Source organism: Lampris incognitus, chromosome 1, assembly GCF_029633865.1.
Source record: "Lampris incognitus isolate fLamInc1 chromosome 1, fLamInc1.hap2, whole genome shotgun sequence".
Lineage (NCBI taxonomy): Eukaryota > Metazoa > Chordata > Actinopteri > Lampriformes > Lampridae > Lampris > Lampris incognitus.
The window spans coordinates 109,485,998-109,630,176 of NC_079211.1; the positions used below are offsets into that span (position 1 = coordinate 109,485,998).

At 46.5% G+C, this 144,179-nt stretch overlaps 1 protein-coding gene across 1 annotated transcript; it reads left to right on the forward strand.

Annotated features, from left to right (window-relative positions):
• The first annotated feature begins 49,414 nt into the window (after positions 1 to 49,414).
• gak (cyclin G associated kinase) lies at positions 49,415 to 120,398 on the forward strand. Its single transcript, XM_056283974.1, has 30 exons — positions 49,415 to 49,731; positions 61,308 to 61,369; positions 63,796 to 63,855; positions 64,785 to 64,899; positions 65,335 to 65,477; positions 67,887 to 68,012; positions 69,713 to 69,802; positions 70,360 to 70,495; positions 71,449 to 71,561; positions 74,754 to 74,832; positions 83,091 to 83,208; positions 83,545 to 83,553; positions 86,028 to 86,077; positions 88,710 to 88,858; positions 90,683 to 90,805; positions 91,358 to 91,491; positions 92,183 to 92,377; positions 98,234 to 98,351; positions 99,898 to 99,977; positions 101,502 to 101,695; positions 102,025 to 102,186; positions 104,718 to 104,884; positions 105,441 to 105,693; positions 107,353 to 107,544; positions 107,678 to 107,815; positions 111,531 to 111,617; positions 112,100 to 112,369; positions 114,437 to 114,585; positions 115,047 to 115,223; positions 118,890 to 120,398. The coding sequence occupies exons 1-30, from the start codon at positions 49,590 to 49,592 to the stop codon at positions 118,989 to 118,991; spliced, it is 3,933 nt and encodes a 1,310-aa protein (XP_056139949.1). The 5' UTR covers positions 49,415 to 49,589; the 3' UTR covers positions 118,992 to 120,398.
• Positions 120,399 to 144,179: the final 23,781 nt, after the last annotated feature.

The window sequence follows — 144,179 nt, forward strand, 5'->3', positions numbered from 1 at the left end:
TTGCATTCTTAACTCTGTCTTAAATGTTAAATCGAGTTTTGCCATGCACCTGGTTGGTTGGGATGCACACATTCAAAGCGAAGATGACATTCATGATGCAACTTCTAACATGTCTTCATCTCTGAATGGACAAGAAGTACTTTAAGGCGAACATAATTCGTGCCCATAGAAATTGAAATGACCGTAAAGCCCACAGAGGCAAATTTGTAATTTGTGATATTGGGCGATACAAATAAAATTGACTTGACTTGACTTGAGCAAAAGCTAAAAAACTAACAAAATAGATAGTACTTCTCTTCAAAAGGTTATCCAGAAAGAACAGTGGGCTAATTTTCCAATTAATTCTGACCAAGGGCTGTTTCACTATGTTTCACTATGTCATGCTTATTGTAATTATGCCATTTTTATATTTAAGTAACGCAGCTATTCAAATTAATTCACAAATTCAACTTTATTGGTTTCCCAATAAGTTTACACAAACAGGAAATTGGTAATAATGGCGTGTTTCTCACATAGCAAAGAAACAGGGCTCGTTCTAAAAGTAGAAAGACTACGAGTGTCTAAAAATATCTAGAAGAGTGTCTAAAAAAGTGTCTGCTCATCTAGAAATACCACATGGGCAAGAGAGTAGCCGAATTGGGGCAATAATAAGTATTAGTGTACAGACGGAAAACAAAAACACTAATACTAGAAAATGTGCGTAACAGAATCTCCAAGTGATAGAAAATGTTTAAATTGTGGGTCTCTACAACACAGTATTTACACCAAATGGAGAGAATGCAATACGCTTCACATTTCTAGTATTACTGGGATCTCACCAGTGGTCTTTTTTAAAGGACATGTTCCTCTGAGTACTATGCAACTCTGCACACTATGGCACTACAGGCCCCAATATCCTTCTACATTCACTTCCCATATCCTTCACACACTAGTCTTACAGCAAGGCGGGGGGGGGGGTAGATTGGTCAAACAAACATGTTGAAACCGACATGATAATGTTGTGTGGCGTGATATCAAAGACAGCGTGTTCTAAAAGGCTGCCTGGAGACCCAGAGTCCAGATTGCAACAATGAGGGCCACACTCCCAAACCTAAACTCTAAAGCTGTGATCTTCTTAGAGATCCTGGGTCCCCTGTATCAGAGATTCCCAAACTTTTCCATGCCAAGGCCCCCCAAATAGCATTAGCTTCTGGCCGGGGGCCCCTTTTTGCAAGATGTCTTTAAAAACCCATTGACAATACTATGGCACATGTTAAAAAGAAGAAGAAAAAACCTCCTGAATATATTTCCTTACCTTTGTTGATGCAATAATAATGACATTTATACTTCAAATTGTAATCCTTCCGTTATATTGAATATTTCTATTTTCCATTATAAGCATTTTTTGTTATAAAATATATTTGATCATAATATACAGAATTCAATTTATTTTTCAAAAACATTTTTTTTAGCATTTTCCCTCATCTTCCCTCCAATTTGATGAGGCCCCCTTGGCGGCCCCTGGCGGCCCCCACTTTGAAAACCACTGCCCTATATGCAGTGAGACTGGGCGTTCACTAAGAACATTCAGTAACCACACTACGTTTTCCAGTAGCTCAGAATTTTTTGATCATGGTGCTAACTAGTGATTAAAGTGGGCCGGAGCTACCCGGATCCCGACACCGGCACTTCCCCTCCTCCCCCAAGTCAACCGGAGCTGAGATCCGGCACTCTGTAGACAGGAGTAATTTCAACCTTTTTGTCACAGCAAAATTTAAAACAAAAAACATGATGCAGCCAATTCACAAGCATTACAAAATAAATCGCAAATAAAGTCGTTCTTCTATTTTTATACTACTTTACTTTTTCTAAAAGTTTGAATGATGTCGCGTCCTCACGTGACCCGCACCTGCCTGCTGTCTGGCTTCACCAGACTTGACATCAAAAGAGACTGGCTTCACACTCACGGGTCAGGGTCAGTTCACCACACCAGGCAGACAAGACTCGAGAGAGCGTCAACCTGCTACCTGCACTATTATCTTGGATTGGGGGGCATAAAGAGTGAGTATCTTCAGTGTATTTCCAATAGTATTTCCAATAGTTTTGTCTAGCTCTGCTGTGGTTTTCATTCAAGCAACTAACGTTAGCGAACGTAATGTTAGCTAGCTAGCTAACTAGTTATCTTCCACCCGGTAACGTTGCTAGCTAGTCGCTGACGTTGCTGGCTAGTTGTTTGAATGCTGCTAGGCAAGCTAACTATCGGTAGTGTCCGGTAACGTTACCGGTAGCTAGCTAGTTATGTTTGTCCAACCTTAGCTCTGGCCATGCAATATTTTCATTCAAATAACTAACTAGCTAGCAAACGTTAGCTACCGGTAGCTATTATTAGCTAACAATGCTAACGTCGGGACTACTGGACCAGTGGTTAGCTAGCCTAACGTTAGCTACCTAGCACTTTTGCCCACCTCTCTAATACAGAGATCCCCCACTTACCAAATCCCACTTTAACCCCTGGTGCTAACCACACCATCGCCAATGTTTTGGCTAATGTCTTTATCAAAATAACTGGAGGTAAGACCTTGATGAAGACTAGCCAAAATATCAAACTAGACTGATAATGAACCAATGTCAAAAACACCAGTCTTTATTGTGATTATTGCCACACGTGAAGCAGCTAGGTATACAGCGCAGACAAAGTATTGTAACGATCACGAATGAATAGGCTCGGTAGCCCTTGGCTAACGGGTCGGACCCTTTAGTCGACTGGTTAACATTGTCGCTTGCGGAGCGAGAGACACGGGTTCGCGTCCCGGCTGTGGGGGTACCCGGGCTGCCCCCCTGAATTCGCTTCATTGGTGTCAGAAGTGTGGCGGCGGTCCCTTCAATCGGAAGCACTTCCCGAAGGAGGAGATAGTGTAACGTGCACGGATAAATAGACTCCCTTGGCTAACGGGTCGGACCCTTTAGTTGACTGGTTAACGTAGTCGCCTGTGACGCGGGAGACCCAGGTTCGCGTCCCGGCGGTGGCGGTTCCCGGCGTGCCATCCCGAATTTGCGGTATTTGTGTCAGAAGTGGGATGATGAGATCGTGAAGGACCTTGAGGCCATCGGAAGCATTTCCCGAAGGAACGGGGTAGTGTAATGTACGAATAAGTAGGCTCGCTAGCCCTTGGCTAATGGGTCGGACCCTCTAGTCGACTAGTTAACGTTGTCGCCCGCGGTGCAGAATACACGAGTTCGCGTCCCGGCTGTGGCGGTTCCTGTGGTTGCCCACTGAATTCGCTACATGATTCTCTCGGGGTTGTGCGGTGTACGGGACACAAGAGTTGCGAATAAGGGATTTCTATCACACCATTCTTTCACGCCGGTTCGCCACATGGGTGCCAGAGGTGGGCTTGAGCGAAAGAATGGCGAGGGCGATTCAGAGACTGGAGCGGAACATCGAGCAGACACTCCAGAGACCGGAGATTGTTACCCTGACTTGAACATCGGGGAAACCAAACAGATGCTGGCGAAGAAGATGGCACAAAACAGAAGAGCTAACATATCAGGCGAGGGGGCTAGGCGAGTAGGTCTGTCGCCACAAATTCCACCAGCCGTGGTCGTGTGGCTAATAAAACAATCTAATCTAAATCTAATTGTACAATGCTGTGATTGCAACTATTCCCCAATCCTCTAGTACACATGACCATTGTAATTCTAGTTAATGGTCATGGCAATTTGCATATGAAACCGATCATTGGTTCAGTCGTTATGCAACTGTGCTGTATATAAGGGTGGGGGTACCTGCAGTCAGTTTAGACTGAAGAAGTCACTTTAAGTAATGAAACGTTTCTCCCAATAAATGTTGTGTCCAGATGAACTGATTCAACTTCCTGTGATTCTTTTTATAGGTGAGAGTTGGCAGCTTAAAGCCTTTTCTATTATATCTAGTTTTTGTTCACCACAGAAAATTTTCTAAAGTCAGTATGACAAAGACATTTTCTTTTACATGTGATGATGTTTCCTTAGGTCCTCGGGTGTTTCGGTCTTTCAACATCATACACCCTCACTCAGGTGACCCAGCCAGGGTTGATCAGGCCCTGGCTTGTGTCCCAGTAGCATTGGCCCACAGATCCCTCTTTCTGATTCTAAGCTATCTGGAGGCCCTCTGCAGCCTCCATGGTAGACTTGATGGCTTTCTTTTTTGCAGTCCCAGTGATGCCAAGTAAAGTGTAGACCTTGCACAGTGAGCAGCCAGCAGAGCCTCTACACCCTCCAGCCTCTCCTATGGCACTGATTCACCAGCTCCTGGTACTTGGACCACTTCTGTTCATTTGCCTGTTCCATCCGGTCCTCCCAGGGACCTGTCAGCTCTATAAGGAGCACCTGCTTTGAAGAGGCTGATTATAGCACTACATATGGCCTCAACAAAGTTGTCACAACGTGGTCCGGGATCCTTAGCTGCCCCACCCCTCAAGTCAACTCACAGCTCCTAGTCTGACACAGAGATGAGGAGACTGGCTGTCACTGAGGCTGCTCACCAGCCCTAACAAAGGCAATGTTCCTCTGTCCACGGGCTTGCTTGTTGTTGACCGCGGCTTGCAGATAGCCTCTGTGACTGTCTTCAGCACCTGGTCATGTCGCCAGTGTTATGTCTGCACACATCGACAGTGCTGCATTTGATTTGGTGCTGTTCTATTGTGCTGGGATCGATTGGTGATGCCTGTGGGCTCTGGGTTGTTTGATCGGGTCTGCCTGTGATGCTGTGTCAGTCTAAATAAAGAATGCAACGTAGCGGTTGTGTTGAGCGACAGTGCTGTGTCCTGACGTGATTTCTAAATACAATATTGGCGACAAGGATGGCTGATATCTCTCTCCCACCATCTGCCCCCTCCCTGGCATTACCTGGCGAGCCTCCAGTACCATGGACTCGCTGGCTACATAGTTTTGAAAATTACATCATCGCCTCAGGGCTCGACGACGTGAGCCAGGCTAGGAAGACAGCTATGTTGCTACACTGCTTGGGAGCAGAGGGTCATCGTGTGCTCGGGACTCTGGGGAACGTCACAAGCTTTGACGAAGCTGTGGGACTTATGAGCAACCATTTCGCTGCTCCACAGAGTGCCCTTCTTCGGTGATTTATATTCCGTCAGCGACACCAACTGCCTGGTGAGTCTGTGCAGCAGTATGTAGCTAATTTGTGAGGGCTAGCTAGCTCATGCAAGTTTGGCGCGCTTCGGGACGAGATGGTTCGCGACCAGCTAATCGAACATACCAACAACGCAAAGGTGCGTGAGACTCTCCTGCTGGAAAAAGACGATCTGCTGCTGTCCAGAGCAATTACCATCGCACTACAGGTTGAGGGAGCAGCTGAGTGTGCTGCTGTGCTAAATACACAGCAAGTGGCCACCTCCAGTCAAGCTGCCAATGACTCCTCCCTCTACTCACGGCTGCCCCTCGGGACGCAACCCAGCCAGAGCGAGGCGGGCGCCGACTCCACTGGGGACGTCTTGCAACTGCAACGATGGCGTTCTCGGCCCCGCCCTCAACAGTCCTGTGGTAACTGTGGGTCTCGGTCTCATGTTTCAAGGGCTCAGAACTGCCCTGCCCGTGGCCAGACATGCCGTAGCTGCGGTAAGCAAAATCACTTTGCCAACGTCTGTCGATCTTCCCCGGCTGGGTCAGAGGGCCACACCCCCCAGTCTTCAACCGCCGTCATTCACAAGGTGAGCTCTGGGCCAGTCTCATTCAAATCATGCACAGTCAACATTAATGATGTGTGCATCCCCCTGCTGTTGGACACCGGTGCAGGTGTGTCTCTCCTGAATGTTGATACCTACAGTCAATTTTTCGGTTCACTGCCACTGTCCGCACCCTCAGCTGTCCTCTGTGGGTATGGTGACTCCAAAATCGATCTGGTTGGCTCTCTCCAAGTGACCGTCTGCTATGGAATCAAGCTGGTGCCCAATGCAGTTTTTCATGTGGCACGCCGTGGGGCCAACCTGATGGGCCTGGACCTGTTCTCCGCTCTGGGGTTCTCCCTCTTAGACACAAGGGGGGCAGCAATCCTGACTGTTGCCACACCTTGGCAGCAGAAGTGGCCATCGCTGTTTATGGGGCTGGGCTGCCTCTCCGCCTTCACCCATCAACCTCTCCTCAACCCTGCTGTGCCGCATCCCGTTGGCTCTCCGTGATGGGGTCTCCGCCAAGCTGCAACAACTGCTGGAAGCTGGCATCATTGAACCGGTGGACGCGTCACCTTGGGTCTCAAACCTCGTGGTGGCTAAGAGGAAGTCGGGGGGCCTGCGTGTCTGCAACGATCTACGTGCAGTAAATAAGGCAGTGGTCCCTGATAAGTATCCACTGCCCACCTCAGAAGAACTCACTGCTCAGTTCTAAGGCTCTGAGGTGTTCTCCAAGCTCGACCTCAGACAGGGGTACTTACAGGTGCCCCTCCACCCCAGCAGCCGAAACCTCACAGCCTTTGTGACACATGCAGGAGTGTTTCGCTACACCAGGATGCCTTTCGGTCTCAGCTCCGCCCCTAGCTGCTTCCAGAAAATCATGGTCTCTGTGCTGGCTGGCATACTGGGCGTGGCCATTTATCTGGACGATATAGTGGTACACGGGCCCACCAGTGAAATCCACGACAAGCGCCTCAACATGGTCTTCGCAGCTCTGTCCAAGCACAAGCTAACTCTCAATGCTGAGAAATGTGTCCTCTCTGTGCCAGCCATCGAGTTCGTGGGGTTCCGGCTGTCAGCGAGCAGTGTAACTCTACTACAATCCAATGTGGACGCCATTCAGGCCATCCCTGAGCCCAGCTCGGCCGCCCAGGTCGCCTCCTTCCTGGGTATGACAAGTTACTACCTGAGGTTTCTTCCCCAGTACTCTGCGACCACAGCCCTCCTGCGCCAGCTGCTGCGTAAGGACGAGCCATGGGTGTGATCAAAGGCATGCAGTGACGCTGTGCATGATCTCAAGACTCAACTGATTTCACCACCAGTGTTGGCTTACTTCGACATCTCCAGCTCCACCTTTGTGACCTGTGACGCATCAGCCACAGCGATAGGGGCTGCGCTGTCTCAAACCCAGAATGGTGTGGAGAAGCCCATCGCCTTCGCCTCCCGTGCCCTCAACCTGACCGAGCAGCGGTACTCCGTGGGTGAGCGTGAGGCGTTAGCCTGTATCTGGGCTTGTGTAAGGTGGCACCTCTACCTCTATGGCCGCTCCTTCACCCTCAGGACAGATCGCCAGGCCCTGACAGCGCTGCTGTCCACATCTGGGACAGGCCACAAACTCCTGAGGTTGCACCGCTGGTCTGACCGCCTCCGCCAGTACAACTTCAGCCTGAAGTTCACCCCAGGCAGAGACAGTGTTGTCGCCAACCTGCTCTCTCGCTCTGTCTCCACCCCAGCTCCACAGACGGACACTGACTGTGTGGAAAAGGACATTGCCCAAATGCTACACACACCTCTTCAGGCCACTGTCTCTCTGCAGAAGCTGAGGGCAGCCTCCGAACAGGACCCTGTCCTCTCCCAGCTCCGCACCTACACTACCGTTCAAAAGTTTGGGATCACCCAAACAATTTTGTGTTTTCCATGAAAAGTCACACTTATTCACCACCATATGTTGTGAAATGAATAGAAAATAGAGTCAAGACATTGACAAGGTTAGAAATAATGATTTGTATTTGAAATAAGATTTTTTTACATCAAACTTTGCTTTCGTCAAAGAATCCTCCATTTGCAGCAATTACAGCATTGCAGACCTTTGGCATTCTAGCTGTTAATTTGTTGAGGTAATCTGGAGAAATTGCACCCCACGCTTCCAGAAGCAGCTCCCACAAGTTGGATTGGTTGGATGGGCACTTCATTGAGCAGATTGAGTTTCTGGAGCATCACATTTGTGGGGTCAATTAAACGCTCAAAATGGCCAGAAAAAGAGAACTTTCATCAGAAACTCGACAGTCTATTCTTGTTCTTAGAAATGAAGGCTATTCCATGCGAGAAATTGCTAAGAAATTGAAGATTTCCTACACCGGTGTGTACTACTCCCTTCAGAGGACAGCACAAACAGGCTCTAACCAGAGTAGAAAAAGAAGTGGGAGGCCGCGTTGCACAACTGAGCAAGAAGATAAGTACATTAGAGTCTCTAGTTTGAGAAACAGACGCCTCACAGGTCCCCAACTGGCATCTTCATTAAATAGTACCTGTTAGAGCCTGTTTGTGCTGTCCTCTGAAGGGAGTAGTACACACCGGTGTAGGAAATCTTCAATTTCTTAGCAATTTCTCGCATGGAATAGCCTTCATTTCTAAGAACAAGAATAGACTGTCGAGTTTCAGATGAAAGTTCTCTTTTTCTGGCCATTTTGAGCGTTTAATTGACCCCACAAATGTGATGCTCCAGAAACTCAATCTGCTCAAAGAAGTGCCCATCCAACCAATCCAACTTGTGGGAGCTGCTTCTGGAAGCGTGGGGTGCAATTTCTCCAGATTACCTCAACAAATTAACAGCTAGAATGCCAAAGGTCTGCAATGCTGTAATTGCTGCAAATGGAGGATTCTTTGACGAAAGCAAAGTTTGATGTAAAAAAAATCTTATTTCAAATACAAATCATTATTTCTAACCTTGTCAATGTCTTGACTCTATTTTCTATTCATTTCACAACATATGGTGGTGAATAAGTGTGACTTTTCATGGAAAACACGAAATTGTTTGGGTGATCCCAAACTTTTGAACGGTAGTGTACATCCAGAACAGCTGGCCTCACAAGGTCCCAGAGGAGCTGGCTGCGTTTGCCCGAGTCAGACAGGAGCTCTCCTGCTGGAACGACACCTGCGTGGCACGTGGGTTTTGCACAGTGGTCCCAGCTGCTCTCCATGCACGTGTTTTGAATATGGCGCATGAAGGCCACCTGGGCATTGTGAAACTGAAACAGCGCTGCCGAGACCTGGTGTGGTGGCCGGGGATAGACAGAGATATTGAGGCTCTGGTGAAGGACTGTTCTGCCTGCCTTGTGAGTGGCAAGACTGGCCACCAGGCTCCCCCACCCCTGCAACCTCTCGCCTGGCCCTCTCAGCCCTGGGAACACCTGCAGTTGGACATTTGTGGTGAGATCCATGGAGTTCCCCACCACCAACGCTTCATGGTGGTCGCCTACGATCTACACTCAAAATGGCCTGAACTCACCACTTCCGGCACTGTGACCTCACAGATCATCATCGACTTCCTGGACTCTCTTTTCTCTCGCTGGGGCCTCCCAAAGACCATCACCACTGACAACGGCCCTCAGCTGGTCTCTGCTGAGTTCACTGCTTATCTCGAAAGCAAGGGCATCCGTCATATACGCACTGCGCACTACCACCCCCAGGCCAATGGCGGCGTTGAACATTTTCACCAGTCACTGAAGAACGGCCTCAGAGCACACATGGCCCAAGGGTGCTCTTTCACGCAGGCCATCCGTCACACTCTGCTACACTATCGGGCCACACAGCACTCGACCACAGGCGTCTCCCCAGCCTCTCTCATGCTAGGCCGGGAACTGTGCATGCCCCTTGACAGGCTCCGCCCCTCCTCACCCCAGGCACCTCCCTCTGGGGTCAGAGCCTCAGTCACTCGTCAGCAGACGCGGATGAAGCAACGGTTTGACCAGTCAAAACGAACCAGGGTGCCAGACATCAATGTGTCAGACTGGGTCAGGGTCCGCAGGCCCCACAGGGACAATAAAACGGCTTCATACTGGTCCTGTCCTCTCCAAGTCACCCGTCAGCTGGGCCCAGCCACTTAACTCCTCAGCGATGGCACTCGGTGGCACTCCAGTCGTCTACGGAAGGTGTCAGCTCCGCCACACACAGCTGGTGACACAAAATTAGCCATTCCCTCGGCATGGTGAGACACCCCGGGGCTTCATGCAGCTCCTACACGGGCCCCAGACATTCCTGGGCCTCAGCTTCCCCTGCCTTCTCCCTCCCCACCTCGGCCTGCCCAGCCTCAGGCCGCCCCGCGACCTGTTCGCACACGTTTACGCCCTGGCCACCTAGAGGACTTTGTGTCAACCTTTCATGTTTGAAATCCTGCCGGGGGGGGGGGGAATGTTATGTCTGCACACATCGACAGTGCTGCATTTGATTTGGTGCTGTTCTATTGTGCTGGGATCGGTTGGTGATGCATGTGGGCTCTGGGTTGTTTGATCGGGTCTGCCTGTGATGCTCTGTCATTCTAAATAAAGAATGCAACGTAGCGGTTGTGTCGAGCGACAGCGCTGTGTCCTGACGTGATTTCTAAATACAATAGCCAGCATTATCAGCCCTCTCCCAGGGCTGTTGGGCAGCTGCTGAGGATGTGCTCGAGTGAACCTTTGCCAGGGCACAGAGGACATGATGGAGAATTAGTCTTGTCCCAGAGATGAGGATTTGCTGGGCTAGGTAGGACATCATACATGGCTTCTACCATGAACTTGATCTGCTGTGGTTCTGCCTGCCAGATATCTGACCAGGATATTTTCCTCTCCAGTGTACCCTCCCACCTTGTCCATGCTCCCTGCTGCTGCATTCCTACCATTCTTCTGGTCTTTTCCTCCTTGATACCTCCTCCAGGACTACATGGTGTCTGTCCTTGCCATGGACCTTATTATAGCGAGGCTGTGGGATGGCTCCCAGCTCTGCCTGTCCAGTAGCCACCATGCCCACCAAAGCCCTGTGTCTCAGCTGAGACTTTGTTATCTCCAGGCCTTCCTGGGCTCTCCACTTCCTGCCTGTCTGCACCATAATACCTGCTGATACCAGTCTAGAGTCCTTGGAGTACCAAAACTCCTCGTCAAGGCTGCTGATAGGGAGCTGGAGTTTGTTGCTCCTCCCATACAGTGCTGCACTGCTAAGGCTACGCAACAGACCCACTCATCCCTGGAGATACCAACTGATCTTCCTCTGCAAGGTCTTCACTGTCTACTGGGTTACCTCGTAAACGAGCAGAGGCCAGAGGACTTGAGGTTAGGTGCCATGTTGGTAAAGCCAAGCCTTGAACCTGCCAGGTAGGCCAGACTTGTCTACTGTGGTGAGCCAAGTCTCAAGATCCTTGATGGTTGCTTGGATTGCCACTGCGTCCCTAAGGCTACATTCAAGGACCTTGCCCAGACTCATGACTGATTTCTCGGTGATGGATGGGATTGCAATGCCATCTAAAAAGAAGCGAAACCGGTTCTCCACTTTCCCTTCTTCAACGTCATGGCTCTGGATTTGGCTAGTTTAAAACTCATCCTCGCCCAGAAGATGATTTTCTCCAGGCACTGGGGGATCTACCTAGCACCAGACGCACTGATGTGGTGACAGTGAGGTCATCTATAAAGGCTCTGATGGGGGAACTGCCAAATGCCAGACTTGGACAGAAGGCATCTGCAATCAGTTTCAGCGACCTTGACCACGGGTGATTCTTCAATTTTGGGCACATTTGGCTTTTGAAATTTTGAAAAAATAATCTTCTTTAAAATCAGTTTTTCTGTCTCAAAAGCGCTATTAAGTGGTCTGGAACAAATATCTTAGCGTAGCTTTGATCGCCCTACAAAATAAATTTGATATTTGATATTATACTGCCAGTAGTGTGATGGTAATGACAGTTTTCACTTTTTAGAGACAAAGTTGGCTAAGTCTAAGACTTGCTGAGCTAACTTGTTAGCTAGCATTCAATGTACAATAAATATATGTGAATACAGTGAAATTTCTTATTTCTGAACTAAAATACTCAGTAACTTGTTTGGTAATGACGCCTAATAAACATACTCTCAGATCAGGACATATAAATCTTCACATTACTTACATTTGTGGACATGAAAAATTCATGCTTCTGCCATGACTGGTCACGCGCCTCTGGCACTTCTTGACCACGTTGTTGTTGTTTGAAAAAACAAAATTGCTCTCTAAAATGCTGGGTGTGATGGTAATGACAGATGTATGAGGGACAGCGATATTTAACTATAAATAATGTGCAAATTGCACACATATAAACCATATGAATTTGAAATATGTCTTTTTAAATTATTTTGAGAAAATACAAAGTAACACTTTAATGCATTTAACCATTTTTATCACTTTATTATAGAGGGGAAGTTAAAAAGTCTGGTTTGGGGACAAGCCCAAAACAGTGAAATTCTGGCACATGTGAATTTTCAACACGCTGAAAAAGTATTAAATGTAATATTAAAATGTCATCATTGAGACACAAATCTTCTTTTTTTCACAGCTAACACAACCTAACTTTAACAAATACAATAAATGTTTTGTTTTGGTTTTTTTTCTTGAAAATCTACCCTGGCTGCATGGTGTTGGTCCAGGGTAGTCTCGATCAGCTTGTGTGGTATTGAGCCATATGCGCTGGCAAGTTCAAGCCAACATACAACTAAGTCACCCTTCCCTTCGTGCGCCTCCCTGATCTCCTGGGTGCCAACTCCGGTGTGTTCTATGCACCCTGGAACTCCAGGAATGCCACCTTTCTCTGCCGAAGTTTCAATGTAGGCATTCTTACGGAGGAAGTCTGTCATCGTTCTGCATAAGACACTGAAGATCTTCCCCTCCAAACTGAAAAGCGAGATGGATGTGAACTGTTCCAGCTTGTTTGCGTTCTCTTCCTTTGGTATCCAGACTCCCTCTGCTTGCCTCCATTGGGCCGCTACAGTCCCCCTGTGCCAAATAACCCGCAGAATCATCCAGAGGATACTGAGGAGCTCTGGGGAGCACTTGTACAGCTTATAGGTACTTCACTGGGTGCCGGAGCAGAGCTGACTCTGGCTGCAGTAACCAACTCTCTGGTGTTGAACACTACCATGGGCGGTGGTATGTCCAAAAGAGCTCTGAGGGGCCCTAGCTCTTGCTCTCTATCAGGATCATTCAGAGTGTTGTGCAGGAAGTGGTCTACCTCTTCCTTAGAGCAGACAAGACTATTGCTGTGCTTCTACCCCAGCAGCTGCCTTGTGAATCCAAATGGATCAGCTATAAACACAGTACGCTTCCTGGCTCTCTCCCTCCTCCGTCTTCTGTGCCATTCTGCTCTGCGCAGCGTCATGAGCTTCTTTCTGATGATGTAACGGAGCTCAGCCAGTGGTGATGTCTCCTCCTTGGTTGCTACCTTGAACTACCTTGTTGCCTTTTACAGCTGTTTTTCTGCCACTTTCCGGGATAATATCATCACCACAGTATTGTGCTCACCAAGAAAAAAATAATAATGTCAACCAGTCAAGATGAAACTTTACAATGTGTCAGACTACATCACGGTTTATAATGTTTGCAGGCAACATTTAAAACAAATCATCTCTGCCCTTTATTGTACCAAAAAAAAGCACAAGTTAGATTGTGAAAATTCACCTTTAACTTTGAATCTTGACACTTTGGCTTCAGAGTTTCACACATCTCCCACAATCCTCTTCTCATATTCAGAAAGAACTTCTCACCATGGGCTCATTCAAATTCAGAACTTGTCACTTTATTAGAGAGGATAAAGTAGAGCAGAAAATTAATGTTTAGCGGGCTTGACATGTCTACTGGATATATCACACTGTCCTTTACTACTGACCTGACTGTAAAGCCCACAGGGATTGTGCATTGTGATTTAGGGCTATTCAAATAAAATTTGACTTGAATGAATGTTGGTTCCTGGTGCCCTTCTGCCATGTGTGTCAGTATCTACGACCATACTGTGTCTGTTTTGATATGTCTCTGCTCCTATTGTCTCCATTTTTTTGTTTTTTTGTTTGGTGAGCAAAGTGATTCAGCTTGCAATTCTGATCTAACTTGACCTGGACTTGATTCTGGTCCACTCTATCAGTCAGCACATTTTTCATCAGTTTGCACTGGCTCTGCTCCTGCGTTGCCTCAGACCTCTGTTGGTTTAGTGAAATGTAATATTTCATTACGAATAGTGTCCGCTTAAGTCTTTCATCACCTTTGTCATCATGGCTCTGCAACGATGGTCTTATCCAATGGCTGATCTTTGGATCCCGTACAGCAGAGTAAAAAAAAAACCAAAAAAAACCCATGTTCCTGACATGTAGTTATTTACACATAACCCTCACATTTTGCATTAAAGTCATTTAGGTCAGTGGTTCCCAACAAGGGGGGGGGGGGGGGGTCCCGACCCCCACTAGGGGTCGCCAAACTCCACGGGGGCGGGGTCGCGAAGCCTTCTTGAGTTTAAGGGTGTAAGAATTTTTCTATATATAAAATACATACGTCTCAGCATTTAATTAATTTATCTAAAGAAGACAACCCATTTTAAGGGATATTTTAGAAGTTTATGTCTTTATTTATTTAGAAAAATAAGAAAGACATAAACTTGAAAAAAAAATCTCGCGAGGATAAGGGCGCGAGTAGATGTGAACATCAGCAGTATTCACTAAGCTAAACTAGCAGAGCAAGCCAGCTAAATTAGCTAGTACATAGTAAAAAAAAAAAGAGAAAAGAAAATGGGGTGGGGGGGGCTGATGAAAAAATTACCAAGCATCAGGGAAGAGAATGCTGACTTTCTCAAAAAGAAAAAAGAGGAATTACCAACACAGTTAAATTGAGTTTGGCTTCATAGAGGACAAAATTAGAACTGAATGTGTCATTTGCAGTGACAAAATGGCAAATAAAAGTGTGAAACCCTGCAAACTGCAGCGACACCAGACTACTAAACACCCTGAGACGGTGGGTCAACCCAGGGAGCCCCCCCCCCCCGCTTCTTTTTTGTGGTAATTGTATGTGGGTGGGGTGGGAGTGGGGGGGTCCTCAGTGTATACAATGGTAAAATAGGGGTCCCCTGAGAAAAAGGTTGGGAACCATTGATTTAGGTGACACTGCAACCCAGTACAATTTATGACACGTGCAAAAGTAGAATAGATCTTGGAGTTGGTGGCATTGCTCTTCATCCAGGTGAAGCGCAATGCCACCAACTAAAAGTGAGGCCTGCAGAGCTATGGCGATCACATATTCAATGTAACAAAATGTTTCTGTGACCCTGAAATGACCATGTACGGCAGAGAAGTAAAAAGAAATAAAATTGGAGTAGAAAAAGGTAGACAGCCAAAAACAAGCCTTGTGAAATACAGAAGATTGGGATCATTTGAACTTCAGTGACCTAACTGGAGAAATCCTCAGCAAAGGCCAGCCTGTTGATTCGGAAAGAGCAGGATTTGAATACACAGTATCAGACCATCAGCGTCACCGTTCCATTATTCCAGTAGCTAGCTTGGCTGCCACTGTTGGGTAATACCAGATGGGTGGGATAACCTTTTGCTTTGGGATGAGTTTTGCCAACAAATGATGTTAGTTGGTATATTGGAGGATTGCAGCAGGTTGAATATTGCAATAGATTTGATCATTTGGTTTACAGACAGACAGACAGACAGACAGACAGACAGACAGACAGACAGACAGACAGACAGACAGACAGACAGGAGGCAGGCAGGTATAATACACATGTAACCCTATTCTTCTACACACATACGTATAACTCATTCACACACACAACCCCCCACCCCACCCCACCCCAACCCCCACCCCACACACACACACACACTAGAACTGCAATATATAATATCAGACAAACTATGTCATGAATTTCCATGTTGCAGGAGCCTCCCTGGCTTGCACTCCTTCCTCGTTGTCAGGGGTCCTGATAAACTGCAGAATTCAGTATGAGCCTCAGATGTTAGAGAACAGTCATTTAACTTGACCACAACTGGTCCTGTGATGGTCTTGCAGCCTGTCCAGGGTGTCTCCTTGCCTGCCACCCAATGAGTGCTGGGATAGGCTCCAGCATCCGGCGATCCTGAGTAGGATAAGCGGTTTAGATAATGGACTACTGGTTTAACTATGGGTTAAACCAGTTGTTCCATTTACTGTAAACAGGTAAATGACATACCTGCAGTGTCCATTCCCCACAGTGAGGAGGTTCTGGGTTCAATCCCCCAAATAAATGGAAGACTCTAAATTTGCATCGGGTGTGGAAGTAAGAATATGTCTCTGTGTGTTCAGACTAGCAGACTTTCCAGAATATCATTCCGATTTATATCCAATACCTCCTTACAGACATTAGGTCTGTGGAGTTATTTTGTGTTCTGTAACTGAAACACGTGCAAATAAATATTTGCTCATGAGGTTAAAGGACCGCTAAGATGATTTTCAACCTTATCTTTATCTATACGAACTTGGGATATAGGACTTTTTGTGTTATACATGCGAGAGGTATGCGACACGGTTTTTCCTGTAAGTTCTTTGTGGCTTAGATTTGCTGTGTAGCATGCTAACATATTGCTATGTCATTTCATTTATGTAGGGGTTGAAGAGTACATGTCACCAATGACTGGAGGATTTTGATTCTTGTTATTTTAACTTTGTCAGAATAAATGGAGATTGCCTCCAAAGATATATAAAAAAAAAAACGAATTTGGGATACAGTGGGAAAAATGTCTGTAATTGTTCCCAATGTTCTCTGTGTATCTCCTCTTGAGACCCAGCAATTCATTTTTGTCCACTGTAGTGGACGTAGCGTTTTCGCTCATAGCTCTCATAATATATATGCCACTGTATTCAGTCTTGTTTCCCTTAAAGAGGACAACTGTGCCTTTCAAATGACATCACATGTGTGTGTGTGTGTGTGTGTGTGTGTGTGTGTGTGGGCGTGTCCACTACAGTGGACAGGTTGTAAAATTTAAACAAAATCAAGTTTTAACACATTTTTCTTTGCAATGAGTGTTTTACCACCCCAACACTTAATTTACAAATAGAAATTAAACAACATTATTTTTCCTGAGTCTTAGGAGGATCTTGGAAAAAATATTAAACACATTAGATAAATGAACTGCTTAATTTTACGTTGCTTTTTTAACAATGTCTTTATTGATTTTTAACTTTTACAAAGGAAAAAAACATGCCCCCCACACCCCCTCAAACACTCACTTGTTCTCTTTTAACATCTCCCTTGCATTTACAGCCAACATGAATATAAAATCAATCATACAATTCAATGGTACCTCGAACAAAATAAAGATATACATAGTCAAAAAAATTACATAATTGCAACAACATTTCAAAACATGCCCTCCATCCCCTTCTGGAATCTACCTTTATACCCTACATTCTTTAAGTACCCTGTCCTAAGTTTTCCTCCTGTAAGAAGAGCTCCCCTATATCTCAATTTTTTTTCTGAAAGACTCCTAACATAGTGGCTCTTATTATCATCACCTGATCATCTACTGCATAAGTTTATTTTTGTGTCAACCTTTCCCTGTTTATTTATTTTATTCCTTTTGTTCTCTCTCTCTCTCTCTCTCTCTCTCTCTCTTTGTTTTTGTATTATATTTAGACTATAATTATTTACGTTTTATGTTTTGACTCTCCCCTGGGTATATTGGGAGAAGGATGCTGAATATGGAGCTGCCAGGGAAGAGGAAAAGAGGGAGGCCAAAGAGGAGGTTTATGGATGTGGTGAGGGAGGACATGCAGGTGGCTGGTGTGACAGAGGAAGATGCAGAGGACAGGAAGAGATGGAAACGGATGATCCGCTGTGGCGACCCCTAACGGGAGCAGCCAAAACTACTAGTAGTCGTAGTAGTAGTAGATGTTTTGACTCGCCCCTGTACTGAAAATCTTGACTGTTTTGTTGCACATATATATGTTCGGGGGGTGGGGTGGGGGGTCTGTTCTTCTTCCGGTACCAGCGTCGTAAATTGACGCATCAGGGACGTAGTTGGTGACAATGAGGTGGCTGAGAAGCTCCTCTGGTTAAGGATTTTTAATATAACCTAAGTCAATTTACTTGTAGGATTTTAAGGATTAATTATAATGATAATGAGCAATAGAGATGTTATGGTTTAAAACATGTAGTTATGCACTGCGCACGTGTGCGCCTTGCTGGAGTCGACAGTCAGATTAAACTCCCCTCCAAAGTGGTCACGCTGACGACAGGGCTCACGTTCACTCTCTTTACAGGTGGAGTAGTAGGGTGAAACAACAAAGCCTTCGAAGACCAGTTTAAAGCCAAAGAAGCTGTAAAACGCCTACTGATGACGTCATTAAACCAGACAAGTTCACGAACGTGTTGCTGTGAATTACCAAACGCCAATAGATGGCGCCAAATGATACACTTTCACTAAAGAACACAGTTAACTGACAAAACTGTGCTGGCAACGGAACACTGACAAAGAGGTTCTGGGGACGAAAAAAAAAAGTCACACACCACTATGAAGTTGTGCACCTTTCCTTCGGCAATGTGTTTTAAGGACACAGTCTTCAGGACAGACACACAGACACACACAACCATCTTCTCTGGGATCCTGTTTACTGAGGTCGTCCATGTCCATGGTAAAATACGGTGTGTGTGTGTGTGTGTGTGTGAGAGAGAGAGAGAGAGAGAGAGAGAGAGAGAGAGAGAGAGAGAGAGAGAGAGAGAGAGAGAGAGAGAGAGAGAGAGAGAGAGAGTTAAAAAAAAGTGTAGGTGTTCAATAAAATTACCCCGAGTTAAAGTTAAAAGATATTATTTTGTTTTTATGCGCCGACGGCTTGGAATAGGCACCCCCAACAAATAAGAGAAGCAACATCCATGGATAGTTTTAAGAATCAACTCAAGACCAATTTTTATGCTCTTGCTTTTAATTAATTCCAGTTTATTTCTTTCACTCTTATTTTTTATCTTGTACTGTGGTTTTATTTCTTGCCCTATTTTATGTTTTTTGCCTAGGTCTGTGTTTTATTACTTTTAACTTATTTTATCTGTATTGTTGTTGAGTTTTATTGTTTCCCTTGATTTTAATGTAAACCACGTTGAGCTGCATTTTATGTATGAAAGGTGCTACACAAATAAAGTTTATTATTATTATTACAATGGCAGTTAAAAAGAAAACGTACTTTTCCAGCCCTATTTTAACTCTATGTGGCCATGAGGCTTCCTATGAAAGGACAAGGAAAGAAGTACAGTAAAATGAAACGTGAATCTGAATTAATTACGACCAAAGATTTTGACTCAGAAAATTAGATTTTGGCACCATGCTTTATTTTTCCTATCATTACCCGTTTTTATCCATGCACTTTCACCTTATGTAAAGCGCATTTAATAAATGCATTTTAATGCACGAAATGTGCCATACGCCACTTTATTTGTCGTTGTAGTTTCTTACAATGATTTAACCCATCCTATACGCCCATTTCACGCCGCGGCCATCTTGGATAAAAAAAAACCCCAAGTGGTGGGAATTTAGCCACGCCCCCTCTAACTCAATCGGAAATCAATACGCCCGTTTCACGCCGCGGCCATCTTGGATTTAAAAAAAAACAAGTGGTGGGAATTTAGCCACGCCCCCTTCTTACTCAATCGGAAATCAATGCAGCCGGGGCCAGCAGCAAACATGGTTTGGACTACCAACCTCGAGTACCTGCCGTCATTTACCACAATATGAAAACTAAGCCGGATCTTTTCTTTTTCGAGTACTTTCTGCCTCTCCTGTGCCAGTGAGGAGAGAGACACACACAGGGCTGTATTCAAAGAAGCTGTTTAATCACAATAAAATAAAAAATAAGATACATTTCATTTTTATACTGTACATTCAATATTTATACATTAGATTGTCCCATCTACAATATTTCCATTCTTTGTCCTTTAACTCTAACAAAACTGTTGGTTCATTTTAAACTAAAATATGTTCGGTCAACTGTCATTCTGTTGTAGCAATAAACTGGAACTCGCTACCAACTCAAATCATTAATTGTTTACTAAACTAAGATAGTGATTGCTCATCTCAAGGTGTGGGCTAAAAAATGGGACTGTACTGAAATGAAGTTAAATATGTTTCAATCTATCTAAGGTTTGTGTGCACTATTTTCTTGTCAGCTGAATTTAACAAAGGTTTAAAACAGTGGTCCCTGAAAATTTGTTAAGAGAGCACACACAGTCCACAGTTGGTTGACTGTTCCACTTAGTGAAAGGGGTATGACTCCATCAAAAATGTGGTACTCCTTTATGCGTCTTATTGACCGTTCGACGTGTATTCTCAAGCCAGCAATACTCTGTGTCTGTGAGCTCATCACAGCTAAACTGTCCACTTGGGCCTAAAAATGCAGGGATGACAAGTTTTACATCTATTTCATCGAGCAGGTCTTTGATAAGGAAGCCCTTATCGGCCATGACCTCATCACCTGACTCTAAGAGGTCCAGAACACCTGACCTCTTAGTTATCTCCTTATCAGAAATGCATCCTGTGTATAGATTACTTACCAGGCTAACTGACCCTGAGGGAGTGATCCCAATTAGGGATTTCAGTGTAGTGTTACTTTTATAATGGGAGTATGTCATGATGTTCAAAACCTTCGAACTAGCTGTCTCGATGCGGATCTCTGTGCAGTCTAGTATCACTCTTGTGTTTGGGTAGAATTCCCTGAATACTGGTGGCATTAGCTCGTCTACTGCTGCTCTACTTGGCCATATTGGGAGGGTCCCTAACATAAAGAGCAAATGGTTGGCCCACGTCGTACAGTTCCTGCTGACTGTGGCCGGCGACACATTGAATCGTGCAGATAAATCCAGAGCAAAAAAGCCCTGCCTCACACAGCACAAGAACAGGAAAAACGGATCAATCAGCGATAAATGCTCTGCATGGAAGCCAGACACAGAAATGTGTTCTAGGTTATGGCTGTTCCTTTGCATTTGAGTCCATCGCACCATGGACTCTGCAGTAGGCTGTAAAGCTATGTGCTTTGAGGGTGTGGTAATCCTTAAAACCAGTGTAAAACCTGATCAGATTGGGCGCACACTGGAAGCGTTCTAGACCAAAACGCTCACTTTTCAGCTTTTTATTTTCGTCCTCCAGGAAAGCGATGCGTTTCTTTACTGCGTCAAGCTGGTCTTCCACAGAAAGGGGCTTCACGTCGTAGTCATGATCAGGTAGAGTCGCCCAAACCTCACTGGACACACGAGGATATGTCATACATGTGGGAAGCAATATAAATCTACACATTTTCCTGTTATCAAGATGATGTGTCAGAACAGAGCTATCCACTATTGAAAGATTAGTGAATATATTGTAACGTGCATGTATAAGGAGACACGCTGGCCGCTGGCTGGCGGGTCTGACCCTTTAGTCGAGCGGTTAGCGATGTCTCCTGCGATGCGGGCGATACGGGTTCGCTTACCGGCCGCGGCAGTTCCTGTGGTTGCGTTGTCCCCCGAATTCGCTACTATATATATATATATATATATATATATATATATATATATATATATATATATATATATATGTAGCCCGTGGAATTAGATACCACACAGGACACAATTACTTCCGGGGTTCTTGTAGCTTTAATTTTATTGTTTGAACCTTCGAATGCAGATCGTTTTACTGAGTGCATACATTCCTGTGCCTTTCGAGCAAACAGCTCATAAATGTTCACAGATGTGGCAAGTTTAACAGAAAAGATTTTAAAAAGGGAAATAATAAATACAAAATACGGTGCAAAATACGGCAGTGGACTATGTACGTTAAACAGGGTTTAACAAAGACATGTGGAACTTCCTGAAGATCGCGCAACTTCTCACTCTGTCAGTTACCTTTAAACAGAATTAAAATGCATATAAAACCTTTACATCCCAAATACAATGGCATGGTGTGGCTTTATTCACGCCAACATTACCTTGTCATGCCTGCAATGGCGAACAGCGGTCGATGGCTCGCGCCCAAAATCACCGAACATCAACTCCAGTAGCGTCTAAATCAAACCATCTTGTCAAATTACCGACATACAATATTGTTTGGAATAATGTTACAGGTATATTTCACAAGATATTTACACCTACTTACTACACTCACAATCTGCCTCACAATTTAAATACATCAAATGACATTTTACATGGCTTGACAGTGTAACAATTACATATATTAACAGTTAAACTATACTAAATTTAAGTGGAAAATCTTTTAACATATTTAACAGATTTACCACCCGGCTACATACTCCCCTGCAAATATAGTCAACGTCCTCGGTGACTACGAAACATGAACTGACTCAAATACTCCCTGCAAGGCCTTTTCAAAGAGAGCAGCACCCAGGCTTGTCAAAACCTTAGAGACCATGTCTGTGCTGACTGAGACTGCATTACAGGCTGACTTTGGCAGATGAAATGGGTTTGAATGAGATCCAGCCATTTCCCGCTTGCTTTTCCTAATGGCAGGTTTAGGCTCATAGGTTCTATGTCCTGCTCCACCAGCATCCTCTGTTAGTGCGGGCCTGTCCCTGTTTTCAATAATGGGCAAGTCACTGTCGCTAACGTTTGGATGCACATCATTAACACATTCTGTTTCTGTGCCACAATTTCTCATATCTGAATAACCTTCCTCAGGTCCTTCACCGTCACTCTCATCTGTGGGTGCTGTCACAGGTAAACTAACACTTTCTGCTGCAAGAGGCAGGTTAGGTACTTGCACAAGCCGGCGAGGGATGACTTCCTCAACAATAACAAAATCAGCCTCAGGTGACTCAGGCTCATCCTCAGCTACAGGCTGTGTAGTGGTCTGTAACCTAGTTCTAGTTCTTGGTTTGGGAACTGGTTTCGCACAAGGTCGCAACTCTGACCTATGAACTCTTTTAATGGGACCTCCCTCAAAAGGTTCAACAGTGTGTGTGGTACCCTGGATGTCAACTACCTTGTAGACTGTTGAGGTCCATGTGTCCTGAATATTATGTCTACCTGGGGGTCTGTGACGTAGGAAAACCAACTGACCAATGTCCACAGGAGGACAATACACCTTCTCATTTTGCAGTGAGATCCTCTCAGCTGCCTTCTGCTCTGAGTACTCTCTGGCTCTCTCATGTGCCTGTCGGAGTCTCTCCAGATGAACAGACAACCAATCCTGTTTCCTGTCTGACACACACTCACGCCCTAATAAAGCATCTACTGGGAGATGTGGCTGTACCCCGAAAAGCAAATAATAAGGCGAGTACCCTGTGGTGGAATGAGGAGTGACATTATAGGCATATACTACTTCAGACAGATGCTCTGGCCAACGCTTTTTTTTCTCTGGTGGGAGTGTCCTTAACAAGTCATGGAGTGTGCGATTGTATCTTTCACACTGACCGTTTCCCTGTGGCCTGTAGGGAGTTGTCCGTGTCTTTTTAACCCCATAGAGTTTGCACAGCTCTGCTATAATTTCACTCTCGAAATTTCGACCTTGGTCTGAGTGCAGTCTCTCTGGGACCCCATATTTCATGAACCACTCCCTGAGCAAAACTTTAGCTGTAGTGTCAGCCTTCTGGTCTTTGGTAGCATACGCTTGTGTGAACTTTGTAAACACATCGGTCACAACAAGGACATTTTCACGGCCATCTGAAGCTGCCTCCAACACTGTAAAATCAACAGCCACCACTTCTAGAGGTCGGGAGGCCAGGAATGCCTGAACTGAAGCATGGATTTTTGGCTGAGGCATCTTGGTCAAAATGCACCGCTCGCAGTTTTTAACCCAGCTTTCCACATCCTCGCATAGCCCTACCCAAAAACACCTCCCTCTTAGCAAGTTTACAGTGCGCTCTATGCCCTGATGTCCCATGTTGTTATGTACATTTTCTAGAACTTGGTCCCTCAAACAACTAGGCACGAGTAACTGCCACACTTCTCCATGACGTGGGTCTGTGATAACCCTGTACAACAACCCTTCTCGTTGTTGTATGCATCTCCATTGTTTCAACAATCTTTTCACTTGACTAGACAGGGCTGCTCTCTCTCTGGGACATGGCCTCCTCCCCCGATCCCAAAATGCCCTAAACTCTTTTAGGGTGGGGTCACCGGCCTGAAAACCTACCAGCTCCTCTCTGGTATAACCTGGCAGTGTGGGGGTGTTGCCCTGTTTAGTACCTGTCTCACCAGACCTCGACTCCCCAGCACGGATCTGTCTCACTTTGTAACACTCCAGACCTCTAGAGACAAGACCAGGATCCAGAACTGTTCCTCGCTCAATCAGGTTACACACAGTGATACAGTCGTCAAAATCCGAGTCAGGGTCTGTTTCAGGCTCCCCTGCAAACTCCTGCCTAGAGAGAGCATCTGCGGCGGCATTACTGCAACCAGGACGGTACTTAACCTCGAAATCAAAAACAGACAGTTGCGCTACCCACCTCTGCTCTATAGCACCTAACTTGGCTGTCTTGAGGTGGCAGAGGGGATTGTTATCAGTCAGGACAACAAACTTTGAACCAAGCAAGTAACCCCTGAATTTTTCAGCAACTGCCCATTTTAAGGCAAGCAACTCCAACTTCATGCTACTATAATTTCGGTCATTCTTCTCAGCCTGGCGTAGTCTGCGGCTAGCATATGCTAGGACACGTCTGGTGTCACCTTGCTGCTGACACAATACAGCGCCTAATCCATGCTGACTAGCATCTGTCTCAACTACAAATGGTTGTGTGAAATCGGCAAAACCCAAAATGGGAGCAGAGGTACGTTTTTCCTTTAACTGCTCAAAGGAAGAGTCACACTCTGGTGTCCACATATTACAAAACTGGTGACCTACTTTCCCTGTTTTTTTCACACCTGAACATTTGTTGACTAGGTCATGCAGTGGCCCGGCAATCTGTGAGAAGCCTCGAATGAATCTCCTGTAGTAACTACAGAAACCCAAGAACGACTGCAGCTCTTTGGCAGTGGTTGGGACCTTCCAGTTCTTAACAGCAGAGACCTTGGAGGGGTCAGTTCCTATACCTTCTGCTGACACCTGATGACCCAAAAACTTTACTGACTGTTGTAGAAAAGCACACTTCTGCAACTTCACCTTAAGGCCCGTCTCTGCCAGTCTCTTAAACACAGTCTCAAGTCTCTCCAAATGCTGCTCAAATGTCTCTGAAAAAACCAAGATGTCATCTAGGTAGACCAGGAGTATCTGAAAAATGAGATCATTCATAGTAACTTGCATAAGTCTCTGAAATGTAGCTGGACCGTTACAAACACCAAAAGGCATTCTCACGTACTCATACAGACCAAACGGTGTAGTAAATGCAGTCTTAGTCCGATCTCTCTCATGCATAGCTACCTGGTGGTATCCGCTCGCCAGATCTATGGTCGAAAAGAACTTTGCCTCTCTCAGCGCATCAAAACTCTCATCAATTCTCGGGAGCGGGAATGCATCACGTCTTGTCTTTGAGTTGAGTTTCCTGTAATCGACACATAGCCTCAGACTACCATCTGCCTTTCTCACTAGTACTATGGGCGAAGCATAAGCACTAGAGCTTTCTTGAATGACCCCTTTTTTAAGCAGCTTGCCAATATGTTCCCTGACTTCACTGTACTGTGTGGGTGGGATTCGTCTGTATGGCTGTGTTACAGGTATGTCATCTGTCAGATGGATCTCATGTTGTACTTTGTCAGTGTGGCCTAGATCTTCATCTTCTGTTGCAAACACAAAAGAGTACTTCTCCAGTAACAAAGTCAGCTGTGCTTGCTGTTCTGGGCTACCACAAAAATTGAGCTTGCCGAGAATTTCCTGCACATCTGTCGGTGTTTCGGGGTGTTCACTGATACTCACTTGTTCAGTGTCTGCTGAGATTCTCTGGAACTGTACCTCACAAAGCTCATCACTTTTCACACAGTCTACCTGAGTCAAAACCCCTAGCCTAGTCCGTGGCCCTAGCCAGATATCTTCATCAGACATGTTCATGACTCGGACTGGAAAAATGTGATTGCCCGATGAAACCAAAGTAGGCACAACAACCAAACCTCCAGGAACGGGGACACCCACAGACTCCAGCAACAAAAAAGAACCATCCTCACTCACGGTCCTGAGTCCCCTAGCCATAACTGTAGCAGCAGATGAAGCAGGTATATGGACTACATCCTTACCAGCTACCCTAGCGAAAGAGAGTCTGTCTGTTGCATGTACTGCATGAAGATGATTAAAAGCCTCTCTCCAGTTTGAGTCAAACCTCTCCTGCAGTGTGGCGTCAAACTCAGTGTGTACTAGCTCTCTGCATTTTTTGACAATGTTCATCCCTATTAGACCTGGAACAGAGGAAGAGTGTTCAGAATCTTTAACTATCAGAAAACCTCGCTCTGGGATAGTCAGACCCATGGCTTCTACATCAAGCTCCACATAGCCCATATAGGGTATGTCTAATCCATTAGCTGCAGTGATCTTTAACCACTCAAATGCCGGGTGAATGTCTTCACCTTTCACTGACAGGTGTTCCCTGAAAAAACTCTCAGAAATTGTACTGACCTGGCTACCAGTGTCAAGTAAGCAGGACACTGTAACACCTCGTAGTTTCACCTCAACAGTTTTACATTCTCCGACTGCACGCTCTAAGATCCTGCTTCTGTCTGGAGTCTCTTTTGGTGAGCCAGCTTCCTCCCCTCGAGTTGTGTGGCTCATGACAACTGAGGGTGCGAGTTTTCCTGCACTACATAAGAACTAGGTGTTGCGTCCCCTTGACCCCCTCTGGCCTGTGAGCATTTTCTTGCAATGTGACCTATGCCTCTACACTTGAAACAGATAGGCTGACCATCTGGTGTGAACTTTGGCTGGGGTCTAGGTCGTGGCTTGGGCTCTAGGAATGTCTGTTGAGTGCTGCGCTTACTCAGTTCACCTACAGCAAAGGCTAGATCAGCGAGTGTTTTGCCTAACTCTGCTAGCTGTTTTTCTTGATGGGCTACTGCTCTCCGAACATCATTTAATGCAATACCTTGGTCATTGTTTGTTTTAATAATAGAGCACTGGGTTTCCGGAACCTCTGATGTAACTTGGTTGCTCTTTATGACCCTGGGACGATGAGACCTGCTGTCCTCCATCTCCCACAGGAGGGCCTCGTTCCTCACATCTAGAAGACTGCTCTCTGGTTTGTCCCTAACCATTTTCCTGAGTTCACGCCTGAGTGCTGCTTCTCTTAAACCCTCAATAAACCGGTCTCTGAGCACAGTTTTCTCATTAGGTATTACATCTGTGGACTGTTTCACTACAGAGCTCAAAATCTGGGATAGTGCATGGGAGTAGTCACGGAGGTCTTCTCCATCAGTTTGGTTACGGTTGTAAAAGGTCTGCAAAAGCTGTGTGGAACTGCGCTTTTCCCCAAATGCATTGCTCAGGTAAGAGTATAAATCACTGGGCCCCACTGACTGACCCCTCATGCATAGTCGCACCTCTTCCAATGCAGGGCCATGCAATAGAGATAGTATATAGTCACATTGTTCTTCTGTTGTTTGCTCTCTGTATCTTAAAACCCTTTCAACCTCTTCAATAAACTCTTCGACAGATCTCCTGTCTGTACCACACTCCCCACTAAATGCTTGGATCTGGCGTTCTCTTGGAAAGTAGATGTATGAACGTGTGGGTGCACTGTTATCACTTGCTCTCTGAGCCCTTGCTTCACCATTTAACCTGGTGAGCTCATCTCGCAGTCTGGCAAGCTCTAGCATGGTGGTCTGCATTTCTTTTGTAGCACCTTCACCTATACCCGTTATGCCACCTGAGGTGTGGCCATTATCATTACGTGAACTCCCTTCATCACCAGAATCACTAGACATAATGATATATTAATCTTTACTCAGTCCAGTATAAATGAGGATATTTAGTTCAAAACCTGGTTCAAGGATACTACAAGGACAGTCTTTAACTTGGAGCCTTGCTGAATCTTGGTCTTTGTAGCTGAAGTTAGCGCTGGAGTCCTCTGCGCTGGTACGGCTAAGTCGTGTGAAACAGGAAGCACCAGAACCTCTTAGAGGCCCTCACGTCGTCTCTCGCTGGTCACCACCTCCACAGCAGGATGGCTTCAGACTCAACACCAACGGACGTCACCAGCAATCTTCACCACTGCCGTCTTTTTTTTTAAGTAAAAATAAGCCACTCTGTTGCCAATTTAAAAAAAATGTTTTAGCTACGCCCCACTCCTGGTACCAAAATTATGTAGCCCGTGGAATTAGATACCACACAGGACACAATTACTTCCGGGGTTCTTGTAGCTTTAATTTTATTGTTTGAACCTTCGAATGCAGATCGTTTTACTGAGTGCATACATTCCTGTGCCTTTCGAGCAAACAGCTCATAAATGTTCACAGATGTGGCAAGTTTAACAGAAAAGATTTTAAAAAGGGAAATAATAAATACAAAATACGGTGCAAAATACGGCAGTGGACTATGTACGTTAAACAGGGTTTAACAAAGACATGTGGAACTTCCTGAAGATCGCGCAACTTCTCACTCTGTCAGTTACCTTTAAACAGAATTAAAATGCATATAAAACCTTTACATCCCAAATACAATGGCATGGTGTGGCTTTATTCACGCCAACATTACCTTGTCATGCCTGCAATGGCGAACAGCGGTCGATGGCTCGCGCCCAAAATCACCGAACATCAACTCCAGTAGCGTCTAAATCAAACCATCTTGTCAAATTACCGACATACAATATTGTTTGGAATAATGTTACAGGTATATTTCACAAGATATTTACACCTACTTACTACGGAGTCAGAGCACTGTCACACCGCAATCTTCAGGCGCTCCACACAAGAAAAAAAAGAAAGAATACCCAAGATGCACTTGGATAACTTGCACGGAGTTACAATAAAAGTCCGCCACTGCCACTTACTGGTCAAAACATGCAATGACAACCAAAACTATAAAAATACACTCACAATCTGCCTCACAATTTAAATACATCAAATGACATTTTACATGGCTTGACAGTGTAACAATTACATATATTAACAGTTAAACTATACTAAATTTAAGTGGAAAATCTTTTAACATATTTAACAGATTTACCACCCGGCTACATATATATTATACAATGCAGTAATCTACATGTTTGAAAAATTGTATTGTACTGACAGTAACAACTCACCTATCTCCCATATGTTCCCCTTCATGTTCGTCTTCATCTTCTTCCGCTATCAAGTCACCAATGCGACTACAAACAGGAGCAAACATTTTTCAACGTCAAACTTCTGTCTCCCTTCTAATGTTTTAGTCACAGTGAAACTGGTCACCCCAATATTATTTAACTGGCTGTACATGGTGCAACCTCTGCAGCTCAATGCATACAGTAACGTTAAATGTACATGCAACCTCTGCAGCTCAATGCATACAGTAGGCCTACATGTACATAATGTCTGTTGCAATAATAGCAGGAGGAGTAAACATTTAGCCATATGGCATCTTAATGTGTCAGTTGAATTTAGGATGGTACACAGCAGTAAGACATGTTGCTTCCAGCAGTGCTTTCAATGAAGTAAGAAGAGGGCGTGGCTAAGTTCCCACCGCTTCTTTTTTTTAAAATCCAAGATGGCCGCGGCGTGAAATGGGCGTATGGGGCTCCCATTCCACCAGCAGGCCTTACTGCTTCCAAGAGAGCGGGACAATGTATGGGTAGGTGCCGGCTACTGTGACCTGAAGAACCCGCCTGCAGCGCTAGTCAAGCATGAGCAGTCCACTTCACACATTCAACATCAAACAGCATTGAAAACTTTTGGAAATTGCACTCGGATCAACCTAGCTTTAAACGAGGCCAACAAGCAGCAAGTCTCCACACACGTTGCGAAGGTAAGGGAAAATTGTGAGATTCTGAAGGCCTCGATATGTGCTACTTGCTACTTAGGGAAACAGGAATTAGCCTTCAGGGGCCTGGCGGCCCGTCCACGGTGTCTCCCCACCTACCGCCCAATGACTGCTGGACCCTGAGAGCAGGATAAGCGGTTCAAGATAATGGATGGATGGATGGATGAATGGGAAACAAGAAAAGCACCGGTTCATCAAACCGGGGATAGTAACGCTCTTCGACAGAACTTTCAAGATGAGGAAAATGCAGCCCCTTTCTCCGTAAGAGTCGATGAAGACCACTGACACAACCAACAAAGCGCAGCTATCTGTTGTGTTGCAGTATGTCTGCCAAAATGGAGTTAAAAGAGACGTTTTTGGGATTTAGTGATGTAATGCTGTTTAAATACTTGGGGTCAATTGTCCAAAGTAACGGGGAGTGCAGAAGAGAGGTGGAGAAGAGAGTGCAGGCAGGGTGGAGTGGGTGGAGAAGAGTGTCAGGAGTGACTTGCGACAGAAGGGTTAAAGGGAAGTTTTACAAGATGGTTGTGAGACCAGCTATGTTGTATGGTTTGGAGACAGTGGCACTGACGAAAAGACAGGAGGCGGAACTGGAGGTGGCAGAGTTGAAGATGCTGAGATTGGGAGTGACGAAGAAGGACAGGATTAGGAATGAGTATATTAGAAGGACAGTTCAGGTTGGACGGTTTGGAGACAGAGCAAGAGAGGCAAGATTGAGATGGTTTGGACATGTGTGGAGGAGAGATGCTGGGTATATTGGGAGAAGGATGCTGAATATGGAGCTGCCAGGGAAGAGGAGAAGAGGAAGGCCAAAGAGGAGGTTTATGGATGTGGTGAGGGAGAACATGCAGGTGGCTGGTGTGACAGAGGAAGATGCAGAGGACAGGAAGAGATGGAAATGGATGATCCGTGTAACGGGGGCAGTCCTATGCTGTTCTTTGCTGGTCAGCCTGCTGCACGCCCGTCACTTCCATCATCAGCTCTGCGTTGTGTTCTATTTTCGGTGGGGTCCCAGATGTTGTGGGGGGCCCTCAGTCTCTCATCATCATCATCATCATCATGATCAAGGAAGGAGGGGGGACACACAGGACTCTATTTGGCTCACCTTGCCATTTATTTTGGTTTCAAACCCTTCGACAAACGTCCAGTCCTCCAGCGGGAGCGGTGTTTCTTACGGACGTGGGGGTCGATGTTCAACCACTGCCCGGACTTCACTCGTGTGCGTTAGAAGGAGAAACCGTCCACGGGACTCCGATGTAAGAAAGGATAAACAAGTATTTTATCCCACAGCTTGCAGTATCTTCTTACAGGGATACTCAAGGTTACGTTCTCCTCAACCAGCAAAACTGTCCTACGGTAAGAAACACGTGTGGCTCGGCTCGATTGCTGCTTGAGACTCCTCCCACAAAACAAAAATGGCCTCTCCCGCGTTCCCTCTTCCGTGTACCCACAAGACCTCTCTCTTAAAGCGACAGTACATGTATATGACGGTCGTTGGAAAACATACATAAAAGTAAATAATGACATAAAATAAAATGTAGTAAACACAAATAACAGCACACAGACAGGATTTGGTGATATTTCATACTCAAACAAAATAAAATAAAAACATTAATTTTAACCTGGTTACATTCACCCCTCCTGAAATTCACCAACATCCTGACAGCAGGATAAAAAGAGAAAGAGGAAAGGAAAAGTCCATCACTGACTACTGGCACAAGTGAAAAGAAGAACCTAGTCCTCCAGTCAACTTAGGAGCTACCTCGGTTACGAGGTTCAGAAAATAATGAGGTTGATCAAGTCTCAGTATTCCCCTAGATCAATGTGACGCCTGATACGCCACACCATGCGCTTGGCCCAAAACAACCCTGTCTGATAGACACCTAATAACTCACATTAAACTAGTTTGAATGACTCCAACCTCCATCAAAGTTCAAACCCTCACACTCCGTAGAAATGGCATCTGAGCCATAGATTCTATTAACCTGTTCACTGACCTCACCACCCTCCCTGTGCGTGTCCTAACCCGACCATCGCTCTCTACTTGTGTGCGTGAGACAGTGCGAGCTTCAACATCTGTATCGAGTGAGTGTGGTGCTTCTGTGTGCGAATCAGTGTGAGATATAACACCAACATCGAGTGAGTGTGATGCCTCTATGTGTGGTGCATGTGTGTTGTGTGGTGCGTGTGTGTCGGGTGGAGTCTGAGCAGTGGCCCCCACAGGACTGACTACCAGACTAGACGGAATGAACTCTTCCGCTTCTGCCCACTCAGGTCTAGGCGAGTCTCCAAGTGATGAGACTGCTAGCCCCACTGCATCCCCTGAGACCGTCAGGCCATCTGCACTGTCCTCCTCATCGGACTCTGCGCAGTCAAGCAACTGACTGGTTGTACTGGACTCCTCACCCTGATCTAACTCAGGAAGGGGCAAGAAGTTGACCTCCAACAAACGGTTCCTGTGCACCACTCTGGTGTGCATCCTGAATCTTGTAGACATGGATATTGGGGTTGACACCGACAACCGTGTACACTCCATTCTACCATTTGTCAGCCAACTTTCTCTTCCCTCGCTCACTCTGGTTCGCAACCAAAACACGATCCCCGACAGACAGGACAGTGCCCTTGGCGTGTCTGTTGTACTGTCGCGCCTGATGCTGCTGCTCAGCCGTGGAGTGCTTCTGAGCGATCTCCATTGCACTCCTTAGACAGGAAAGCAGAGACTGAGCATAAGAGTCATAGTCAACAACGTGAGGATCATGCAAAACCTGCCTGAACATAACATCCACCGGCAGTCTTGGGACACGCCCATACATCAGGAAGAAAGGTGCATAACCCGTGGTCTCGTGAACAGTGGCATTGTACGCGAGCGTGAGAGAATGGATCTGCTGAGGCCACTGTTGCTTCTGCTGAAGCGGAAGGGAACGGAGCATATTCCCCATCGTGCGATTAAAACGCTCTGTCCCGCCATTACCCATAGGATGGTAGGCCGTCGTGTGGGACTTCGCTACACCCGCCAACTTGAGAAGCTCTGCAATCAGGTTACCCTCAAAGTTTGTGCCCTGGTCAGAATGTATTCTCTCTGGAAACCCGTAAACACAGAATACATGATCCCAGAGTTTCTTGGCGACCTGCTTCGCTGTCTGATTAGTGCAGGGGAACGCGTGAGCAAGCTTAGTGAAGTGGTCAGTAACCACTAAGACATCGACTGACCGCTGCTTACTGTCCTCAGCGGACCAGAAATCTATACACACAAGCTGCATCGGTGCGGAAGTTTTAATGCTCTCCAGGGGCGCGCAAGCAGCTGGCTCTGGGGTCTTCCCAAACACACATCTCCGACAGCATCTGACATATGCTCTGATATCCCTCTCCATGTCAGGCCAATAAAAACGCTGCCTTGCAAGAGAGAGAGTACGGTCCTGGCCCTGATGACCAGCGTGATCGTGGATGCCAGACAGTGCCTTGTCTTTCAGACTCAGAGGTAAAACATACTGAGACCTCCTCTGCTTGGACACTGGGTCCTTTGTCACCCTGTACAAGACACCATCATTGACTTCCAACTTCTCCCACTGTTTCAACAGCCTGAGAACCTTCTGGTCAGCACCATGCCTCTCACGTCTCGATGGCCGCTTCCGAACAGCGACAAAGGGCAACACCTTGGAGATGCAGGGGTCCTGCTCCTGACTCAACCTGAGCTCCTCGGTGGATAACATTGGCAGTGTATCCTGACCACCCGACAGATGCTGAACGTGCTGGACCAAACTGAGTGCTGTGAATACTGATGCATCAGGCCAGTCACATTTGGCTTGACAAAAAGCCCTGACCTCAGCTGCATCACAAGCAAACCCAGATCGCGCACTACTCACTGTTTGGGACTGGCAACTGAGTCTGAAAACATCCTGCACAGAGTCCCCCTCAACCCCGTCGGCTTCCTGAACAAGGGCCGGGTAGGGCTCCCTAAGTAGCCTCTGACTGACGGGCTTGGAAAAAGGGTCGCGACTCAAGGCATCCGCCACCACATTTTTCTTCCCTGGCAGGTGTTTGAGATCGAAAGTGTAAGACGCCAACTTAGACACCCAGCGGATCTCACACGCGTCAAGCTTCGGCTTCGTTAGGAGATAAGTCAGCGGATTATTATCTGTCCAAACGGTGAAGCTTTGACCCTTCAGCCAGTGGCTGAACTTTTCACAAACACTCCACTTCAGCGCCATGAACTCCAGTCTATGAGCTGGATACTTCCGCTGTGAGGCACTGAGTGACTTGCTTGCAAAACCAACAGGTCTGGCCTTGGACTCTCCTCGGGGCACTTGAGACAGCACCGCGCCGAGTCCGTCCAAAGACGCATCGACCGACAAAAGGAAAGGCACCTCAAAGTCTGGATGGGCAAGCACCACACACTCCAGTAACATCGTCTTCAACAGATCAAATGCTTCCCCACATTCCACCGTCCAGTCTGCGGAGGTAAGCTTACGGAAGCTGCCATGGGGCTTCTTATCCTTAGCTGACCTCCCCCTCCTCTTTTGTCCAGCTGTAAGGGCGAACAGGGGCTTAGCCACGGAGGAGCAGTTCGGGAGGAAATGCTGGTAGTAAAATACCATACCAAGGAAAGATTTGATCCTACGAACAGAAGGCGTGCACCCATCACCTTCCATGAGATCCTGCACTGTCATGTTGGAGATGACCTCTACTTTGGAGGGATCGACAGACACACCTCCGCCATCAACCACGTGGCCCAAAAACCGCACCCGCTTCTGCAGCAGATGACACTTCTTCGGAGCCAGTTTCAAGTTGTTCTCCCTCAACCTCTGAAACACAGTGCGGAGCCTCGACAGAGCCTCAACCTCTGACGGCGCGAAGACAAGAAGATCATCAAGATAGCACAAAAGCTTCATGAAGTTCGGATCCCCAAAGATCCCAATCATCATTCTCATGAAGGCTGCAGGGCTATTACAAAGGCCCTGTGGCATGCGATTGTATTCATGCAACCCAAGGGGAGTCGTGAAAGCAGTGTACTTCTTGTCATCTTCATGCATTGGGATGTTGAAGAAGCCAGAGGTGAGGTCCATCGTACTAAAGAGGCAGTTACCACCCAGCGCGGCAAGACAGTCCGACTGGTGTGGCAAGGGATGAGAGTCTTTCAAGGTCCGAGCATTCAGCCATCTGAAATCAGTGCAGATCCGAAGCCCGCCATCCTTCTTCCATACCATAACCAGCGGTGAAGCGTATGCGCTCGAGGACTTCCGGATAATCCCTTTCTCCTCCATATCAGTGAGAACCTGTCTCAACTTCTGATAGTGGGCTGGGGGAACCCTCCTTTAGGGCAAGCGAAAGGGGCGCTCATCCACCAGATGGATGCGATGTGTGTATCCTGTGACCTCGCCACAGTCCAGAGAGTCCCTGGAGAAGATGTCATGGTACTCGGTGAGCAGCTGAGTGAGCTGGGACTTGCATGCCTCACTAACCTGACAGGAGCTGAGGTCAATGTCACTGAGTCCGAGCTCTGACAAACTCCTAGCCGGCTGGACAGGGGGACAGGCACTATCTGTGGCGTTGGACTCATGCCTCCCTGCAACTGATTGCAGTCCCTGGAAAACATTAAAGTCCTCAATCGCCAAGCATGGAAACACATCAGCCGACTTGCAGTTCCTTTTCAGCGTGATGGCTTTGTCAGATGGATTGACAACAGTCATGGGTACCCACCTATCACCCCAGAGCGGTGTGACAAGTCGACCTACGAGTGCACTGCGTGGCATGGCCTTGGAGTCTGTCGGCTCCACAACAACAGTGCTTCCAGCTGACATAGGCACCTTAGCAGGAAGTCTGCCCCAGACTAAGTGCTCGTGCCTCGGTAAGAGTGTCACGGCCTGGGTGAGCTTAACAGTACCTATCTTCTCAGGAACTGCACCACCCCTCCAGCGCTCTACATTCGTGAACATGGACAAGAACTGTTCAACGTCAGGACTAGACGGATGTTCCTGTCCGGACGCGATGTCCCAGTACTCAGTACCACTCTTGAGTACATGGGCCACATGTTTAATGACGTTTGTGCCGACTATCAGATCATCATGCTGACCGGGCACGACCAGAGTGGGTATGACAAAGGAAACACCATAAAGCTGCATGTTGAGGTCATAAAAACCATCAGGCCTAGTCTCCAGACCACCGCAGCCAATCAAGACAATGTTCTCTTCAGGCTGCTGCTTCTCAGGTAAAACACCCCCAGAGCGGAGCTTCTCTACTGCATTTTCACTGATACTGCATGACATAGAGCCAGTATCCAACATGCCATTAAGCTGCACACTCTGGTTGACAAGAACAGGAGCATAGAACAAGTCACTGAAAGCCTGAACCCTCTGTGTCGCCTGAATGACCATACGTGAACCCTGAGGTGCTTTGGCACACTTGTCTTCATACAAGTGAGCCAGGTCGGAGACATCAGTGAGGGATACATCTACTTTACCCACACCATCCCTCTCTAGGTGTGGGTTTAGTAGTTTAACGGACGAGACTGACGACCAGCTCTTCCACCAGGCTGAGAACGGAGCTGGTTGGGCGGCTGAGGGTGAGGACAGTCCCTCTTCCAATGACCAGGAGACAAACAGTTTATACATCGGTTCTCCCGGCTGCAGTGGGAAAATGTGGAGTGATCCGGAGACTTACAAATCCTGCACAACCTCTGTGGTGCGTCTGGCACCCGCCCTACGGCGTTAGCTGGCGGTTGAGTCAGCGTCGGTGTCCGGACTGCAGCGCTAACTGGAACCTGAGTCTGCATTGTGACCAAACGGTCTAGCAAGCTCACCAAACTCCTCATATAGTCATCACCGCCAGAGACAGGTGCGGGAGACGGTGCGGGAGATGGTGTAGGAGACCTTGCAAAAAATGGTATAGGAGATGACGCATGAGCCGGGACGGGAGATGGCACCACCGGCACGGTCGTGTTCAAGTCGGGAGCCATGTCGACTACAGGGACATGAACCTGTGAATGGAACCTACGCTCTACCGCGCCTGCTTCACGTTGTCCACCTGCAGCAACACGGGACTTCCTCTCCAGCATGTGCTCATCAAGCCTCTCCTGGATCTCGCTAGCAGACCATTTCCCTGCGGACTTGAACTTAAAAACATTGGCAAGAGACTGATCTGGACAGTGTTTGATAAACATCATGCTTACCTCGTGGCTTGGCTCTTCAATACTACGGCCCTGCCATTTCAAGCATTCGTCAGCCACCTCCACTGTCTTATTAAGCCTAATCCAATACTCCATAGCGTCCTCACCTGGCTTGGGCAGCGTACTGTAAAAGTCCGCCAGGGGCATGCTCGAGTATGTGAAGTCACTAAAGTGTTGCTTCAGTACATCAAAAATAATGTGGGGGTTCGCTATGTGGTCGACAGATGTGTTGCGCAGCTTTATCCTCACCACGTCCCTTGCTTTCCCCATAAGCTTAGCTAGAATCTCATGTGACTGCTCACTAACTGGAATGGCTCGCTTCCTCAAATACAAAGTCATAAGGCTCTCCCACTCATGAACTGTAAACTTATCAGAGCTATCGCCCCTGAAAATAGGAGGCTCCCTAGCGTCTGTCTGCATTACTACTCTAACACTAGGCACTGTCTCCGAACACTGTTCAGCAGACCTAGCACTGTCTGTGTGTGTGTTTCTAAGCATTTGTGTTTCCTGCAGCTTAGCAGTGATTGACTCTCCTATCTTCTCTGCTAACTGAGTAATGAGCATTGCTAACTCACCCACTGGCTGCTCGCTGTTACCTAGCACAGCCCCTTCGCTGATACCTGGCCTGGCCCGTTCTACGTAGCGTGTGGAGGTGAACTGAGGAGTGCCAAATGTGGTCGGGTCTCTAGGTCCTGGTGCTCTGGTGTCTGGTTCCCCGCCCTCTAAGAGCTGCCCGAAACTCCTACCTACACCTAGCCGTAAACCCCCACCCACATCTAACTGGTACCCCCTCTCCATAGCACACTGGCGATCCAAAAGATCCTGATCAGCAATGTTACCCCCACCTACGTACGAACCACCCTCTGCCATGTTCCTACCTCTAACACTCAGATAAAATAAAAAATAAAATAAAAAAGTGAAAAGCTCAATTCATTTAAATAATTGAATCTAGAAATCACTAAGCGATTGAAACAATCACACACAATCAACAAATTCACCAATAGATTAATCACATATGCACATATCCAGTAGTTTACATCAATAGATTATTCACACGAGTCCTTCAATCACATCAACATTAACCTTTTTTCCTTTTTTTTTCGTGTGTTTTTCTTCCTTCAGTATATACAAATGTCCTGTTCACAAGCCCAGTCCATGGTAACCACAGCTATGACTGTCCAGTGTCCACACAGCTCAACTCCAGTCCACTGTAACATGAGCGTACAGTCTATAGAAATACCTGAGGACGTCTGGGGCTTGATGACGACAGCAGCCTCCCGCGGCGAGCAACTGATGTCACTCTCAGGATCCAGGAGGGTCACGGCACCAATGTAACGGGGGCAGTCCTATTCTGTTCTTTGCTGGTCAGCCTGCTGCACGCCCGTCACTTCCATCATCAGCTCTGCGTTGTGTTCTATTTTCGGTGGGGTCCCAGATGTTGTGGGGGGCCCTCAGTCTCTCATCATCATCATGATCAAGGAAGGAGGGGGGACACACAGGACTCTATTTGGCTCACCTTGCCATTTATTTTGGTTTCAAACCCTTCGACAAACGTCCAGTCCTCCAGCGGGAGCGGTGTTTCCTACGGACGTGGGGGGTCGATGTTCAACCACTGCCCGGACTTCACTCGTGTGCGTTAGAAGGAGAAACCGTCCACGGGACTCCGATGTAAGAAAGGATAAACAAGTATTTTATCCCACAGCTTGCAGTATCTTCTTACAGGGATACTCAAGGTTACGTTCTCCTCAACCAGCAAAACTGTCCTACGGTAAGAAACACGTGTGGCTCGGCTCGATTGCTGCTTGAGACTCCTCCCACAAAACAAAAATGGCCTCTCCCGCGTTCCCTCTTCCGTGTACCCACAAGACCTCTCTCTTAAAGCGACAGTACATGTATATGACGGTCGTTGGAAAACATACATAAAAGTAAATAATGACATAAAATAAAATGTAGTAAACACAAATAACAGCACACAGACAGGATTTGGTGATATTTCATACTCAAACAAAATAAAATAAAAACATTAATTTTAACCTGGTTACATCCGCTGTGGCGCCCCCTAACAGGAGCAGCTGAAAGTAGTAGTAGTAGTAGTAGTAGTAGTGACATAATGCTGTGTAATGTAATGATATGAGGCAATGGTGTTACTTAGTTATTTCACAGCTATCAAAAACCATATAAAACAAGAAAAAGGTACTTCATATATTCTTTGACAATATTTTTGTTTAGGTTTTCATTTGGAATGTAGTTCAGCCAGGGGGGGCAATATTCTAGAATTCTGTGGCATTTGGAAGAATGAAGAAGGATCAGATTGTTATAAAACATTAGAGAGCACAAAAGGATGAAATTTGGATTTGTGACTGCCCACTGCCCACCCAGCAACTGACCTCACCGCACATCACTGCTTTAGTCTACGCTATACAAACCCCAGGGGACACTGCAGAATAGCTGAATGTAGGTCAGGCGTGCTTTTTGCTCAAACGATGCACCTGTGTGCCTTCCTTTACTTTGCTAAACATTAACTGGAATGAGTGATTAAACTATACTTCAGCTGTTTGAGTTCAAAACATGTTTTGCTGCTAAAATGAGCACCAACTGCTGACTAGTTCAATCTAAAGAGGTCTACTTTATTTCCTAAGGATGTGGTACTTCCTAGCATTAGATGACAATGATGAGACATTGATATTTACTTGTGATTTTTGAAGCACTGTTTAAATGTGACTGTAATGAATGAAAGGTCACGTGTTTAACTTGACCTACTCACGGATGTACGTGCAGTGCGTGTGACGTATACAGGAAGTTAGAAGCGCATGTTATGAAGGTTGTATGTCGGATGAACGCTAGTAAAAGCTACACAGAGTTAAGAACCTACGAAGTCGGCTCTTTCTTGAATTATTCTTATGTCAGTAAGACAAGGCGTCTACGGACATTACATGGTGTCAGAATAGTCTGTGTATCGGAACACGAGCGGTCATGCCGAAGTTTAATGAATTCAAGTTTGACTGCCCCGTTGAATGGCCGGAGTGGAGACAACGGTTTTCGCGCTTCAGGCTCGCGACAAAGCTGGATAAAGACGACGGGGAGATTCAAGTGAGTTCGCTGATTTATGCAATGGGCAGCGAGGCTGAAAAGATATTCAGCTCGTTTGACTTCGCGGCGGAGGGTGATAAAGTGGACTATGATATCGTTCTGAAAAAGTTCGACGGCTACTTTATTCCCCGCCGTAACATCATACATGAGAGGGCGTGCTTCTATCAACGTAGCCAGCAGCCAGGAGAGACAGCGGAGATGTACATCCGGACATTGTATGAGCTGTCTGAACACTGTGAGTTTGGGGACAAGAGGGATGAACATATCAGAGATCGTCTGGTAGTGGGCATAAAAGATAAGGTGCTCTCCCGTCAGTTCCAGCTCACAGCGGACCTTACTCTGGTGAAAGTCATTGAACAAGTGCGCCAGGCGGAGGCAATAACAAAGCAGCTCAGCCTCCAAGCTAACCAACCAGAGGCCCTGCTGGCTAACGTCAATGTTGTCCGATGGCGGGACGAACGCCAAAACAAAAAGGGCGGACAGCGTCATGGTGGCGGCAGTCCGGCAACCAACAAAGTAGATGAATGCGGGAGGTGCGGCAAGACGCAGCACACCGATGAGCGGAAGTGTCCTGCAACGAACAGTAAGTGCAACAAGTGTCATAAAAAGGGACATTGGGAGCGTGTATGTCACTCTAAAGCGGTGAGAGAAGTCACTGAAGAGGTTAAACAGCTGTACTTTCTGGGAGAAGTTGGCAAAGAGAGCAGTCAGGAAGATTGGACTGTTAGTTTAACAATAAGTGATGTACCAATAACCTTTAAAATTGACACGGGGGCTGACGCTACTGTTATCAACCAAGGGACATTTAAAAAGCTGAAGCCAAACATAAAACTGGGACCTCCTGACACATGCTTCATAAGCCCAGGTGGAAACATCAGCTGCATAGGACAGTTTCAAGCCACAACCAACTACAAGGAGAAACAATACTCCTTTCCAGTGTATGTGATCAAGGGGAGAGGCAGCTGTCTGCTGAGTCGTCTAGAGGCAGTGGAGATGGGTCTAGTGAAGCGGATGAATGAGGTCAGTGGAGTTTTCGGTTCAAGTGGACTGCTGAAAACAGACCCAGTGAAGATAGCTCTGGTGGAGGGTGCCCAGCCATACGCGGTGCATACAGCCAGACGGATACCGCTGCCACTTGTACCACTGGTTAAGAAAGAACTGCAGCGCATGGAAAATGAGGGCATTATTGAAAAAGTGACTCAGCCCACAGAATGGTGCGCCGCTATGGTGCCGGTGCTGAAACCGAACAAGAAAGAGGTTCGCTGCTGCGCTGACCTCAGGAGGCTGAATCGAGCGGTGAAACGTGAGAAATACGTGCTGCCCACTATGGAGGAAATAATGCCAAGGCTCGCAGGGTCAAAGTTCTTCACAACGTTGGATGCAGCAAGTGGGTTTTACCAGATCCCCTTGCATGAAGACAGCAGGGGGCTCACCACTTTCATCACCCCATTTGGGAGGTATGCTTTCTGCCGCCTTCCATTTGGTATAACGAGTGCTCCAGAGATTTTCCAGAGAAAGATGGCGGAAACTCTGACCGGGCTAGAGGGCACAGAGGTGTACATGGATGACATCCTTATACATGGAGAGACTGAGGAAATCCATGACCGGCGCCTAGCAGAGGCGCTGGGGGTCATTGAAACAGCAGGTCTCAAACTGAACCAAGCGAAATGCAAGTTCAAACAGAAACAAGTCCGCTTCCTTGGTCATATCATCAACGAGGCAGGCATCAGACCTGACCCGGACAAAGTGGCCGGAATAGAGAACTTTCCTCAGCCCCAGAACGTGACGGAACTCAAGAGGTTCCTCGGGATGGTGAACTATTTGGCAAAATACGTCCCAGAGCTGTCCACTGTAGGTCAGCCGCTTTATGGACTGCTTAAAGCAACGACAGAGTGGCTGTGGGGACCTGCACAGAACACAGCATTCCAAGACCTTAAAGCAGCACTCGCCACCGCCCCGGTACTCACCTTTTATGACGTCACTAAGGCTACGGTGGTGTCAGCAGATGCCAGCAGCTACGGGCTGGGAGGCGTTCTGCTCCAGCAGCACGGGGAACACTGGAAGCCCGTGGCCTACTGCTCCCGACGGCTGAGTGACGCAGAGACAAGGTACGCACAGATCGAGAAAGAGTGCTTAGCCAGCGTCTGGGCATGTGAAAGGTTCGAGAAGTACCTGTTTGGGCTTGACAATTTCAGACTTGTCACCGATCATAAACCACTAGTGCCTCTCATGAACAGCAAAGACTTGGATAATGTGCCCATTAGGTGCCAGAGACTGTTAATGAGGCTGATGCGTTTCAATGCAGTGGCTGAATACGCACCAGGCAAAACTTTAGCTGTGGCTGATGCACTCTCCAGAGGCCCAGAGCAGTGCTACGGAGATGGTGCTTCTCATGATGATGTTGCAGCGCACATTGATGCCATCGTGTGCCAGGTGCCTGCCACACCTCAAAGGATGCAGGAGATAAAACAGAGCACGGATGGGGACCTGCAGCTCCAGACAGTGTTGGGCTTCATCAGACACGGCTGGCCTGAGTATGTCGATACAGTGCCGGAGACAGTCAGAGACTTTTATCAGGTGAGAGGGGAGTTATCTGCGGTAGATGGTTTAGTCATCAGAGGCAGTCGTATCGTCATTCCCACAGAGATGAGGGAGGTGATCTTAGACAGAATACACGACGGGCACCAGGGGATAGTTAAGTGCAGAGAGAGAGCTAGCCAGTCAGTGTGGTGGCCCAAAATGACAGAGCACATTACAACAAAGATACAGCAATGTCAATTCTGCAGAGAACACAAGAACACACAGAGAAAAGAGCCTTTAATGTCAAGTGAGCTCCCATCCAGACCATGGCAGAAAGTTGGCATAGACCTGTGTGAGTACAAAAAGCAAAACTACTTGATAGTGTCTGACTATTATTCCAGGTTTTTGGAGATCCTAAATCTACCAACAACTACTAGCAGTCAGGTTGTAGCTAGGCTGAAGGCTACATTTGCACGTTTTGGTATCCCTGAAATTGTAGTTAGTGATAATGGGCCACAGCTAGTTTCAGAAGAGATGAGGAGGTTCAGTGAGGATTATGATTTCATCCATGTGACTTCAAGCCCACACTACCCCCAGAGTAATGGACAGGCAGAGAGGGCTGTTCAGATAGCCAAAAGCATATTAAGGCAGGAAGACCCTCTCCTCGCCCTGTTGACATACAGAGCTACACCCTCTTCTTCCACTGGAGCCAGTCCAGCGGAATTGCTCATGGGTAGGAGACTCAGAACCACCTTACCCACATTGCAGCATAACCTGAAACCGGCCTGGCCTAAAGAGGAACTGATCAAAACCGCTGACGCTGCAGCCAAATCGAGGCAGGCTTTCTACTACAACCGCAGGAACGGCGTGCGGACACTGCGCCCACTGAACTCGGGTGACGCAGTACTCACCAAACTTGATGGACAGAAAACATGGACAATGCCAGCAGTTGTTCACAGTCAGAGCTCCACTCCCAGATCCTACATAGTGGAGACAGCTCAAGGTGAACATTACAGAAGGAACAGGCGCCACCTGTTGGCTACACCCAAAACACTCACCTCTGTCAGCAGGGATCCTGACCATGTCACTCCAGGGGAGAGTGGAAACACGGATGAGTCCCGAGCAGCAGAAATGCCAACTTCCACACCATATGTTACTCGCTCTGGCAGGGTGAGCAAGCCAGCAATCCGGCTGGATTTGTGAGGCGTATGGACTTGTGTACTATGGGAGATTTTTAATTTTTTGTGAAAAGGGGGGTGATATACAGGTTATAATTGTTGGCAGTAAATGTTCAGAGAAATGTTTAGAAAATAATCTTAGAGGGGGAGATGTAATGAATGAAAGGTCACGTGTTTAACTTGACCTACTCACGGATGTACGTGCAGTGCGTGTGACGTATACAGGAAGTTAGAAGCGCATGTTATGAAGGTTGTATGTCGGATGAACGCTAGTAAAAGCTACACAGAGTTAAGAACCTACGAAGTCGGCTCTTTCTTGAATTATTCTTATGTCAGTAAGACAAGGCGTCTACGGACATTACAGTGACCATGTGGTGGACACGTATTGGGGACAGAATTCAACCCAGGAACTAAGGGTTAAGTCATGGTTGCCCTGGCAGGTTAACGCAGGGTTAAGTTATGGTTGTCCAGCCAGTTTTCTGGGTCTTCTTGCCGCCTCCGCTCAGTCGAGCTGTGGTTTTGTTGTCTCTCTGATTTACCGTGGATTAAAGAAAGTTGCCTACACGGCTAAAGTGTGAACCTACGGTCTTCTCCGTTCCTTCGGCTCTACACTGGTGACCCCGACGTCGGTTTTCGGATAAGTTTTCTGAAACCACACACATTATGGCTACGAACGCCGTTGCAATTAAACTGCCGGAGTTTTGGGAGTCTTCCGCGGCTACGTGGTTCACACAGGCTGAGGCACAGTTCGCGCTCAGAGACATAACAGCAGACGAGACCAGGTACTACTACGTAGTGGCAGCGCTGGGGTGCGCTACGGCTTCCAGGATAAGCGTTTTCATAACCAACCCACCGGCCGATGGTAAATACGCCGCACTTAAACATCTCCTCCTTGAAACTTTTGAACTGTCAACAACGGAGAGAGCACGTCGCCTCTTCGCAATTCAGAGCTTGGGAGATGGCAAACCATCGGAGCTAATGAGCAGGATGTTAAACCTACTGGGTCAAGAAAAGCCATGTTTCCTGTTTATGGAGCTGTTTCTGCGCAACATGCCGCCCCACGTCCAGACTGCGCTCGCTAACTCCACCATCACTAATCCCCGTGAGCTGGCAAAGGAGGCTGACCGATTCTTCGTCGCTACACAACGTTCCTCCCATGCCGGGGTGCTGGCTCCTACCTTCACTGGCCCCCCGCCGACATCGCGGGCGTGGCCCGACGGTGGCGCCACAGCATCAGACCGCTACAAGCCCTCTGGACTCTGTATGTACCACGCGCGATTTGGTGCGAAAGCTAAACGGTGCCGTTCCCCCTGCAACTACAGGCCGACGGGAAACGAGAGGGCCAACACTCAGTAGTGGCCATGAGTGTTGGCGATACGAGCAGGCTACTCTTCATCCTCGACACCATCTCCGGTCGGCGATTTCTTTGTGACACGGGCGCACAGAGAAGCGTGCTCCCTGCTACTGACGTCGACATCATGGGCGGGGAGCGGGGCCCCCAGTTGGCGACGGCTGACGGCAGCCCTATCCACACCCACGGCGTGCGGTCTGTAGAACTGTGTTTTGGTGGACAACGTTTCACGTGGGAGTTCGTCATGGCCAATGTAACGCTTCCCCTCCTCGGAGCTGATTTTTTTGTGCGCTTACGGTTTGCTAGTGGACATTCAGAACAGCCGTCTGGTCGATGCCTTAACCTTCTCCTCCTTCGCATGTACGCGGAGGGAAGCGGCCTATGCAGGTCTAGCCAACTCTCTCTCAGAGGCAGACAAGTTCAACCGCCTCCTCGCTGAGTTCCCTGGCCTCACCCAGCCTACCTTCTCTGCACCCACTGCTAAGCATGGGGTGGAGCATCACATTGCTACGAAGGGGCCCCCGGTCTATGCCAGAGCCAGGCGTCTCGACCCCGCCAAACTCGCCATTGCCAAGTCTGAGTTCGAGCACCTGGAACGCATGGGGATCATCCGCCGCTCTGACAGCCCGTGGGCGTCCTCACTCCACATCGTCGCTAAGCCTGATGGAGGTTGGCGCCCATGCGGGGACTACCGCCGACTAAATGACGCAACCACGCCCGACCGCTATCCTGTCCCGCATATCCAGGACTTTTCTGCAAACCTGTCTGGCAAACGCGTCTTCTCAAAAGTCGACCTGGTCCGTGGTTATCATCAAGTTCCCGTGCACCCCTCGGACATCCCCAAGACAGCGGTGACTACCCCATTCGGCCTATTTGAATTCCTACGAATGCCATTTGGACTCAAAAACGCGGCCCAGTCCTTTCAGCGGCTGATGGATTCAGTGCTCCGTGGCCTTCCTTTCATCTTCGTCTATTTGGACAACATACTCATCGCCAGCGCCTCCGAGGAAGAACACCTGTCCCATCTTCACGCCCTCTTCACACGCCTCAGCCAGCATGGGCTGATCGTCAACCCGGCGAAGTGCCGGTTCGGGCTGACGGCCATTGATTTCCTCGGGCACCGCATCACTGGGGACGGGGCAGTCCCCCTGCCCTCAAAGGTGGAAGCGGTGGCGGCCTTTCCGCGCCCCCAAACAGCTCGTGCGCTCAGGGAGTTCATCGGGATGGTGATATTCTACCACCGCTTCATTCCCCGAGCCGCCTTTATCATCCGGCCACTGTACGAGGCGCTGAAAGGCATGTCCCCCAACCAGGCGGTCGACTGGACAGCAGAGCGGGACCGTGCGTTCACCGAGACTAAAGCTGCGCTCTCCCAGGCTACCCTGCTAGCGCATCCTTCACCTACAGCGCCTATTTCCATAACCACGGATGCATCGGACTATGCTGTTGGTGCGGTTCACGAACAGTGGGTGGGGGGGGCTTGGCAGCCTTTGGCCTTTTTCAGTCGCCAGCTTACACCCCGAGAGCGCAAGTATAGTACTTTTGACAGGGAACTCCTCGGTCTCTGGCTCGCCGTCCGGCATTTCCGTTTCCTGCTAGAGGGCCGCGAGTTTACTGCGTACGTGGACCACAAGCCCCTCACGTTTGCCATGTCCAAGACGGCCGAGCCATGGTCCGCTCGCCAGCAGCGACAACTCTCCTACATTTCGGAATTCACTACCGACATCCAGCACGTCGCTGGTAAGTCTAACCAGGTAGCTGACTGCCTCTCTAGGGCAGTGATTGGAGCGGTCCACCTAGGCCTGGACTATGCACAGATGGCCGCTGACCAGGCCACGGACCCGAGCATCCTCCGTCTCCGGACCTCCGACACGGGGCTCCGCCTGCAGGACGTTCCTTTCAGCGACACAGGTGTCACCCTGCTGTGTGACGTCTCCACAGGACAGCCCAGGCCCATCGTCCCGCACAGCTGGAGACGCCCCGTATTTGAAGCTGTGCACGGCCTCTCTCATCCAGGCGGTAAGCCATCCGTGCGCCTGACCTCTGCTAAGTTTGTGTGGGAGGGACTTAAGAGAGATGTGAAAGCGTGGGCCGACTCGTGTGTTGCCTGTCAGCGGGCTAAGATACACCGCCACATTAAGGCGCCCCTGGAACGCTTCGCAGTGCCGGAGAGACGATTTGACCATGTCCACGTCGACCTGGTTGGTCCCCTACCCCCCTCCCATGGGTTCACCTACCTCTTCACTGTGGTGGACAGGACTACGCGCTGGCCTGAAGCTGTTCCCCTGGCATCCACGACGTCTGCTGATGTGGCCCGGGCTTTTATTGGGTCGTGGGTCTCACGTTTCGGTACGCCTTCCGACCTTTCATCTGACCGCGGGCCACAGTTTACCTCAGAGCTATGGAATGCTGTGGGTGAGGCTCTGGGCGTCAAGCTTCATCGCACTACCGCCTACCACCCTCAGGCGAACGGCCTATGTGAGTGCTTCCACCAGTCCATGAAGGCTGCGCTTCGGGCTACTCTCAAGGACTGCAACTGGGTCGACAAGCTCCCATGGGTCATGCTGGGCCTGCGGACCGCCCCGAAGGAAGACCTACAAGCCTCCTCTGCGGAGCTGGTGTACGGCACGCCGCTGCGAGTCCCAGGCGATTTCATGCCCAACGCAACGCGTCCCTGGTCAGCTGTGGAGCAACGAGACTCCTTGCTGGACGGGGTCAGAGCTTTCACACCCGTCCCTACCGCCCAACACGGCACTCCGGTGTCCCAGGTGCCCCCAGGTCCGCAGTCAGCGGACTACGTGTTCATCTGTCACGACGCACACCGCCCCCCTCTGCAACCCCCTTATGACGGCCCCTTCCGTGTCCTGGAACGGGGAACTAAGCACCTGGTGGTGGATTTTGGGGGCACGGCCGAGCATGTTTCAGTGGACCGAGTTAAACCCGCACACCTGGACTTGACGCAGCCGTTGGAGTTAATCCAACTTCCTCGTCGCGGTCGTCCCCCGGCTCCGCCTCCTCCCCCCGTGGAGGCCCGCGCTGCCTCTTCTGCTCCTCAGGCCGACCTCCACAGGCCCGCGTCAATGCCTCCCAGAGACACTCCGGCCCCTGTTACCCGGAGCCGCCGCGGACGGCCTGTCGTCCCCCTGCGCCTGCCTGACTTCGATTACTAGGGCGAATTCTGGGGGGGCTCATGTGGTGGACACGTATTGGGGACAGAATTCAACCCAGGAACTAAGGGTTAAGTCATGGTTGCCCTGGCAGGTTAACGCAGGGTTAAGTTATGGTTGTCCAGCCAGTTTTCTGGGTCTTCTTGCCGCCTCCGCTCAGTCGAGCTGTGGTTTTGTTGTCTCTCTGATTTACCGTGGATTAAAGAAAGTTGCCTACACGGCTAAAGTGTGAACCTACGGTCTTCTCCGTTCCTTCGGCTCTACAACCACTGTTTAAAGCTGAGCCGGAAGGCAAAGCTCTCAATTTACCAGTCAGTCTTCGTTCCACCCCTCACCTATGGTCATGAGTGTGAGATCGCGGATACAAGCGGCTGAAATTAGTCTCCTCCGTAGGGTGTCTTGGCTCAGCCTTAGAGATGGAGTGAGGAGCTCGGACATCTGGAGGGAGCTCGGAGTAGAGCCGCTGCTCCTTCGCGTCGAAAGGAGCCAGTTGAGGTGGTTCGGGCATCTGATCAGGATGCCTCCTGGGCGCCTTCCTTTGTAGGTTTACCGGGCACGGCCAACTGGGAGGAAATCCCGGAGTAGACCCAGAACTCGCTGGAGGGACTACATGTCCAGTCTGGCCTGGGAACGCCTTGGGATCCCCCAGGAGGAGCTGGAGGGCGTTGCTGGGGAGAGGGACGTCTGGAGTGCCCTGCTTAGCTTGCTGCCACTGCGACCCGACCCAGGAGAAGCGGTTGAAGATGAACGAATGAATGGATGAATGAATGAATGGATGAACGAATGATGGATGGATGGATGAGCGAATGAATGAATGAATGAATGAATGAATGAATGAATGAATTCAGGTAGGTTTTAAAATGGCTCTTATTCTTGCACAGACAGGGAATACTGGCAACCAACAAAATTTCTAAAAAGTTATGGAAAATGTGCTCATTCTTTGAGCCTCGTCGGGACGCCATCAGCTGTCAATTGTGTTATATTTAATTTCTTTACTTGACTGTTAAAATTGACAGTTGGTGATAAGGTTTTTGTGTGTGTGTGTGTGGAGTTTTCGAAAGTCTAAATTCGTACATTGACACCTTTTTTTGTGTCTGTATGTGTGTGAATGTAAAGTGATTGAAAAGCCTTCTGGAACTGAAGTGTGATTTTAGCATACACAAACAATTTGAATTGACTTGAGCCGTTGAACTGGTCTCCCACTGTGGTCGGTGGATATGAAAGCTATTTTCCTGTCCAGGAGGTACGTTGTCTTTTTAACCGGCAGACTTAAAAGAATGTGTTGGTAATGAAAATTAGATCTCGTAGATGATCGATTGTACATTTTGAGTAATTCCCTGTCAATGTTTTACGAAACTGGGAGAAGAAAAAAAAACAACAACCCTCTGATGACGTCAGCACCTGTCACGGAAGTTAGCGCTGCAGATGGTGGCTACCCCGTCAGTACGGTAGGAAGAAGATGTTGGTTTCTGGAGACCAAATTCAATTGATCGACCGTCAGCATCTTTAAATTGACCAAGGCACTGCATAGTTTTCTTTGTAATTTTGTCAGAGAATATCATTTTAGTCCCGAAACAAGGCTGTGTGAGTCCGACGGAGGGTGCTGGACAAAATGTCCCTCTTCCAGTCAGCACTTGATTTCCTAGCCGGGCCCGGTTCGTCCGGAGCGGCCAGCCGGGACCAGAACGACTTCGTTGGACAAGTCGTGGAGCTCGGCGACATGAAACTGAGAATTAGAAGGGTCATCGCAGAAGGTGAGTTGGGGAATGGCTGTGATCAACGTTGAATACCCTTCAGTTTTGTGGGGCTCAGCCGGCTAATTATAGCTAACTAGCCTTAGCTCTCCATAGCTAGCCTCTCGCATTGTGATATTTCTGTTGGGTGGCAATGGAGCTAACCACAGTAGTCAGCAGAAAGCTAGCCGCGAGTCACCGTATCAACGACAGTTCACGAATTTGCTATTTCGCAATCTTTTGTCCAGCAAGTGCAAAGGAAAGTTATGAAGCATTCATTGGGTTGTAAACACAGGAAGCTGATGCAATTCAGGCTATAGAAGCTTGCCAAAGCAGATCTACATCAGCTCTCTATTAGAGCTGGATCTTCCAGTCTTTTTTATGACCCGTGATCCATATCTAGATACATAATGCATGTCCGTAGGCCAGGTATTAATTTATTCAACTCTTCCAACACGCCCTTTTCACATGTCCAAATAACACCTTGCTAGTTTGCTTACCAGCAAGGGTTGTAAGAATCAGGATAGAGACTCTGTCAAAGGGAGTTGATTGAAGAGTTAGCCCCCACAGAATGTCAGTGATGACATCACAACAACAACAACAACATCTTGATTCTAAACCTTGCTTACTAAGGCAGGCTGACCAGAACAGTTTTTATTTACAGATACGGTCACGGGGGTAGTTGCAGGGCTAGTCCGAACCTGACACGTGAGAAGGTTACTGGTTGGATGCCGTCCCTCCTCTCTTGTTGTTGTCTTTCTGTCATCCTCATATGTCTGTGGCTGGAGCTGCCTTCCAAAATAAATGTTGATCACCTACTGCCATGACAAAAACAAGTGCCGCAAAACTGTTGCAATGTGTGTGTCTGACGTGTGAGTCTTCTGAGCCCATTTCTTTTAAAACCTGGTGATTCTTAGTTACCGAGGTTAAACGTAGATGTCCTCTTAAAATAAACATCTATGAGAAAATCTGTGTTCTCTTTGGTCAAACTGCGCCTAAGCCAAAAGCATCATGAGCAGCAAAAGCAGCCAGCTGTCATTCATTTTCAGTGCGCGCTAGTGATAAGGAGCAGCCAACGCTCTGGCAGCAGCAAGATGCCAGCACCCAGAGCATAGATTTGAAGTTGAACTAAAATTAACATTGTGCATATTAGCAAATTTGTACTGAAGCAGCAACCGATAGCAGGCAAGGATTTCTTTCTGCTATAACATCTGTACTACAAACTTGATAGGCTATTGAGCACAACCCAAATATAATGCCTGCAGTAGAGGCTAAAAGATCTGCCCCCCGGCAACGACGCCTAGAGAGGAATTTCCTGTCAGACATATCATAGATTTGTATTTAGTGAATACAACAATACAAGGTCTGGGTTACCAATGACCACCACCGGTACTGTTGGCCGGCAGGGTGCCGGCCGACTGATGCGGTGTGGAGATCTGATTTATAATCCGCATATTTGATTTGGCAGAGGTTTTACACCGCATGCCCTTCGTGATGCAACTCTCCCCATTTATCCGGGCTCGGGACCGGCACTAAGATTGCACTGGCTTGTGCATCCCCAGATGCTGGGTTACAGTACACTATACATATTATAGACAGTACACTATACACATTACTACCTATAGACTGTACAGTGTACATATTATTACATATAGACATTACGCTATACATATTACTACATATAGCCAGTACAGTAAACATATTACTACATATAGACAGTACCAGCCCTGTGATGGCCTGGTGGCCTGTCCAGGGTGTCTTCCTGCCTGCTGCCCAGTGACTGCAGGGATAGGCTCCAGCATCCCCATGACCCTGAAAGCAGGATAAGTGGTTCGGATAATGGATGGATGGATGGAAGAATACAAGGAATACAAGTCTCTTTTGACCACCTGCCCAACCCCCAACCCACTAAAAATAAAAATTATTAAAATTATTGATGTAATACAAACTTGGGCTATAAGAGACTGGTAATTGTAGATGAATAAGAGTGGTCTTTTTTTTACTACTTTATTAATCCCAGTGGGGCAATTCTTCCTCAGCATTTAACCCATCCTAGCTGTGTAGCAAGGAGTAGTGGGCAGCCGCCATGCAGTGCCCGGTGACCAACTCCAGTTTGTCACAGGAGTACTAACCCTAACATGCATGTCTTTGATGGTGGGGGAAACCGGAGCACCCGGAGAAAACCCACCGCCGACACGGGGAGAGCATGCAAACTCCACACAGAGGACGACCTGGGATGACCCCCAAGGTTGGACAACCCCGGGGTTCGAACCCAGGACCTCCTTGCTGCGAGGCGACAATGCTAACCACTGGGCCACCGTGCCATATTACTAAAATAACTAAGTTTTCGCACAGCCTTGGTTTCAAGACAGTTCAATGGGGCAATTGTTTAAGCCTCCGAAAACAATGACATATCTTGTTTTCAAAAACAGGATGCTCACAGCACACTAAAGCATGCTTTGATATGTTTGATGTAAAAGAAATACCCTCAAACAATGCTTTATATCAAGTTAAAGAGCCCGTATTATGCCTTTGGGGTTTTATCCCTTTCCTCTGCTGTGTTATATAGTTGGGAGATGCTTGTAAATTGTCTGCAGTGTTATAAAGCCCAAAGTCCACGCCTAAGGGAGTCATTCTTTCTGACAGAAAACAACGCTCCTGAACTGCCTGAAGTGCCTCATTTGTAGACCAGCTTTTTCTTTGTTTACTTATCTACGTCACTATGTAGGACAATTTCCTAATGCCCACCTACTGGCTAGTTTGGCCCACCCTCAAACAGAGCTAGGTAGATTGGAGGTGGGGAGCCTCAAAGCTTGGTAGAGCGGAAGCCGGTGTTGTGCAAAGGTATTTATCCCCTAATAGGAAGTGTACCCCTGGCCGCCCCAAGGGTCGTAGCATCTAAAGTAGAGATCATCAAAAATATTTTTTTTTAAAAATTGCCAAATCGAATGGTACCAGAGTTGAAGCAATCTGACCCCTAATTTTGATGCTACAACTCTCAGAGCGGCCACGGGTACTTCCTATCAGAGGGTAACTTAAGACGGTGGTAGCGTCCAGTGTAGGTGCTACTTTGCTTCACACTTATTTCACGTGTATTGCTAGATTCAGCAGGAGACGCTGAACGTTTTGGTGTATGGTATGTGTATGTCCATCCATCTATCCATTATCCAAGCCACTTATCCTGCTCTCAGGGTCATGGGGATGCTGGAGCCCATCCCAGCAGTCATTGAGCAACAGGCAAGGAGAAACCCTAGACAGGCCACCAGTCCGTCACTGCGCCGAATATGTGTATGTTCGGTTTGGTAAATAACGAAAAACGAGCTTAGGTTTCTGCCAGGGGCACGCTTCTATCAGGGGATATGTAGAGTTTGGTTAGTGTATATCGCTATGTGGAGAAGATGCTGGTTTCTTGGGTGTGAAAATGTTTTGTTGTTTATTTTATTTCAATTTTTGTTGCATAATTTTATTTTACACATGCCCATATTTTCTTATTTGTTAGAGGCTACCAATTGTCTTTGCAAGATACTTATCTATCAGACACAGTTTTAATAATAGTAACAATAACAATGCATCAAAACACCCTATAGGTGAACAAGGCAGATAATCACCAGTTCCGTTAATTTTACAATGAACATTTATCTTCATTATAGTTCTATGACATTTGAACAAACCATCTCTCTACATTGAAATAAAAGCCTCTTGTCTATGAGACCGGTCTCTTGACAGCGCTCCAGCCAGGTCACAGCGGGGTCTGTGGGCGTGACTGGCCAGCTGGTTGCCAGTTTGTGGAGCTTCTTAACTCTGAAATCTTTTGGAGCAAATATGCGGTTCGCCACCAGTTTTCGTAAATCTGCCAATATTCGATATCTACACAGTTGATGTCTCGCCCCAAAAACCCTCAGAAGTGAATTTAATGATGAAATAGCAGGGGAAATTGTAAAAAACTTAGCCTTAGTTTCTCCCCACACACTAAACGGTTGGCCAATCATAACAGAGTGGGCTTGGTACAGTGAAGAGTTATCATCATCATCATCATCATCATCATCATCATCATCATCATCATCATCATCATCATCATCGGTTCCGTAACCTTTTTTAAGGTCGTAGGAGCACAACTGATGCCTCAACTGGTTGAGTCATCCTTGTGTTTCAGTAGGGGGAGTACCTGGTGGTCCCTATCTCGCTCTCCAGGTATGGATGGCCGTTGGTTCACAGAGGAACTCATCAGCCCTTTGACGGGTTTTGTTTTTAGTCTTGCTGGGTGTCCACACACCCTCCTCACCACAACCCAAGGGTTGAAGTGGGGGTGCCGGTTTAATCGCCGAAAACCTGACAGTTGTAGTTTAACGTCGTACCCCGCACTGCCAGTGAAGTGTGTGTGTGTGTGGGGGGGGGGGGGCAAGAGGTGCTGCACATACAGCCTGTACACCTGTAACTGGATGCTCTTTGACCATAAAAACATTCAAATATTTGTAAATAAGCACAAAAATGAATATATTAAACTGGGAAATAGTATAATGTGGGCTCTTTAAAATAACTTTATTTCAATGATGTCAAGGTTGGGGAAAAAAAGTGATGCTGTCCTTTAATCAATTATGAATGGTATTGTTTTCTCAGACAAATTAATGAAGATGAAAAATTGTCAAAGTGGGAATCCAAATAGGCCCTGTGATGGCCTGATGGCCTGTCCAGGGTGTCTCCCTGCCTGTCGCCCAATGACTGCTGGGATAGGTTCCAGCATCCCCATGACCCTGAGAGCAGGATAAGCGGTTTGGATAATGGATGGATGGAATCCAAATAGGCTGGTTCTGTAATGTCAGTTTGTGGAAAAACTGAAATAACAACCGACCTTATGCTGTGAAGTTTTGGCTGTGGCTCTTCAAGTTTTCTACGCCACCAGCCACTAGGGCAGGCACAAACCATTGTTTCAAAGATAGTTTCACATTATAAAGAAGTGATCTGCATGGTAAGTTAGTGCACGTGTCTGGTCAGTTTTAAAACCACCTATCACTGTGGCTGTTGGATAAAAACTTAATGTTATGCTGTAGGTACCATCACGACACCACTTAGAGCTCAGTTTCACAAACCACTACGCGGCACTGTGGCCCAGTGGTTAGCGCTGTCACCTCACAGCAAGAAGGTCCCTGGGTTTGAACCCCGAGGTCGTCCAACCTTGGGGGTCATCCCAGGTCGTCCTCTGTGTGGAGTTTACATGTTCTCCCTGTGTCTGCGGTGGGTTTTCTCTGGTTGCTCCGGTTTCCCCCACCATCATAAAGACATGCATGTTAGGGTTAATAATCCTGTCTGTGCCCCTGACCGAGGCATGGCAAGATGAACTGGAGTTAGTCCCCGGGCACTGCACTAGTGGTCGCCCACTGCTCCTATCTACACAGCTAGGATGGGTTAAATGCAGAAAAAGAATTGCCCCACCGGGATTAATAAACGTAGTAAAAAAAAAAAAAAAGAGCCACAGTAAGATTTTGAGTTTTTCATGCAACTTTTCAGTGTTTTTTGTGGTGTCTTTTTTGAGTCACATCTGTGATGGCCAGGAAGGGGCCATTACAGGTCCAGTGGGGGGGGGCATTGATGCCAAGTATAAATGGAGCATAGGGATGCTCCTGTAGTGCCTAGTTGTTATGCTCCATATCTCATAACTGATCCTCTGGCTCCCACAGTAATCTGGATATTTCTGTTGGTCAAAATGGAGTAGCCAAGAGGTTAAAGTTGAGGATTTGTGACCATAAGGTCGCCAGTTCAAAGTCCAAGAAAACTCTCATGGAAAATCAGACCAGACTAAGTGATGGTGGATGTGAAACATTCCCGCTACCCCTCATTTGCTGTCATTTAGGAGCCCTTTAGCAAGCAGCTTTATTCCCCGTTGCTCATCTGTAGCTGTTGACTGGCGAACATCAGAGGCTGTGGCAGTACGGGGTAGACTCCTGGTGTTACCGTGTCACCATTTTAAACTGAGTAACTGCGAGGCGATCTTGTGCCTCAGTCAGACCAAAAAGCTTGAAAGATGAGACTCTTCAGTGTCTTTGTCCACGTCGGCACCAAGTAGGAAAGAGCCGAGGCCTGGTAATTGATTTACCGATCACCATGGTAACCTTGCCCCGCTTTGGACTGTGGGCTTGGTGGCCCGTAGACACATAGCAGAACACTGACACGTAACTAAACTGAAAATTCCTACAGTTCAGTAAGTTCCATACCCTACCAGCCACCCTCTCTCTAGCTTTATGTTCCCAGCAGTCTACAAAAAGTCTCTCTAGCTTTATGTTACCAGCAGTCTACAAAAAGTCTCTCTAGCTTTATGTTACCAGCAGTCTACAAAAAGTCTCTCTAGCTTTATGTTGCCAGCAGTCTACCAAAAGTCTCTCTAGCTTCATGTTGCCAGCAGTCTACCAAAAGTCTCTCTAGCTTTATGTTACCAGCAGTCTACGAAACGTTTCTCTAGCTTTATGTTACCAGCAGTCTACAAAAAGTCTCTCTAGCTTTATGTTGCCAGCAGTCTACAAAAAGTCTCTCTAGCATTATGTTGCCAGCAGTCTACCAAAAGTGGTTGACTGACAGGTCAAAGTGGGTCCTGGGGTGGTATTGAACTCAATGAATGCTTGATCATTCTGTTCTTTCAACAGCTGTTGCAAGCGAGACTGGTCGTGTTCTTGACAGTTAAGCTTTTCTTTGGTGTTGTGCACCTCTGGGAATATGCAAAAAATTCTACAAAGGCTCACAATATAATATAAAATACTAGGTGCTGGACAGACGAACATATGAAGAAACGGAAAAATAGAGTCTGCATGCTAGATAATGCTTCCCTGAACATTTAATGGTATACCACAAGTGACGTTTTGAGCATTTAAACTGAAGTAGTCTGAAGATTGAAGCTAAGTCTGAAGAAAAGCTAAAATTATCTATTATGCAGACTCTATTTTTCCAGGAATATCAGACATTGTCTAATTATCATTGTTTGATTAGGTAGTTGGTTTTAAAATGCTGAATTCATTAACATTTTTTTCTTTCATTTTTTTAACTCCATTTTCACCCCAATTGTATCCAGCCAATTACCCCACTCTTCCGAGCTGTCCCGATCTCTGCTCCACCCCCTTTGCTGATCCGGGGAGGGCTGCAGACTACCACATGCCTCCTCCGATACATGTGGAGTCGCCAGCCATTTCTTGTCACCTGACAGTGAAGAGTTTCGCCAGGGGGACGTAGCGCGTGGGAGGATCACGCTATCCCCCTCCCCCCCATGAACAGGCGCCCCGACTGACCAGAGGCACTAGTGCAGCGACCAGGACACATACCCACATCTAGCTTCCCACCTGAAGACAAGGCCAATTGTGTCTGTAGGGACACCCGACCAAGCCGGAGGTAACACGGGGATTCGAACTGCCGATCCCCATATTGGTAGGCAACGGAATAGACCGCCACACCACCCGGACGCCCGTCATTAACATTCTTGACAGCATCTTGTCATGGAGATGACTGAATACTTAATCGAAACATGAATGCTAGATGTTGTGACTTGCTGTTAAGTGTCAAGACTAAAGCATAAAGTAACCTTTACTCACCAGCCACAAGTTAAGATTTACCAGTGTTTACCTGGAGGCGGGCCTATTGCGCACTCCAACACACACATACACAGATTCAAAGAGCAACAAGCACATGCAGTGAGAAACATGCATGCACCTGCTGCTTTAAACTTCCCACCTTCCTAGCAGTCAGGTTCTCTTCTTACTAACTGGTTCATAGAATGGACTCGGTGTACAAACGCAGCCATTGTAGAGGCCTTACATTCTATTGCAATGGTTCTCAGTCTGGTCCCCTGGCACCGCTTGTACAACCGGTTTTGTATGCTACCAGGTAGTTAATTACATTCCCAGTGGTACCCAGGGGTGAATTAACTGAGAATTTTCTGTTATTTGCTGAAGCGTTGATGGATAATCCCAAATGCCATCTCTCGTTTGATAGAATCAACCTAAGGAATCGTCTTTGTTGTCTTTTTGAGAAAACTTATATTCCTGTCAGTTAGTAAATTTATATTCCTATCAGTTAGTGCGGTACAATCCATGATTTTAGCATTTTTGTTTCTGACTGCCATTTCATTTAGCACGGTCGCCTCACAGCAAGAAGGTCCTGGGTTTGAGCCCTCCAACCTTGGGGGGGGTGGTCATCCCGGGTCATCCTCTGTGTGGAATTTGCATGTCTGCGTGGGTTTCCTCTGGGTGCTCCGTTTTTCTTCCACAGTCCAAAGATGTGTAGGTCAGGCGAATCGGCCATACTAAATTATCCCTAGGTGTGTACGTGTTGGCCCTGTGATGGTCTGGCGGCCTGTCCAGGGTGTCTCCCCGCCTGCTGCCAAATGACTGCTGGGATAGGCTCCAGCATCCCGCGACCCCAATTGGGATAAGCAGCTTGGATAATGGATGGATGGATAAATGTACCATTCAGAAAAGGTATAGCCTCCTTGTAACCATCTTTGCTAAAGTAGTGTCAGAAATTATCTTACCATCTGTATAAGGAAGTTGTACAGACCCAAGTTATTTTTCCATCTGTTCATGGAATGCTACTTGCATTTTAACAACCACATTGGTACATGTAAGGTCACAGTATGAATGAATTGCCTCTTTTTTTTAATCTTTCTATAACTTTTAACTTTTTGTTTAGCACAGCCCTGGTAAGGCCTATTGTGGTGTTGGCACTGAGCATTATAAGCCACACATACACGAATGCAATGCAAAATAAAATAATGATAAACGTGTGGAGTTTGCATGTTTAACTCTGGGTTTCCTCCGGGTGCTCCAGTTTCCTCCCACAGTCCAAAGACATGTAGGTCAGGTGAATCGGCCATACTAAATTGTCCCTAAGTGTGAATGTGTCGACCTTGTGATGGCCTGGCAGCCTGTCCAGGGTGTCTCCCTGCCTGCTGCCAAATGACTGCTGGGATAGGCTCCAGTATCCCCGCCACCCTGAGTAGTATAAGCGGTTTGGATAATGGATGGATGGATGGATGAAAACATATGACAGATAAATATTGACTGACGGAATTTTTACAACCCTGCCCATCACAGTGACAGAACGTGATTAATCATGGCGAAACTCCTGGTTGTTCCATGTGTGAAATCTCCCTGAGTGGAGGCGTATAACAGTTGAATGTAACGAACTACCTTACTCTATTCCGTTGCCTACCAACACGGGAATTGCCAGTTCGATTCCCCCTGTTACCTCCGGCTTGGTCGAGCATCCCCTACAGACATAATTGGCCGTGTCTGCAGGTGGGAAGCTGGGTGTGGGTATGGATCCTGGTCGCAACACTGGCACCTCCGCTGGTCGGTTGGGGCACCTGTTCGGGGGGAGGGGGAACTGCACTACGTCCCCCTGGCGAAACTCCTTAGTCAGGTGAAAAGAAGCGGCTGCCAACTCCACATGTATCGGAGGAGACACGTGGTAGTCTGCAGCCCTTCCCGGATTGGCAGAGGGGGTGGAGCAGCGACTGGGACAGCTTGGGGAAAGGGAGAAAAATCTAAAAAAATTAAAATAAAGAATAGAAAGCCATTAGTAATGATGGTACTTAATGACCTGATTGAGAACTACTTTTCTATAAATCAAGTTTTTCTCTCTGTCAAGTTGTCTTCATAAACAGGGAATGGCCTGGCGACTAGTCAGATGAGAAACTTTGATTTTGTGGTCCAATATTTTAATTTGGCTCAAATATATAATTTATGGACAATAACTGGGTTCCATATTAATGATCTATAGATGCATAAACCAATGAAGGATATTTCTAAATTGCTTCCATCTTACTATTTACCCAGCCTGCCATTCTAATCCCTATGTACAGACACTATTTGAACTGAGAACTTTTTAATGTTGGGGTTCAGATCACTGTCACGATCAAACAATGCACTGGCCTGAATACCGTGGTCATCACTGTTGTGTTTAAATTGAATATTTAGCTAGTGTTAGAAAAGGTGTAACATCAGCCCATATTGAGTAACAGGGCTATAGAAAGCACTGCTTTGTGGTGTGAGATTCTTAGGAACCTTTTGCTCTTTATGTGTAATAGGTCTAGATAAAAATAGGTCCTATGTGGCTCAATCTATTCCTCTACATGTGTACCTCTGTGGAAGTCTGGTAGATGCCATACAAGATTAGATCACTTCCCTTTACCCCCAGACAGTCAGCCGAATATTTCAACATCGCTGGCTAAACGTCCATCAGTTTCAAGCTCAACCACCATGTGCTTATTTACCGTGCTATTTAGGATGGAAGCTTCTGGAGAAAGCTGGCTATGATGTTAAAAGGAAAGGGGGTTGTAGGTAGGAGGGGATATGTGATTGGCTTTGCCCCTCACATCACAGGTGTTTGGTTTACTTGAGGTCCTCAACACCTGTAGGATGTTTCAACTGTAATTTTTAGTTTCACAATCCCCCCCCACACATACATACACACACACCTCCCCATTTACTGTAAATACTGTCCATGCTGACCCACATTGTACATGCCCTATGTTGACACCACTGACTTCTCTTCTTATTTGATTTTTCTGTCTGTTAAAGAAGTAGTGAGGGCCACTCTAAGTTCAAGTTCACTTTATCATCATATACATGTAAAAAGTACCATGTACCTCACAATACAATGAAGTGCATATGCCCTGGCTCTCTCAGCCCTTAAAACTACATATAAGGAAATGGTAAATAATAACAAAAACAATAAATACGAAGTCAGAAATCCCACGAAATAATAAATCACTGAATGTTATGTAAGACACCTACTTTTCATTACTCTGACCACCTGGAGGTAAAAACTGACTTTGAGGCAGCTGGTTGGAGCTCTGATGCTCTGTAAGTGTTGTCCTGAGGGAAGGAGGGAGAACAGACCATGTGCTGGGTGGCTGGTGTCCTCCATCATCCTTGGGGCCTTCCTTCTGCAACGGGTGGTGTAAATGTCCTGAAGCTGTGGTAGGGCTGTTCCTATGGTTGTTTTTGAAGCTGTTTTTACCATCATTCTCAGTTGTTTGTGATCCTGTTCAGTCAGGTTGCCAAACCACACCAGTATGCTTCCAGTAAGGATGCTCTCTATGGTAGTCTGGTAGAAGTCGACCAGGGTTTTTGTGGATATTTCTGAAAATTTTAAGACATCTCAGATAGTATAGTCTCTGTTGTGCCTTCTTAATGACACAACTGGTGTTTAGAGACCACGAGAGAGAGTCGGGTCTGAATGCCTAAAAATCTGAAGTTCTTCACACTTTCAACAGGGACACCGTTGATGTAAACTGGTCTCTAAACTGTTTTGGACTTCCAAAACGGACTAAAATCAAGAATTATCTCCTTTGTTTTCTCAATATTTAGGGAGAGGTTGCCATCTTGACAGCATATTAATTGGTCCAACACCTCCTTCCTATAGGCCTCTTCATTGTTGTCATTTATCAGCCCAGTTACTGTGGTGTCATCTGCAAATTTCACAATCCTGCTAAATGCAGATCCCTACATACACAGTGGGATTGTAGTTGCACCTGCTCAAAAATCCATTCATAAATATATGCACAGATCATTAAACAACATTGAGTGACATCTTTTTTACTTCTCTGGTTCCAGGTGGATTTGCATTTGTGTATGAAGCCCAGGACATTGGCAGTGGTAAAGACTATGCCCTGAAGGTAAGTCCCACCAATTGCTGACCTATTTCTGCACTTTGGCTCCATCTGCAAAAAGAGTTATATGTGGAAAAGTCCAGTTTTGTTCCCTTTACACTAGGGATGCACGATATTGGATTTTTGTTGCTATTCAATATGTCGATATTTTCAAACTCATTTTGGCCAGTGCTGATATCGTTATATACACATGAAGCCCTCGTCAATCCACTAGGTAGTGAGGCTCAACATGCTGAAAGGGCTTACACTCGATGTCCTGGTGTTCGTGGTAAAGCTAATATGAGTGGCATCAGTGAGGAGTTTTTCTATGTGATTGGAGACAATGCTTTGCAGTTCAGATAAGGCCTCACTTGAAGTAGCGTTGGCTAGACATAGCATGCTGTGGCTCTAAGTATCAGGCTGTGGAAGCCCACTTCTTCCACCACGCTGAAAGGCTGGTTATCAAGAGCAATGAATTCAATGACTTTATTGTTAAGAGCTTTCACCTTTGGGTGGTCGCTACTATATTTCTTAGCTTTGTCAAACGACTGAAGTAGAGGCTGCTAACAGGTTTTTCTTGCCTGGTGTTCAGGATGACGGCTCTTAAGATGCATAATTAAATTGATAGTGTTAAAGGGGTGTGGTTTTACCCTTCCTCGCATCACTGGTGCTTTACAAGCATTGCAAATAGCGATTTTGTTATCTATTTCAGATACTTCAAAATACTTCCATACAGCCGACATGTTGAAGCGTGTTGCTGGCGCTCATAATAAACATTTAGCGCCACCGCATGTGCATGGTTAATGCATCAACTTATCGGCCATGCACATCAGCAGAAATTTTCATATCTGCCGATAATTATATCAGCCAAAACCAATGTCGTGCCGATATCATCGTGCGTCCCTACTTTACACTCATCACAAGTTCCTTAGATTGGTCTAGGAAAGTGTCAGTTGGTTGATAGACTCAAGAGATTTCAGTTAGAATATTCTAATGAACTTAACACATTGATGAAAACCTGACATAGGGTGTCCAGGTGGGAAGTTTTGTCCCAGGGTCTAACAGCAACCGCACTTTTTGTGCAGGCTCACTGAGCTTTAGTGTGGACCAGGAAGTGAGTGTAGCTTCCGTTCTAACTACACTATTGTAGAGATCCTACTATGCTCTGGCATCTCGACATGGTTTGGTAACCCGTCTATCCAGCAAAAAAACCCCCCCAGATCATCCACCTCATACAGAGAGCCATGAAACTCGTGGGCATCTGACAACATCCCGACCTTCAGGCTGTCTAGGACAGTGTTTCCCAACCCAGTCCTCAAGGAACCCCTAACCTGCAGATTTTCATTGTAACCCTGCATAGGTATCCCTGCTTGTACTTAACCAATCATCTCACAGCACTTATTTATGCAAGGTACATCTGACATAATTCATTGCTGATTGGTTGAATAACTAAAAACAGATACCTATTCAGGGTTGCAAAGAAAATCTGCAGGATAGGGGTTCCTTGAGGACTGGGTTGGGAAACACTGGTCTAGGAAAAGACCATAGTCAGGCACACAGAAAATTATTTCAGACCCATTCCATGACCTCCGCTTCAAATGTCAGCTCCTTCCCTCGGACAGATGTTTCAGAGTCCCCCAGTGCATGCTTAACAGGTACAAGTATTCCCATCCCTCTGTCCATTTAAGCTCTAAACAACACCTAAGCCCATGTATTGGGAATGTATGTATATGTATGTAGGTATAAATTCCTGTTTGTATTGACGGGCAAATGCAATTGTGGTCAGTGATGTAATGCACCAGGCACTGTGGTGTCCAAGACAAACTTCTATGGGGACAATAGGGTATCTTATCTTAACCTGTACTGTGTATGTTAACAAGACTAATGTAGCATTAGCACACCATTTTGCATAAAAAGGCTGACATAGTGCTACACTTACTCTGTGAACTTACAGGCTACTCGGCCAAGGGTTGCACCGTTAACCACGTGTGATCACCCATCACAATTTCAACTTCCACAATTAGTAATCATGGTGTCTCACGACAGTAAATGGAACAATTTCAGTTCACCTTGAGATTGCCTGCTGTTGTTGATAGGCAAGGTGTTGATTTAAGATGAAAATTAATCAAAGTAATTTTACTCCCTTGTAGAATTAAAAGAATGTTGTTCCCCAAATCATTAAGAGTAATGTTTTTGACCTACAGAGTTAATCAAAAAATAAAATCAGTGAGGCCTACGGAGACAATAGACGAATTGATTAACATGTTTCACCTCAAAATCTCCTCTCACATCTGGAGCAAATCTTCAATTGAATACTTGTTGTTTCCAGAACAGTTTAACTCATAAATGATAGGCTAAATGTCACCTGTTTTAAGATGACTTGTTGAAATATGTTCACTCTGTGTGTGTCGGCATGTCTCTGTCTATGTGTTGCTCTTCGTCCTTGATGTCAGAGGCTGTTGTCCAATGAAGAGGAGAAGAACAAGGACATAATACAGGAAGTCTGTTTCATGGTATCCTTTTTTTGGTGTGGGAATTATTCACAGCATGGTTGTTTTAATGTGCCAAAAAAATGACTGTCCCAAGACTTCTTAATGAGAAAGTGATATCTGATTGGACGTGTAGTGGTTAAGGACAGTGTCCTCTAATCTGTGTGTCATCCCTAGCAAGTTCCTGAGTTGACTCATTTTGGAGATACTACCTTTGCCTCAAATTTGTTAATTCCCATTTGAGAAGAAGGCTTTCTGAAAGGGCAGGAAGGGGATTTAATAATACTGGGGGGTACTATGTAATTAGTGTAAAATTTTGCCAAATCATTTATGCAGACTGACAGGACTGCCATCGGTGTTATGCCCTCACAGGGTACCGATGGAAACTATCAAATCCGCTGTGGCGACCCCTGGGAAACAGGGAACAAGCCGAAAGAAGAAGAAGAAGACTGTGTAATTAGTGTGAGAGATATGTCTTCCAATAGCTGCCATTAGAACGAGGCTTCTGTTAAAGCTCTGTACAGCCCTGTGTTGGACTGGCGGCCTGTCCAGGGTCTCTCCCTGTCTGCCGCCCAATGACTGCTGGGATAGCCTCCAGCATCCCCGCAACCCTGAGAGCAGGATAAGCGGTTTGGATAATGAATGAATGAATGAATGAATGAATGTTGCCAAGCAATAACAGTAAAAGTAAAATAAAAGTTACCTGTTTGAATCATAGAGATAAAACCAACGTATAGCTGTAGCCAGACATTAGAAAAGAGCCTGTAAATGTTGGTTGCTTATCTGCTGAACTGGTTGGTAGAGAAGAAGAAGTTCCCAGCCAGCTGATGGTAACACAACACATTGGCTCTTTCCCTGGAGATTGCTTTTCTGTTTTACACTCTGGATTGATTGTCTTGCTTTTTGGTAAAATGCTAACGTTGTCATCGTCCTTGACCAGTGGTGCCCCGCAGAAAAAGCTTTCGGGTCACCCCAATGTGGTCCAGTTCTCCTCTGCTGCCTCCATCAGCAAGGAGGAGTCGGACACGGGGCAGGCAGAGTTCCTCATCCTCACTGAGCTGTGCAAAGGTAGACACACAGGCGCACACATCCATGTTTTTTTAACTGTTTTTCCCATCGCCGACTGTCTTCGAGTGTAGTCACACACTGAGTCATTGCTCATTCATTTACTAAACCCCATTCTTCAGCAGTCAGCACCCTTTTCCTCGTAACTGAAAGATGTTGGCGATGAAGACATTTCCTCCGTGTGCTGTAACCACTTCCTGCTCGAAATCCTGTCTTGTTAAGACAGTTTGGCAAAACAGTTGTATCATTCACTGCTTTTGCAAGTCATACCTCATATGTTTTTCCATTTGTTTACATTTTGAATTTTTTATTTGCTTTAGCTTGGGTGCTAACATTTTCCTGCTATGTTAAAATGGCTCTAAATGTACCATGTGACTTACTGCATCTATTGATTGATTAAGTGATTGGCTGTTTGATTGACTGATTGATTGTCCCCAGGTCAGCTGGTGGACTTTGTAAAGCGGGTGGAGCAGAGGGCCCCTATGTCATGTGACACACTGCTGAAAATCTTTTACCAGTCGTGTCGAGCCGTGCAGCACATGCACAAACAGAAGCCTCCCATCATACACAGAGACCTCAAGGTTGGCCCCCAATCAAGCTCTTGTGTCTGGAATGAATAAAGGGAATAAATGCTCAACAGAACGGAAACCCACAGCGTCAGTGGGTAAATGCGGGACGGAGTTAGTGGTGTATAACACAGCAGAATGTGCGAACGTTGGATCAATGAATAGATTGCTGCAAAATGGAGAGAGTGGATTTGAATAGTTGCTTTGCTCTGCCTCTAGGTGCTACGTAACCATTTTTCTGAATGAAAGAAAAAATCCACATCTATTGAATTTTATTTTATTTTTTAATAATAATTTTTTTGGATCCCCCCTCTCCCCTTTTTCTCCCCAGTTGTATCCAGCCAATTACCCCACTCTTCCGAGCCGTCCCGGTCGCTGCTCCGCCCTCTCTGCCGATCCGGGGAGGGCTGCAGACTACCGCATGCCTCCTCCGATACACGTGGAGCCACCGGCTGCTTCTTTTCACCTGAAAATGAGGAGTTTTGCCAGGGGGACGTAGCGCCCCCCCCCGAACAGGCGCCTCCCCGACCGAGCAGAGGGGACGCCAGTACAGCAACCAGGACACCTACCCACACCTGGCTTCCCACCCGCAGATACAGCCAATTGTGTCCTTAGGGACGCTCGACCAAGCCGGAGGTAACACCGGTATTCGAACCGGCGATCCCCGTGTTGGTGGGCAATGGAATAGACCGCTATGCTATGCAGACGTGCCTGAATTTTGTTTTTATTGTTACTTTATCAACCCAGGAATTAAGTTACTCTGCGTTTTGAAAAGTGCCAGAGTTTGATTTTCTTTTGTCCTCGGTCAGTCATTCACAAGTGTCGGTGGCACGTTTTCCCAGCAGAACAACACGTCAAAATAAAGGCATCGGTTTTCCCCATGTCACTCAGTAGTCTGCATACAGAATGCTTAGAGGACATCTTAGGTGGATAGAGGCCTTGATTGTGAGGTCTGCCATGTTTAGCAGTCTGTCATTCAGCTTCAAGGGCTGCTATCAAAGACCACACACACCCGCCCACACACACACACCACAGACAGAGCTGTCCCAGTTTGCGCCTGAGTCATGCATTGCTGAAGTGTTGGCGTGGCAACTGAGGGCCACGTAAGGACTATAGGTCTGTGAATGGGTCACCGAGGGCATCGCTTGCTCTCTGCACACGAGATGAAAGAATGACCCAAAGAAGGCGCTCTAGACAAGATGACTGCACACCCACAGCTCCAGTGCACACAAGAATAAATAAACAGGCAAACAGGCAGCATGTTGTCGGGGCTCGACTCCTCCCCGTTTGTTTTCATGTGATCGGGTTAGGGACTGACCGAGCCCTTGACAGGCACATTTTATTCACGGCTGGTACAGCACTCTGCTGTACCAGCCGAAACAGTCCATCGTGTCTAAGGGGCAGTTGTCTCTACATCTAGTTTGGTTAGAAGAGTGAAAGTGTCCCTTATGCTGTCATGCCATCCATCCACTGAAACGTACTCATCTTATTGTGAGGATGATTAATTGAGTCATGGATTGCACATTAAGCTTGTTCAGACTAAATATATGTCATCAAACACGTTAATGTTGGGTGTCCAGGTGGCGTAGCGGTCTATTCCATTGCCTGTCAACACGGGTATCGCTGATTCGAATCCCCATGTTACCTCCAGCTTAGTCGGGCATCTCTACAGACACAATTGTCTGTGTCTGCGGGTGGAAAGCCAGATGTGGGTACTATGTGTCCTGGTCGCTGCACTAGCGCCTCCTCTGGTCGGTCAGGGGCACCTGTTGGGGGGGGGGGACTGGGGGGAATAGCATAATCCTCCCACGCGCTATGCCCCCCTGGTGAAACACTTCACTGTCAGGGGAAAAGAAGCGGCTGGCAACTGCACATGTATCGGAGGAGGCATGTGGTAGTCTGCAGCCCTCCCCGGATCGGCAGGGGGGCGGTGGAGCAGCGACCGGGACGGCTTGGAAGAGTGGCGATCAAGTACAACTGGGGGAAAAAAAGGGATAAATCCAAAAAAAAAAAGAAAAAAGTTAATGTTGGTTGAAATTAAATGGTAATAATAAGTAGTTATGTTTTTGTTTTTGTTTTTTTGGTCAAAGACACTTCAGCGGGACACATTTTTCTGGGAGTCGTACAATTTGTAGGTTGTGAGACGATTCTCATTACCAATTGATGGTAATGAGAATCAATTACCATCAGTTACTTGTTATTATTACTTATTATTTTCAATTATTATTATTTATAATAATAATTACAAATAATTATTGATTGGTTAATTAATTAATTGTAATTGTTATTATTATTCGTAATTATTGAATACTCATCAAAAAGTTAATGTGCTCATGAGTTAACTGTCTGTTGTGTAACTGGTAATGTATTGTGGGCTTATTTGTGTGTTTGCTGATGACTTAATGCTGCGATGGTGTGTTCTAGATTGAGAACCTGTTGATTAGTAACCAAGGCACCATCAAGCTGTGTGACTTTGGCAGCGCCACCACGCTGGCACATTACCCCGACTACAGCTGGTCTGCCCAGAAGAGGTCCATGGTGGAGGACGAGGTGTGTGCTCACACACATGACGCAAACAAACGCATACAAACGTATGCACAAATGCACAAACATTAACGTGTAAAAAAACGGATGCACATGCGCAAGTTTGTTTGCACATACTTTTCATGATTATGTTTGTCCTTTTGTTCCAAATAATGATATTGTGTAAGGGAATTGAATTAAAATGAAAAACAATTGGTGAATTGGAGGTTGCCATAGCAACCAGACCTAAAATAGACTGATGCCAGTGGAAACCCAAACGATTGTGTATTGCCTCCGTTTTTATTTATCTATTTATTTTTTATTTGACTAATAAAAAGGTTGGATATTTTTACTTCTACCTGTCTTGGCATGTACAAACAGTAATCCAGATGGGCATAGTCAGGCGAGAGACATCGTGAGCCAAGCCAGCTAAACTGGGATTGTCTCTCACGTTAATGCATTGGTTTTGACTTGCCCTGCTGACTCCGTCTTTGACTTGGGTGCGACATTACTCTCAGAGACTACATGAAAGTCTTAAAGACTATATGAAAGATAAAAATAAAATGGCAAACAGACGGTGCTTTCTCCCGTCTAATTTGACTATGAAACTGACTGAAGACTTTGGAACGTTTTTTAAAAAAAAATGACTCAAAAGTCCCTAAAGGGATCAGCGTTCACATTGACATCATGGTGCTTTATAGAAACCAGAAACCTCTAAATTGAGTTAGCTGCAGGGAGTCCAGGAAGCTGTAATCAATCAGGTTTATAATGACCACACTATAGCCACACACACACACACACACACACACACACACACACACAGGCACATGCGTTTTACCGTGGATGACCTCACTAAACGGGATCTCGGAGAAGGTGCTTTCTAAATTTAATGGCAGTAGCATCCACCAGGCACCTGCTTCCAAGGTGGCTGGACGAACCAGAAAACCTGAAGGGCTGCTCGTGACTTCTGCTCTGCTGTTTAAAACTCTCTTCGAAGAACAGAGCCTCTTTACGTAAACGTTTAATTATTTTCAACGTTGCATCCTGTAGGAATTATTCAACTTGGTTTTTTTTTAATAAGGAAAATTCAGAAGAAAACACGTAAAATGCACATTATTTGGTCACAAAACTTTTTTTAAAAGTGTTAATATAATTTTTATCTTTTTTTTAAACACTAGAAATGTGCCTTTCTTAGTCCACGAGTGTTTCTTTATTCTTCTTTAAAAAGAATTATTTTTATTTTTTCAAATCTTATTTGTTTATTTTTCTAAATACTTTTTATTTATTTATTTCAGTTTTGTTTAGTGGTTGTTTTTTTGGTCTTTAGTTCACCAGCCACTTTGGCAATTTCAGAAAGGCAGTTGTGGTTTTGTGATAGAATAGGACTTCCAGATGACAACTGGTAAACCTTTCAGTGTCAGAATCAGAATCAGGTTTATTGGCTGTGTAAGTTTGCACACACATGGAATTTGACTCCGGTTTCATAGAATAACAACACAACAATATTCAGATATATTCGCAAGGATTGACTATATACAGGGGAAATAAGAGGCAAAGGGCAATGGTGCAGAGAATATATCAGTTTTTTGGAGTTATCCAAAGTGCAGAAGCGGCAAAATTTTACCGGCATTTGTCTTGAGCATTTCCCATTTTGAATTAATTTTTCGAGTCAGTTGTTTAGCTGTTCCCTGTCCATCTTTCTGTCTTGTCTGTTGTTCTGGCTGTAGATTACAAGGAACACCACTCCAGCCTACCGGACCCCAGAGATGATCGATCTGTACTCCAACTTCCCCATCAATGAGAAACAGGACATCTGGGTCAGAGCCTTTTCCTCCCGCTTCCTTACCGTTGAGAATTCATTTGCGTGCAGTTTAATGTCACAGCTCCCACCGTAACATCGAGTTGAGTTCAGGACAGGTCACAGCAAGATCTTACTTTGTTGTCCCCTCTAGAAACAAGCACTAGCAGCACCGTTAGATCTGCGAGCAAGTTAACCGATTCATACCGGTCCACCATTTCTAATGTGTGTGTGAAAGACAGGTTCTGTGTAAAGGGCAGAGTCACATGACCGGACCTTGTTATACGCTCGTGTAGGGCATGTGAGCAACTTTCTTACAGTTTAGGCCACCACCACAGACTGAAGTTAAGAGCGATAACATTTTCATTGAACCCTAACACTAGAACGACCAAGGCGGTCATTTTGACCGACCATGGTCGTTTTAGGTAGGAGTGAAATCCCGGTCGTTCTAGTGTGAAGAACTGCAACACGTAGACTCTCCACACTGTGCCTTCCATCCCGTGTGACCCTCAAGTGTCTCTCAAAGCTCTTTGCGAAGAAGGTGATAACATAAATAATCTTTTCCCTCCTTGACAGGCCTTGGGGTGCATTCTCTACCTGTTGTGTTTCAAGCAACACCCGTTCGAGGAGGGGGCCAAGCTGCAGATAGTCAATGGAAAATACTCCATCCCTCAGAACGACACCAAGTACACTGTTTACCACGAGCTCATACGTACGTACTCATCCGTCTGTACATGTCTGTCCACCCCATGTCCGAACTTTCTCTTTCACCGGCTAAAGTGATGGCCAAGATTTACCCACCAACTGTACTTGTTTTCCAGCTAAGTATACAGTATTTTCTAGTAATATCTTTAGATGATGATTGTTTACCTGCCAAAGTGTCTGGTAGAGAACACAAACCTACAAGTCAACCTGTGCAAATGCTGGTACCTTTTAATTGCATGTGGTGAGTTTATCTATTAGTGTCTTATCATCATTTAGGGGGTCCTAATAACTTTAAATAGGGTGGCAGAGTGGTTAGTGTGGTTGCCTCACAGCAAGAAGGTCCTGGGTTTGAGCCCCGGGGTAGTCCAACCTTGGGGGTTGTCCCAGGTCGTCCGCTGTGTGGAGTTTGCATGTCTCCCCGTGTCTGCGTGGGTTTCCTCCCACAGTCCAAAGACATGTAGGTCAGGTGAATCGGCTGTACTAAATTGTCCCTAGGTGTAAATGTGTATCGGCCCTGTGATGGCCTGGCGGCCTGTCCAGGGTGTCTCCCCTGCCTGCCGTCCAGTAACTGCTGGGATAGACTCCAGCATCCCTGTGACACTGAGTGCAGGATAAGCAGTTTAGATAATGGATGGATGAATAACTTTAAAAAAATGCTTAAAAGTACAAAGAATCTGGAGGTGTTGTGAAGAAAAAAGTATCCTGTACTAAGTCAAAACGGCAGTCTATGGTGGAGCCATTGAACTACGCTGTTCTATCTTGAAGTAGGCCTCACACGGCTTATGCCATTTTGCCTGTGATGGCTTTGTTTTTCTCCTCCTCATCCCCATCCTCCTCCGCCTACTGTTCAGGGTCCAAGTGGAGTATTAACGTTTTTGTTTTTTTTTGCTTTTTATGTTATTTGATTGGTTCTTCCTTTTATTTTCTCCTTCTGCTTCATTGTCTCCTCTTCTTCTCTAGGTTCCATGTTGAAGGTGAACCCAGAGGAGCGTCTGTCCATAACAGAGCTGGTCAACCAGCTCCAGGAAATCGCAGCAGCGCGCAACGTCAACCCCAAGTCCCCCATCACAGAGGTCTGCATGTTTCTCTCTTCTCTTTGTGTGTGTGTGTTTTACATGAATTACTGTTGCTCAAAAGTCATGAGGAGAGATGCTGGGTTTACTGGGAGAAGGATGCTGGGTATGGAGCTGCCAGGCAAGAGGAAAAAGAGGATGTGGTGAGGGAGGACATGCAGGTGGCTGGCGTGACAGAGGAAGATGCAGAGGACAGGAAGAGATGGAAAGGGATGATCCGCTGTGGCGACCCCTAACGGGAGCAGCTGAAAGTAGTAGTAGTAGTAGACTGTTGCTGAAGAATCACCGTGCCAGGTTTTACCAACGGAACGACACTAACCAAACCTGTCATAACTACCACAGGTACTAAAGCTCAGCACCTTAAAATATGTTAGAAACAAACATGCATACATGTTCCGAGGGCAGGAAACCAGCTGCTTTTTCTACTGACCCATAAGGCTGTGCGATATGACGATTTGTATCATGTGACAATAGAAAAACATCTATTGTTTCATATTATCGTTTATTTTTTGTGTCGCAAATCACACTCTTTATGGCAGTAGTTTTCGTCATTTGGAATCTGTACATCTTTTGCACGGATTACATTAATAAATTGCTCTAATTGGCTTTTTGCTCTCGAAGCTTTTATTGCATTTTCAGTAAGGGTAACTAGCAGTGGGGGCTGGTGCTAAAAATTGGGAGGGGGGAGCAATTTACCTTTGCGCAGCACATTTGACAGCTGCTTTAATGTCCACACAGTCACAGAATTATTAAGAAGGACAATGTAGCCTATAGATTTTATCAGGGTTCGTAGACGGTGGATGATTGACAGTCGAGATGAGGCGTCGTGGTGGGTGTGAACGTGATTGACAGCCACGAGAATTGTCCAATTACATTAGATCAAAAACCATTAAAACAATACCAGTTCGCTGCCAATAGAAGTGGGAGTGTCTGGGGCGCACAGAACTGCGCCCCATGGAAAATCTGAAGAAACCAATCAGACGGCAGCCTCAGATCACCTGCTCACCAGAAGTCTGAGGGCTTACATAAGCTATCGTTTGGCCGGCGCCCCACACCCACGAAGTATATGTATTCAGACAAATCAACCAAATACCATTTGGAACCAATATACTGCTGACAGGCGCTCACAGACTGAAAAACACTTTTATTTCATAATTATTTGCATTATACATCCATCCGTCCATCCATTATCTTAACCGCTTATCCTGCTCTCAGGGTCATGGGGATGCTGGAGTCTATCCCAGCAGTCATTGGGCGGCAGGCGGGAGACACCCTGGACAGGCCGCCAGACCATCACAGGGCCTGTATTATACAACTAAATTATATTTAACATGTTTAAGTAGATTTTCATCTCTTGATATTTGGAGGGGGCGGTGCCCCAGTGCCCTGTACTGGCCAGCCGCCACTGGTAACTAGTGTAGCTGTTGTCAACTCTCCATCACTGTGTGTCTCTCTGCTCTGCTGAGCTCCGTGTGTGGAGGGTCTGAGCCCCGCCCGCAATGAAGCAGAGAGCAGAGGAGAAGAGAAATTAATGCGACCATAAATGACAGCAAAACGCAGTACAGACTGTTTATTTATGTTCTTTATGTGCACTCATTTCATTTCATCTCATTGTGAGAGTTTCTACTGTGTTTTGCTGTCATTTATGGTCATGCTACTCTCCTCTATGGCGGCACCATGGCGCAGTGGATAGCGCGGTCGCCTCTCAGCAAAAAGGTCCTGGGTTGAGTCCCGGGGTAGTCCAACCTTGGGGGTCGTCCTCTGTGTGGAGTTTGCATGGTCTTTCCGTGTTTGCATGGGTTTCCTCTGGGTGCTCCGGTTTTCTCCCACAGTCCAAAGACTGGTCAGGTGAATCGGCCGTACTAAATTGTCCCCAGGTATGTGTGTGTGTGTGTGTGTGTGTGTGTGTGTGTGTGTGTGTGTGTGTGTGTGTGTGTGTGTGTGGGCCCTGTGATGGCCTGGCGGCCTGTCCAGGGTGTCCCCTCCCCCCCTTGCTGCTCAATGACTGATGGGATAGGCTCCAGTATCCTCGCGACCCTGACAGCAGGATAAGCCGTTTAGGTAATGGATGGATGGATGGATGGATATGTAGCCCCTCATGCATTTATTCTGGACCCCTCCTGTGTTAGTCCTGAGGACATTTCTATTTTCTGCGTTATACGTGGATTTTGGTTGGAAGAACTGAAGTGTTAATCTGTAATAGAAAGCTCCAGTATCTATTATTAGATGCTGGAGCATGTGTTTTTTCCAAAACAGTTGCTCCTGAGGACAGAGCCAAAAGTAGTAAAGCAAGCAGAATGCAGTTAGGAGCTGGACATGATGCCAGCTGCAGCTGTGTGCATTGAAAAGTTGAGATGTTTTTTTTTTGGGGGGGGGGTTGTTTTTATGTGTAATGATGAGACCCAATTGGGGAGGGGGGTAACTGTGTACATAGCAAAGGAAGATTTAGAGATCGCTTAATCTGATCTGGGTTAAGACGGGGTTTCTCTCTGCCGGACATAAGGAGATTACACTCCTCCTTCTCATCATTCTGCTCCTCCTCCTGCTCCAGAGGGGGGGGGGGGACGGAGAGAGAGACTAAGAGAAACAGGGAAAGAGAAAGGGGAGAAAAAGCGGAAGGAATTGGGGAAAGTGGAAGGATTCGAAGCGATACCAAGAGAGAGCAGCAAGGAGACGGGACCGGTTGGCCATCTCGGTCCTCTGACGGCGACAGTTTAGTGGTTTTCCAACTCGGCCACGTTTTGCATCCATATTGGTTTATGCCAGCTAATCCTCAGGCTGTTCTTTTGAGCCAGAAATTTGCCCTTTTTCATTCCATCATCACAGAACAGCAGTCAACCGACCAAGCTTCTCCTGGGATTTAACCGGTTCTTATTATACTGTCATCTTTGTTTTCCCTTTTTCTCTGACAAGGCCTGTTTTTTATTCGTTGCCGGGATGTGATTGTTTTTTCCCCTCAGACATTAATTTGGATCATTCATTTGTAGAGCGCTGTGGTGGCTCTTCCTCTTGCTCCACCTACCGATTATAAACCACCTGGAGCATCTCTCCCTTTTTTTACCTGAGTTTTCCTCTGTATGTTCAGTTTAAACTTTTATTTCATTCACCTGTGTGGCACTGTCGTGTTCAATGAGTATGTTGAGTCCGTACTACTGCTGGCGCCCGGTTTATGATGGCTATGAATATCTTCAGCTGCTGGAGCAGAACGGAGGCTTCGGGAACAATGGGGGACAGCCGCCCATGCAGATACACAACATCCAGAACAGCGCAGGTAAGACGGTGGCAGGGCGGGGCAGAGCTGCGGGAAGATGGGAGGGTCATGTGTTTGCTGTCATGTATGTGTTTATTTCTGTGTGTTCGTGTATGTTTGTGATTTGGGAAGAGGCGTGTGTGTGTGTTTTTAATGGAGGTATGTGAGGAAGTGAAGGATTTGTTGAAAGGGTTTGGATGAGGTGGGGAACCATGCTTAAAGTGAGATAGTGCAAATCTGTATTTCTAGTGGAGGGGACTGTTTTAGATATAAACATGCATGGGGTGGGTGGGGAGCTGGGTGTGGGTTGTTTGGATGTAGCTGTGTCTTATTGTAGGCCTCTAAAGTGTATTCCCTTACATCTGTCCAGGGGCAGATGTATCAATCGTTACTGTGGGCAGATTTGTTCTTACACACCCATGAGCTTTTTTAGCCCTCAAAATTGTCTGACAGTCAGCAGCAAAGCATGATGGTTATTCGTAATTCCTTCCTCCTAACATCTATTGTCTACTTCTTGCAACGAGCAATCACCGAGGCCTGCACAGACATCAGTGTTAGCCAATCGGTGTCTACATTCAGGGGTTGCCTGCGTAACCCCTGAATGTAGTCTCACTGGTCTCTGAGACAAACTTCAGGGCTAAAAATCCCATGGGTGTGTATGAACAAATTTGCCCATACTAACGATTGATACATGAGGCCCCAGGTCTCCCCTCCTGTAACTTTACTGTCATTACGAAGTCCCTCCAGGATTTCGCGGGCTTTTTTGGGGATTGTTGCAGCCTAAAATGCCTGATTTTGCAGCAGTTTTTCTAAAAAAAATTGCAGTGCATGTTGCGATGTTTTTAGCCATTATTTTGCAATGAAATTGCAGGGAGCAAGTGAAAATTGCACAAATAGTTGCGATTGGGGGGGGGGGGCGGGGGGTAAAATTCATTAAAAATCAAAGGCAACTTGTTACAGTGAGAATAAAACCGCACTGTTCTGAGTGTTGTAAGTAAGCTTACCAGAAAAGGCTCAGGGTTGCAAAAATTCTGACAATATATGCTTTATTTCTAAATGAAGAAGTGTACTTAGGGGGTATTCAAGGCTCAGTGTTTTCGGTTTTTACCGATTATCACCAAAAAATACCCAGATTTTTAAACTGATTTTCAGCCGAATTTTATGTTTCCACGGATCCAAACGTTGTTCCTGTTCGTGTGAGGTTATGTAACAGTGTCCTCTTGTGGTGAAATTCGGCATGCTGGATGGCTTTGAAAAATAAAAACCAAAAACGCTGAGCCTTGGGGATATTCCACAAAGCAGTAAACAGGCTTAAAAGTTAAAGTGCACAGAACCTCACCAATAACCATGCAAGCTGAATCCAACTCACCTTGATTCTTTCCACCCTTGCAATAGAGCATGCAGCAGCCTCTGTCATGATCATTTGTCCATGTCCACGCATTTCAGCCATTCTCTGGGTGTGTCTTGCAGTAGAAAAGTGCCTGTCAATCGATGATTTGCATTTGTGTTCCACCACTGTTTTGCACGTGGTGCAAAACAGTTTACCCCTGCTTTTATGCAGAACATCAGGGAATTGCCTTGCATGGTCTTTGGCAGGGCGGCACGGTTGCGGAGTGGTTAGTGCGGTTGCCTCACAGCAAGAAGGTCCTGGGTTCGAGCCCCAGGGTTAGTCCAACCTTGGGGTCGTCCCGGGTCGTGCTCTGTGTGAAGTTTGCATGTTCTTCCCATGTCTGCGTGGGTTTCCTGCGGTTGCTCTGGTTTCCTCCCCCAGTCCAAAGACATGTAGGTCAGGTGACTCTGCTGTACTAAATAGTCCCTAGGTATAAATGTGTGTGTGTGTCTGTGTATGTCGGCAGTGTGTGATGGTCTGGCGGCCTGTCCAGGGTTTCTCCCTGCCTGCCGCCCAATGACTGCTGGGATAGGCTCCAGGATCCCAGGATAAGTGATTCGGATAATGGCTGGATGGATAGTCTTTGGCAGTAATTTTAGTTTGTAAGTGTGAGACGTTGGTGGAGCACATGTCTGCATCTTCACAACCAGAAACAAGGAAATTAGTTTGGTGAAGTATGGCTCAATGGTTTGCGCGAATGCTATGATTGGTGAAATTCACGGGAAACTACGATAATTTGTCAAATTTGTGGAAAAGATGCGGAGATCGGATAAAATTGCAAGGTCGCGCAGAATTCATGGGGGTTGGCTGAATCTGCGTTGATTGTTGCGATTGCGAAATCCCGGAGGCACCGAATAAGCCAAATTGTTCACTGTGTGGATGTCTTTACTTTCTGACTGAGTAAACTCGTGCCTTTAGTAGCTACCGTTTGACATTCAGCCAAGCGATCAAATAATACCTGAGTTGCTGACAGGCTGATCAGGGATGGCTCTCCGCTGGACCATATTTGTGATGGTCATAAAACAGGAAAGACTGAGAACTACTGGATCAGAATCAAATGATACAAACCAACCAAGCAAAGCAATTTTGAGAGCCTGTTTCCGTCAATATCTGCCATCTCCACAGTTTTCTGGGGGCCTCTTTATCAGCTGCAGGCTAGTAAAGATCATTTAAATAAACCTTTTCCAAGTATTAGTCATTACAAATTAGTCCCATCATTAGCAAAGCCATTGTTTTGAGGGCCTTGTCAGGTTGTATTCTTGGCCCCATATCGCCATCCACTCCCCAGGGCAGGGGCTCCCCAATTATTTTTAAGGCACCCCAAACAAATACATCAATCCTTTCTGATGGACAAAGCAGATACCCCCCCCCTTTTCTTCCTAATTGTATCCGGCCCATCACCCCACTCTTCCGAGCCATCCCGCTTGTTGCCGATCTGGGGAGGGCTACAGACCACCACATGCCTCTCCCGATACATGTGGAGTCGCCAGCTGCTTCTTTTCACCTGCCAGTGAAGAATTTCGCCAGGGGGACGTAGCGCGTGGAGGGATGACGCTATTCCCCCCAGTTCCCCTTCACCCCTGAACAGGTGCCCTGACCTACCAGAGGAGGCGCTAGTGCAGCGACCAGGACACATACCCGCATCTGGCTTTCCACCCATAGACACAGCCAGTTGTGTCTGTAGGGATGCCCCACCAAGCCGGAGGTAACACGGGGATTCGAACTGCCTTCCCCATGTTGGTAGGCAAAGGAATAGACTGCTACACTACCCGGACACCCTAAAACATATATTTTTTTGCTACACTACCCGGACCCCCTAAAGCAGATATTTTTTTTATTGTGGGATGATTGAGATATAGAAGTGGACAGTTGCTGTGCTCTGAATGGAGAGATACTGGTGGTAAGAGTGAACCGTGACACTGCCCTCCACAACATGTTCATAGTGATGCTCTTAAAAATCAGATGGCAGCAAACCAACAGTATCTGAGCAAAGTTCATAGAACAGGATATTGCATTTGAAACTCAGAACTGCCATTGCCAAATTCCAATCAGAATCGGTGGCTCTCGTCTGTGCACTGTCCTGGCTATCTTTCCACATGGTCCTGTTAATGTTCCCCTCTGTTGACATGCCCCTGAGCAATGGACTTAAACTCCAAGCACTCTTTTCAGTATGTCACAGCTTATCACTAATAAGCTGACATGGCTGCTGTCAGGCTTAAAACACACCCGCATGCTCATGAACACATCGACAGACGATGCACACCGTGGGGCAAGTCACACATGGCCATAATCAGGTTAGACCTCCCATGGACCACCCCCAGACACACAGACTGATGAGGGAAGGATCAACACCCAAAACAACAGTGGTACTTACCATGAGGGTCGAGACCCCCCCCCCCCCCCGTGGGGTTGACATTTGATTTTTGGGGGGGATTGCAAATTTAGATAATGGAAAATTAAACAACTTGTGATAGACTTAGCCAATCTAGCATTTCTAATTTTTGTGACTAATGTCATTTACTGAAGAATTTGTTAAAATTTTATAGTTCCATGGCATCTCCTGAATCAAGTCAATCTTCGTTTTTTATTGACTTGACATAAATAAAAGAAAATGAAAATGAAATTGTCATTTGGATTTCAAAAGTCCCATCCTACATATTTAAAGTCTCACCAGAGAGTCATAAGGAGGTTGTAGACCAGGTTTTCTGCTGAGCACGTTAACCACTAACCATTATGAGGTTCTTGTGGTGAGTTTCCGAGGCAGCAGACTCATCTTTTTTGTCTGTGAGGTACAGCGTCGGGTACATTGTGTAATTCACAAGGGCAATTTGTCTTTTTTAGCAGCCAACTGAAGGAAACAGTGGTGGGTAAGATTCCCACCAAGCCTCTGATCTTGGCTGGATAGAAGTGCCTTTTCCATTCAAGATTTGTATTCTTCATTTGCAATCTGGTCTTCATACTTCGCTGCCACTAAATGTTTGATAGTGGTCCCCCCCATTTTGGCCAATTACCCCACTCTTCCGAGCCCTCCTGGTCGCTGCTCCACCCACTCTGCTGATCCGGGGAGGGCTGCAGACTACCACACGCCGCCTCCGATACATGTGGCTTCGCCAACCGCTTCTTTTCACCTGACAGTGAGGAATTTCACCAAGGGGACGTAGTGCGTGGGAGGATCACGCCATTCCCCCCAGTTCCCCCTCCCCCCTGAAGAGGCGCCCTGACCGACCAGAGGAGGCGCTAGTGCAGCGACCAGGACACATACCCACATCTGGCGTCCCACCCGCAGACACAGCCAGTTGTGTTTGTAGAGATGCCCGACCAAGCCGGAGGTAACGCGGGGATTTGAACCAGCGATCCCTGTGTTGGTAGGCAACAGAATAGACTGCTACGCTACCTGGATGCCCACTTGATAGTGTTTTCATAATGGAAGTAAACTATCCATCCATCCATTCATTATCCAAACCACTTACCCTGCTCTCAGGGCTGTGGGGATGCTGGAACCTATCCCAGCAGTCTGTGTGATAAACCAAAATCCTCTTCCACCCAATTTCATACTCCAACTTTTTTGAAGTGTTTGACTTCCAAATGATGGTGGATTTGCTGTCAAAGTGTCAGAGTAGACATTTAACTTTAGAAATAAAATTAAACCCACCATAGCCCAAAATTTACCAATTAATTGTAGCCTGGTGGTATTCCCCCACTACCCCAGTGAGATAACTAGCTTGTTTAACCAGAAACGCTACCTGCCTACCTTGGCTGAATTTGCAGCTAAGCTCCAGCTCCAGGATCCCACCCGTAGTCCCTACCTACAACAGGATAGGAGTTAAGCTTGTCTTCTTCACTGGCCACAGCAGCGAAGACCCTTCAAATGACAACTGTATACCATAATTTGAGAAATAAGTAATTTATAATTCCAAGCTTTAAGCAAATTTATCCACAGCACATCTTCTCTGTGGATCTACCAACTGAATTCCAACCATTTGAAAATCATTATATGTCATGTGGACAAGTGTTTTGTCAAAACACAGTAAATGAGAATGGTTTTATGTCACTTAGCCTTAACATTTTCTCTCTGCAAATTGGTGAAAAGGGCACATATTCTTAGATAAACCCACACAAACACCCACACAGGCTGTGTGTCGTCTGTTAAGAGGATTGCAGCACGGCCAGTCAACCATCTGTTGACGGCAGAATGTGTTTGTTATATTGGTTAAGGAGCAGATCCTGCCATCTAACCCATTCATACGATCAAATTTTGCCAATTAATGTGCCTCTCAGCTCATCTCTGTCCTGCAAGCCCCTCGTACCTTCATCAAACCAGTTAATTTGCTGTTTAAAACCGTTTAGATGGAGTCCAGTAATTAACACTATAGCCAGTCGAGAGAAATTTGAAATCACTTTTCATGATAAAAATGGGTAGAAAGTTTTCAGTAGTGTTTTCTGATTGTTTCCGAAAAGCTTGCCGTCCACGTTCATGCATGGGCATGTGCAGGCCACTTAAGCCAGCAGCGTCGTTCTATGACTTCCACATGACATGAGATCACATGACAATCAGAAGTTGTTGAAAAGCTCAGTTTTCACCGTCCACACTACAACGTGGGACCGCCATTTTCAGTTCATCCACTTTGGAGGGCAGTTTTGAAAATGTCTGTTTTCAGTAGTCGAAAATGCTGATGGAAGTCCAAAACTGAGAGAAAAAGATGTGCATTCAAATGTACCCATGTTGGTGTGAATTTACTTTAAAGACCAGTTCACACTGAAAGCGTTTCTGAAGTTTTTTTCCAGTTGTCTGTCCGACTGAACTGATCGCTTTCATTTCGGACTATGTTTCAATCCACATCGACTCCATGACAGGCGTTGTCTCACATTTGTCTATCCATGAGCCCCTCTGTCTTGTTCAGTACTTTTACACATCCAATCCATTCTTACACATGAGGGAAATGTGAAAACTCCCATCAAGATCCATTCAAATCTAACAAAACTCCTGCTTTCTGTTCGTTTGAGGTAAATTTTTACACAGTTTAACAGTGCTGTGACTTATCAGTGCGTTGACATTGTAGAGCAACTTTATAGGTGAATTAGGTAACTCAAACTACAAGACAAAAAGACCTAAAGCAAAACCAAATTTCCAGTCATCTCAAGTTAAGATAATTTACCCATAACCGACAGTCGATCATTGAGAGAGATAACACAAAAGATGGTCTTCGTCTGCGTAGCTTACTCAAAGTAAAGAGTAATGCTGGTCCTCTACTCCTGCCTTTAGCTTTTAATGCTGAAATGATTGGTCGATTAATTGATTAGTTGATTAACAGAAAAGTAATCGAGAGCGTCCGATAGCATAGCAGTCTATTCCATTGCCTAACAACATGGGGGTCGCCGGTTCAAATGCCTGTGTTACCTCCGCCTTGGTCGGGGGTCCCTGCAGACACAATTGGCCATGTCTGCGGGTATGTCTGTGGGTATGTGTCCTGGTTGCTGCACTAGCGCCTCCTCTGGTCAGTCGGGGTGCCTGTTCGGGGGAGAGGGGGAACTGGGGGGGGAATAGCATGATCCTCCCATGTGCTACATCTGGTGAAACTCCTCACTGTCAGGTGAAAAGAAGCGGCTGGTGACTCCACATGTATCAGAGGAGGCATGTATAGTCTGCAGCCCTCCCCGGATCGGCAGAGGGGGTGAAGCAACGACCAGGACAGCTTGGAAAATAGGGTAATTGGCCAAGTACAATTGGGGAGAAAAAGGGGGAAAAATCCGTCCATCCATCCATTATCCAAGCCGCTTATCCCAATCGGGGTCACAGGAAGCTGGAGCCTATCCCAACAGTCATTGGGCAGCAGGCGGGGAGACACCCTGAACAGGCTGCCAGTCCATCACAGGGCCGACACATTCACACCTATATTTCACATATTTACATTTCACATATTTATTTCATTTTATTTAAGACAGTTTTCTAGGAAAATCCCCACCAAAAAAAGAGTAATCGATTACAATTTTGGTGGTCAATAAATCTTTTGAGTCATTTAGCAAGTAAACATACCAAACATTTGTTGGTTGTAGTCTCATAAATGTTAAGATTTGCTTGTCTTCATTTAATGTATGCCATTGTGAAATGAGTACTAGCGGGGTTTAACTTTGGCTGTTAGTCAGACTAAATAAACAGTTTTAATACATCTCTTTGGACTATGGAAACTCAAGATGGACATTCATTAGTAAAAAAATCATTGGATTAATCAATTATGAAAATACTTGTTAGTTGTAGCCCTTGTAGTGTTTGAATATGGGGCGTGACAGTTGGTTTGGATCAGACAGATGGCCTACGCAGCACTTAAACTACACTTTTTAGTCTACCCTGATGTGACGTTTCCCATGTGAATTTGGGCTTTAGTTAGCTTTGAGCTAGCTCAATAGAGTTTGTTAGCTTTTATTCTCCTGTGAAGGGTTTTTGTACGTTTTTTTAGAGACGTTGCATTTTCCTGCACAGTTGCTGGTGCTCAAAAACATAGACTGATCCATCCAAAGAAATAAAAAAATAGCTTATGAATTTCTATCTTGATGTCAACCCTCTCAATGGCCATTCCACCAACACTGCTGAAACAAGTTAACCAGCTACAAATGGCTTCTCGTTAGCAATTAATAAAACTGCTAATGAGAAGCCATTTGTAGCCATTTGTAGAACACAGACAATAAGTCTGTGTTCCACAGTGACCTACCTTTTGACATACAAATGTTGAGAGCATAACACCCCTGATGGGTGGAATTGTATTGATAACATGATAAATTTGTGGATATGATTGATTATGGTGTAAAACATTACACCATAATCAATCATATCCACAAATGTATCATGCTATTTTTATTTTCGTAACTCTTCTTCTTTCACTGTTATTCCTAGGTGTTTATGATCCTGACCAATCGGGCAGCGGCTTCCTGGATATTCTGAAGGGGGGCACGGAACGTTTCCTGACGAATATCAAGGACACTTCCTCTAAGGTCATCCAGTCAGTGGCCAGGTGAGTTGCCGCAAAGATTCTGCCCCTTTTTCTCAAGATGGTTTATTTCCTCAACAATAACAACACAAGACTTTTGGAGCACTGGTTCACGCTGACTCACCTCTAGATGTTGTCAGTACAGCAGGAAGTGGTCTATGTGTGTAAATTTGTCCCTCGCCTCTTTGTACGGGTACCTTAACAGTCACTCTGCCCAGTCACAATTACAGTTTGATTTGGTTTACCTCTTATTCCATTTATTTATTTTTGTTTATTTGTTGTTGTTTTATTGTTTTCATTTATTTTCCTTGCCCCTGTCCCCCCCATCCCTCATGGTCCTACTGTGTCTCCATCACCTAGCAACTCAAGGTAAATATGGGTCAAGATCATGCACCTGCCTCGTGAGGCGCTTTGTGTGCTCCCTCATTGTGTGCATGTGTGTGCGTATGTGTGTGCGTGTGTGTTTGGAGGTAATTTTTGAAAGGGTGAGAGCTTGCTACTAAGCTTTTTGCCTTGTTGTTTCCATTATTACATCGTGCTCTCCTGCCAAGTGAGTGAATCAAATTAACAGATGAGTGGGAGGAAGTGAATGAAAAGGAAATGTGCAAATAAGAGTGAATGGGTAAATGCAGTATTGAAAGTGGATGAATGAACGGTAGATTGAGTACAAATCCGTCATTTTGATTTTTTCTCACAGCTGACTAAACCACCATCTTGGCTACCATTTTGTCTTAACCAGCATCATCTTTGTGTGCCCATGCTCTATTCACGAACAATAGAGACTCATCAGCATATAGAACTTCTTAATGTAAGCCGGGGACACACTACACAAATTCAAGGTCCATTATGGGAACTTGGTTTACAGATGATCTTGCATTGTGTGAGGGTTCGGGACATTAAAGCTGAAATCTGCAAATTTTAAATTATTATTTCATACACCTGGACCATGGAATCAGGTTATTTATTACTAACTGGCATCCTTAATATGGTTGGAGACACTTTCCTGCCTCTATATACTGATGTTGAAATTTATTGACAGGATGAAAACTGGTGCAGCAAACACATAGGTTTTGGAAACAAAACTGAAACGTGATGCCGATGTGGCCATGCTTTTGTTGGACTGACAATCAGCTTTATTGTAGTATAGTGTTGTGATATATTTTGCATGTGTTAGCTTTGGTCCAAGGATACCCTTTTTGCAAGGGTGGGAAGTGTTTACTGCTGAGCTGACAGCACACATTGATGAGACAATGGCTGCTGCACCTTGTTTGTCGTACGAGTAAACCAGATGCAGCAGGTCGATGTCTTTCTGCCTCTTACATGCACTTGTATCACAACATTGTTCCACTGCAGTATTGATATCTGTCCAACAGAATGTCCACATCATCATCGTGTTTTCAAATGATTCATGAATAGAGTTTAAAAACCGGTGGCCATTTTGACCGCCCATGGTCGTTTTAGGTAGGCGTGAAATCCCGGTCGTTCTAGTGTTAATGAGTGACACAGTGAGAGTTTGTGTTTTTTTGGGAAGTTGAATGGTTGTATGCTGTGTGGGATCCTGGTCTGAAACCCGTTGCCAGCCCATATACCCAAGTGTGTATTCCTGTGCGACACAAGGTGTTGAAACTCTTGTCAGCACCAGTCCTTCACTGTGTGATGTCCATTGTTTGTAGTCTGGTCCATAGTGTGTGTGCTGTGTCCCCGGCCTTAGCCTGTCTAGTTTGTGTTTGTGTATATGCAGTGTTAAAAGTGATGGAGCTGGACGCTAACGTTACTGCACGCTTTCATCGCTAACGCACACGTGGTTTTATATCAGTGGCAGTAGAGACTCAGAATCAAAGTAGACCAATTTGTTCTTTTGCATCATCTTGTGATATAAAACCCCCCCAAAACTTGCTATTGTGAAGAAAATATTGTAGATTGTCTCAGTTTAAACTTTTGGCTGGTTTAAATGACTAGCCTCCATCCATCCAAACAGACTTGGATGAATGGAGCTGTATTGAGTCTGGCAATGCTGTTGTTGGTTTTGTTTGTTTCTTTTCTTTTTTTAAAGTGAAAGAATTTACCAATGATGATGTACAATGACATCATGTCAGATGTCATTTCTTTGCCGCTTAAATCAGTTTTTCAAGAATTTTCATTTTCCTCATAATTCTATTAAAACTATAGCATAATTTATAGCATATTTATATATCTATAATATAGCATGATTTATAGCATAACTACATATATAATATAGCATAATTATATATATAATATAGCATGTTTTATAGCATAATTATATATATAATATGGCATAATTTTATTGAAACTAGTAATAGCCTTATTCAGTTTTTTTTCAAGGTATTAACTTTCCTTGGATAAGTAAAGCTGCATTGGAAACAGTGGGCTTATTAAACTCTAATGGCAGAATGAAATTACTTTCGTCCATGATAAATAACGTTTTAAGACTAAATATCAAACTAAATGAAGTAGTCTTGGTTAAGATGGCAGCTTTTTCTATGTTCTACTCAGTGTAGAAGCAGTAAAAGCAGAACGCAGCTTAACAATGTTAAATATTTATGGATCCATTGCAAAGTGTGTTCGATCAGATTTTCTCGTGATGGGGTTTTCCACTGTTTCCTGTACAGAATGGAGAATGTTAGCCAAGCCCAAAGAGCTTCCTTGAGGAACCTCTTTGTACAGGGTTTATTATATCAGACAGAATTTCCACAAACCTTTAATATACAGCAAATCTGTATATGTCTGTTTAGTTTTGTTGGTAATTGTATTTCCTCTCCCTTGCTTTACTGTCCACTGTGGTTAAGTTGATGAGTGTGTTTTTTCTTGTGTTCCTCTCACAGCTATGCCAAAGGGGACCTGGATATTTCATACATCACCTCCAGAATTGCAGGTAAATATGATAATCTTGTTTTTTTTTTGTATTGCATTTCCCTAAAACAAAACTTTTCAAATCACTCTACAGTCGAGACAAACGACTCAGGAACAAACTTGCATGAGAGAGCAAAAAGGACAGTGTGAAGATTGAAGAGAAAGCCATCATGGCAGGTGTGGGAGGACGGGGGAGATGGTACTCTTGGCATTTTCCTTCACGCTCATCGATCACTCAGTGAGAGGTGTGAAGACGTGTTACGGGACAGTGTGAACAATGTGATTCTTTACATTTTGCTTCAGTGATTTAAAGCTATACACACAGAGGTGGACAAAGTACACAATTCCACTTGAGTCAAAGTATAGATACTCCTGGTCAAATATTACTCCAACACCAAGTGAACGTTGTTCAGTCAAATTTTTATTTGAGTTAAAGTACTGGAGTACTTGCTTTTAAAAATACTTAAGTATTCAAAAGCACTTTTTCTTTTTAATGTCAACGCATTGTTCTCACAATGCATTTACAAGAACCTACTGACTCTGAAACACAGCTGTCTTTGGCATACCACCCCCTAACTGTAAGGTCACAACTTTGCGGGCACATGCTCTAGCATTTGCTTCATTGGTAGCTTGCAGACTCATTCTTTTTAACTGGAAGTGGAATAAAGCACCATCATTTGTGCAGTGGTTTAAGGGAGGTGCTGTCCTTTCTACCTTTACAAAAGCTCCGATATAAAATATGTAAAACCCGCAAAAACTTTGCTTTGACCTGGAGTTTTTCATGGACTTTATTGAAGGTTTTCCCTTTATTAAATGTACTTACCGGCATGGTGGCGCAGTGGTTAGTGCAGTTGCCTCACAGTAAGAAGGTCCAGGGTTCAAGCCCCGGGGTAGTCCAACCTTGGTGGGTCATCCTGGGTCGTCCTCTGTGTAGAGTTTGCATGGCCTCCCCACGTCTGTGTGAGTTTCTTCCAGGGGCTCCGGTTTCCTCCCACCAGTGTTGTAGTTGAGTCACTAAACCTCAAGTCCAAGTCAAGTCTCTCGAGTCCCCAGTTTTCGAGTCCAAGTCCCCAAAGAAGTGTCCAAGTCAAGTCCCCATTACCTGAGTCCGAGTCTGAGTCATCAAGGTTGAGTCTGAGTGGAGTTTCAAGATGGGCTCCAGTGCTCCACTCTGGCACCATAAAAAAGCTGACATACAAATAAAAAAGGTCAACCTGAAACAAAAATGACACAGCTGTCACCACTTCAAAGAGAGTTTATTTACTTTGTGACACAACAGCCAAACAAATGCATTCGCAAGCATGTGCACACACACCAGTTTTGTAGTCGAGTCACTCAACCTCGAGTCCGAGTCAAGTCTCAAGTCCCCAGTGTTCGAATCCGAGTCCACGTCCAAATCATCAGCGCTCAAGTCCAAGTCGAGTCACAGGCCCTGAAAATTAGGGCTCGAGTCTGACATGAGTCCGAGTCCTGGACTCGAGTACTACAACACTGCCTCCCACAGTCCAAAGACATGTAGGTCAGGTGAATCGGCCCTACTAAATTATCCCTAGGTATGAATGTGTGTGTGGGTGTGGGTGTGTGTGTGTGTGTGTGGGGGGGGGGTGTATGCCGGCCCTGTGATGGCCTGGCAGCCTGTCCAGGGTGTCTCCCCACCTGCCACCCAGTGACTGCTGGGATAGGCTCCAGCATCCCCGTGACCCTGAGAGCAGGATAAGCAGTTCAGATAATGGATGAATGTATTTTTTACCTGGTTGTAAATACATATTTACACAAATGTACGTGTATACTCGAGGCTCAGCGTTTTCGTTTTTTACTGATTTTCACCGAAAAATACTCGGATTTTTTAAAAGAAGCAGATCTGTTTAACCCGATTCTCACCCGGATTTTATGTTTCCACAGAGCCAAAAGTTGTTCCTGTTCATATGAGGTTATGTAACAGTGTCCTCTTGTGGCGAAATTTGGCATGCTGGATGGCTTTGAAAAACAAAAACCGAAAACGCAGAGCCTTGTGTCTACTGTTATATTGTCATCAAAATCATAGTTATAGTGTAGAATTGGAGTAAGAAGTCCCTGCATAGTCTACATAATCTGCATAGGCCCTGTAATGGACTGGCAGCCTGTCCAGGGTGTCTCCCCACCTGCTGCCCAATGACTGCTGGGATATGCTCCAGCATCCCCGCGACCCCGAGAGCAGTGGTTTGGATAATGGATGGATGGATTTCAAGCTACAGGCCATAGCGAATAAATCCTCCGTTATTGCTCAAAGAGACAGATGAGGTGATAGATCGTTACACACTACTACCAACTTTTTACTTTTAAACACAAAGAAAGAAGTCAAGGTCTGTAGCTCAGGTTGAGAAAGCCTAGCTGATGAGAATAGGTAGGGAGTCTGAATGGGACTTGATTGACCTGTGGGCCCTAAACTGTAGTCCTTTTAAATTATCACGAATACCCTTGCTCTGCATGGTATCAAAATGACAAACTCAACCACTGAATGAAGATAATGAAAATAACACCACCTGACACTCTCCAGTATAACCCTTTACAAAATGAGATTTCCCAGTTGAAAAACACATTTCAGGTAGAAAAACCCTTTAAACGGCTGTTTTATGCTTTCCCTCAATGCTGCATATATTTGTGTTTGTGTGCAGTGATGTCATTCCCGGCGGAAGGGGTTGAGTCTGCGATAAAGAACAACATTGAAGATGTCCGGTTGTTTCTGGACTCCCGTCACGCTGGCCACTACGCCGTCTACAACCTCTCCAAACGGTCGTACAGGCCTGCTCGATTCCACAACAGGGTATGAACCACTGCGTTTGCATACTGCATACACAGAAGCCCAGCACACCCAAAAAAACCGCACACACATGGCCCATTGTATAAGGAGAGTATGTCTGGCGGTGCTGTCAGAAATCTCCCGCACCATCCGTACATGCCCTATCGTCAGCTGCACTGAAAAGCCTCAGTCTAACTACTGATCCTGGCACCGTATTGGCCTGCCCGGTGACTAAACCCTCTTTGCACACCGTCAAGGCCATGTGCGTGCAGGATTTCTTCCCAACCCAACACAACACCAGCTAAGCTGATTTCACCGGTTAACACCCTTTAACCAGACAGGAGAGGGCTAACCAGTGAACTCAGCTGGTGTAGAGTTGTGTTGAGATGAGGTTTTGTATAGACGTGATTAGCGGATGATTGAGTATCATTTGGCAGTCAAACTCGTAATTGTAGTTACAAATTCAACTTGGAGCAATCTTTCAGTTATCTCGGCCCTGGTATGGGGCCAGAATGACCATGTATTTTAGTGGGAATTTACCCTGTTAAGTCCTGGTAATATGAGTTGGTGACTGAAAAGTATACTGTTGTTCGTTGTATATTCTGCCAACCACTTTGGCGGCTAACTAAACCTGTTTTGAAGTGTTTTATTTTATAAATCTAGTCGAGTGTTGAAGGAAGCTGGTGAATCTTGAGTTTTATCAACCACTGTAGATATTGGAGAAAAAGTTTTGGGGTTTTTTTTGTGTGTGGTTGTGTGTACATCAGTGTTTTGCTATTATAATATTCTACCATGGCCACCACAAGTAGATCATGACTCATCAAAAATGTTATGCAAATGATGAAAATTTTGCCAAGACTGTGCAGTCAAAGATTTTATGTATGTGAGACAACACTGTCAAAACATAAAAAAACCAACAAATCTGACCTGTAAAACACAGTTCTGATAACTTTTTCCAAAATCAAGGTTGGTTTTGTGGGAAGACTGTGACCATTCACTGTGCCACAAAGACACACTGCAGCCTCTCACCACTCTTTAGAAATGCCTCACTCTTCCTCTCAGCAGAAACGGTCAACTTGTTACCGTTGGTTTTAAAGTCACATATGTTTTTAAATGTTGCAAAAGTTGAATGTTGTACTGTTACTGTACAAATTGTCCTGCTGGTGTGGGATAACCCCAGACACTCCTGCACGACATGGCTCCGCACCCCAGACCACCACAGTTTGAAAAATATAAACACTGATGTATTTGGCGTCCGGGTGGCATAGCGGTCTATTCCGTTACTTAACAACACAGGGGGGAACGCCAGTTCGAATCCCCATGTTACCTCCAGCTTGGTCGGGCGTCCCTACAGACACAATTGGCTGCGTCTGCGGGCGGGAAGCCGGATGTGGGTATGTGTCCTGGTTGCTGCACTAGCGCCTCCTCTGGTTGGTGGGGGCGCCTTTTCGGTGGGGAGGGAGGAACTGGGGGGAATAGCGTGAACCTCCCATGCGCTACATCCCTCTGGCGAAACTCCTCACTGTCAGGTGAAAAGAAGCGGCTGGCAACTCCACATGTATCAGAGGAGGCATGTGGTAGTCTGCAGTCCTCCCCGGATCGGCAGAGGGGGTGGAGCAGCGACCGGGATGGCTCGGAAGAATGGGGTAATTGGCCAAGTACAATTGGGGGAAAAAAACGGGGAGGGGGGACACTGGTGTATACCCATACTACATAAAACCTCACTGTAATTCCAAAGACGTTGACCATTTGCGTGTTTGTTTAGCGGCGCGTCAAGTGAACAACATGACATTATTGCTGGAATTAGGATGGGTCTTTATACTCTTGGTTTTTGGTGTGTTTGTGTAGGTTTCAGAGTGTAACTGGCAGGCTCGCCGTGCCCCCAGCCTCCGCAGTCTCTACAGTGTGTGTAAGAACATGCACCTGTGGCTGAAACAGGATCAGAGGAACATCTGTATTGTACACTGTCTGGTAGGTAGCCTGCTGCAGCCCGCCGACCTCCTCTCTGCTCCTGCCCTCTCCTCAAATCACTCCTTTGTTTCATCAAGTTTTTCCTCTGTTCCATTTCCTTCTCCAGTCTTGACATCTTTCCTTGCTGTTTTATTTTCTATTCCTGCGCTCTCCTCTCCTCTCCTCTGCATCCCCTTCCCTCCTCTAGGTTGACATTCTAGCTGTTGCAAGACCCCATTCTTCATTCACAGTAATGATGTCGCCACTTTTTTAAAACCTGGATCAGGCTGTAGACAATGTAGTGATCATAGTTTTACACAGGAAACACACTTAGGTGGGTTCGTCCACAAAGTGCATTGATCCTGGTTTTGTTCTTCATCAGTCGTGCATTAGGGCTGCATATAGCGATGTACAGTAGCTTTATGGAAGTCTTAATTCACTTATACAGAGAGGGAGGGAGGGGGGATTTGTGAAATAAATGAGGCAGGTGAAGATGGCAAGTGCCACGTCACATATTTTCAACCTCTCTCTCGCTTTTCCCCTCCATCTTTATATCTCTTTTCTCCCTCCTAGGACGGCAGGGCGGTGTCAGCTGTTGCCGTGTGCTCCTTCCTGTGTTTCTGCCGTTTGTTTAGCACGGCTGAGGCTGCTGTCTACATGTTCTCAATGAAACGCTGCCCGCCTGGCATAGCACCCTCACACAAGAGGTACAGTAAAATGCATAAACACACAAACACACAGACCTAAGGAGGATAGCAATCAGGTGTGTTTATGGTTTGCAGATCATTGTCGTAGTCTGCTGACTTTGCTGTAGTTTGACTGGATGTTTTGATTGGAATTGTGTTTGTAATGAATGACTGGTTTCATCTTTATCGTTGTTAGTGTCTGTACTTGGTAATTTTGATTTGGATCTTGTTTGTGAGGGCGGCGCAGTGGTTAGCACGGTCGCCTCACAGCAAGAAGGTCCTGGGTTTGAGCCCCGGGGTAGTCCAACCCCGGGGGTCGTCCCGGGTTGTCCCCTGTGTGGAGTTTGTGTGTTCTCCCCGTGTCTGTGGGTTTCCTCCGGGGGCTCCGGTTTCCTCCCACAGTCCAAAGACATGTAGGTCAGGTGACTTGGCTGTACTAAATTGTCCCTAGGTGTGTGTGTGTGTGTGCCCTGTGATGGCCTGTCCAGGGTGTCTCCCCTGCCTGCCGCCCAATGACTGCTGGGATAGGCTCCAGCATCCCCACATCACTGAGAGCAGGATAAGCAGTTTGGATAATGGATGGATGGATCTTGTTTGTGATTGGTTGATTTGATCTGGCTCTCGTTTGCGATTAAACATGATCTTGGATGATGTCATTTATCTTTTTTGTTTTTATCAGTTTTGGTTTTGATTGTTTTGCTTTTTTTTGTAGGTACATAGAGTACATGTGTGACATGATGGCCGAGGAGCCCATTATTCCCCATAGCAAGCCCATAATAATTCGCTCCATCGTCATGACACCCGTGCCCCTCTTCAACAAGCAGCGCAATGGTTGCCGGCCGTTTTGTGAGATCTACGTCAGAGACGAAAGGGTCCTCACCACATCGCAGGAGTATGACAAGATGAAGTACGTTTCTGTATATATACACCCCCCCCCTGACAAATGTCCAATATATTGTCCATACAATACAAACATGCAGAAAGTAAAAGTCCTACCATGTATTTTTTCTAGCCATTCACTTAACAAGGTGATACCTGGCTGAAGAGTTGTGCTAATTAAATTCAGCTGGCGTCGTGCATGGGTGGAACAAATACGTGGCAGGACTTTTACTTTCTGAAACCGGGTTGTCCACCTCTGCAAACATGCAAGAGTGTCCCCATGTGCATTGCATGGTCAGATTCCCAGCTGCGTCAGTAAATTATTGCAACCTGAAAACACTGTGAGATCCTTTAGGTCCTCAGACTAGCATCTTGTGGTAATTTCACAGGTTAGTGTAAAGTTGAAAGGGGATTGTGCTTTTGCTGTCTTAGCCCCTAAATTATGGCTCAATCTGCATCTTGATGTCAGACTATTGGAAGCAGCTCCCACTTTAAAAGGTGGCTGTGGACCCATTGGTTTCTCTTGCTCTTTGCTCTGTTTTATGTTTTGTATTGTGATTTGTTGTTTTAATATCTTACACCATTCTTAATGTCTCTTGAATCTGTTAATTGTTCTAACTTTTGGCTGCATATTCATACCATTGTGAAATATTTGGGAACCTTGTTTGTAAAAGGAAGTTATAATTAATTACTTACTAACACATAATATGTCCAAACAATGGCAGTGGAGTTTTTAACTAGATTTTTTAACACAATCTTGGAAAGTGAGAGGATGCCTTGAGGGGTGGAGAAGAAGTATACTAGTGTAACCCCTTCTTCACTGGCGGGCAACGCCAAGCACATTTGAACAAGACAACATCCTAATGCTACCAGTTACTAAAGTGTTACAAGCAAATCCAATGGCGCAACAGGATCCTGAGTTCTCAGCGGTGGAATGTTGAGCTGGCCGAACCTCCTGTGCACTACTTCAACTGGAAAGAGGTGAGCGAGGGGACTTCCTCTCTTCACCACTAATTCCCTAGAAACATTCCTTACGGTTACTGTAATATGCCGACTAGACACAACAGACACAGGATGAACTTCAGGCCTCACTTGTAGCTCAGGGACAGACGATTCATCACTGGTAACAGCCTAGTCTACAAGTACAGAACACTCACTAAAGGTACCAGGTAATTTAGTCACGCCGGAAAGCTGCAACACCTGGCCCGGCTGCAGGACAACAGGTTTAGGCTTTGTAAACCACACAGTGCCATGCTTGTCCACAAAATCTTGCATGATACCAGTGTGTTGGAGGGACTCAAAAGCCTTTTTAATGACCGGGTGTATTCTCAGAGTGCTGAGAAACCGGTCTCCTGCCTGTTCCCTACAAGAAGCAAACAACTTTCTCACTACCTGAGTGTTTGTGCCAACCAAAATAGCTATCCCCTGTTTGGTCTGAGGGTCAGGACACAAAAGAGCTAGGGTGTCTACCACCTGAGGCACTCCAGTAACAGCCCCAGTAAACTCAAGCCTGAGAGACAAGTAGCCATCATATGGGTATTTGTGACAGCTCAAACCCCATATTTCAAGATTTTCCACTGGCTGCAGAGGCAAATGTTTCAAATGCGCATCATAAAAGCTGCGATACAAGATAGTGACCTGGGAACCACTATCAAGAAGAGCTTTGGCATAAATCCCCTCTATCTGCACAGGCACCTCGGTAGAGGGCCCCACTAAGCCAGCCGGCAGGGGTGACTTGCTGACTTTAATTTGAGGTAAGCATTGGGTGGAACGGATTTTGTGTGATGGAGCTCGACGCCGTTCCGTCACTGAGTTCTGCTGAAGTTTCCCTGTGGCAGTGACCCTTTTGATCAGCTTCTGATTCACCAGTATGAGGTTCTCAGAATGCGTACACGCTCGCTTGGTGTGACCATCCTCCCCACACTTATAGCAAAAGATGCCAAGCAAAGAAGATAAAGCAGCAGACGTGGGAAAGGTCGAGGAAACAACCCTCGGGGAAACAGTGGTCTCTAAGCTCTGGCCCAGTGTAGTCTGCGGTGCTGGCATTTCAGGAGTCAGGGTAGCAGCACTCAAAACTCTACTCACTAAAGCTGTCAGTTCCTTGACTTCATTCCTTAAACTATCCACCTCAGATGGCACTGGATTCACAGCCACCTGGGGGACAGCAGCAGCAGCAGTCACACGTGCACGAGGAACCGCTGCGGCAGCAACAGAAAGCTTAGTGTTTTCTCTCACACTTACCCAATGCTCCTCTTCTCGGATTTCCCGCATCAGCTGAGAGAGAGTAGGTGGATCTTGCAAAGTATGCATCATTCGCGCACGTAAAGCCACCAAATCAGTGGTAAGGGCACCCTTAAAGAGCTGCTCCATGCATGCATGATTCAAGTCAGCAGGACCAATCCCTCCTCTCACAAGAACACGGTGGAGGAGTTTCTCCAAGCGATAGAGGTAAGCAGACAGTCTCTCTCCATCTTCCTGGAATGTATGGCGAAACGATGCCATAAGATCTGCCCCACTCTCAGTGGACCCATACACAGTGTCAAGAGCAGTTAAATACTCAGTAGCCGTGGAAGAGGGATTACTGACCTTCAAGAACCTCACGATGTCCGCAGCAGGCCCACGCAAGCTTTCAACAATGCGTTGCCTCTTTGCAGCATCTGCACACTGCCATTCAGTGATCATCTGAGTAGCCTGTTCCATCCAGGAATCATATTCCTCCTCACCAGGGGGAACAGGTCGCAAACCTGAAAACAACCTCAGCTTCCTGCTGTAACAATGCCAACAGCTTGGCCTCAAATGCGTCCCCTTCAGGGACAGGGTTAGCATACGGCAAACTACTCAGAGCATGAACAGACCAGGGACCCGCTTCACCTACAATTCCCATCTCAGGGGGTAAAGAAACGGGTTCTAAAGCAGCAGAAGTCTCCACTAGAATGAACATGTGCCTACCAGTCTTGTCACTACGGCAACCACGTATCCGAGTGCGACCCAAAACTTTGACTGTATCAAGTACACGGCTCACAATATCATTTCCGACATTCAGTGGCACTTTGCTAAGCAAAATAGCATGAGACACATCCAAATTCTCCTCATGGCTCCACTCGACAGCCTGACTGAGCTCCATGCTAACTGTATTAAATCACAACAACAAACAACAATAAACAGTAAACTACCTACTAAAGTTAATAAAACAGGCGAATCCCAGCGGTGCCTCCATAATGTAACCCCTTCTTCACTGGCGGGCAACGCCAAGCACATTTGAACAAGACAACATCCTAATGCTACCAGTTACTAAAGTGTTACAAGCAAATCCAAGCAAATCCAACATTAATTAAAATTTCACAGGGTGTGACAACCGTTCACAATACACAGAAAGAAAGTATCAAAAGAATACAAAATACCCAGCACTTTCTGTTGGGGCCCGTTGGTGCACATTAAACCAGTTCTCTGAGCGCAGGGCAAGGCAGACACCCTACGATGCCGAGGTGACGAGACAAAAGTGCGTGGGTGTGTGTGTATAAGTGCTCTGCCCAAGTTACTCACGACCCAACGCTCCCACGACCGGGAGGCTGTGTGTAGCTCAGAGGATGGTCGGCGCTGTGCTTGTTGTCGGCTCCCCGGCAGGGCCTCCGATGGTCGGCGCAGTGCTTGCTGTCGGCTCTCCAGCAGGGCCTTCAATGGTCGGCGCTGTGCTTGTCGTCGGCTCTCCGGCAGGGCCTCTGATGGTCGGTGCTGTGCTTGCCGTCGGCTCCCCGGCAGGGCCTTCGTCCGCAAGATGGCCACAGGTCGCAACGTTCCGAAAACCCCGGCGAAGACAATGGTCCTCCGGTGGGAAACGAAGCAATCCGACCTGAAACAAACCCCACCAGCAAGCACCCGACCGTGGGCCAATCGCAACCCCCGGGTCCTCAAATGTGGCCAGTACACGGCTGTGTACAAAGTCTCCGCGAAACGAGCACTCAAACAGGGCCGCAGAGAGAGAGATAAAAAAATGTGACCTCTCTCCTTGGAGTCCGGCTCAATCTCTCAGCTCCCTCCTTTTCGCGAGGAGATCGACCGTTGCGACCCCGCGATTTCGCGGGCAGAACACTCCACATCATATCATTGGCCGATAACAAAAATTCAAATAACAAATACATCCCATTGGTCCACATGTTTGGAAACCACACCCACACAGGAAATGTTTAAGACACAAAGCATGCTGGTAAATGAAGTACCAAAGATTTTTTTTTAGATTTTAACGGTCCTTACACTAGTACCAATTTTCAAGAATAAGTGTGATGTGCAGAACTGTAGCAACTACAGAGGTATAAAGTTGATCAGCCACAGCATGAAAATATGGGAAAGAGTAATAGAAGCTAGGTTAAGAGGAGAGGTGACGATTAGCAAGCAGCAGTATGGTTTCGTGCCATGAAAGTGCACCACAGATGCGATGTTTGCTTTGAGAATGTTGATGGAGAAGTATAGAGAAGGTCAGCAGGAGTTACATTGTGTTTTTGTAGATTTAGAGAGAGCATATGACAGGGTGCAGAGAGAAGAGGCGTGGTATTGTATGAGGAAGTCAAAAGTTGCAGCGAAGTATGTAGGAGTGGTGCAGGATATGTATGAGGGCAGTGCGACAGTGGTGAGGTGTGCAGTTGGAATGACAGATGGGTTCAAGGTGCAGGTGGGATTACATCAAGGACTGGCTCTGAGCCCTTTCTTGTTTGCAGTGGTGATGGACAGCTTGACGGATGAGATCAGGCAGGAGTCTCCGTAGACAATGATGTTTGCAGATGACATTGTGATCTGTAGCAAGAGTAGGGTGCAGGTGGAGGAGAGCCTGGAGAGGTGGAGGTATGCACTGGAGAGAAGAGGAATGAAAGTCAATAGGAGCAAGATGGAATACCTATGGGTGAAAGAGAGGGAGGACAGTGGAAAGGTTAGGATGCAAGGAGTAGAGGTGATGAAGGCATATGAGTTTAAATACTTGGGGTCAACTGTCCAAAGTAACGGGGAGTGCAGTAGAGAGGTGAAAAAGAGAGTGCAGGCAGGTTGGAGTGGGTGGAGAAGTGTGTCAGGAGTGATTTACGACAGAAGGGAACCAGCAAGAGTTAAAGGGAAGGTTTACAAGATGGTTGTGAGACCAGCTATGTTGTATGGTTTGGAGACAGTGGCACTGACGAAAAGACAGGAGGTGGAGCTGGAGGTGGCAGAGTTGAAGATGATAAGATTTTCACTGGGAGTGATGAAGAATGACAGGATTAGGAAAGAGTATATTAGAGGGACAGCTCAGGTTGGATGGTTTGGAGACAAAGCAAGAGAGACAAGATTGAGATGGTTTCATCTGTGGAGGAGAGATGCTGGGTATATTGGGAGAAGGTGGCTGAATATGGAGCTGCCAGGGAAGAGGAGGAGAGGAAGGCCAAAGAGGAATTTTATGGATGTGGTGAGGGAGGACATGCAGGTGGCTGGTGTGACAGAGGAAGATGCAGACGACAGGAAGAGATGGAAACGGATAATCCGCTGTGGCGACCCCTAACGGGAGCAGCCAAATGTAGTAGTAGTAGTAGTAGTAGTAGTAATAGTAGTAGTAGTAGATGTCCAAACAAACTCACATATCCCTACATACCCACATACACCCTTTAAAAGGCATATAATGGAAGCCATAGTAGAAGTCTGCTTTCAAGTATTTACCGTGCATCTATGCTCCTGTTGTCTACCCCAAGTAGAGGACTGCTGTGATACTCAGGAGCCCTTGGTTGTGAATGTATGGATCTGTCAAGTACTGGCCCGAAAAATAGCTTAATCCTGGATGAATGGAGCTTAGAAAAACATCCTCTACATGTCTCCCAAACCTAACAGTCGCTTTCTCTCTCTTTTCCTCCCTCCCTACTATCTGCAGGGATTTTAAGATGGAGGATGGGAGAGCAGAGATCCCTCTCAATGTGACAGTCCAGGGAGACATACTGGTTGTGATCTACCATGCTAGGTCTACACTGGGGGGACGTCTCCAAGCCAAGGTACCCACACACACACACACATACAGAGGTTTAGATACTTGCTTATGCATTACGAAGGTATAAACACACTCCCGGAAAGTATAAACAAGCGTGCACAGCACAGCATTGACACAAGCAAGACAGCATAGACAAACAACTCCAGATGATAAAACTTACATATGTGCAAAAGTGTGTGTGTCTGTGTATCAAGTATACACACTTCTGTGCAGGTACATGCAGGTATAGACATGCACAGATAAACATACACACCTACAAAAACACCTCAGGAAGCGTAATGCTCACTAGATGTGAAATCATGCTTTCAAAAAAACATCGTATGCATCTCTGTAAGAGTTAATTTTAGGAGACTGATGATAAAATCACTTTTCTGATATGCATATCTGCAGTGTTTTTCGTTTTAATTTGTTATTGCTGTCATTTACTTTATTTCTTTCACTGTCTTTTTATATATTGGGGTCCACTTCCTGAGAAAAAAAAAAGGGGGAAAAAATAATTTCCTCCTCTCTGGTTCTAATTTCCCCGCCTAACACCTCTCAGTCATACACCCTGTTTACGCCTGGTTTTAAAATGTGTTTTTATGCGGTCGGATCACAAGTGGACAGCGCTAAATATCACCAAACGACCACCAGAACGTTTTATGAACCGGTTACTCAAACCACTTACCGAGGTGGTCTGGGATGCATTTGACCACATATCTTTTGTAGTGTAAACGCTAATGCGTCCTGGTGGGTCCCCGACAAGGACGTAACAGGAAAATACGTCATCAGTGCAGGATGTGGTGGTTGTTTTGGTAACAGCACGCCAACTTTCGAAAAAAAATGGAGAGAGAGGAGAGTGTACGTGGTTGGAGTACAAGTGAAACGAGATGCCTAATCTCCATTTGGGCAGTCCTGTCAGTCTCAACAGCTGGAGTAGTCCGTACATGTATGTTAGTGCTTGAAACATCTTCAAATTAGCTATTGTTTTGACAGCTAGTCGACAAATCTGGCGCTTGACTGAGGCCCTTTGACTTTGTAGTGGAAGTGATGTAGACTAACGAAATCTTCTTCTTCTTCTTCTTCTTCTTCTTCGGTGTAACGAAATCTGATCACAAGTGGTCAGCAGGACGCATTTGGAGACGCATGATAGACACAGGTGTAAACGGCGATGTGTCTCGCTGGCCACTTGTGATCCGATCGCCCAAAACGCATTTTAAAACCAAGTGTAAACAGGGTGTTACACGCTCTGGCCATTACTGCTGGTTACTTTCAATGTGGATGATGTGAAAACGTAGTCATACACTAGCAGTGCACTCATTTTGAATCTCTCTGGATAACAGTGTCAGATACCTGCCTTTAATATGTATATTTAAATGAGTTTGTGATTATACAGGGTAAATTGGAACAAAGTGCTGTATCATTATTAAACCAAGCATGTATTAAAGTATATATAAGTAAGCATGTATTAAAGTATTTATAAAATATATATAAGTAAGCATGTATTAAAGTATTTATAAAGTGTATATGTAAGTAAGCATGTATTAAAGTCCTGTATCATTTCACCTCAGATGGCATCCATGAAGATGTTTCAGATCCAGTTCCACACAGGCTTCGTCCCCAGGAATGCCACCACTGTCAAGTTTGCTAAGTAAGTTGACAGGCTACAGCTCCACTGTGTATCAGGATGTATGAGAGGACGATAGAAATCAAGATCGAGGGCGTCCGGGTAGCGTAGCGGTCTAATCCATTGCCTACCAACACGGGGATCGCCGGTATGAATCCCCGTGTTACCTCCAGCTTGGTTGGGCGTCCCTACAGACACAATTGGCTGTGTCTGTGGGTGGGAAGCCGGATGTTGTGGGTGTGTGTCCTGGTCGCTGAACTAGCACCTCCTCTGGTCGGTCGGGGCGCCTGTTCGGCGGGGTTGGTGACTGGGGGGAATAGCGTGATCCTCCCATGCGCTACGTCCCCCGGGTGAAACTCCTCACTGTCAGGTGAAATAAAGCGGCTGGCAACTCCACATGTATCGGAGGAAGCAGGTGGTAGTCTGCAGCCCTCCCCGGGTCAACAGAGGGGGTGGAGCAGCAACCAGTCTTGGAAGAGTGGGGTAATTGGCTGGATACAGTTGGGGAGAAAAAAGGGGGGGGGGATCAAGATCGAAATCTTAGATAAAGAAGGGGAGAAACTCAATATCTTTTGGGCAGAGCCCATGTTTCAATGTGACATGAAATGGGATGCAGTATTTTATTTTTTTTGCACTCTCACACTGACACACACACACACACACACACACACACACACACACACACACACACACACACACACACACACACACACACACACACACACACACACACACACACACACACACACAGAGTTTCCTTTGTTCTAACTGGAGCTGATGTTGCTGTCTAGTCACACAAGAATGAATCCCTGCAGCCTCCCACCAAGATTCAGTAAGTCATGGTTTTCACCATTATTCAAAGCTATAAATTCGGAGTCCCGAAACCCAAGACAGTGACATTTTCTTACAAAAATAATTCATTCATTCATTCATTCATCTTCTGCCGCTTTTCCGGGTTCGAGTCGCGGTGGCAGCAAGCTAAGTAAGGCACTCCAGGCGTCCCTCTCCCGAGCAACGCCCGCCAGCAGCTGAAATGAGTCTCCTCCGTAGGGTGTCTGGGCTCAGCCTTAGAGATAGGGTGAGGAGCTCGGACATCTGGAGGGAGCTCGGAGTAGAGTCGCTGCTCCTTCGTGTCGAAAGGAGCGAGTTGAGGTGATTCAGGCATCTGATTAGGATGCCCCCTGGGCGCCTTCCTTTGGAGGTTTATCGGGCACGGCCAACTGGGAGGAGACCCCGGGGAAGACCCAGAACTCGCTGGAGGGACTACATGTCCAGTCTGGCCTGGGAATGACTTGGGATCCCCCAGGAGGAACCAAAAAGAATTTACTCCAGTAATTCAGAAAACATACAGATATCTCAAAGGTGCAGGTCTAAAATTGCTTCATAAGCTTCATAGTTGCCTATAATGAAATTTCATGCCAGCAAGCGATTTATTTTTTTGTTTGTCTCAAGTGTAGGGTATCTTTATTTTTCAATAAAGCTGAACGTCTTTCAATTACTTTTACTCATTCTCTCTCCTCACTGTTTTTTTTTTCTTTTGTTTTCCAGATATGACCTGGATGCCTGTGATATCCAGGAGAAGTACCCAGACTTGTTCCAGGTCAACCTGGACATTGAGATGGAGCCCAGGGATCAACCAAGCACTAGGAGCCCTCCCTGGGAAGGTTTTCACACCAAGGGTCTCAACCCAAAAATCCTCTTTTCTTCCCGGGACGAGCAGCAGGAGATCCTCAGCAAATTCGGTAGACAACATTAAGCGTAATCACCCCCAGCTCTGCTAGCTAGCGCATGCTAACACAACTCGCCCTGGTATGGCGAGCGCATTAAATAGACAGCTGGGCGAGAACGTTGGGGTTCGAAATTGAGGTGCTCTCGTCTTGTTTTGAGTTTCAATATTATTTGGTCCCCGTTTGTCAGTTATTGGATCCTTTCTGTTTGCTTGCTTGATTTGTGCAGATGATACCCAGTAATTAATGTGTGTATATCCCCAAACCAGATTCTATTTTTTTTTTAAACTTTTTTAATACATAAATAAACTTAAGCATCAACTGTACCTCCCTTCCCCACCCAGGTAAGCCGGAGCTTCCTCGTCAGCCAGGCTCTTCGGCGTTCTACGACTCTGAGTCGCCCCAGCCGGCCAAGACCCCCGAGAGCTCCACCGCAACAGAACCAGAAACTCCTGTCAGCACCGACACCAATGCCAACAACTTCTTCCAGACCCTGGACTGGGAAGGTATGGAGCTGCATCTTTCACCAGGAATTATGGAATGAATGTTATTTTGGGATGTACTGTTGCTTTAAATGGTGCTCAGATGACAAGTCTTGGTTAGCTTGTTTGAACAACTGAAGTTTGCTTTCATTTGGATACTTCCAACCTAGGTAGTGTTAAAGCTCATGATGACAGGTCTGGACAAACAGGGCAGCACGGTGGCCCAGTGGTCAGCACTGTTGCCTCACAGCAAGAAGGTCCTGGGTTCGAACCCCAGGCCATCCCCAGGTCCTTTCTGTGTAGAGTTTGCATGTTCTCCCCGTGTCTGCTCGGGTTTCCTCCGGGTGTTACGGTTTCCTCCCACCATCAAAAAGACACGCATGTTAGGGTTAATACTCCTGCCTTTGCCCCTGAGCAAGGCAATGGAAAGAAGAACTGGAGTTGGTCCCAGGGCACTGCAGCTGCCCACTGCTCCTTTACAATAAGATGGGTTGAAGAGATACTTGCATCAAAATCCGACTTTTCCTGTTGTTAATCGATGTAAGGAGTGTGGATGTGATCGACAAGATGAATGGTAGCCCTACAGTCACATTTATGGCCAGACGAGAGATATCGACGGTCGAGTAACTGATTTCCAGTTGGCAAAAATGTGGTAACTTGCCGCGTCACGAAGTACCGTTAGCATAGAGGGCGTGTCCGTAGTGGGACGCTAGAAAAGCGGGGACGCACCCTTTTGGCTTGAAGGAATACGGCTGTATTGGCTGAGCAACATATTCGTGAGGCGAGTAGTCAACTTCCACTGAGAAAGAGGAATCATCTTCCACTTCCACATCCTCAACCTCAAAGCTGCTGTCGGTGGTCTTGTCGCTCGCCTTTTTTTTTTTTTTGTAAAGTGACGACAGAGCAGAAAGGGGGCTGTCACCAGTGTATTTCTCGTTTTCTACGGCAAGCGGTTTAGCCCCAGTGTTTAGCTCACCCAGCCACACCCACACGACCACCCTGAATTTCAGTAGCCAATAGCTATGAAATCATAAAACCACACTTACCTTTCCGTTGTAATTCAAACCACCCATGTTAAAAATGTGCTCAGAAACAGCATGGAAGTATCTCTTTAAACTCAGGGGATGAATTTCATTATATGTTTGCTTACAATGACAAATAAAGTGTCTTTCTTTCTTACTTTCTTTCTTTAAAGGTTGTCTGGGAGTTCAGGGCAGATGGTTTTCAGTGTACCGCCGAATACAATGCTAGCTGCAGACAGCAGGTTGAAATGAGTACACATGCCTCATGGTTTTAAAAGGGAAGGGAAGGAGAGTCTAATTAAGAGCAGCGAATCCTCAATAAAAGACATGGTGCACCCTAATTCTGTTCAGTACCATGAAAAGAACATATTTTAGAAAATAAAAAAAAAGTTTTTGCCTCGCTAATGATTGTCTCAAGTTTCTAATTAGCACTTTTTTTTCTACTTCAAATTTGTAGCCCCTTTGTGAGAGTAAAAAACATACCATGAAATTGGGAAGGACGGGTGCTGCTCTTGCGTCAACCAGCAGTCGCTGTTCTTCCTTCATTTTTCGCATCGTTTGTATGTTTTCCAAGTCTGTCAAGTGTCCGGTCCTGTCCACTTTATGTCCCAAAAGGTTGTTTTTTGAGTTTATTCAGGAATGGATATTTTTTTTTACCTTCTACTTTTGATGATTTATTGTGAACTTTTCCTGGAGTCACCAGTATTCCCAAACAATCAAGTGTGCTTAATGTCACTTAGCACTTGAGTTACATTCCTTGCACTACCCAGGAACCTTTGCACACTTGCGTAGTTGCACTCCTGCATATTTGCAGTTGGTGTGAATTTCCATTTTCCTGCACTAGTTCTGTGATTTATTATCGATGTTGTCCTTTTATATTCTGTCACTGTGTGAACCCTGGCTGCGTAACAAATCCCTCTAGTGGGACAATAAAGATAACCTTGAACCTTGGGATTTGGTTGCCCAGAGGTCAACCCCCAGGTATTTTTAATTTGTTCTTCCCTGTCATAGTTTGTTTACACTGACTGTACTCATAAAAACGTTTTGATTTTTGATTTTGAGATACTTTATTGATCCCCATAGGGAACTTACGCTCTGCATTTAACCCATCCTAGCTGTAGAGCTGGCAGCCACCGTGCAGCACCTGGGGACCAACTCCAGTTCGTCTTGCCACGTCTCAGTCAGGGGCCCAGACAGGAGTACTAACCCTAACATGCATGTCTTCTTTTTTTTTTGCAGGAGAATGTGACTCAACATGTTTGCTTTTTAGCAACAACACCCAGCTTCACATTCCCACAGTCGCATAAATTCACACGGATGGCATCCCAGTACAACTACTCTTCTGCCGTTAGCTGCTTGACTGGAGCAGTTTTCTGACAGTACTTGCTGAAGCAGCCAAGAGTATTCCACATTCACTTCCCCTTCCAAAGCAAACGCAAACCCCAGCCCCTTCCTAGCCTCTTGACCACCATCATCCCCTGGTCAACTGATCGGCTGATTGTTGGTTTGATTGGCCTCTCTGTTTATTTTCAGATAGGAGTGGCCACCAAGACACCTCAGACAGCCAGGGGGGCGAGACCATGAATGACCAGGATGACCTTAGTGACCAATCAGAGGGAGAGTCTTACTCTTATTCTGCCCCTAGTGGGGAGCCGCTGTCACGTGACCCCAGTGAGCCTCTGTTTGATGCCGACTTCGAGGTAGGAATGAAGCTTGAATGGCTGATTTATGTTCCCTCAAATAAACATTTGGCGAATATCATGAATACAGGGCTGTCCTTGAGAGTTTGCCACAGTAACTTACCATTAACAAGCATCTGCCTAATTGAAAAGCAGGCGTTACCAAAGTAGGAGAGGAAACAAAGTTGCTGGCTAACAAAATTTACCAGCATACAACTGATGGCACAAAATAACTTTCCACCCCAGTGGGGTGACTTGAAATTAAAGCTTCGCAAGTAACGTGGCATAGCAACAGCTGTCAAGCAGTATAGTGTGTCTGTCTACCAGTTTCCACCAAAACCTGTCTTGTCCGGAGACAACGCCTGTTGTTTAACTGTAAACGCTATTAAAATGTTTGTTTACTGAACACTATAGTTAGTAAATTCCATACTATTTAGCCTGCAAAGTTGGTTTTACAAGAGCCAAAGCACCTCGTATGATACCTTGGACATGTTCTTCTTTTCTTCTCCTCACATTTTCTCTCTCTTCTCTCTCTCTCTCTGTCTCTCTCTCTCTCTCAATCTGTCTCTTCCTCCAGACTTCTCCTGCAGTCCAGGAGGCTCCAGCCAGTGACACCGCTGACCTTTTGGGGTTAAACTCTGACCCCGAACCACCACCCCAGACATCCTCCTCCTCTTCCTCCGTTGCTCCTCATCAGGGAGTCCAGGGAGGCCTGAAAACCTCTTCCAGCAACAGCGACCTCCTCAATGACTTGTTTGCGCCCCCTGCTGATCATAGCGGAGCAGTACAGGACGAGCTGTTCTTCAGTGGAGCGTCACAGGGGCCCAAACGTAAGACTGCTGCAACTGCTTTCTTATTCTCTTCTATGGGACAATATTCATTCTAACTTTCAGTTTCAGATATTCCAAAATTTATACCTCAATAAGAACACGCCTGAGAAGAGCTGTAGTGTTTATCCATTGTATTATTTACTCTCATTTCAGCAGAATCAGTTTCAAATTCTTTAGTTAGTGGACATTCTTTAATGCAGAGAAACTTTTCAGTTATTTCTGGTATGGCCACTCCAAGCAAAGCACATTTGGCGAAAACCTCCTGGATTTTAAAGCAGTCTAAACTGAGCCTGTTATCAGAGCAGGAAACTAAAACTGTTGTCCAACAACCTTGTGGATGGATTCCATATTTCACTGGTCATCTGTGTTTTCTCACTAGGTCAGTTATAGTTGCCACAGTACAAAGTATAAACCCAGAGTAAAAATGCTGAATGATGACTAGTTTGCTGTTAAATGTGTCTGGTAGAGGGGACGAAGTTATTGGCCACAAAATTAACCAGTGATTTAAGGACCATAAAATAGTTGTTTCATCAATTTCATTTGTTGTGGTTTCTAATTTGAATGTCTATGTGTTGCTACTCAGGGATTTGATCTGTTGACTCATCCACTGATTGAATGATTGATAATTTCCTTTGGATGAATGGCATGCTATAGCTCAGCGGTGGCTAACCATGTGCCATGGAGAGCCATGTGTATGCAGATTTTCATTCCAACCCGACTCCACACCAGGTGATTTCCCTGATGCATTCTTCCTGTTTGGTTGAAGGGTTGCTAATCAGTGAAATCACCTGGTCTGGAGTCCGGCTGGAATGAAAACCTGCATACACATGGCTAACCATGACACATGGTTAGCCATGTGTATGCATGGTTAGCCATTTAGCTACAACTAAATATGTGAAGCAACATTTTCAGGGTTCAGGGTTTGTTTTGGGCGGCACGGTCACGCAGTGGTTAGCACGGTCGCCTTACAGCAAGAAGGTCCTGGGTTCGAGCCCCAGGGTAGTCCAACCTTGGGGGGGTCGTCCCGGGTCGCCCTCTGTGTAGAGTTTGCATGTTCTCCCCGTGTCTGCGTGGGTTTCCTCCGGGTGCTTCGGTTTCCTCCCACAGTCTAAAGACATGTAGGTCAGGTGAATCAGCTGTACTAAATTGTCCCTAGGTGTGAATGTGTGTCGGCCCTGTTGATGGCCTGGCGGCCTGTCCAGGGTGTCTCCCTGCCTGCCTTGTAATGACTGCTGGGATAAGCTCCAGCATCCCCGTGACCCTGAGAGCAGGATAAACGGTTTGGATAATGGATGGATGGATGGGTTTGTTTCGAGATGGGACCATACATCTTAAAAATATATGCAGCCACAATGTTGTAAAATGATTTGTGTTGAAACGTCCACATGATAGCGTGTCATGTAATGGTTTTTCTGTTGCTGCATTCAGCGTAAAAACACTTTGTCATATTTATCTTTTTTAATGAAGTGCAGTATTTTATAAAAAATTGAAATAATAAATTTGAGCCCATTACCAAAAGAACACTATTCTTTTCTGTTCTTTTCTTTATTGAATGGGTAGATATTTATTTCATATTATTATAGAACATTATAACTCTGTCATATTACATAAATAACTGTCTTCTCCTACCTTCTCTCCCCTTTCTTGTCTGCCCCACAGCCATGGGCGACCTGTTTGACCCTTTTGGGATGAGCGACTCCGGTGCTGGCCCTGGCGTGGGGTCGGCACGGCAGGCCTCGGGACCCGACCTGTTTGGAGACTTGATGGGTTCAGGTAGCTCAGGATCCACCAGCTTCGCTTCGTCTCACAGTAATCCTCCTCCCGCTTCCAATGCCAGCCTCTTCGACCTCAGTGAGTATGGCCTGACGGACAGATGACAGGGACAGAAACGCCGCTGTTACGGGACACAACTCCCCGTAAATAAGACTAGCCAGTTTGACAGACAGAGACGCACATGTGTCGACCTTTGTGTGTGTTCTACCAGATAAGCTTGTGAATGACCCTCCTAAGATGACATCATCGGCCAGCCAGCCAGACCTGTTGGGGGGATGGGACAGCTGGGCGGCGAGCACCACAGCTGGCCTGAGTTCAGGCACCAGCAAACCAAACTACACCAGCACAGGTAGGTGGAAGAACACAGCTAGCTTTGGCATACACATATACATGTGTGTGTCTGTTACACACACACAAGGCATTGTCGGACTGGAGGAATCAGAATCAGAATACTTTTTTCATCCTCGAGGGGAAATTGGGTCCTATTACAGACACCCATGCTCTAGTACAGAAAAAACTAACAAGATAACAAGAAACTAGAAACACATGGAAACAAGAAAAACAGAAACAAATAGAAATAAAAGATAAAATAAGAAATAGAAATAAGAACAAAATATATAAACAGCATGGTGCACATAACACCCTATTTATACTGCTCTACCGCAGCACAAAACAAACTGCACAAACAAAACCCGACAGGGTAAAAGCAGTGGAAGGGCCAGACTGATGACCATTAACTCTGAGTGTCTGACCCTCTGAGGGAGAGTTGTAAAGTTTGATGGCCGCAGGCAGGAATGACCTCCTGTGGCGCTCTGTGGTGCATTTCGGCAGAATGAGTCTATTACTAAAAGTACTCCTGTGCCCGACCAGCACGTCATGGAGTGGGTGGGAGACATTGTCCATGATGGCACATAACTTCAGCAGCGTCCTCCTCTCAGAAACCGCCGCCAGAGAATCCACTTCCAGCCCCGCAATGTCACCGGCCTTGCAGTTCAGTTTATTGAGCCTTTTTGCCTCCGCTACCCTCAACCTGCTGCCCCAACACACAATAGCAAACAGGAGAGCACTGGCCACCACAGACTCATACCACATCCTGAGTTCTTCGAACTAGTTCATAGTTCTAAGAACTGTTGAAGGAACTATCCCCTTTTTACTGTGTCTGCACTGTGGGAACCGGGAACAATCGTAGTTCTGAGAACGCCATTTTGAGGGACTTTTTTAGGTCCTACTTGAGGGAAGGTACTCTCTCAGCACAAGAGGAACCTCGAGTGACAAGTTTACGGCGATTGGTCAAGGCGTAAGTGTAGGTTGATTGGTTGAACACATGAGCTGACGCAGCACTGGCAACCGCCATCTTTAAAAACCCATGTAAAATGTTAGCCATGTACAAAACAGCTCTAAATGTTAGGCTTTAGAAATGGAAGAAAACACAGACAAACGGACCGATGGTGAAGTCCAGGCTTTATTGAGCCTATATGCACCACATAGGCTATATTTGCACATCTCCTTTCCAACTCTGTTATTATTCTGAAAACCACGACACACAAAAAACCCACAGCTCCGATCATGGCGTCCTTCATCTGGTTGTTGTTGTTGCTGCTGCTATTGTTGGTGTTGGTATTGTTGTCTTGCGTGCAGAATGAGATAAATATTTGTACCGATACACATTTGACGTTGATTTACTCACCGTGCAGAAATGACGTCGGTATACTAACTGCCGGTTTACATCACTTCAGCGTCCCTGGCGGTGCGAATGCAAACAGAAAAAAAAGCCTTTGAAGGTTCGTAGTTGCCGGGGAACCTCCCCAGTGGGTTGTTCCTCTCAAAAAAGTCCCTAGAAGGTAGGCTGGATGACACACTTTCACACAAACATGTATATGGTCAGTCACTCATAATGGGTGGAGAGGAGGGTCAGGAGGGATTTGTGACAGAAGGGTACCCGCAAGAGTTAAAGGGAAGGTTTACAAGATGGTTGTGAGACCAGCTATGTTATATGGTTTGGAGACAGTGGCACTGACGAAAAGACAGGAGGTGGAGCTGGAGGTGGCAGAGTTGAAGATGCTAAGATTTTCATTGGGAGTTATGAAGAAGGACAGGATTAGGAAAGAGTATATTAGAGGGACAGCTCAGGTTGGACGGTCTTGAGACAAAGCAAGAGAGACAAGATTGAGATGGCTTGGACATGTGTGGAGGAGAGATGCTGGGTATATTGGGAGAAGGATGCTGAATATGGAGCTGCCAGGGAAGAGGAGAAGAGGAAGGCCAAAGAGGAGGTTTATGGATGTAGTGAAGGAGGACATGCAGGTGGCTGGTGTGACAGAGGACGATGCAGAGGACAGGAAGAGATGGAAACGGATACCCCTAACGGGATTAGCCGAAAGTAGTAGTAGTAGTAGTAGTACTCCTAATGGATGCAACATGGTGGACAAATCACTACTGGCTAAGTAAAAAACTATGACTTTTTTTTTACTGTACCAGCCTCTATAGCATATGTGTCCATTATTAGAAAATCCTATTTCATTTAAAGACTTTAGTTTGCTGGTTAAATAGTGAAAGAAGCTGGTAAATCTAGAATGAACCAGACACTTTGACTTGTGAAATAGAAGGGTTGGTTTCCTACCCTGTTCAGTAAAAGCATGAATAGTCGAGCACATACAGACATTATACTGAATTGAATGGAGTCACAGATTCATTCAGATTATAAGCAGGTCAAAGTCTTCCAAGTGACGCCTCAGCAGTTTCATTAATTTCACCCTTAAAGCCATGGAAGGAACTTTGTCTTCCGCTGCAAATTCTAGTACTCACTTTGATTTTCAAACATTTTCTGCTGGGGAAAAAAAACCCACTAGGGAATGTTTAAAGGTAACTCCCAAAAGTGGCCACAGTGTAGAATTTAGCCAAAATGTATGATGAAAGATGTGGAAATTTAGTGAACACAAAACACATTACATTAGGCGACAGGCATGGGCGCAAGTCTGTGAATACTGGGATGGCATCCAGCACCCCCCCTCCTTTTTCTGCTGCACCCCCTCTGCCGATCCAGGGAGGGGTGCACGCGGACTACCACATGCCTCCTCCGATACATGAGGAGTCACCAGCTGCTTCTTTTCACCTGACAGTGAGGAGTTTCACCAGGGGGCGTAGCGTGTGGGAAGATCATGCCATTCCTCCCAGTTCTCCCCCCCCCCCCCGAACAGGCGCCCCGACCGACCAGAGGAGGCGCTACTAGTGCAGCGACCAGGACACATACTCACAGCCGGCTTCCCACTTGCAGAGTTGTGTCTGTAGTGACCAAGCTGGAGGTAACACGAGGGCATCTAGCGCTTTAGCTGTGCCCCCGTCCATAGGGTGAGTGGTTGTGTCAGGAAGGGCATCCAATGTAAAATGTTGCCAAATCATTATGCGGATTGACAAAACCATACCGGATTGGTCGAGGCGTCATACGAGATCGGTCGAGGCCCGGGTTAACAGCAGGCGCCATTGGTGCTGTGCCCTCACAGGGTACTAGTGGAAAACTAAAAGCTGCTGTGGTGACCCCTGAGGAACAGGAAAGGAAACAAGCCGAAATAAGAAGAAGAAACACATCACATTGCACCTAGTCCTGAATACTGACTCCCAAGTGGTTTTACCAAGCAGCTATGGGCATGTCCTTGTGCTTAAACAAGTTGTCCCTCTGTTTCTAGAACATTTGATGTCTGCCAGTTTTATTCAGTGCTGTACAAGTTGACATAGTCTTGTATGAGTGCCACCAAGACATAACGCTATCTGCCTGTTGTTCTTTATAAATAAAATAGCAAAATTGTGTAGCGAATTCAGGGGGGAGCCAGGAACTGCCGCAGCCAGGACGCGAACCTGGGTCTCCCGTACCACGGGCGTCTACGTTAACCAGTCGACTAAAGGGTCCAACCCGTTAGCCAAGGGCCAGCAAGTCTAGTCATTCGTGGTCATTACAGTTGTTTTTTAAACCATTCTGAACCATTACTCGTGTGTGTGTGTGTGTGCGCGCGCGTGTGTGTGTGTGTGCGCGCGTGCGTGCGTGCGTGCGTGCGTGTGTGTGTTTCTAGCTCCAGGAATGTCATCTTTCTCCAAGGCCAAGTCTCAGAGCTTCGATCCTTTCGCTGACCTTGGAAATTTGGGATCCAATTTACCAGGTTAGAGGCTTGCCTGGTAACCTTCATCATGGATAATGAGATGCTGTATCAGAGGCTCAGAGTCGTATCCTTGGGGGAATGAGTCTTGACATAGCAGGGGACTGTTAGACTAGGAGTCAGACCAGGGTTTCCAAATCAATTTTGAAGAAGTATGTTGCTTTATCCAAAAATAATGATGTATTGTCAATAAGAAAAAAATTGTTTCATTTATCATTTACATTGTAGTTGGAAAATAGTCAAAATAGTAACGTAAAATTCCAAACTTGATCTAAAATGTTTGTGTTCCTAACGCCAGTAAGATGAATAATCACAATTGTTAATCTCACCTATGACTTACTGGAATTGAAAGATAGAAGGATAGAAAGAAAGACACATAAACACTTACAGATAGAAATAAATGTACAGACTGATAGATACAGACAGACTGTTGAACTGGAGATGAATTATCATTCGTCCCTCTGTTTTCTCCGTGTTTCATCCAGGCTCATCCAGCGGGAGTTTCTCCGGCCCTGCTTTCAACGCCAAGGCTCCTTCCTCTTCCTCCTCCTCTGCTTCTAAATCTCAAGGCCAGTACTGGCAGCCCGGAAGACCCGGATCAGCCCAGGGTAAACCCTGGATTGCCGGGTCAGGACTTGGGTCTGCGTCTAAACCTCCAGCCTCCTCCACCCAGCCCACCAAGCCCAACTATAACCTCAACTTCTCGAGCGTCATCGGCGGACGAGAGGAGAGAGGCGTCCGCGGGCCTGGATTTGGTAAGAGAGAGTGAACGGGGGTGAAGGGAATTCTTAATGGACCCAAGGCCTGAATATAGACTCTGCCATTCAAAATAATGTCTGCTTACCACAGAAAGTTGGTCTGCTACCAGTGCATTTTTAAAAGCCAGCAAAATCTTACAATACCTTAATATGAAATATCTGGAAAAACTTTGTACTTGTTTAATCAGGGTGAATTTTTCTACATTCACATCCTTGGTTGTGTATTACATTATAGCATTTGGCATTTATTTCTGTGCTCCATTTCTTGGCAGTCATTGCTATTTTCGTGTTAAATTTTTCATTCTTTTGCGGCTGTTTGCGTTTTTTTTGGGGCGATTTGCAGCTGAGTGTGAAATTGCCGGGATGAGAGTCAGCACCTCCAAGTCTGAGGCCATGGTTCTCTACTGGAAAATGGTGGATTGCTCCCTCCGGGTTGGTGATGAGTTATTGCCTCAAGTGAAGCAGTTCAAGTATCTCGGGGTCTTGATCACGAGTGAGGGTAGGATGGAGCGGGAGATTGACAGGCGGGTTGGTGCAGCATCAGCAGTAATGTGGACGTTGTACCGGACCGTTGGGGTGAAGAGGGAGCTGAGCTGGAAGGCAAAGCTCTCAATTTACCAGTCAATCTTCGTTCCAACCCTCGCTTATGGTCATGAGCTTTGGGTAGTGACCGAAAGGGTGAGATCGCAGATACAAGCGGCTGAAATGAGTTTCCTCCGTAGGGTGTCTGAGCTCAGCCTTCGAGATAGGGTGAGGAGCTCGGACATCTGGAGGGAGCTTGGAGTAGAGCTGCTGCTCCTTCGCCTCGAAACGAGCCAGTTGAGGTGGTTCGGGGGGGCATCTGATTAGGATGCCTCCTGGGCTCCTTCCTTTGGAGGTTTTCTGGGCACGGCCAACTGGGAGAAGACCCCGGGGTAGACCCAGAACTCGCAGGAGGGACTACATGTCCATTCTGGGCTGAGAACGCCTTGGGATCCCCCAGGAGGAGCTGGAGGGCGTTGCTGGGGAGAGGGACGTCTGGAGTGCCCTACTTAGTTGCTGCCACTGCGACCCGACCCCAGAGAAGCGGCTGATAATGAGATAAGATGAGAGATGAGATGAGATGAGATTTTTCATCCTCTCACTTGTGTTGTGGAGGCAGCAAACCCTAAATTAGCTTAAACTGTGGGACCTTTTCAACAATTAAACAATAGCCATTGCCGAAGTCCTCTTCATGTGTCAAATCTGCAGTTGTTCCATATCACCGCAGAAATGCTTTATACGATAGAACTAAATCAGCATAATGCAACACAATTGTCTCTGTACCGACTAGTCATCAGACCTTTGCCTGTAAATTCTGTCTGCTGAGATAAGAACAATCCATAATGGTTTTGTTATTTTTTTTGTTCTCTTTACTGTTGAACTTTCCTTTTGGTAGAGACCGAGTACAGAAGTAGAGCAGCAAATGTGTATTTACATGTGGGGTTTTCTACAAAAGCTTGGTGCAGGGCAATATGAAAAATATCATGATAATGGTAGGGTGTTGTATGTATATTACAATATCTTCTTGCATTTGTAAAAAAATACCATGTTTAAAAATCCAGCTGAGGTTCATCACATTGAACTGCTTGGTAATGTATGATATATTATTATATAATTTCAAAGCAAAACTAGTTTTCAAATGATACTCCCTTAAATATTTTATATCTCATTTTGTGAGAAGTTTTGGGTGATAGTCTCATTAATTAAGTTATACAACAAAAGGATGTATCACCATAAGACGGTATACAAAAGTCATCCTGATATGATACCATTGAAAGAGGATAAAATGGTAATATTGAATTATTGCCCAGCCCTACTAAGACTACATCTGTAGTGCTGACATGCATCCTCATTTCAAGCTATTTGATCCCCTTTTTGTTTTGCCAAATAACAAATAACTCATTTCTCAGTTGTTGAAGATTGAATATTTTCTTAGTTGCTTTTGATAGCACCATTATTATATATGATGCAATTGGTTTACAAAACATTCTGTTATATTTTAATATTATTGTCTCTTGATCTTTGCTGCATGTTCTGATGCAGGCCCCAAGCCCAAAGTGAAGGAGGATGACTTTGAGGACCTCCTGTCCACTCAAGGCTTTGCCTCTAGACTTGATAAGAAAGGACCAAGGACAATTGCAGAGATGCGAAGGCAGGAAATCTCTAAAGATGTGGATCCTCTCAAATTACAGGTACTGGTTATACCTACATATATGTGCACGCATGCCAGGGGCTGGTTTCCTGACCTGGGCTTTTATCTTTGAAGCCAAGTCTGGACAGAATAGGGGCATGTTCTAGGTGAGGCCAGACTCAGCACACACTAATGCAGTCATCTGTCTGCAAGCCACAGTGTGCTTCACAAGCAACTCTCACTGGTTTATCGGCATAGGAACTTAAAATAATGGTGGAGTTTCATCATCCCAAATCCCACAGCCATGTTTAACTCAGTTCTGTCAGGCCACTAGTTAGCAGGGTACATGCAAATGTAGATGAGGAAACCATCAGTGGCAAAATTCACCAGCATTTCCCTTATGACTGCTGTTTATTTCACAGCCTGGGGACATTGACCTCTTGAACTCTAAGGGGCATGACCAAAATGTCTCCTCTATGTGTGCTGAAGGCCTCTCGTGTCTTCTTTCTGTCTGTGGTGTAGATCCTTGACTGGATAGAAGGAAAGGAGCGTAACATTCGAGCGCTACTGTCCACCCTGCACACGGTGCTGTGGGAGGGCGAGACGCGTTGGAAACCGGTGGGCATGGCTGACCTGGTGACCCCAGACCAGGTGAAAAAGTACTACAGGAAGGCCGTGCTGGTGGTCCATCCGGATAAGGTACAACATGACACAGAGTCTATAAAGTTTCACTGTTGTCGTTTTACTTGTGTTTGTTTTAAGGCAGAAAAGCTTCATTGTCCACAAGCGACAGTAGTGGTTAGTGTTACTGACTGAAGCCGGGATCACACTACACGATATTTTTCCCTTTCAGGATGGTCACTGCATCAGATTAGGCAATCATAGAGCCATAAATTCTTGCCGTGACTTGGCCGGGAGATTAGCAACACTACAAGTATGATACCAACCAATCATTGTATGCTGCCTTTCATGATCTTACGCGAGTTCATAGGTCGTTGGGGAGGAGGGTCAAGAAATTGTCAGTCATGGCTACAGAAGCAATGTGTGATGCTGGTGCTCTTGTGTTCCGAAAAGCAAAATAAAAGGAAGAAGAAAAAAAAAAACAATTGTGGATGCTGTTGCGGCTAGTGCTAGTGGGGAATGCTAACCTAGCATAGCTTAACCAGCTACTCAATCGGTTGCTAAAGTGTCTCCACTATTTCTCACCAATATTTAGCCCATCTTTTTGACTCCGTCATGGTCCTTCCTCGAGGAAACGTCAAAAAAGGCAGGGATATTGTTGCCACCACTCAACCAACCTTTCCTTGGTTTCATCATTCCACCTGACAGCAGCAGCATCCTTCTTTTCTCTGTGCTATGTTTACATATATGTGCACCGGAGAGCACTCTGCCATCCTATTGGTCAACGTCAAGGAACACTTTGTAGGAGATGTCAGACTAGGCGGGAAAACACAAAAACAAATCTGACATGCTAGACTTTTCGTCGTGGTATCGTGGGGCGTCCCAGGCGCCACATCGCTGTTCCTTAATTATGTCACACTACATGGGGTAGACGCCCATTCGTTGTTCCCGACGTTCATAATTGGGCCTGATGTTGGAAATTTGTCAGCGACAACAATAATCGTGTCAAAATCGGGCTTAATTCGTGTAGTCTGATCCCGGCTTGAGACATTACCAACATCAATGACTGTGTTTTTCTTATTATGTATAACATTATAGGTTTGTACAGGATATAAAAAGTATAAAAGTTTTAAATGTATTTAAAACTAGCAGAGGTACCTGGCGTTGCCTGGGGAAAATGTTCTCACCAAAACAAACAACACGATCGGATTTTTATGATATAATTGATGATGAAATATAGGATAATTTATGATATGATACATGTGATAAATGAATGTTATTAACGAAAATTATCAAATGTCATAATTTTCAATCCATTCATCAACCTTCTTTGCCAATGTGTGTATTAATTGCTCAGGGCTCAAGCTCCTCAGGGTAAACCACGTTGCGTGCCTTCAGGCTAGCATTGACAATGTTAGGTGTAGTGCCTCCCTTGACCACTGGAAGGATTTGCCAGAAGTCTCCATAAAGCATCGCTGGAATGCATCTTTCGCAAATAGATCAAAATTTTTACTTGGTTTTTGAAATATTTTTGAACCGTGCAATCCTTGGAAAGTGTTGATTCTAAAGATACCTTTCTTTTTGTTCTACAGTGAGTATTTCTGGAGTTTTAAAGGAACATACAAACACACACTATTGCTTTATATGTATAGAAAGATAATATAAATAAGAACGATATATATACATATATATCATCGACCTGTAGGTGTCGCTGTGGTTCGTGAGTTATAGTACACCTGGGTAACCGAGAGAGAACAGAGAGGCATAGATGACCAGAAAGAAAGCACTAACGCTTGCCACAAAAAAAACTCAATTTCGCAAATAAATCAAATTTTTTTACTTGGATTTTGAAATATTTTTTGAACTGTGCAATCCTTGGGAAGTGCTGATTCTAAATATACCTTTGTTTTTGTCCTACAATGAGTATTTCTGGAGTTTTAAGCAAACATACAAACATACACTATTGCTATATATATATATAGATATATATATATATATATATAGATATATATATATTTATATACAGTGCATCCGGAAAGTATTCACACCCCTTCACTCTCTCCACATTTTGTTATGTTACAGCCTTATTCCAAAATGGATTAAATTCCTTTTTTTCTCTCATCAATCTACACACAATACCCCATAATGACAAAGTGAAAAAGGTTTTGTAGAAATTCTTGCAAATTTATTAAAAATAAAAAACTGAAATATTGCATGTACATAAGTATTCACACCCTTTGCTATGACACTCAAAATTGAGCTCAGGTTCATCCTGTTTCCACTGATCATCCTTGAGATGTTTCTACATCTTAATTGGAGTCCACCTGTAGTAAATTCAATTGATCGGACATGATTTGGAAAGGCACACACCTATCTATATAAGGTCCCACTGTTGACAGTGCATGTCAGAGCAGAAACCAAGCCGTGAGGTCAAAGGCATTGTCTGTGGACCTCCGAGACAGGATTTTATCGAGGCACAGATCTGGGGAAGGGTACAAAAAATTTTCTACATATTTGAAGGTCCTGAAGAGCACAGTGGTCTCCATCATTCGTAAATGGAAGAAGTTTGGATCCACCAGGACTCTTCCTAGAGCTGGCCGCCCAGCCAAACTGAGCAATCGGGGGAGAAGGGCCTTGGTCAGGGAGGTGACCAAGAACCCGGTGGTCACTCTGACAGAGCTCCAGCGTTCCTCTGTGGAGATGGGAGAACCTTCCAGAAGGACAACCATCTCTGCAGCACTCCACCAATCAGGCCTTTATGGTAGAGTGGCCAGATGGAAGCCTCTGCTCAGTAAAAGGCACATGACAGCCCTCTTGGAGTTTGTCAGAAAGCACCTAAAGGACTCTCAGACCATGAGAAACAAGATTCTCTGGTCCGATGAAACCAAGATTGAACTCTTTCGCCTGAATGCCAAATGTCACATCTGGAGGAAACCAGGCACCTCTCATCATCTTGCTAATACCATCCCTACAGTGAAGCATGGTGGTGGCAGCATCATGGTGTGGGGATGTTTTTCAGTGGCAGGAACTGGGAGACTAGTCAGGATCGAAGGAAAGATGAATGGAGCAAAGTACAGAGAGATCTTTGATGTAAACCTGCTTCAGAGCGCTCAGGACCTGACTGGGGCGAAGGTTTACCTTTCAACATGACAACGACCCTAAGCACACAGCCAAGACAACGAAGGAGTGGCTTCGGGACAAGTCTGTGAATGTCCTTGAGTGGCCCAGCCAGAGCCCAGACTTGAACCCCATTGAACATCTCTGGAAAGACCTGAAAATAGCTGTGCAGCGATGCTCCCCATCTAACCTTACAGAGGTCAAGAGGATCTGCAGAGAAGAATGGGAGAAATACCCCAAATATAGGTGTGCCAAGCTTATAGCTTCGTACCCAAGAAGACTTGAGGCTGTAATCCCTGCCAAGGGTGCCTCAACCAAGTACTGAGTAAAGGGTGTGAATACTTATGTACATGCAATATTTCAGTTTTTTATTTTTAATGAATTTGCTAAAATTTCTACGAAACCTTTTTCGCTTTGTCATTATGGGGTATTGTGTGTAGATTGATGAGAAAAAAAAGGAATTTAATCCATTTTGGAATAAGGCTGTAACATAACAAAATGTGGGGAAAGTGAAGAGGTGTGAATACTTTCCGGATACACTGTATATATAGATATAGAGAGAGAGAGAGAGAGAGAGGGGTCCTTTCATACTTATATCACCCCCCCCCTTTCTTTCTTTCCTTCCAGGCAACAGGGCAGCCCTATGAACAGTACGCCAAGATGATCTTCATGGAACTCAACGACGCCTGGTCAGAGTTTGAGAACCAGGGATCTAAAGCACTCTTCTAAAAACCTGGTCTGGATCCCAGCTGCACTGGACCGGACCACACCAGGATCCGGGTTAGACTGAGTCCAGACAGAGACAGGACTGAGCCCACATTGGGCCTTAGGAGATCGCTGAGCCTCTGAGAGGTGTCCTCTCCTTCATTCCTTCCTTCCTTCCTTCCTTCCTTTCATCCATTCTCAGCGGATGGAGAAGACCTTTGACAGACCTCCTGCCTGGCTGCAGTGAAAACTTCATTAGCACAGACAGCCAGTTTAAAAAAAAAATTTTAAATATAAAAAAAAAACACATCACAACTCTTCATCTCACTGCCTTTAGTCACAATTGCCTGAGCGATGCTGCAGTGAACAGCAGCGGGAGGGTGAGAGGGAGAGATGACCGACAATCACACAGCAGACGTTAAGTGGGGGGAAATCAAACAATAATGACAACTCGAGCTCCACATTCCTTTTGAATCAATGAGGGAAACCACAACAAACCAACATGGTGTTACATTTTGGCTGTGGCTTGTAAGCTTGTCTGCCCCAATGGTGACAATTGGCCAGCAAATATTGGAATGTGCCGAGTGAGTAAGTGTGCGCAAAGGTCCAGGTTTGTTCCAAAATCCCATTGAACGAGTATTATTCTGAAAGTAGCGGAGTATTTGGTATTAGACACTGTGGCCGCTGGATGTAAGTTTGTTTCCCTGCTGCTGGTATAATAAATCTCCCCCAGGGTTAAAATCGCCCCTGGATTCTAGGGAAAGTTGGTGCTTTTGGTAATCTTGTTGACATTCCACGATACTCCCATTTGACGGGATCGGTTTTAGGTCGACTGATTGGAAACTTGACTAGGTAGTGTGGCGCGCCTTCGAGGACTCGTTCGGGTAGGGTTTGGGCCTTGAGGCGTTTCCTCGTCGTCCTCATCGTGAAGACGGACTGGCCTGCCAGTAAAGCCCCAACGCCCACTGAAACACGACGCTAATACTATTACTACTATGACAACACACACTCCTGAGACTGATGTTCAAACCTGCAGCCTAAACCGCTAATACCTGAATCGGTGATTTGCTTGTTTTGGTGCCTGACGTAATAAAAAGTGGGCAGTGGCTTCTTCTTTTTTTTTTTTTGAAGTGTTCCTTCCTTTAAGTAGAAGCAACGAGTAGTCGACCCACTCGGGTAACACTTGAGTTCAAAAATAAAACGCTCCTCAAGATCTGTCGTCGCTCCAACTGGCAGGTTTCCCAGGTCCATTTCGTCATTATTGTCTACTAACAAGCCCCCCCCCTTCTGTATGTAAGCCCCGCCCACTGCAGGCACCTCGTTCTGTGCCCTTCCCCCCTTCTGTCTGTAAGCCACGCCCACTGCGGGCACCTCGCTCTGTGGCTCGCTTGTCTGTCAGCACATAGGAGATATAAGCTGAAGGAACAAAAAGAGAACGTGATCCCCCCCCCCCCCCCGTGGATAATGTTGCTTTTACTTTGTATGTCTTCTTCTTTTTGATTGGTTTCACTTTCTGTTGTGCTTTTTTTACAGTTCCTGTGTAAATATCATTTGTGAAGTAGCTTTGTTTGAGATACGATCCGAGAGTAGACCAGGGCAGTGGAGTGTGTGTGTGTGTGTGTGTGTGTGTGAGCGAGAGATGGGCATGTTTAAGGGTGATGAAGCTACAAATTCCATCATGCTTTCCTGTCTGCAATCACAGTATCGTTTTTTATGAATTAGTTTTTCCCGCTGTGTTAGCAGAGACCTCTTTCCATTTTGTTTAAGCTATTAGGTTTTTGTTTTTTTTCATAATGAACTTTCCAGCTTTCTGTTTGCTCTATTTTTCTTTCTTCCTTTTTTCCCTTTTTTTTAAATTTTTTTATTTCACATTTTACCTCATGGACCAATCAACTCACCTGTTATCCTATTTATTGTTTTCCGGGACGGGTTTTGGGGCTAATAATGACTCGTATTCATGCAGATTATTGGCATAAGTTAAATGAACATATGATAATATATGAACTGAATGTGCTGAGCGTCAGTGAAAGATGGTTGTTGGCTTTTTGGGGGTTTTTGTTGAGTGTTTTTTTTTCTATCCAGTTTATTTTGCTGAACTGATCTCATTCCAAAGCATCTTTTATCAATACGAATGTGCTTATATATATAGATCTATATATATATATATATATATATATAGATCTATAGATCTATATATATATAGATATATATAGATATATATATATATAGATCTATATATATAGATCTATATATATGCTCTCTGTTGGTAATCGGGTATGTGTGCGTCATTTGTCCTTGCGTCCATCTGATTCCATACACTTCCTTGTCTCTTTCTTTTGCTCTGAGGTTGAACAGAACGTTGTCCCGTTTGACGGTAGGGACGTCGCCTCTGTTTTCCAACCTCAGTCTGTTTTTAAAGAGCTAACACAAAGAGAGAAAGGAACAGCTGTCGCTCGGAATCTGTTTGAGAATGACTTTTGACAGCATCATGTCACCATAGAGAGGTAAACATTATAAAACCACACCTCAGCGTCCTTCACTGAACCAAATTACATCATACTAATATGAATGTAAATTTCAATGCAAAAAAAGAGGAATAATAAAAAAATCTTTTGATCGGAGAGTGATATGTGGGTTATTTCATGTCTGCACCCCATATGGCATTTCTAACCTTCTTCAAATTTGTCATTTGTGATATTGGGCTACACAAATAAAATTGACTTGACTTGACTTGACTTGGTGGCACGGTGGCGCAGTGGTTAGCACGGTCACCTCACAGCAAGAAGATCCTGGGTTCGAGTCCCGGGGTAGTCCAACCTTGGGGGTCGTCCCAAGTCATTCTCTGTGTGGAGTTTGTATGTTCTCCCTGTGTCTGTGTGGGTTTCCTCCGGGTGCTCTGGTTTCCCCCAACAGTCCAAAGACATGTAGGTCAGGTGATCCAGGGTGTCTCCCCACCTGCTGCCCAATGACTACTGGGATAGGCTCCAGCATCCCCGCGACCCTGAGAGCAGGATAAGTGGTTCAGATAATGGATGGATGGATGACTTGTGTAACGGGGGCAGTCCTATGCTGTTCTATGCTGATCAGCCTGCTGCACGCCCGTCACTCTCATCGTTAGCTCTGCGTTGTGTTCTATTTTCGGTGGGGTCCCAGGTGTTGTGGGGGCCCTCAGTCTCTCATCATCATGATCAAGGAAGGAGGGGGGACACACAGGACTCTATTTGGCCCACCTTGCCATTTATTTTAGTTTCAAACCCTTCGACAAACGTCCAGTCCTCCAGCGGGAGCGGTGTTTCTTACGGACGTGGGGGTCGAAGTTCAACCACTGCCCGGACTTCACTTGGGTGCGTTAGAAGGAGAAACCGTCCACGGGACTCCGATGTAAGAAAGGATAAACAAGTATTTTATCCCACAGCTTGCAGTATCTTCTTACAGGGATACTCAAAGTTACGTTCTCCTCAACCAGCAAAACTGTCCTACGGTAAGAAACACGCGTGGCTCGGCTCGATCGCTGCTTGAGACTCCTCCCACAAAACAAAAATGGCCTCTCCCGCGTTCCCTCTTCCGTGTACCCACAAGACCTCTCTCTTAAAGCGACAGTACACGTATATGACGGTCGTTGGAAAACATACATAAAAGTAAATAATGACATAAAATAAAATGTAGTAAACACAAATCACAGCACACAGACAGGATTTGGTGATATTTCATACTCAAACAAAATAAAATAAAAACATTAATTTTAACCTGGTTACATTCACCCCTCCTGAAATTCACCAACATCCTGACAGCAGGATAAAAAGAGAAAGAGGAAAGGAAAAGCCCATCACTGACTACTGGCACAAGTGAAAAGAAGAACCTAGTCCTCCAGTCAACTTAGGAGCTACCTCGGTTACGAGGTTCAGAAAATAATGAGGTTGATCAAGTCTCAGTATTCCCCTAGATCAATGTGACGCCTGATACGCCACACCATGCGCTTGGCCCAAAACAACCCTGTCTGATAGACACCTAATAACTCACATTAAACTAGTTTGAATGACTCCAACCTCCATCAAAGTTCAAACCCTCACACTCCGTAGAAATGGCATCTGAGCCATAGATTCTATTAACCTGTTCACTGACCTCACCACCCTCCCTGTGCGTGTCCTAACCCGACCATCGCTCTCTACTTGTGTGCGTGAGACAGTGCGAGCTTCAACATCTGTATCGAGTGAGTGTGGTGCTTCTGTGTGCGAATCAGTGTGAGATATAACACCGACATCGAGTGAGTGTGATGCCTCTATGTGTGGTGCATGTGTGTTGTGTGGTGCGTGTGTGTCGGGTGGAGTCTGAGCAGTGGCCCCCACAGGACTGACTACCAGACTAGACGGAATGAACTCTTCCGCTTCTGCCCACTCAGGTCTAGGCGAGTCTCCAAGTGATGAGACTGCTAGCCCCACTGCATCCCCTGAGACCGTCAGGCCATCTGCACTGTCCTCCTCATCGGACTCTGCGCAGTCAAGCAACTGACTGGTTGTACTGGACTCCTCACCCTGATCTAACTCAGGAAGGGGCAAGAAGTTGACCTCCAACAAACGGTTCCTGTGCACCACTCTGGTGTGCCCCTCTGCATCCTGAATCTTGTAGACGTGGATATTGGGGTTGACACCGACAACCGTGTACACTCCATTCTCCCATTTGTCAGCCAACTTTCTCTTCCCTCGCTCACTCTGGTTCGCAACCAAAACACGATCCCCGACAGACAGGACAGTGCCCTTGGCATGTCTGTTGTACTGTCGCGCCTGATGCTGCTGCTCAGCCGTGGAGTGCTTCTGAGCGATCTCCATTGCACTCCTTAGACAGGAAAGCAGAGACTGAGCATAAGAGTCATAGTCAACAACGTGAGGATCATGCAAAACCTGCCTGAACATAACATCCACCGGCAGTCTTGGGACACGCCCATACATCAGGAAGAAAGGTGCATAACCCGTGGTCTCGTGAACAGTGGCATTGTACGCGAGCGTGAGAGAATGGATCTGCTGAGGCCACTGTTGCTTCTGCTGAAGCGGAAGGGAACGGAGCATATTCCCCATCGTGCGATTAAAACGCTCTGTCCCGCCATTACCCATAGGATGGTAGGCCGTCGTGTGGGACTTCGCTACACCCGCCAACTTGAGAAGCTCTGCAATCAGGTTGCTCTCAAAGTTTGTGCCCTGGTCAGAATGTATTCTTTCCGGAAACCCGTAAACACAGAATACATGATCCCAGAGTTTCTTGGCGACCTGCTTCGCCGTCTGATTGGTGCAGGGGAACGCGTGAGCAAGCTTAGTGAAGTGGTCAGTAACCACTAAGACATCGACTGACCGCTGCTTACTGTCCTCAGCGGACCAGAAATCCATACACACAAGCTGCATCGGTGCGGAAGTTTTAATGCTCTCCAGGGGCGCGCGAGCAGCTGGCTCTGGGGTCTTCCCAAACACACATCTCCGACAGCATCTGACATATGCTCTGATATCCCTCTCCATGTCAGGCCAATAAAAACGCTGCCTTGCAAGAGAGAGAGTACGGTCCTGGCCCTGATGACCAGCGTGATCGTGGATGCCAGACAGTGCCTTGTCTTTCAGACTCAGAGGTAAAACATACTGAGACCTCCTCTGCTTGGACACTGGGTCCTTTGTCACCCTGTACAAGACACCATCATTGACTTCCAACTTCTCCCACTGTTTCAACAGCCTGAGGACCTTCTGGTCAGCACCATGCCTCTCACGCCTCGATGGCCGCTTCCGAACAGCGACAAAGGGCAACACCTTGGAGATGCAGGGGTCCTGCTCCTGACTCAACCTGAGCTCCTCGGTGGATAACATTGGCAGTGTATCCTGACCACCCGACAGATGCTGAACGTGCTGGACCAAACTGAGTGCTGTGAATACTGATGCATCAGGCCAGTCACATTTGGCTTGACAAAAAGCCCTGACCTCAGCTGCATCACAAGCAAACCCAGATCGCGCACTACTCACTGTTTGGGACTGGCAACTGAGTCTGAAAACATCCTGCACAGAGTCCCCCTCAACCCCGTCGGCTTCCTGAACAAGGGCCGGGTAGGGCTCCCTAAGTAGCCTCTGACTGACGGGCTTGGAAAAAGGGTCGCGACTCAAGGCATCCGCCACCACGTTTTTCTTCCCTGGCAGGTGTTTGAGATCGAAAGTGTAAGACGCCAACTTAGACACCCAGCGGATCTCACACGCGTCAAGCTTCGGCTTCGTTAGGAGATAAGTCAGCGGATTATTATCTGTCCAAACGGTGAAGCTTTGACCCTTCAGCCAGTGGCTGAACTTTTCACAAACACTCCACTTCAGCGCCATGAACTCCAGTCTATGAGCTGGATACTTCCGCTGTGAGGCACTGAGTGACTTGCTTGCAAAACCAACAGGTCTGGCCTTGGACTCTCCTCGGGGCACTTGAGACAGCACCGCGCCGAGTCCGTCCAAAGACGCATCGACCGACAAAATGAAAGGCACCTCAAAGTCTGGATGGGCAAGCACCACACACTCCAGTAACATCGTCTTCAACAGATCAAATGCTTCCCCACATTCCACCGTCCAGTCTGCGGAGGTAAGCTTACGGAAGCTGCCATGGGGCTTCTTATCCTTAGCTGACCTCCCCCTCCTCTTTTGTCCAGCTGTAAGGGCGAACAGGGGCTTAGCCACGGAGGAGCAGTTCGGGAGGAAATGCTGGTAGTAAAATACCATACCAAGGAAAGATTTGATCCTACGAACAGAAGGCGTGCACCCATCACCTTCCATGAGATCCTGCACTGTCATGTTGGAGATGACCTCTACTTTGGAGGGATCGACAGACACACCTCCGCCATCAACCACGTGGCCCAAAAACCGCACCCGCTTCTGCAGCAGATGACACTTCTTCGGAGCCAGTTTCAAGTTGTTCTCCCTCAACCTCTGAAACACAGTGCGGAGCCTCGACAGAGCCTCAACCTCTGACGGCGCGAAGACAAGAAGATCATCAAGATAGCACAAAAGCTTCATGAAGTTCGGATCCCCAAAGATCCCAATCATCATTCTCATGAAGGCTGCAGGGCTATTACAAAGGCCCTGTGGCATGCGATTGTATTCATGCAACCCAAGGGGAGTCGTGAAAGCAGTGTACTTCTTGTCATCTTCATGCATTGGGATGTTGAAGAAGCCAGAGGTGAGGTCCATCGTACTAAAGAGGCAGTTACCACCCAGTGCGGCAAGACAGTCCGACTGGTGTGGCAAGGGATGAGCGTCTTTCAAGGTCCGAGCATTCAGCCATCTGAAATCAGTGCAGATCCGAAGCCCGCCATCCTTCTTCCATACCATAACCAGCCGTGAAGCGTATGCGCTCGAGGACTTCCGGATAATCCCTTTCTCCTCCATATCAGTGAGAACCTGTCTCAACTTCTGATAGTGGGCTGGGGGAACCCTCCTGTAGGGCAAGCGAAAGGGGCGCTCATCCACCAGATGGATGCGATGTGTGTATCCTGTGACCTCGCCACAGTCCAGAGAGTCCCTGGAGAAGATGTCATGGTACTCGGTGAGCAGCTGAGTGAGCTGGGACTTGCATGCCTCACTAACCTGACAGGAGCTGAGGTCAATGTCACTGAGTCCGAGCTCTGACAAACTCCTAGCCGGCTGGACAGGGGGACAGGCACTATCTGTGGCGTTGGACTCATGCCTCCCTGCAACTGATTGCAGTCCCTGGAAAACATTAAAGTCCTCAATCGCCAAGCATGGAAACACATCAGCCAACTTGCAGTTCCTTTTCAGTGTGATGGCTTTGTCAGATGGATTGACAACAGTCATGGGTACCCACCTATCACCCCAGAGCGGTGTGACAAGTCGACCTACGAGGACACTGCGTGGCATGGCCTTGGAGTCTGTCGGCTCCACAACAACAGTGCTTCCAGCTGACATAGGCACCTTAGCAGGAAGTCTGCCCCAGACTAAGTGCTTGTGCCTCGGTAAGAGTGTCACGGCCTGGGTGAGCTTAACAGTACCTATCTTCTCAGGAACTGCACCACCCCTCCAGCGCTCTACATTCGTGAACATGGACAAGAACTGTTCAACGCCAGGACTAGACGGATGTTCCTGTCTGGACGCGATGTCCCAGTACTCAGTACCACTCTTGAGTACATGGGCCACATGTTTAATGACGTTTGTGCCGACTATCAGATCATCATGCTGACCGGGCACGACCAGAGTGGGTATGACAAAGGAAACACCATAAAGCTGCATGTTGAGGTCATAAAAACCATCAGGCCTAGTCTCCAGACCACCGCAGCCAATCAAGACAATGTTCTCTTCAGGCTGCTGCTTCTCAGGTAACACACCCTCAGAGCGGAGCTTCTCTACTGCATTTTCACTGATACTGCATGACATAGAGCCAGTATCCAACATGCCATTAAGCTGCACACTCTGGTTGACAAGAACAGGAGCATAGAACAAGTCACTGAAAGCCTGAATCCTCTGTGTCGCCTGAATGACCATACGCGAACCCTGAGGTGCTTTGGCACACTTGTCTTCATACAAATGAGCCAGGTCGGAGACATCAGTGAGGGATACATCTACATTACCCACACCATCCCTCTCTAGGTGTGGGTTTAGTAGTTTAACGGACGAGACTGACGACCAGCTCTTCCACCAGGCTGAGAACGGAGCTGGTTGGGCGGCTGAGGGTGAGGACAGTCCCTCTTCCAATGACCAGGAGACAAACAGTTTATACATCGGTTCTCCCGGCTGCAGTGGGAAAATGTGGAGTGATCCGGAGACTTACAAACCCTGCACAACCGCTGCGGTGCGTCTGACACCTGCCCTGCGGCGCTAGCTGGCGGTTGAGTCTGCGTCGGTGTCCGGACTGCAGCGCTAACTGGAACCTGAGTCTGCATTTTGACCAAACGGTCTAGCAAGCTCACCAAACTCCTCATATAATCATCACCGCCAGAGACAGGTGCAGGAGACGGCGTAGGAGACCTTGCACAAAATGGTATAGGAGATGACGCATGAGCCGGGACGGGAGATAGCACCACCGGCACGGTCGTGTTCAAGTCGGGAGCCATGTCGACTACAGGGACATGAACCTGTGAATGGAACCTACGCTCTACCGCGCCTGCTTCACGTTGTCCACCTGCAGCAACATGGGACTTCCTCTCCAGCATGTGCTCATCAAGCCTCTCCTGGATCTCGCTAGCAGACCATTTCCCTGCGGACTTGAACTTAAAAACATTGGCAAGAGACTGATCTGGACAGTGTTTGATAAACATCATGCTTACCTCGTGGCTTGGCTCTTCAATACTACGGCCCTGCCACTTCAAGCATTCGTCAGCCACCTCCACTGTTTTATTAAGCCTAATCCAATACTCCATAGCGTCCTCACCTGGCTTGGGCAGCGTACTGTAAAAGTCCGCCAGGGGCATGCTCGAGTATGTGAAGTCACTAAAGTGTTGCTTCAGTACATCAAAAATAATGTGGGGGTTCGCTATGTGGTCGATGTGTTGCGCAGCTTTATCCTCACCACGTCCCCTGCTTTCCCCATAAGCTTAGCTAGAATCTCATGTGACTGCTCACTAACTGGAATGGCTCGCTTCCTCAAATACAAAGTCATAAGGCTCTCCCACTCATGAACTGTAAACTTATCAGAGCTATCGCCCCTGAAAATAGGAGGCTCCCTAGCGTCTGTCTGCATTACTACTCTAACACTAGGAGCTGTCTCCAAACGCTGTTCAGCAGACCTAGCACTGTCTGTGTGTGTGTTTCTAAGCAATTGTGTTTCCTGCAGCTTAGCAGTGATTGACTCTCCTATCTTCTCTGCCAACTGAGTAATGAGCATGGCTAACTCACCCACTGGCTGCTCGCTGTTACCTAGCACGGCCCCTTCGCTGATACCTGGCCTGGCCCGTTCTACGTAGCGTGTGGAGGTGAACTGAGGAGTGCCAATCGTGGTCGGGTCTCTAGGTCCTGGTGCTCTGGTGTCTGGTTCCCCGCCCTCTAAGAGCTGCCCGAAACTCCTACCTACACCTAGCCGTAAACCCCCACCCACATCTAACTGGTACCCCATCTCCATAGCACACTGGCGATCCAAAAGATCCTGATCAGCAATGTTACCCCCACCTACGTACGAACCACCCTCTGCCATGTTCCTACCTCTAACACTCAGATAAAATAAAAAATAAAATAAAAAAGTGAAAAGCTCAATTCATTTAAATAATTGAATCTAGAAATCACTAAGAGATTGAAACAATCACACACAATCAACAAATTCACCAATAGATTAATCACATATGCACATATCCAGTAGTTTAGATCAATAGATTATTCACACGAGTCCTTCAATCACATCAACATTAACCTTTTTTCCTTTTTTTTTTCGTGTGTTTTTCTTCCTTCAGTATATACAAATGTCCTGTTCACAAGCCCAGTCCATGGTAACCACAGCTATGACTGTCCAGTGTCCACACAGCTCAACTCCAGTCCACTGTAACATGAGCGTACAGTCTATAGAAATACCTGAGGACGTCTGGGGCTTGATGACGACAGCAGCCTCCCGCGGCGAGCAACTGATGTCACTCTCAGAATCCAGGAGGGTCACGGCACCAATGTAACGGGGGCAGTCCTATGCTGTTCTATGCTGATCAGCCTGCTGCACGCCCGTCACTCTCATCGTTAGCTCTGCGTTGTGTTCTATTTTCGGTGGGGTCCCAGGTGTTGTGGGGGCCCTCAGTCTCTCATCATCATCATCATCATGATCAAGGAAGGAGGGGGGACACACAGGACTCTATTTGGCCCACCTTCCCATTTATTTTAGTTTCAAACCCTTCGACAAACGTCCAGTCCTCCAGCGGGAGCGGTGTTTCTTACGGACGTGGGGGTCGAAGTTCAACCACTGCCCGGACTTCACTTGTGTGCGTTAGAAGGAGAACCCGTCCACGGGACTCCGATGTAAGAAAGGATAAACAAGTATTTTATCCCACAGCTTGCAGTATCTTCTTACAGGGATACTCAAAGTTACGCTCTCCTCAACCAGCAAAACTGTCCTACGGTAAGAAACACGCGTGGCTCGGCTCGATCGCTGCTTGAGACTCCTCCCACAAAACAAAAATGGCCTCTCCCGCGTTCCCTCTTCCGTGTACCCACAAGACCTCTCTCTTAAAGCGACAGTACACGTATATGACGGTCGTTGGAAAACATACATAAAAGTAAATAATGACATAAAATAAAATGTAGTAAACACAAATCACAGCACACAGACAGGATTTGGTGATATTGCATACTCAAACAAAATAAAATAAAAACATTAATTTTAACCTGGTTACACTTGACTTGACTTCTTATAGCTCGAGTTCTTTATAAGTTGCGAGATGGAGCCACCGTGGATCGGACTTGTCAGTCCAACACATCACACAGATGCTCAATCAGATTGAGATCTGGGGAATTAAGAGGCCAGGACAACGTCTTGAACACTTCATCATGTTCCTCAAACCATTCCTCAACAATGTGTGCAGTGTGGCAGGGGGCATCATCCTGCTGAAAGAGGCCACTGCCATCAGAGAATACCATTGCCATGAAGGGGTGTACCTGTTCTACAACGATGTTTAGGTAGGTAGCACATGTCAAATTGATGTCCACATGAATAGCCAGACCCAGGGTTTCCCTGCAGAACATTGTCCAGAGCATCACACTCCCTCTACCAGTTCGTCGTCCTCCAATAGTGCATCTTGGTGCCATCACTACACCAGAGAACCGGCACGCGTACACGGCCGTCCAGGTGATCTAAAAGAAAACAGCACATCAGACCAGGTGACCTTCTTCCACTGCTTCAAGGTCCAGTTCCAACGCTCACATACCCATTGAGGCGCTTTCGATGGTGGATAGAGGTCATCATGGGCACTGACTGGTCTGTGGCTACACAGCTCCATATGCAGTGGGGTGAGATGCACTGCATTGTGACACATTCCTCCCGTTACCATCATTACAGTTTTCTGTGACTTGTGCCACAGTAGACCCTCTGTCGGTTCGGACCAGATGGGACAGCCTTCGTCGCCCTCGTGCATTGATGAGCCTTGGGCGCCCAACACCCCGTCGTCAGTTTGCGGTTTGTTCCTCCTCGGACCATTTGTCGGTAGGTACTCACCACTGCTGACTGGGATCACCCCACAAGCCTTGCTGTTTCAAGAGATGCTCTGACCCAGTCATCTGGCCTTAACAAGTTGGCCCTTGTCAAACTCGCTCGGGTCTTTACTCCTGCTCATTTTTCCTGCATCCAACACGCTGACTACGAGAACTGATTGTTCCCTCACCTTCTAATCTACCCAGACCTTGACTTGTTCCCCTGTATGGAGATGATCAACATTCAGTTCACCTGTGAGTGGTCATAATGTTTTGACTCATCAGTGTATATAACATTTAACAAAAGGAAAGTTAAAAAAAAAAAAGATAGGTCAGTACGGACATGCTGATGCTGAAAACTTTCTACATATTCATAAATGGACATTCATATTCATGGTTAAACATAGCAAAATAAATAGAAGAGTCTCTACCATGAGCTTTGCTTGGCATTGACCTGTCTCAGCAGGTGGGAGATACCCCGGTTATGGACCAGAGGAGAAGGGAGCCGCTGCGGGAAAAGTCTGTGGTCCGAGGTGGAAAGACGGGTTTTCCTTTAGCCGGCAGGGGAGCAGCCGATGTCGCTGCTGGACAAATACCGGGTTGTGCCAAGCAGTTGGCGGACAGACAAGGCGTCAGGGGCGTCAATTCACCGGAAGCCAAGGTATGGCAAAATCAGATGACGTCACATCTGACATCACTTGACATCGAATCAAGTCCCTCAACTTCTCATTCCATCTCGACCATGTGGCTCTGTGCCGGTAGTTAGCTACAACCGTTTATTTACAATCGCGTCAACCTAATACAGTCAGAGCCTTGACTGATCCACCTAGACAGTCCTCATCGGCCGCAGCGGAATCTGTATCGCCCGCCACAGGTGTAACGCCTCGGCCCTGCTACAGATTATAATATGGCAGGGATGTATTATTGCTCTTCACGTTTTCAAAGTGAAACTTTTTCCACAAAATTAAAGATGGCTACTAAAAATAAAAAATGGTCACCGGTAAATGGACAAAACCCCACTGGAGAAAGCCCACACAGTCAACCATTTATTTCCCCAACATTATCAATGTTTCAAAATCTATGCCACTGGCAATTCCCCGTAGTTTGACTTTCTGATGGGGGGATGGGGGGGGGGGCAGCTGCCAAAAATAGATGACATAGTGAGCGAAAATACGCGGCCTGCATGAACACTCTATTGTGCTCCTCCGCCTCTTCTGTTACAATTAAGATGTCCAATAACGCGCGCAGATTATGTTTTAACATTTTAACTACGCTTTGTTTACATTAGGCGTGCTAATGGCGATTATTATGGGAGTATTTTCCTTTTGCGGTTGCACCCCCAATTAGGCTACAATATTATTGTTTGCATTAATTAAAGAAAGAACAGTGTAATGTTAGTTTATTGCATCCTCTTGAACACTCTCTTGTAACATTGTATAGGCGAATAATAGGCTACGTTTTACTTATCAACCTACATTAACTACATAAGTAAAAACAAAAGGCCTACTAAAGCCATCCAATTAATTGATTCTGCGAGTTTCTTAAAACACGGTAAACAAAGCTTCCTGTCAATATGGAGCTGCCGGAGCCTCTGATCCTATAATTATAAAGAGATACAAACAAGAGATGTTCAAATAAACCACGGTAATACAGCGCGGTCAAAAGCTGTGTTGCTATTTGCAAAGCCCATTCTCCTTCACTAACTAAAATGGATACGTCAATAATAAACAAAATATTATTCTCAGTAATAATATTGTAACGTGCATGGATAAGTAGACACGTTGGTCCTTGACTAAGGGTTCGAACCCTTTAGTCGACTGGTTAACGTTGTCTCTTGCGTTCGCGTCCCGGCTGTGGCGGTACCCGGGCTGCCCCCCTGAATTCGCTACAATATGTATAATCAATACATAGTAATAACCAAATTAAAGCTGTCTATTTTCAGGATTATGGCTCGCTCTTGGCTGTTTAAAACCTTCAGGACAACGCAGATACTGTCTACCAGGGGCGCTGCAAGATGGGGGGGGGGTAGCCGCAGTTTCGCTTGCTCGATTCATTCTTCCAGGACAGGAGAGAGACTCACGCATTGGAAATAAAAAACACAAAGAAACAAAACTTAAGACTTTCTCACCATTTCATTTCATTTTTTACTGGTCCCTTCTTTTGGGGGAAGCTTGGCTTCTATGAATAATCGTCCATTCAGTTAGATTCAAAAAACTTTATTTCTCGCTGAGGGTAAACTAACCACTAACAACAAATATGGCCACAACCAACAGCCATGATACAATTGGCTTACCACAGTTACCTGGCCTCTTTGAACACAATGTTGTGTACCTTATGTTTATAACATAGTATAAGCAAGCACCGGAATACATGAATTGTCAACATTTGGCATTGACACATTTTAGAGCTTACTTGCGAAAGAGTCAACAAACGTTCAATCTTATACAGAATACATGTTTTGGACGAGTTGCAGTTTGCGCCTCTGGACGCTAGGAGGGCAGTGACCCACTTGCCCTAGCCAAACTACGCCCATGATTCCAACATAGACCCAGGTTATGATATCTAGAGCGAAATTCCTAGGTGGGATTACAGACATTAAAAGCTTCTCAGAACAGTGGCGTAACCAGGAATATTTTTGTAGGTGGGCCTGAGTGAAAATGGGTGGGCCAAAATTTTCCAGCAATAATCCTTCAAACAAAACGCAAATTCGAACACATTACAGCAGTAAACACATAACACAGGTTTTTAGTACGTGACCAAGAAACATACTAAAACTTGAATAAAAACCCACTTAAACAAATACCACCCCAGTCATTCTCGCCAGGCTCTGCACAACCATTTAAACATCACTGAGGAAAACAGCCCGACTCGGTCTAAAAGATCATGATACAACATGTAAGCTATAGGCCTATAGTACACGTTTTACAGCACAATGTGTAGACGCCGAGAGCGAGCGTTGAAGATCGAGATTATTTCATCATAGTCCAAAGAGTCAGTAAGTTCCCTTTCAAAGGACAACAGGGATAGATTGTTGAGGCGTGCAGTTAGCATGGAAGATCTTAGACATGTTTTGATACGGCCTGTAGTGGAAAAGAGTCTTCCAACAGTACATGAAGTCAGGGGAATGGTGATCATTGCCCTTAACAGTCTGTTAATGTTTGGGAAAACGTCAGAGTTGCAGCTGTCCAGCACTTCAATGAGGGATGGGTAACACTGACCCCTCTCCACTTTACGACGCAGTGCCTGAGTGAAAACGGTCCATTCCGAACCCTCAAATTTACCAAGTGCAATACAATGGGGTTTGCTAGCCTGATGTTTCGAGCATGCCTGGCAGAGGTGCTTCCAATCTACAAACCCGCTTCGAAAAAACGTGTTTTCCATATGAGGCTCGGGGAAAGGCCTACACATTTTACAGAAAACAGCGTTCCTTGCTGAGCTGTATTCAAGCCACTTAAATTCTTCATACCACTTATGGGAAAAAGAACGTAATTTTCCTGAAATGTTGGTTGCGGGGAACACTAATTTAGGCTGCGAGGATGGCTCATCCACAGCGGACAAATCTGACGGTGGCATGGTCAAGGGAATCGTCTCACCGTCGTCAGAGGGGGGAGGAGAAGCTGCCTGCAACGGAGAAGCTGTAGCCTCCTCTGTCGTTCTCTCCGGCGGTATCTCACTCTCATTGGGCGGCTCAGTCGGTGCTGGAGCAGGTGTGCTTTCCTCCTCTCCATCCGTGGCTTTTTAAAAAAGCGGAAGATTGAACTTTGTTTCGCCATTCCATAAGTTATGGCTAACTGTTGGCTATTGGCTAGTTAGCAGCAGTGAAAAATACAGAGCGTGATGGTATGCGCGCTCAGATTTTGCAGTTCTACGTATGTAAAAGGGGCCGGCCTACGTGCTTGTAAGCCAGCGTGATTGGGTGGGCCTGGGCTTGAAATGGGTGGGCCTGTGACAGGCCAGGCCCACCCGTGGTTACGCCCCTGTCTCAGAATATTACGTTTTAGGGTTACATCACAAGTGCTGATGCAAGTATTTGTGCAATATAACTCGACGCATTATAGTGATATACCACTGTAGTTTCTTCTTGCCACATTTATTCAAATCGGTGAAGAATTATACCTTGCAGAGCGCTCACAGGCTCCATTAAATAGACAAAAATCACAACATTTGACCCATATACAACAGTCACATATTGAAATACTTTCAAATGTTTCATCTGGCGCCGGGCACTGAACCTTATCTATGCTATCCCAATTTCAGATGTAAATTCACGTACATCTTCAGACAGGCTTAGCTAATAACACCGACAACCAGCATACAGAAAGAAAAAGAAATCACAGAAAACCAAACCAACTAATTAAGCTACTTCTTACGCAAAGTGGTCCAAATCAGCAGCACATAGACTCGTAGTAGCCTACACACTGCTGGGCACGGCGGCCATCAGGACAACACAGCAGTATAATAGTGTAACGTGCATGGATAAGTAGACACGTTGGTCCTTGACTAACGGGTCAGACCCTGTAGTCGACTGGTTAACGTTGTCGCTTGCGGAGTGAGAGACACGGGTTCGCGTCCCGGCTGTGGCGGTTCCCGGACTGCCCCCCGAATTCGCTACAATAATAAATAAAGCGCTTTTTCATCTTACCTGTTCGCAGCAATTCCAATAAAGCAGTGAAACGTCACCCACCGAACAACTTGACATGGCAACGGTTCAATAATCCAATCTTTGCCAAATGAACATGGCTGAGTAACGGTTCACAAATCATCTCCGCCAACTGAACTTGATCAAGGCAACAGTTAAAACAAGTTAGACTCTTCCTGTCGTCACAACGAGGCCATTCTGTTTCCATGACGAAGCATTCCCGACTCATTTGGGATTTTAAGAAGCTCTCCCTTTGAGAGTTTTCGTTTAATTTCAAAGCTATTCATTGCGTATGCTACAGTTATTAGCTAGCTACCCAGTCCACGCGCTCTTCTTCCTCTCTGCTCTGGCGCCCGCGGCAGTTAGCAACACACGCGCAGAGAGGGGGGGGGGGGGAGACAGCTCCTCTCACTGCTGAGTCAGTGACGACCGACAGACAGGAGTTGAGCCGAGTGAGGCGCCGATTCACTCGATTTTATTCTACTTCGTGCCACGAATGGTTTCGCTGCAGTAACGGGATCATTTAAAACACTGAGAAATGTGTAATGAAATATATTATTTCACACTGACCAGGCAGCCAAGGTATGGCAGCTGCTGCCACACCCTGCCATACCCAGCTGACGCCCCTGCAAGGCGTCCTGATCGGGTGAAAGGAAAGGGCGCTTCTCTGTGTCTCACAGATGGACAGAGGACAGAAACATCTGTCTCAGCTTGGTGGAGCGGATGTACTGGTGATGCAAGTTAGGTACCCTCAACAACTTGAATAGTGTAATATCTACTACTACTACTACTACTACTACTACTACTACTACTTTAGGCTGTTCCCATTAGGGGGCGCCACATCGAATCATTCGTTTCCATCTCTTCCTGTCTTCTGCATCTTCCTCTGTCACGCCAGCCACGTGCATGCTGCATGTCCTCCCTCACCACATCCATAAACCTCCTCTTTGGCCTTCCTCTTCTCCTCTTCCCTGGCAGCTCCATATTCAGCATCCTTCTCCCAATATACCCAGCATCTCTCCTCCACACATGTCCAAACCATCCCAATCTTGTCTCTCTTGCTTTGTCTCCAAACCGTCCAACCTGAGCTGTCCCTCTAATATAATCGTTCTTAATCCTGTCCTTCTTCGTCACTCCCAGTGAAAATCTTAGCATCTTCAACTCTGCCACCTCCAGCTCCGCCTCCTGTCTTTTCATCAGTGCCGCTGTCTCCAGACCATACAACATAGCTGGTCTCACTACCATCTTGTAAACCTTCCCTTTAACTCTTGCTGGTACCCTTTTGTTGGAAATCACCCCTGACACTCTTCTCCACCCACTCCACCCTGCCTGCACTCTCTTCTTCTTCTTCTTTTTTTTGGGGGGGGGGAATGCTGTTGGTTTTAAGTTGCAACTGGTAGGCCTGATAAGTTTAATGGTATCTTTGTACATTTTTCTTTCGGTATAAGTCAGTCTTCTCAGGTGATGAACGGCAATGACCCATCAGAGCCTGGCCAGGCTGGCCTATCATCTGCCACATCTGCAGAAGAAGAAGCCACACCAATGCTCAAACGTGCAATGCTGGATGGGAAATACTTCCAGATAGGAAGCAGATCCCAAACGGAAAGACAGAGGCTGAGTATCAGCTGTGCACTAACAAAAAGGTCATAACATGTGGCTCGCTTGCAGTGACATCCAATTTTAAAACCCACTTGAAACGAAGGCACCCTGGCAAAATGAAGGAATTTGAAGACCACAAAAAGGAATTTCCCAGTGCGGGGGGGGGGGGGCTGGACCTCATACAGACAAATTACGCTCTTTGAACATGGTCCAGTGACACAAAATAAAACTGAATTTCGTCACATCCTTTGTCACCAAAGGCATGTACCCGTTGGCCACTGTTGAGCATAAAGAATTTACAGACTTGGTACAGGGACTTTGCCAAGGGGCTAAAGTTATGTCCAGGAGGACACTTGGGTGAAGAATCAATGAAAACTTTAATAATAAAACAGCAAGTTTGAAGGAGCGGCTTAAGTGCATGCAACATGTTTGCACCCCTGCAGATATCTGGTCAACTAAAAAACAAGTTGTATGGGGGTCACTGTACACTGGATACAAACAGACACGCTAGAACGTGAATCGCCTGCTCTTGCTTGCAGACATTTCCCCAGTCCACATACCTACAATCACATTGCAGAACTACTGGAGGAAACCCATTCAGAATATGGACTCACAACTGACACTATTGTGGCTACTCTAACTGACAGTACATCAAACTTCTCAAAAGCATTTCAAGAGTTCAATATCACAGTCGTTTCAGAGGAACGGGAAGAGACAGAGGAGCAGGAACAGGATCTTTCATTTGTAATAATAGATCCAGAGGGAGAAGAATTGTCAGAGTGTGCTATCATTCTACTACCTCATGTCAGTTGTTCCACTCACACACTGAGTTTGGTTTCAACCACTGATGCTAAAAGGACAATTAAAGACAATTCAACACTCTCCAGGCTGAATCATTCATCCATGGCAAAGTGTTCAGCCCTATGGAATGCTTCTGGCAGACCAAAATATGCAGAAATAGTAAATGACTTGACCAACCAGCAACTGAAGACACCATGCGTTTGGAGGTGGAATTCTCTTTATGACTGTTTGAGTCAGCTGACATTTCTTCAGAAGCTTCCTGAGACCACGCCTGCCTTGCAACTCCCACCATTTAAAGAGGTAGAGCTTGATTTCCTTGAGGAATACTGCAGAGTCCTCAAGCCCATTGCCATTGCAATTGACCACCTTCAAGGTCAGACCTCATGCTACTATGGTGACTCATACCTACCCTCTTTGCCGTTAAGGCTAAAGTACATGACCTGCAAGCTTCAAATCTGCAGTATTGCCCATATATCTTGCAAGCCACCACATCTGGCTTTGAGAAAAGGTCCAGTAGCTTCTTACAGCTGAAGACTGATGTCAATGAAGCCATCCTGGCTACAGCAACCCACCTGTTTTTCAAGATGAGGTGGTTTCCTCCCAAACTAGCAGCAGAGAAGCAGAGGATACATCACCTATTTCTGTACTCAGCTGAAGAGCTTGGCCTTGTGTCAGAAAGTGAGACTGCCTCATCAAACACCGCTGAAGAGAATGAAGACGATTTCTTCATCTTCTCTGATCAGGATACAGGTAAACTACTCTCACTTCAGTGTCTTAAGGTTTAACTGCAATTTCATGAATTAATCATCAAAAATAAATATTCATCAATTAAAAAATAAATGAGTAGCTAGTTTCATATCACGTTTTTAAATATTATTATGATATTAAAAATCATTGAATTTTTTTGTTGTTGAATATCTCCCCCCTTTTTTCTCCCCAATTGTATCAAGCCAATTACCCCAGTCTTCCGAGCTGTCCAGGTCTCTGCTCCACACCCTCTGCCGATCCGGAGAGGGCTGCAGACTACCACATGCCTCCCCTGATACGTGTGGAGTCGCCAACCGCTTCTTTACACCTGACAGTGAGGAGTTTCGCCAGGGGGACGTAGCGCGTGAGAGGATCGCGTGGGAGAATCACGCTATTCCGGGATATCATCTTTAATGAATTCACACAGTTCTTTGAGAAGAACGGCTTGGATGTGAACAAAATTGTGTCCGTTGTCACCAATGGGGCTTCGTCAATGGTGGGACAAGACAAAGACTTGGTAAGCAGGTTGCCGCTGTTAACCCAGCACTCTTAGCATTTCATTGCATTATTCACACATCAGTGTTGTGCACTAAACTGTGTGGGGAAGTGAACGAGGCGATAGATACTGTGACGAGACTAGTCAATTTGGTTCGCAAGAGTTCCAGTCTGCAACATCGCCTTTTCAGAACATTGCTGGAGGAAATGTCAGCGGAACACAAGGATCTTTTGCTGCATAATGATGTTCGCTGGCTGAGCAAAGACCGTGTGCAACCTACGCCATGAGTTTGTCATTTTTATCTGGACTGCGGAGCCAAAAAGCCCAAGAATATCAGGTTTTTAATTGACAGTAAGGTGATTGCATATGTTATTTTTTTGTGTGACATCATCTATCCATCCATTATCCAAACCGCTTATCCTGCTCTCAGGTCATTGGGCGGCAGGCGGGGAGACACCCTGGACAGGCCGCCAGACCATCACAGGGCCATCATGTCTCATCTAAATCACCTTAAGTCTGCAATTACAATGCAAGAACCACACTGTTGCAGATATGTACGAGGTGGTTGAAGCTTTCTGATCAAAGCTGAACCTTTTGGAGAGAGTCTTTCACAGGAGAAAGTTGCACTTTCCACGTCTACGGGAGCATTGAGAGGAGAACGAAGGGGGGAAGATCCAGCAATGAAGGATTTCGTGATGAGCCTGGCAGAAAACTTTAAGGAACGATTTAAAAGCTCCCCTAAACTCTCAGGTGACATCTTCCTCTTGCCGAGACAGCCGTTCTCCGTTTCAGCTGATGGGCCAGTGGACTGCCAAAAGACTGGTGGTACCTTCCATAGATGAGGCAGCTCTTCAAAGGGAGGTCGTGGAGATGGGAACATCTGATTTGCTCAAAGGCTCAAAGCACAATGTTATGTCTGCACACATCGACAGTGCTGCATTTGATTTGGTGCTGTTCTATTGTGCTGGGATCGATTGGTGATGCCTGCGGGCTCTGGGTTGTTTGATCGGGTCTGCCTCTGATGCTGTGTCAGTCTAAATAAAGAATGCCACGGAGAGGTTGTGTCGAGCAACAGCGCTGTGTCCTGACGTGATTTAAAAATACAATATTGGCGACGAGGATGGCTGATATCTCTCTCCCACCACCTGCCCCCTTCCTGGCATTACCTGGCGAGCCTCCGGTACCATGGACTCGCTGGCTACATAGTTTTGAAAATTACATCATCGCCTCAGGGCTCGACGACGTGAGCCAGGCTAGGAAGACGGCTCTGTTGCTACACTGCTTGGGAGCAGAGGGTCATCGTGTGCTCGGGACTCTGGGGAACGTCACAAGCTTTGCCGAAGCTGTGGGACTTATGAGCACCCATTTCGCTGCTCCACAGAGTGCCCTCCTTCGGCGATTTATATTCCGTCAGCGACACCAACTGCCTGGTGAGTCTGTGTGGCAGTACGTAGCTAATTTGCGAGGGCTAGCTAGCTCATGCAAGTTTGGCGCGCTTCAGGACGAGATGGTTCGCGACCAGCTAATCGAACACATCAACAACGCAAAGGTGCGTGAGACTCTCCTGCTGGAAAAAGACGATCTGCTGCTGTCCAGAGCAATTACCATCGCACTACAGGTTGAGGGAGCAGCTGAGTGTGCTGCTATGCTAAATACACAGCAAGTGGCCACCTCCAGTCAAGCTGCCAACGACTCCTCCCTCTACTCACGGCTGCCCCTCGGGACGCAACCCAACCAGAGCGAGGCGGGCGCCGACTCCACTGGGGACGTCTTGCAACTGCAACGACGGCGTTCTCGGCCCCGCCCTCAACAGTCCTGTGGTAACTGTGGGTCTCGGTCTCATGTTTCAAGGGCTCAGAACTGCCCTGCCCGTGGCCAGACATGCCGTAGCTGCGGTAAGCACAATCACTTTGCCAACGTCTGTCGATCTTCTCCGGCTGGGTCAGAGGGCCACACCCCCCAGTCTTCAACCGCCGTCATTCACAAGGTGAGCTCTGGGCCAGTGTCATTCAAATCATGCACAGTCAACATTAATGATGTGTGCATCCCCCTGCTGTTGGACACCGGTGCAAGTGTGTCTCTCCTGAATGTTGATACCTACAGTCAATTTTTCGGTTCACTGCCACTGTCCGCACCCTCAGCTGTCCTCTGTGGGTATGGTGACTCCAAAATCGATCTGGTTGGCTCTCTCCAAGTGACTGTCCGCTATGGAACCAAGCTGGTGCCCAATGCAGTTTTTCATGTGGCACGCCGTGGGGCCAACCTGATGGGCCTGGACCTGTTCTCCACTCTGGGGTTCTCCCTCTTAGACACAAGGGGGGCAGCAATCCTGACTGTCGCCACACCTTGGCAGCAGAAGTGGCCATCGCTGTTTATGGGGCTGGGCTGCCTCTCCGCCTTCACCCATCAACCTCTCCTCAACCCTGCTGTGAAATCTGTCATCCAACCACTGCGCCGCATCCCGTTGGCTCTCCGTGATGGGGTCTCCGCTGAGCTGCAACAACTGCTGGAAGCTGGCATCATTGAACCGGTGGACGCGTCACCTTGGGTCTCAAACCTCGTGGTGGCTAAGAAGAAGTCGGGGGGCCTGCGTGTCTGCGTCGATCTACGTGAAGTAAATAAGGCACTGGTCCCTGATAAGTATCCACTGCCCACCTCAGAAGAACTCACTGCTCAGTTCTATGGCTCTGAGGTGTTCTCCAAGCTCGACCTCAGACAGGGGTACTTACAGGTGCCCCTCCACCCCAGCAGCCGAAACCTCACAGCCTTTGTGACACATGCAGGAGTGTTTCGCTACACCAGGATGCCTTTCGGTCTCAGCTCCGCCCCTAGCTGCTTCCAGAAAATCATGGTCTCCGTGCTGGCTGGCATACTGGGCGTGGCCATTTATCTGGACGATATAGTGGTACACGGGCCCACCACTGAAATCCACGACAAGCGCCTTAACATGGTCTTCGCAGCCCTGTCCAAGCACAAGCTAACTCTCAATGCTGAGAAATGTGTCCTCTCTGTGCCAGCCATCGACTTCGTGGGGTTCCGGCTGTCAGCGAGCGGTGTAACTCCACTACAATCCAACGTGGACGCCATTCAGGCCATCCCTGAGCCCAGCTCGGCCGCCCAGGTCGCCTCCTTCCTGGGTATGACAAGTTACTACCTGAGGTTTCTTCCCCAGTACTCTGCGACCACAGCCCCTTGCGCCAGCTGCTGCGTAAGGACGAGCCATGGGTGTGGTCAAAGGCATGCAGTGACGCTGTGCGTGATCTCAAGACTCAACTGACTTCACCACCAGTGTTGGCTCACTTCGACATCTCCAGCTCCACCTTTGTGACCTGTGACGCATCAGCCACAGCGATAGGGGCTGTGCTGTCTCAAACCCAGAACGGTGTGGAGAAGCCCATTGCCTTCGCCTCCCGTGCCCTCAACCTGACCGAGCAGCGGTACTCCGTGGGTGAGTGTGAGGCGTTAGCCTGTATCTGGGCTTGTGAAAGGTGGCACCTCTACCTCTATGGCCGCTCCTTCACCCTCAGGACAGATCACCAGGCCCTGACAGCGCTGCTGTCCACATCTGGGACAGGCCACAAACCCCTGAGGCTGCACCGCTGGTCTGACCGCCTCCGCCAGTACAACTTCAGCCTGCAGTTCACCCCAGGCAGAGACAATGTTGTCGCCGACCTGCTCTCTCGCTCTGTCTCCACCCCAGCTCCACAGACGGACACTGACTGTGTGGAAAAGGACATTGTCCAAATGCTACACACACCCCTCCAGGCCACTGTCTCTCTGCAGGAGCTGAGGGCAGCCTCCGAACAGGACCCTGTCCTCTCCCAGCTCCCCACCTACATCCAGAACGGCTGGCCTCACAAGGTCCCAGAGGAGCTGGCTGCGTTTGCCCGAGTCAGACAGGAGCTCTCCTGCTGGAACGACACCTGCGTGGCACGTGGGTTTTGCACAGTGATCCCAGCTGCTCTCCGTGCACGTGTTTTGAATACGGTGCATGAAGGCCACCTGGGCATTGTGAAACTGAAACAGCGCTGCCGAGACCTGGTGTGGTGGCCGGGGATAGACAGAGATATTGAGGCTCTGGTGAAGGACTGTTCTGCCTGCCTTGTGAGTGGCAAGACTGGCCACCAGGCTCCCCCACCCCTGCAACCTCTCGCCTGGCCCTCTCAGCCCTGGGAACACCTGCAGTTGGCGTTTGTGGTGAGATCCATGGAGTTCCCCACCACCAACGCTTCATGGTGGTCGCCTACGATCTACACTCAAAATGGCCTGAACTCACCACTTCCGGCACTGTGACCTCACAGATCATCATCGACTTCCTGGACTCTCTTTTCTCTCGCTGGGGCCTCCCAAAGGCCATCACCACTGACAACGGCCCTCAGCTGGTCTCTGCTGAGTTCACTGCTTATCTCGAAAGCAAGGGCATCCGTCATATACGCACTGCGTACTACCACCCCCAGGCCAATGGCGGCGTTGAACGTTTTCACCAGTCACTGAAGAACGGCCTCAGAGCACACATGGCCCAAGGGTGCTCTTTCACGCAGGCCATCCGTCACACTCTGCTGCACTATCGGGCCACACAGCACTCGACCACAGGTGTCTCCCCAGCCTCTCTCATGCTAGGCCGGGAACTGTGCATGCCCCTTGACAGGCTCCGCCCCTCCACACCTCAGGCACCTCCCTCTGGGGTCAGAGCCTCAGTCACTCGTCAGCAGACGCGGATGAAGCAACGGTTTGACCAGTCAAAACGAACCAGGGTGCCAGACATCAATGTGTCAGACTGGGTCAGGGTCCGCATGCCCCACAGGGACAAT

Coding starts and splice junctions, on each gene's coding strand:
- gak (XM_056283974.1), top strand. CDS start 49,590: ATGTCCCTCTTCCAGTCAGCACTTGATTTCCTAGCCGGGCCCGGTTCG. Junction 65,478..67,886: donor TCATACACAGAGACCTCAAG/GTTGGCCCCCAA, acceptor GGTGTGTTCTAG/ATTGAGAACCTGTTGATTAG. Junction 102,187..104,717: donor CCAGACCCTGGACTGGGAAG/GTATGGAGCTGC, acceptor GTTTATTTTCAG/ATAGGAGTGGCCACCAAGAC.